This window comes from Carettochelys insculpta, chromosome 1 (genome assembly GCF_033958435.1).
Source record: "Carettochelys insculpta isolate YL-2023 chromosome 1, ASM3395843v1, whole genome shotgun sequence".
NCBI classification, from domain to species: Eukaryota; Metazoa; Chordata; order Testudines; family Carettochelyidae; genus Carettochelys; species Carettochelys insculpta.
The window spans coordinates 76,224,721-76,368,899 of record NC_134137.1 but is presented as its reverse complement, the minus strand read 5'-3'; positions in this window follow the sequence as shown (position 1 = coordinate 76,368,899).

Genomic DNA, 144,179 nt, shown 5'->3' with positions numbered 1-144,179 from the left:
CAGACATCATGCAATTGTGCAGTACCAGACACATATAGTCTCATGGCAGGAGTGGTGAATGAGACATTCTTGGTACATTCTTCATCATGAAATGATTAATATTAGACTTTTGCTGGAAAACAAACACTTCTTTCAGACAGGATGCCTAATCATTATACACAATTTGACACTGCAGGAAACCATGTGCTTTTCAAATAGTACCTGAGGAGCATAGGACAGAAAGCTAGAAATCAGTTTTGCATTTAGCTTTCCTAAATAAATGGTTGACTGTCCAGAAGCTATTTCATGCTCTATTTTCAAGTCTATTGGACTCAATGGGCTTATCTACACTACCACCTTCCTTCAAAGGAAAGATGGTAATTAGGGTGTTGGGAGTTTACTAATGAAGTGAAGTTTACTAATGAAATTTTGAGTAAGGGGACTTTGAAGTTGCCCTGGCACTTCGAAGTACCGGTGGGTGTGCCGCGGCTAAACGCGCGCCGGTATACTGAAGTTTAAAACTTTGGAGTTGCTGCAGGGGAGAATTTGCTTAATGATGTGCTGCCTGTGCACAGCAGCACTTCATTAGTAAACTCCCAAAACCCTGATTACCACCCTTTCTTTGAAGGAAGGTGGTAGTGTAGGCAAGCCCAATGTGTTATTTTCACATTACTGATTAAAATTGACCTAACATTTAAAAATGAATGTTAAAATGAATGCTAGATGTAACCACTAAACTACATTTTATTTCTCTCTCTTTTTTTATTGCTTTGCCATAAAAAGGAAAAATATAGATTTTTAACACTAATATCATAGTTTAGAAATCCATTTTCTGAAATACTGCCCTGAATCTACAGTATTCATTTTGAAATAGATATTTTTATAAATTTTATAAGTGAGTAAATGGGTTGCAAAATTGAATTATTATAAAAAATGATTTGTCATAGTAGTGCCTGATTCTACCACCCATAATAACAATTATTAGCTCTCTCTTCTTGTGAGTCATCTCAGGGAAATCAGTGGGTAGTCAGATCAGGGATAGGTTTTTGTTAGCACAACACTTTTGATCCCAAACACAGCAAGAATCCGTTTGAAGATACCAGGATAGCAGTTTCCAGACAGACCAAAAGTGGGAACTAACGTAAAAGATTGTTCTTGTCAGATTTATGTTCTGTCTGGCAGATTCAGGTGCTTGGAGAGCATTAGTTTCACAGAAGCAAACTTTGAGGTCTGTATTCACACTGAAGTTTGGTTTTTTCTGAAGTTCATGCTCTCATATTCAACAAGTGATATATCTGAGAAAGTGTTCAGACACATAGGCAAGGTGATAAGCAGGGTTGAACTACGTGGTGTTCCCATGATATGTTTTAGAAAATAAGTCTGAGTTATTAACTGAGAAACTTTTATAAATACTATAAACATATGTCGAAAATTTTAAAATAAAGTTGAACCTATGCTTTCCTACTATATTGTTTTACAATAATTTAGAGAGCACTGAATTGGCTGACTAAAGTATAGTATTTAAATGGACAACATTTTATTATCTGCTACCTACTAGGTAGCACACTATACTTTTGTCAAATAAGATGTTAGCTGCAGAGGTATTTGTTTGCACTCCACATTTTGTTTAAATTCATGTCATTTTTTTAGACTAAAAGACCTCAAACATTACAAATTTTTATCAATAAATGTTCAGTCTGGACCCCTTCTCACAACTTGCTCAAGCATAAAGAAGAGGTTGAATAGAAGCCACGTTGGTTTGATCTCTCACTGATCAGAGCATTTGTTGGACTATTGCGTTCTTGTGGAAAATATATATAATCTTTGAAAGAGAGGTTTGAAAAACAGTGAACAGGCTTGAAATGAAATGTAAAGTAAAAAAGAAATGTATGTAACATCCTACCTGACAAAATATAGCGTGATGCCTCCTAGACAGGAAGCAATAAAATGTTCCCTGCTGAAGAACTACATTTTGTCAGTAAATGCACTGCTCTTAAAAATGTTCTATGAGGGGTATGTGAAAACATTCAAAAAACTATAATAAAGTTGTAGCTATGTGTGTATTTAGTATACCTAGAAAGATGTTTATTCTTTATCTATATATCTAATTTATCATTTTAAATAAGACTAATCTGGTAAGAAAAAAAAATATTCAGGTCCTGGAATATATTTTGATGAAAGATTACCTGATGAAGGAAGACCAAATAATCGATTGTTACACTAACATTCTCTTCCACACAAAAAGCTAATCTTTTAATCTTTTTAAATTAAGCCTTCCTAGATTTTTGCAAGCCATCTTTAAAACGAAGCTCTTTTGAACATCTTGTAACACAACTGTAGATGACAATTGTTACAATTTTGCCATATGAATTCTACAGTTTTCCTTGGTTCAGTCCCACTGTTTCTTTATTGAGGAACCTTCCACTATCTTTATTTACATTTCCTGTTTCATTGTATTGTGTTCAGTACTTGTCTAAAGTTACACACTTTCCTTATCTTGTATAGACTGAGGTAAGCCTTATCGTATTTTTACTTATATTGTTTTCCTGAATGCTAATATAGAGACTTTGCTGTAAATTTAGGTGAGCTTGTATTATCCATCTTCCTTATTACTGTCAGAGCAGGGTGCATTGCCTACATTATGGTTGCCTGACACCCAACAAGAAATCCTATTTTCAGTTGCTCATAAGTCTGAAATTTCCAACAAGAAATTTTCCATGGCAGGTGTTTGCCTCTGACTAATTTTTATTTTTATATGTTTATTCTATTTCTACAAAAATGTTCCAGCTGTTTCTGAGAAGTTCTAGCCATGCCTCATAAACTCATTTGTTCAGGACTTCCACTGAAATTGATGCTCCTCTCAGCTGTGCTGTCATGTGTCAGTGTCACAGTGGCACTGGTCACATTAACTAAGCATTGGGCCATGGCCACTCTCAACCATAGAATCATAGAATCATAGAGCAATAGAGCTGGAAGAGACCTAAAAAAAGCCATCAAGTACAGCCTCCTGCTCTAGGCAGGACCAAACCCATCAGATCAGCCCAGCCAGGGCTTTGTCGAGGAGAGACTTAAACACCTCCATGGATAGAGACTCCACTACTTCCCTGGGTACATCATTCCACTGCTTCACCACCCTCCTAGTGAAGAACTTTTTCCTAAAGTTCAATCTGGATCTTCCCAACTGCAACTTGAGACCATTGTTCTGTGTTCTGCCATCTGTGACCAGTGTGAACAGCCTCTCTCCAGCCTCTTTGCAACCTCCCTTCAGTAAGTTGAAGGCTGTTATCAAGTCCCCCCTCAGTCTTCTCTTCTTCAGACTAAACAGTCCCAATTCCCTCAACCTTTCTTCATGGGTCATATTCTCCAGCCCCCAAATTATTTTGGTCACTCTCTGATGGACCCTTTCCAGTGTATCCACATCCTTCCTATAACTGGGGGCCCAGAACTGGACGCAGTACTCCAGCTGTGGCTTCACTAAAGCCGAATAAAGAGGAACAATCACTTCTCTGGATCTACTGGCAATGCTTCTCTTGATGCAACCTAATATGCCTTCTTGGCTATAACAGCACACTGCTGACTCATGTCCAGCTACAACTCCCACTACAACTCCCAGGTCCTTTTCTGCAGAACTACTACTGAGCCAGTCGGACCCAGCCTATAACAATGCTTGGGATTCTTCCAGCCCAAGTGCAGGACTCTATACTTGTCCTTATTGAACCTCATCTGATTTCTTGCAGCCCAGTCTTCCAATTTGTCTAAGTCAGTCTGGACCCTGTCCCTACCCTCCAGCGTATCTACTTCTCCCCCTAGCTTAGTGTCATCCGCAAACTTACTGAGGGTGCAAGCCAACCCCTCATCCAGGTCACTGATAAATATGTTGAACAGAACAGGACCCAGAACCGAACCTTAGGGCAGTCCACTAGAAGCTGACCACCATCCCGACATCGAGCCGTTGATCACTACCCACTGGGCCTGACCTTCTAGTCAGCTTTCTATCCATCTTACCATTCATTTATCCAATCCACAGTCCTTTAACTTGTTGACAAGAACATTGTGGGAAACCGTATCAAAAGCTTTGCTAAAGTCAAGATAAATCACATCCATTGATTTTCCCCTATCCACAGGGCCACTTACCTCATCACAGAAACTAGTCAGATTGGTCAGGCATGACTTGCCCTTCATGAATCCATACTGACTATTCCTGATCACTGTCCCCTCGTCCAAGTGCCTCAAAATGACTTCCTTGAGGAGCACCTCCATGACTTTTCCAGGGACTGATGTAAGACTGACCAGCCTATAGTTCCCTGGACCATCCATCTTCTCTTTTTTAATGATAGGCACTACATTTGCCTTTTTCCAATCATCTGGGATCTCTCCTGATCTGCACGACTTTTCAAAGATAATGGCCAAGGGCTCGTCAAGGACATAGGCCAAATCCCTTGGAACCCTAGGACGAATTAGATACAGGCCCATGGATTTATGTACGTTTAGCTTTTTTAGATAGCTCCTAACCTGTTCTTTCCCCACCAAAGGCTGTCCACCTTCATCCCACAGTGCATCACTTATCATATTAGTCTGGGAGCTGTCCTTGTCTGTGAAGACAGAGGCAAAGACAGCATTAAGTACTTCAGCTTTCCCAACATCATCTGTCACTGGGTTACCTCCCACATCCAGTAGAGGACCCACACCCTCTCTGATCACCTTCTTCTTGCTAACATGCCTGTAGAAACTTTTCTTGTTATCCTTCACATTCCTCTTGAGTCGCAATTCCAGTTGTGCTTTTGCCTTCCTGATAACTGCCCTACATTCTCAAGCTATACATGTATATCCCTCCCTAGACATCTGACCAAGTTTGCACGTTTTGTAAGTTCCCTTTTTGTGCCTAAGTTTTCCAAGGATTTCCCCAGTAAGCCAGTCTGGTCTCCTACCATATTTACTTCTCTTGCTGCACATCGGGATGGTTTCTTTCTGCACCTTCAATGGGGCTTCCTTAAAATACTGCCAGTTTTCCTCGACTTCTTTTCCCTTCATGGTAGCATCCCAGGGGATCTTGCCCATCAGGTTCCCGAAGGAGTTAAAGTCTGCTCAAGCTCTCACTGATCCTTCCCATCTCATGTGAAGGAAGAAATATGACTTGAATACAGAAGGAATGAGAAGTAGGCCCATGGGCAAATAGTATGGGAAGTACGTTGACACAACTAATCTGTTACATGGAAGGATACTGATATATAGTGGAGGGATAGTTAGCAGAACACGATTACCAGATGAGGAGCCTGCCTCTGGAGATGTGAAGGAAAACTGAAGAATATGAGGAGAAACTCAAGCATGGCTGCACTTAATTCCAGATGAGGTAATCATAATTCCTGTTTTTCTTTGGATTTTTAAAGCAGTTTTGTAGCTGTGGCACTACCAAGGTGAGTGAGGTAGTATCTTTTATTTAGCCAGCTTCAAGTTTTTAAGTTTTTAAGCTTGTCTCTCTCACCAACTGAAGTTGGTCCAGTGAAACTGGGTATGGGGGCTCTTCAACCTTCTGATGAGGAGGAGCGGAGGGTGGGGACTCTGTAACCTCCTAGAGGGTGCAGAGAATAGGGGCTTTGCAACCTCCCAGTAGGTGGGTCCAGGTAATGTAGCAGCTGCCCTGACAGGAGAGGCTGCCATGCTGGGGAATGGGTCAGTCACCCCATGCAGGAGCTTCTCTACATCAGGAGCTGCTTCCCAAGAATGCCAGGGAACCAGGCAGCTGTCCAATGGCGGGGCTTCCCCGTGGTGTGCGCTGCCTCCTCTAGGAGTCGGGAGCCAGGGAAGAAGGCAGCTGCCCTATGGCAGAGCTTGCCAGGAGCAGGAGATGCCACTGTGGGGTGCTGGGGAATAAGGCAACTGCCCCATTGAGGAACTCCCTTGCCTCAGGATCTACCACCCTGAGATGCAGGGTTCCAGGAAACAGGGCAGCACAGGAGCAACCTGACGGTGGGGGCTGCTGCCTTGAGACACAGGGTGCTGGGGAAAAGGAGATCTGCAAAACATGGGATGATTTGCCCTTTTACTTTAAAAAGGCGGGGTGCTGGTGAGACAACTTAAATAAGGGACTGTCCCAGTAAAAATAGGACAGATGGTCACCCTTTCAAGAGGACAAGCTATGAAGTAGGTTGAGGCTGGTGCTTATAAAAGAAGTAAGAATAGATACAATAAAGCAGTATAGAACATATTCTCTTTAGCGTTTCTCTGAATTGAAAAAGTCAAGAAAATCTATGCCAATTGCTCCAGTCTCTTCAGCTATGGCTACACTATTGTTGGTGTTTTGGGATACAAATAGTCTGGGGCACCATTCAACTATAAAAATAGCATATGTTACTAGAAATAACATCAAGACTCAGGATCTTATTATGCTTAAGACCTAGCCGTGTAAATTATATTACTGAACTCGAGGGGAGGAGGAAAACAGTACTACTCCAGCCTCTCTTTCCCATAGTATCTGCTTGGTAGAAGATAGGCCATCGTACATTCTAAGGAAAGAGGACACCTAGTACCACTAGTGTCCAGTGAAGCAGGAGAATAAACAGCTTGCAAACAAAATCAAAGAAATGACAACCTAAACATAAGACTAGTGAGAACTGCTGCTAGCGTCACTCACAGAGTGGAGGTGGGAGTTGACGTCTCTAAATAGTAGGTCACTGCTCTTTGAAGGGCCTGCCCTAATACCTTCCCCAGCCTTCTGAGGCAGTTCATGCTGTTTAAAGAGCCTCCCAACTCATTCCCCAGCTGTCTCTGGCTATGTCTACACAGGAAGCATCTGTCAACAGTAACATGTGAATTCTGAGTTGTGTTGACAGAAACTCTATGGACAGAGTGCATCTACACACAAAAGCAGATGGACAGAGCAATCGGCTCTGTTGATAGAGAGCAGACAGACTGCCCTGCCCTCTGTCAACAGATCGGCTGACCGGAAGCCCTGCAAACAGGGCTGTCTCCTGAACTGAAAGCTCTCGCTGTCGACAGAAGTGTCTGCACTGCACTTCTGTGAAGAACTCTATCAACAGAGTTGTTCCTCAAATTTTCGAGGGATAACTGTAGAGACAAATGCAGAGTTTTCCCTCTATGTGTGTAGGTGGCTGTTGAGTTATGTGGACAAAACTCGCTAGCATAGACACAGCCTTGGGCTGCTCTGTAAACAGCAACTCCTTGCTCTTTAAAGAGCCCACCCACTCATTCTCCAGCAATCCCAGGAAGACCTTTAAACAGCAGATTAACATGCTAGACCATTTGCCCTTTTAAAAAAAACAAAGTCACGATGCTCTCCAGTAAGCTGAGATAACAGATGGTCCCAGTAAAAATGGGATGGATGGTCACCTCACCTGTGTCACCACTGTGTGCGGAACTGCTACAGCTATTTCTGTGCGGAGCAATGCAAGGATATTTTAAAGATGATATTCCACTGTACTTATTCCTCAGATAAAGTGAGTTGTCTCCTGTGTTGCAAAGCCAATGTTTCACTGCAGGAAAGTGATCATGTTCACAATGATTTCTTTTTAAATGAAGTAATCATTGGTCTTGGACTGAACAAGTTTCAACCTGAATTGATAGTCTTTGTAGAAAATACATTCTTTTGGGTCTTTATGTTGAGGAAGTCAACAGATAATTTACACTGGAATATTTAGTGTGCAGTGGCTATGATTTTGCAAGGTGTAAGTGGTCTCACTGCCACCAGATTGGAAAGTACACCACAGCAAGAAGATGATGGGTAACACTTAATGGTTATAAATAATGTAAACTCCTTTGTCTGTAAGGAGGGAAACATTGTCTTCCTTCTTTTAAGGCTTGAACTGAGGAGCATTTACAGTGGAATCCAGCAAAACTATCAGAAAATAAAGAAGAAGACAAGAAAGCCCTGGAGAACAGAAGTACTAAAATTTACTTCTTTGTCATCCTAGTGTGGATCTCAAAAGAGACACACCTCGTACATATGGGAAACGCAAATGTCATGCTGGCCTTGTACTGAAGGTTATACACTGGGCCTTGTAAGCAGCAAAGCATTGTGCTCAGTGGTCCTACCAATAGTGCAACACTTCTTTTTCACAAGCCTCATTTACGCCTTGCAGTTCTAGCCCTAGGTCAAATGATTCACCATAATGAGTGGGAATGATTAAATCATTTGTCATTCAAGAAGGGTGACAGAATGTATGTAGCTAGTTGGGGAAGAAGAAGAAGACGAAGAAGAAGAAGAAAAAAGAGGTACAGCTATGGAAATTGAGAAGAGAAATAATAGTGCTCAATTGAAGAAGAAGAGGAGAAAGAAGAGCAGTTTGGAAGAATGGGAAAAATGAAGGAGAAAGCATTGCTTATATTTCAAAACAAGAGATAATGTTGGTGTGAAAAATGATTTTATTATCCAATACAGTATTATAAAAACCTTCCTGCCCCTTGTAGTGTGTATAAGAAACTTCAGTTTGTACTTGTGACATTAGCAAATCAAGTGAACTGAGCTCTTAAGAAGGTTTATTATTATGTCACCATTTCATCTCAGAGAAGTTACTTATATTGTATGTTCAGTTTATATAATTCTTTATATTTATCAGATTACATGACACTCTAAAGTATGCACCATAACTTAAAAGGGTGTATTAAGTAGTCTGAGCACATACATTGTTTTAAGTAAATGTGCACGGAATAATGCGGTTTATTACAATTTTTCATAATTGCCATTCATTAAGGATTCTTAATGTGCTTTACAACTCATTGTATGATAAAATAATGTAAGAAATGTAACTAAATCTAGCAATCATTTTCTGTAATAAGCATTTATGATGCTATTGTGAATGGAAACTTCCTTTATGATACCCCAATAATCTTAAAAAGACTGTATGCCTGTGGGTAAGTGCATATGACATAATTGCTAAACTCACTAGAATTCTTTGGCTCCTTTGCATCATTTTAGGGATGCAAAAGAGCTGTAAACCTGGCTTATATGGTTGGTTAAGCCAAGTTTACAGCCGCCTTGCATTGTTAGAGCAGCACAAAGCAGATGGAGCATACTATGGAAATTAACTGATATGTTTTCATGACTGAAATATGTCCTATATTACTATCACAGAATTACTTGTGTTGCTGGTTAACATTTAGGTGCGTGGCACTAGTGCTTGGCTTAAGATGAAGATAAAGGAAAGGCTATTATTAAGCCATCAAATTTGAAGTCTGAACCTGTAAATATTTTACCTATGGAATTCACATTACTTTTAGTGGGCATTTATGTACAGAATGGGTATATGACCTATTTTATTGATCTCTATTTGGTATATAAAGTTTAAGGTTGTGAAAATAGAATGCTCCTGTACACTGGAATGCAATTTAAAGAAGGGGAATTAGGAGAAAAAAAATATGCTTGTGGTACTGGTAGAACAGGTGCTAGCCCATGCCAAGGACACCAAACAGCAAATGCATTCTGACCAAATAAGTAGCTAGAACCAGTCTATTCCACATGTTAGTATTGAAAAAAATAGGCATTAGGTTTATAATATGTGTTTAGAATTTATTAAATGTTTGATAGAATGCTGCATGTGTTAATTTTACTTACATGTACCTCATGACAAAAGGTTATACTGAGTGTTTGCATTATAAACCACTGTTCTAAACAAGAAACATTAACTAATGTAAAATGCAAACGCTGTGCAGGAGTTATATCCTGTCCACAATAAGTTCCTTCAAGGAATCAAATGAAACATCAAATAAAAGAAGACTTTTGTTAATCGTATTCCTCCCACTCTTTCCACACAAAATGGAGAGCTGCAGGTAAACTCAGCATATATTTTGGACTCCGGGAGAAGGGGGAATCAAGATCCCAAACAAGAATTAACTGGGTTTCTATACAGGCCGTGTCTACACGTGCCCCAAACTTCGAAATGGCCATGCAAATGGCCATTTCGAAGTTTACTAATGAAGCGCAGAAAGGCATATTCAGTGCTTCATTAGCATGCGGGCGGCAGCGGCACTTTGAAATTGACGCTCCTTGCCACCGTGCGGCTCGTCCCGACGGGGCTCCTTTTCAAAAGGACCCCGCCTACTTCGAAGTCCCCTTATTCCCATCAGCTCATGGGAATAAGGGGACTTCGAAGTAGGCGGCGTCCTTTCAAAAAGGAGCCCCGTCGGGACGAGCCGCACAGTGGCAAGGAGCGTCAATTTCGAAGCGCTGCTGCCGCCCGCATGCTAATGAAGTGCTGAATATGCATTTCTGTGCTTCATTAGTAAACTTCGAAATGGCCATTTGCATGGCCATTTCGAAGTTTGGGGCACCTGTAGACGTAGCCACTGAGAGCCAAAGAATTCTTAGCATAGGAAATGGAACCCCAGCTGCTGGGCCTGGGTATATCCTAGGGGCATACATAAGAGCTAGAATAGTACAGCAGTTTCACTTACATTTAGCAAAGGTGGTCAGTGATGCAACTCCATCCCCTGACATCCAGAGGCTGGGAGTGGACAAGAGATGATGGATCACTTGATTTTTTTCTTTCTATTCATTCCCTCTGAAGCACCTGTTAATAGCCACTGTTGGAAACTAGTCTACTGAACTAGACCCAGTATGGCTGTTCTTGTGTACTCATAACTCTATCCAACAACGTTGTTACACTGTAGTAGCTGAGCCCCATTTGATATAGTTAAACTTACTCTAATTTTATTCTTGCAACATGTAGAATTGAAGAGGAAGGCATATATACAACTTAAGGGATTGAAAAATTCTGTCCCATGCGATAACTTTGGCCAAGTTATGCATTCTTACAATCATAGCCCAGCATAATTTTCTGTTCCAATATATCTTTTTTGATATACTTGAAGTGCCCAAGAAGGAAAGAACAGCTGTTGTGTGAAGACAAGCATATCTTCTCACAGCTCCATTGCTCAGTTCCATGAAACATGGCTCATAAAGTTCAGCTTTGTTTGCTAGACGTTATTTCTGAAGTGAAGTTAATGCAAATGCAAAATAGCCCTAAGCAGAGATTAATTGGTGCCAGAGCTTGCCAGGGCAGAGTCTGGCATCTCTATGCTTGGCAGTTCATAAACCCAGCACCTGTGGGTTTACTGAATCAGTGCTCAAAGTAAAAAAATACAAACAAACAAACAAAAATTTCTTGAGCCCCAGCATCACTTTTATTACAAATTAAGCACTGGGCCTAAGCACTTTGCAACATAAACTCATGAGGTATATCTACCCTAGACCCTTCCTTCAGAAGGGGCATGTTAATGAGGGATTTTGGAAGAGGCTAATGAGGCACTGCCATGAATATGTAGCACCTTATAAGCACAATGGTGTTCACATGCAATCCAAAAATGCCACTTTCAGCAAACATGTCACCTGTGGAGATGAGGGCTTTTCAGAAGAACCCCCAGACTTCGAAAGCCCTACCTTCCTATTTGGTTTAGGAAGAAAGGGCCTTTGAAGTCTGTGGTGGTCCTTTTGAAAGGCCCACATCTACAAGGGCAGCCTGCATTCTCAAAGCGGCACTTTCGGATTCTCATTACCATGCCCCTTCCAAAAGGAAGGGGCTAGTGTAGATGTAGCTATGTTGAAAGAAAAAGCAAAGAATGTCAATAAAAGTTGAAGCTAATAACCCAGTTTCTTTCTGTATAATCTGTACTTGAAATGATATTTGAAACCAATGTCATAAGACTGTCCATGAATCTGTGTCATTAAGCTGGTTTATCAAACAGTCATTGTAAAACACAGGAACTGAAATTCTTTCACGTTATCTTGCTGTTTTCCCTCTTTTGTTGCACTTCAAAAAGTAATTGTTTTCCTGGGTATTTTGCATGATACCACTGAGATAACGCCACAGTTCTGAGATAAAACATAGTAATGTATATTGTCAGGATGAAACAAGACCTTTATTATAATGTTTAAGATATAAAAGGCAGTTTCTGTGGATAAATAATGTGTGTCCCCTTTTGTGCTAAGGAACAAGGTCACATCTACTGATGGAATAATTAATTATTGCAGCAAAACCCAACATAAAGAAAATCAACTCAGTTGTAAATATAATTAAACATAATAAACCTGATCTGCAAATGGAAACAAATGTTAATATATTTAAAATTACAAAGCTAATATAAAAGAAACTAAATAACATCCCCAAATGCAAAAGCACCCATGGATTTATTTGACAAGTACATCTTGGCTACTGGGTATAAAGTTGATCTAATTCTTGAAAAAAAAATGGATTTTAACTTGGACTTAATTTTTCTTCAGATTTTCACCCTTTCAGATGTTATTATTTGACTATTTTCACTAATATAGCAAGTAAACAACTATATACAAACCTACATTGTAGTCAACATCTTCTCTTTCTAAACTGATGAAGGAAAAGTTACGTTACATTGGCTGCATCTACATTAGCCGGCTATTTTGAAATAGCCGGCCCAACTTCAAAATCGCGAGTGGCACGTCTACATGTGCTGTGCGTTATTTCGAAGTTGAAATCAAAGTAAGGCAGTGAGACATCGAAATCACTATCCCCATCAGAAGATGGGAATAGTGCCCTCCTTCAAGGTCCAACGTCAAAGTAGGGCACATGTAGATGATCTGCGTCCTGCTATGTTGAAATAGCGGGGTCCTCCATGGCAGCCATCAGCTGAGGGGTTGAAAAGCGCTCTGTCCAGCCTCTGTGGGGCTCTATGGTCACCGAGTGCAGCAGCCGTTAGCCCAGGGCTTCTGGCTGCTGCTGCTGCTGCAGCTGGGGGTCCATGCTGTGTGCATGGGGTCTTCAACCAGTTGTCGCCTCTGAGGACCTTGTGCTGTGCAGCTGGAGTGTGTCTGGGAGGGGCCCTTTAAGGGAGTGCCTTGCTGTTGCCCCAGAAGGGCTAGTCCATCATGTGACCCTGTCTGCAGGCTTTCCTAGCCCCCTTATTCCTACCGGGGCTTCTTTTGTGTGTATATGTTCCCCTACAGGGCCCATTTCGATGTATCACTTTCCTACGTCGATGGTGAACATCAACAGTACCAGCCCTGGAGGATGTGTGAATGCTACGTGTTGAATGGCTTATATTGATTTTGCTACATCAAAATAAGCTATTTTGACGTAGCATCCCAGTGTAGACGTAGCCTTTCTGAATATGAAATACCAGTGAGGCGAACAGTACTAGACCAGAATTTGTTACCTACTCAGACTTACATTAGCCGATGGTCTGGTGAGATGCCACTATGCCCTCGTATTAATATGAGATTTCAACTGCCTGGGGCAGAGCCCACCAGTGACCAAGCTAAGAGCTGATAAAAAGCAGCTAGGTTCTTTTTTTTTTTTGTGTTCAGGTTGGCACAGTAACGGGAGGAGTCAGGTTACCACTTAATCAATTACTTTGTTTATTCACCTAACAAGTTAATCCCTTACTGTTACAATGTTGCTTTATTTGTCACCTAGCAAGTTAAGCTCTTGTGGTTACAATTGTTACAAGGTTTATACTTTGATTACAAATAGCTAGCATGCACTCTAGTTCATAGATCTGTACTTGTTAAATGCGCTCAAAAGAAATAAAAAGTAAAATACCTAGCAAGTCTTATTCTCACCCCTGCATTACCAACGTGGCTTGTCCCGTTTCCCTCAGTCCCTTGGGAAGAAGTACTTTGTCCTTTTTTTCCAGGAGTCAAGCATCCTCGGGGACCTGGGGAGACCCCCACCTCCTGTCTGGCAGGAAAGATGATTGGAACTCAAATACGGGGTCTGCCGGACCCCTCTTTATACCCATTGGGTCATGTAGGCTCCTTCCTTGGTTTAATTGAATTAAACTGTCTGATACTGGTTCTCACAGGCAGTTCAAGGGTGTAGTTCACACCTGTGAGGTAGAGACTATTAGGGGCATTTGTGTTTTAATGAGCCGGAGATTTTCCTCTGTGTCTGGGACTAGTGTCCTGGCGAATCAACTAATGGTAATTAACCAAGGGCAGTCTGATGCCCGGCTGTTAATTAGCCCATAGTTCTTTGCTCCGGAGCTTCAAAGGCTGTGGCTAAGATAAGCCCATCTGTGCTCTCCAGCATTTCAGGGCTGGGCTACATTCCTTTTTAACTCTTTTGTGCTCTGAAGCACCTAGAGAAGGCAAGATGGAGTAGAGCAAAAGGGGGGGGGGCTCTGTCTGGCTACAACTTACAATTTACCAAGTCTTCAATGATTATTGAAAACCAGAGGGTAAGTCAAAAGCAAATTCTTGTAAGATGTCTATTTTCTTTTCCGTGTATGTTGTACAGTGATAATTTTATGGAATCCCATCTAATGGATCACCTTTTATATTGCAAGCATGATTCTCTAAAAGAAGTCATTGAAAGCTGAATAACTGCAATAATTTGCATGTGATAATAGTTTTAAAAGTTTACACTTGAAACAATTTATTGAAAGCCTGAGGAGGTAGTATACCTCTGTGTCCCTGAGACTATGACTGCACAGCAAAGTAATTTCAAAATAACAGTTTTTATTTTGAAATAACCTTACAGACATCTACATTACGAACATACTATTTTGAAATAAATTCGAAATACAGGATGCATTATTTCAAATTTGTTAAACCTAATTGCAGAAGGAATAACACCTATTTCAAAATAGAAAAGCAGTCAAGTAGCATTTTAAAGACTAACAAAATAATTTATTAGGTGAGCTTTCGTGGGACAGACACACTTCTTCAGAGTCTGAATATTGAGTCTGTTCTGGTAGGGCTATGGTCTGAAGAAGTGGGTTTGTCCCACGAAAGCTCACCTAATAAATTATTTTGTTAGTCTTTAAAGTGCTACTTGACTGCTTTTTTATTTTGATAGTATATAGACTACCACAAATCCCTCTCTGTTACTATTTCAAAATAGCTGCTGTTAAGACACAGACTGGTGCTATTTCAAAATAGGCTATTCAAAGCACTATTTTGAACTCGGCTGTATGTCCAGGTAGGCTCTTCAAAAATAGCCGGATGCTATTTCAGAATAGATTTTTGTGTGTAGCTGTGTTGTTTTCATAGAATCATAGAATCAAAGAACACTAGGACTGGAAGGGACCTCGAGAGGCCATTGAGTCCAGCCCCCTGCCCCAATGGCAGGATCAAGTACTATCTAAACAATCCCTAATAGACTTCTATCTAACCTGTTCTTAAATATCTCCAGCGATGAAGATTCCACAACCTCCCTTGGCAATTTATTCCACTGTTTGACCTCCCTGACAGTTAGGAACTTTTTTCCTAATGTCCAACCTAAACCTCCCTTGCTGCAGTTTAAGCCCGTTGCCTCTTGTTCTATCCTCAGAGGCCAAGAAGAACAAGCTTTCTCCTTCCTCCTTATGACTCCTGTCGTCAGAGTTGCCACCAGGGTGGTGCTCTGCTCTCTCCAATGCTGGTATCACTTGGCTATGTGCATGTGTTCCCTCTGTGTGCTGCCCCAGCTCTGCAGATAGCTGACACAGCAGACTCAAAGAGAACCCCCAATGACCACAGAGTCTAGTAAGGTGCGAAGGCACGTCGGCCAGGTTTATTGCCGTATTGGATACAATAGTAGTTCCCTGTAGACTTCTCAGTCTAAGTCAGGGCATACTACAAATATGCACCCATGGTCAATGGACTCGGCTCAGTCAGTGGTGGGACTTTCCACTGCCCCCTCGGCCGGACCCAGACCACATCACAAGATTACATTCTTATACACAGGTGCAAACAACTTACACATCACTCCTGACGTATTGAGGTACACCCCTTCTACGTAGTTAGGTACCGCCTCCCCCTTTGTACATGTTGGTTTGAACAAAACAACTCTATCCATCATATTATCCTTTTGCCCCTGTCATTGGGATGTATTGGCCTATTCTTTCTTATTTGTGGGATGTTCCACGGTAGGGAGTTCTTGTACCATGTACCTGCCATACTACCCTTTTGCCTCTGTCATTGGGATGGATTGGCCTATTCTTTTTTATCTGTGCAATGTTCCGGGGTAGGGAGTTCTGGTAGCATGTACCTACTTCAGTATGCTAGGTATATATGTTTATGCACCAGCAACCCTCTTCTTGCCAACTTCTGTGAGTAATGCATTCCTTTACCTCACAGCTGCACTTTGTTTTCTGTTAGCAAAGTCTTGACCATTACTTTGGTTCAGGCCTAAGGCCTCATAGTGGGCCTGTACTTACTACAACTCCCTTTTAGATACCTGAAAACCACTAACATGTCTCCCCTCAATCTTCTCTTTTCCAAACTAAACAAGCCCAATTCTTTCAATTCTTTTTTCATAGGTCACATTCTCTAGACCTTTAATCATTCTTGTCACTCTTTTCTGGACCCTCTCTAGTTTCTCCACATCTTTTTTGAACTGCGGTGCCCAGAACTGGACACAATACTCCAGCTGAGGCCTAACCAGCGCAGAGTAGAGTGGAATAATGTCTTCTCGTGTTTTGTTCACAACACACCTGTTAATGCATCCCAGAATCATGTTTACTTTTTGTGCAACAGCATCACACTGTTGACTCATATTTAGCTGTAGTCATTCCTAGACAGTCTCTCCCCATTCTGTATGTGTGAAACTGATTGTTCCTTCCCAAGTGGAGCACTTTGCATTTGTCCTTATTAAACTTCATCCTGTTTACCTCACACCATTTCTCCAATTTATCCAGATCATTTTGAATTATGACCCTATCCTCAAAAGCAGTTGCAACCCCTCCCAACTTGGTATCATCTGCAAACTTAATAATTGTACTTTCTATGCCAATATCTAAATCGTGATGAAGACATTGAACAGAACCGGTCCTAACACAGACCCTTGTAGAACCCCACTTGTTATACTTTTCCAGAAGGATTGAGAACCATTAAGAACTTCTCTCTGGGTACAGTTATCCAGCCAGTTATGCACCCACCTTATAGTAGCCTCATTTAAATTGTATTTGCCTAGTTTTTTGATAAGAATATCATGAAAGACTGTATCAAATGCTTTACTAAAATCTAGGTATACCACACCTACCACTTCTCCCCTATCCACAAGGCTCATTATCCTATCAAAGAAAGCTATTAGATTGGTTTGACATGATCTGTTTTTAACAAAGCCATGCTGGCTGTTCCCTCGCACCTTACCACCTTCCAATTGCTTGCAGATGATTTCTTTAATTACCTGCTCCATTATCCTTCCTGGCACTGAGGTTAAGCTGACTGGCCTGTAGTTTCCTGGGTTATTCTTATTCTCCTTTTTATAGATAGGCACTATATTTCCCTTTTCCAGTCTTCTGGAATCTCTCCTGTCTCCCATGATTTTCCAAAGATAATAGATAAAGGCTGAGATACCTCCTCTATCAGCTCCTTGAGTATTCTAGGGTGCATTTCATTAGGCCCTGGTGACTTGCAGACATCTAATTTTCCTGAATGACTTTTAACTTGTTCTTTTTTTATTTCAGCTTCTAACCCTACCCTTTTCCCACTAGCATTCACTATGTTGGGAATTCCTTCATCAGACTTCTCTGTGAAGACCAAAACAAAGAAGTCATTAAGCAGCTCTGCCATTTCCAAGTTCCCTGTTACTGTTTCTCCCTCCTCACTGAGCAATGGCCCTCCCCTGTCCCTGGTCTTCCTCTTGTTTCTAATATATTTATAAAAAGCCTTCTTGTTTCCCATTATGCCTGTAGATAGTTTGAGCTCATTTTGTGCCTTAGCCTTTCTAATCTTTCTTCTGCATTCTTGTGTTGTTTGCCTATATTCATCCTTTGTAATTTTTCCTTGTTTCCATTTTTTTATACAATTCCTTTTTTATTTTGAGTTCATGCAAGATCTCCTGGTTAAGCCTGGTTAAGTTCATATCAGATATTTTGGAATAGCTATTCTGGAATGGATTACTTCGGACTAACACTGCAACGTAGATGTAGCCTTAAAGAACAGAGAAATCACATCAGGCTTTAACTTGTTCAGAATTATCATAAAATTTAACAGCAATATCAACCTTTCTCCAATGCAACTATAATGCCATATTTTCCAGTAACTGGTACTGTTGTTACCTACATGAAATGTAATCATACTTGACTGTCCTAGTTATTTTGTTTGAAGTACTGTTGTTTTCCATGTTGTCCCAGGATGTTAGAGAGCACCCCAAGAGCCCTGTGAAGCTCAAAAGAAGTTGGTCCAGCAGTAGGTCATACCTCATTCAACCTTTGTCTTTAACTATTTGGGTGCTTAGAATTACTTTCATACAAAAGAATTGTCTCTACAAAAATTACCATGTCAGACTATTACTTTCCTACAGAAGATAAGCACAATCAATTGTGAACCAATCTGATTCTCAAAATGTTTGAGAAAAATATTTTCCTACTGTGGAAATATTTCTCTAACAGTATTTGTGTATTTGCAAAGCAGCACCAAACTCCCTTTTGGTATGTAATAGCAGTGTATACTTTGACTTTTTGGAATAGCTTGGCCAGTGCTTCATATATGATGCCCTTCCAATCCCCAAACCTTACAGAGATTCATACACTGAGGGGCTCTTCAATATTTGACTTTCAATAGGACTCAGTATTTTTAATTCGGTAATTTTCTGATATTAATTTTATCATGCTACACTAGTAGAAACTAGGCTGGTGATTAAGAGCATTGACTATAGCATAACTTTAAGATTAATGTGGTCATTTCCCAATGGCTCCGTCTACAGCAGCCCCTTCCTTTCGGAAGGGGAATAGCAATGAGCAGGTTGGGAAGATGCTAATGAGGTGCTTCCATGAATATGCAGTGCCTCATTAGCATAATGACATCCGCGCATGATGTGAAAGTGCCACTTTTGAATTGCATGCCTCCTGTGTTGACAGGGGACTTTCTAAAGGACCCATATTTGGTTTTAGGAAGAAGGGGCTTTTGAAGTCCAGGGGATCCTTTTGAAAGACCTCTGTCTACATGGGCAGCATGCGATTCAAAAGCGGCATTTTTAATTGTGCACACATATATTGTGCTAATGAGATGCTGCATATCCATGGCAGTGTCTCATTAGCAACTTGCTCATTACCGTGCCCCTTCCAAAAGGAAGGGGCTAGTGTAGACATAGCCTATAGTTACTGAGGGTATGTCTACACAGCAGCCTTATTTCAAAATGAGCTATTGTGAAAGAGCTATTCTGGAATAACTAATTTTGAAATAATGTTGCTGTGCACAAAAATTCATTTTACGGTATCACGTACTAATTTCAAAATATAGTGTCTACTCACATAGGCCATATCTACACTACAAAATAACTTTAAAGTTGCTTACTTCAAAGTACAAGTAACAGACTTTGAAGCTGAGCATTTACACACACCCTACTTCAAAATTAAACTTCAAAGTAGGGGCTACCCCTTTGGACTATGCCTACACTAGAACGCTACGTTGAAGTAGGATGCTATTTCAAAGTAACAGCGTCAAGATAGGCTACTTCAATGTGTATCATCCACACATCCCCCGGGGCTGGTTCTGTCAATGTTCAATGTTGAGGTAGCAAATGGGGAATGTCGAAAGGGACCACCCCAGAAGGAAAAACAGAGTATCAATAAATACAAGCACCCCCCTTCGAAATAAGGAGCCAAGAAATCCCACGGATGGGGTCACAGGGCAGACAAGCTCTTCTGGGGCAACAGCATGCCGCTCCCTTAAAGGACATACTTGGCCTTTCCAGACATACTTGGCCTGCACTGCACGAGCCCTGCATTTGTAACACAAGCCTCGCAGACCTCGAGCCTGCAGACATGGACGTCCAGGAGCAGCTGGAAGCTCTCCAAACCACCCCCTGTGGGGCAGGCACCCTGCTAGATGCTGCATGGATGGCCATCCAGCAGCTTCTGGCAGAGGACCCCTTCCCAGGGGCATAAGGTAATGCCCCAGACTATTGTGCCCTCCTGCTCCCCACATCTGGGTGCCCCACCAGCTCTGGAGCTACCCCTCCAGCACCGAGTGGTGGGAGCACATGGTCTTGGGGGAGTGGGATGATGACTAGTGGCCGTGGAAGTTGCACATCAGCTGGCAGACCTTCATGAAGCTCTGCCAGTGGCTCACCCCGATGAGGTGTGCCCTCACTGTCAAGAAGAGGGTCACAATAGCAGTCTGGAAGCTGGCCACTCCAGAAAGCTACCACTCTGTGGGCCAGCAGTTTGGCATTGGCAAGGCCACAGTCGGGGCTGTTGTGATGGAGGTAAGGAGGCCTGGGACTGAACCCACCGGGGAGTGGGGGGCCTGGGGGGGTCTGGGGAAGGGGGTCTGGGGGGGCAGGGGGGATGCATTCTGCACACCCTCACCAGCACCCATGTCCCCTCCCTGATGGTGGTGCATGCACTCAATGTCCTGCTGCAGAGGGTCATCCGATTTGGGGACCTGGATGCAGCCATTGCAGGATTCGCTGCCATGGGATTCCCTAACTGCTTCGGGGCCCTTGATGGGACCCACATCTCCATCCATGCCCCAGACCACAGTGGCGGGTGCTATATCAACAGGAAGGGCTATCACTCTATGGTCCTGCAGGCCATGATGGACATCTGTGGCCATTTCCAAGATGCATATGTGGACTGGCCCAGCTGTACCCATGACGCTCACATGTTCCACAATTCAGGACTACGCCGTTGGCTGGAGATGGGGACTTACATCCCCCAAAGGGAGATCCCTCTGGGGGACACCACCCTACCTGTCTGCCTCATGGTGGATGCGGCCTACCCCCTCCATCCCTGGCTTATGAGCGCCTACTTGGGCCACCTCAAATCCAGCCAGAAGCGCTACAACACCCGATTGAACCATATCCCCCCAAGTGGTCAAGTGGGCTTTCGGGCTCCTGAAGAGCTGATGACATTGCCTCCTGGCCCACCTGGAAGTGGGCCTCCCAAACATCCCCCAGGTTGTGGGTGCCTGCTGCACACTCCACAACCTGGTGGAAAGCGAGGGGAGGCCTTTGTGCAGGCCTGGGCGCTGGAGGCCAGAACAGGCTACCCCCAACTGGCCACTGAGACATGGGACACGGGTTTTTTGAAACTAAAACTGCTTCACTGTTTAAATAACCAAAAACCCTCACCTCTGTGCATACAAAACTAATAACAAACAGCATCATGGACAATAACTATATACGGGGGGAAGACTATAATAACTGTGTATGGCGGGACAACTAGAATAACTGTATGGGGGGCAACTATATATATATGGGGGAGATGTAGGCAGGCCAGCCATTGGCCCATCATTCCAGGGCAGGAGTGGACAGAGGCGACCCCCCCGTGTCCGGGCGGCTGGTCCCCCTGCCTCAGCTGGGGTCCCCGGAGAGGCCTGCTGGGGGCTGGGAGGATGGGGAGGTAAGGCCGGGGTGCGTTCGTGGTACAGTCATTGGCCTCAGTGGGGTCCTGCCCTGTAGAGCTGATGGCTGGGGCAGCATGTGGAATGTCAGGCTCAGTGGCAGGCTGGACATTAGGCACGATGGCAGGTGGTATGGCAGGCAAGGCAGCAGGCGGGACATCAGACGGGGTGGCAGTGAAGGCAGCACAGAGGACAAGAGGGGGGAGCAGCTGGGCCACCAGCTCCTCAAAGGTGGAGGCCACCCAATTAAAGGTGGCCATAAATTCCCACCAGGCCTCTTGCCACCAGGTGGCCTCCCCGAAATGGAGATGCCACTCCATGATGTCCGCCTGGCACCAGAAGGTAGCAGCCACCTTGGGGTCATAGGTGGTGTTCCTCTGGCCCCGACGGTGGTGGACCTGCCCCGGTTCTGGCGGTGTCCCCGAGCAGTGATGGTCCAGGGATTTCAGGGGGCTGTCTGGGACCACGGATGCTGTGGCTGTGGAAATGGGGGAAGGGGGAAAGAAGGCCATGAGTACCAAGCCCTGACCCAAGGCCCAAACCTCATCCCTCCATAGGCATCTGGTCCCCATCCCCCATCAGCGCATACGGTGGCACTGTGGATGGCCCTTTCCAGTGCCGGGGGCAGGGCACAGCACTGTCCATGGGTGAGGGTGCTGATGGGCACTGGTGGCCGTGACACCATCCCTGGGCCATGGTCTGCCCAGGCCCTGGCAGGCTGGGGTCTGCTGGGGATGTGGGGGGGGCCCTGGTCACATGGTGCCCCCACTCCGTGCCCTGGGGGTATATTCCCTGTGGGATACGTACCTGACAGTCCACTGCCATGGTCAAAGGAGGCCTGTCTGGTGGATGTCCAGCTGGAGCTGCAGGAGGGGATGTCCAGCACAAGCACCCCCTCCTCACGGGACGACTCAGTGGCTGGGGTGGAGGGACCCATCTCTGTCCCTGGAGGTGCAGGGCTGGACTCTGGACCACACTCTGGCTCTGAGACCTGCTGGGGCTCCTTGGCCATGGTGTCAAGGGTGTCTGGGGGGGACCCGGGGGCCCAAGATAGCCCTGAGCTCCTGGTAATAGGGGTAAGTGGTGAAGGCAGCCCCAGACCGTCTGGCCAAGTCCCAGCCCTGGGTGTAACCCTGCTGCAACTCCTTGACCTTATTCCTGACATGGTCAGGAGTGCAGGCAGGGTGACTCTGGGTGGCCAGGCCCTTGGCCATCTGGGCAAATGCCTCTGTGTGCCACCACTTGCTCCCCATTTCATGGAGCACCTCCTCCTTACCCCAGAGCCCCAGCAGGTCACGAAGCTCAGAGTCGGTTCAGGGGGGCTCTGCTTCCTGACGTGGGGGGGCACTCTGCAGGTGCTCAGGGGGCTGGCTTTCTGTCATGGTCTCCCTCTGGACCATATGGGGCACCTCGTGGCATGGCTGCTGCCTGCAGTCTCAGCTTTCTGCTACGGGGTTTCAGGGTCCATGCGCCTTTAAGAACTGCTGGGCACAGAGATCATAGAGCCCCACAGGGGCTGGACAGCATGCCACAACCTAACAGCTGATTGCCGCCATGGTGGACCCTGCTATTTCAAAGTAGCAGGATGCAGAATGTCTACATGCCTCCTACGTCAGTGTTAGATGTTGATGTAGGGTGCTATTCCCATCTTCTGATAGGAATAGTAATTTCTACATCTCGCCGTCTAACTTCAATTTCAACTTAGAAGTAGCATGTGCCGTGTGTAGACGCGGTGCATGCTATTTCAGAGTTTGGCTTGCTACTTCAACGTTGCATTCTAGTGTAGGCACACCTTTGAAGTTGGGCTCCCTTACTTTCAAGCTAACTTTGAAGGAAGGGAAAATGTGTGTAGACTCTCTGCAGGCTACTTCAAAGTAGTGCCTAACTTCAAAATTAACTTCAAAGTTAATTCCTAGAGTAGATGCACCCATAAAGCCTATTTCAAAATAGTGCCATTAGATGCATTATGGCTTATTTTGAAATAGGCTCTATTCCCTGTCTTAACAGCACTTATTTTGATTTGGGTAGTTCAAAACAGGTGCTATTACTCATGGCCATGGGTCCACTACCCCTCCCTTTCAGGAAGGGCAGGTAAATTTGGGCCTTTCAAAAATGCAAATAAGGTACTGATATGAATATTAGACACCTAATTTGCATAATAACTGCCACCTGGTCCATCAAAAGTGCTGATTTCAAAATAAAAATAGCCATATAGCTGGGGTTCTTTCAAAAGTGTGCCCCAATTTCAAAAGCACCCTTCTTCCCTTGTACCCTGGCTACATGGCTATTTTTAGTTTGAAATCAGCACTTTCAATGGGCCAGGTGGCCATCACTATGGAAATGAGACACAGTACCTCATTTGCATTTTTGAATGCCTGTAATTTACATACCTGTTCCAATAGGGAAGGGTAGTGTATCCACAGCCCATGAGGTTTACCTATTTCGAGGTAAGCCAAACACTATTTCAAAATAGTTTTAAAATAGCGGTTGCATTGTGTAGATGCTAGTGAAATTACTTTGAAATTTCTTTGCTGAGTTGACCTACTCTAAGAGGCAGAGGGAACATTTTAAGATATGTTAGTTATCTCCCTACCACAAAAAGATGGTTGCTAACAGCATTTTATTTAATGTCTCCACAGAATAGAAGTTAGATGGTGAAGGCTGCAATTATGAGGGTATGCTGAATATACCAATTCCCTCATGTTGGTGCGGGCAGTTGTGAGCAATGGTCACTAACCCCACACCAGTGATCCGTCCAGATCCTCAGAAGGCCTAGAGAATGGAACAAGGAGGGGACAGTGGAGACCCGGTGACAAGTGGGGGTCGCCCCGCCCCTGTGCAGACCGCCCCCACCCACCTCCGGCAGGAGGCCCCGGGGATGTGCACTTGCCCTATACTGCTGCGTGAGACGTTGAGAGGTTTTTTTCCCCCTGGCAGACAGAAGGCTGGCTCTTAGGGAGGAGGGTGAGACAAGGAGAGGAAGTCTTGGAAAATACAAACAACTACAATATCTATTAACAAAACCAACAACATGCGAAAAGGGAGCAACATATGTAAAACAAACACATAAGGCAATTCATTACAACGTTTTTGAACAGGCTTTGTACTTTGTTAAACGCTTATAGCTACTACTTCTATATTAAACTGTAACAACTATACATTGCTTAAACACTTACAATAATAATAAGAGGTAAAGACTCCATGGCCGCGTCTACACGTGCACACTACTTCGAAGTAGCAGCACCAACTTCGAAATAGTGCCCGTCACGGCTACACGTGTTGGGCGCTATTTCGAAGTTGAAATCGACGTTAGGCGGCGAGACGTCGAAGTCGCTAACCCCATGAGGGGATGGGAATAGCGCCCTACTTCCAAGTTGAATGTCGAAGTAGGGCACGTGTAGATGATCCGCATCCCACAACATCGAAATAGTGGGGTCCACCATGGCGGCCATCAGCTGAGGGGTTGAGAGATGCTCTCTCTCTTCAGCCCCTGCTGGGCTCTATGGTCACTATGTGCAGCAGCCCTTAGCCCAGGGCTTCTGGCTGCTGCTGCTGCAGCTGGGGATCCATGCTGCATGCACAGGGTCTGCAACCAGTTGTCAGCTCTGTGGATCTTGTGTTGTTTAGTGCAACTGTGTCTGGGAGGGGCCCTTTAAGGGAGCGGCTTGCTGTTGAGTCCGCCCTGTGACCCTGTCTGCAGCTGTGCCTGGCACCCTTATTTCGATGTGTGCTACTTTGGTGTGTAGACGTTCCCTCGCAGTGCCTATTTCGATGTGGTGCTGCCCAACGTCGAAGTTGAACGTCGACGTTGCCAGCCCTGGAGGACGTGTAGACGTTATTCATCGAAATAGCCTATTTTGATGTTGGTACATCGAAATAAGCTATTTCGATGTAGCGTGCACGTGTAGGTGTAGCCCATAAGGCAGACCTGTATGGTTATCTTTAATATGATGGAGGTAAAAAGGTAGTTAGAAGGAAAGTAAAAGGAAAGAGGTATAGGAATTTGAGTTAATTTTAGCTCCGGGCAGGGGAAGGTCAGTATGCCTTCCCCCTTTACGCCCCGGCTGGTTTGCTAGGCCAGCCTATTGGAGACCCTAGGGCTCTGCCTGCTAGGGCCTCCTCCCAGTTGAGTGAGGAATTTGAAACCTCCCCAGCTGGGGCTTGGAGGATAGGGATAGGTAAGGGAATTAGGTAGGACGCAGGGTTATCTGGGAAACCGGGAGGTTAAACCTCTACCGGGTCAGTTCACCTGCACCTTAAGTTAACAAGTACATATATCTGGCTACTACTAATAACTAGACAACCAATTTAACTGATTTAAACTATAACTATAAAACTATTAATACAAGTGTGCAGTTCTCAAGTCAGTAATTTTAATCTGGGCAGTTAGGCCCTGCCTTGGGGTCGAGTCCCTGGGTGTGGCCCCTCCTTGGCCCTGGAAGGGCGTGGTCCAGGTCGCGACCCCAAACCCCCCGATGTGGGGACCCAATGCCCAAAGTATTGAGTTGTCTGAGAGAACAGCCTGGGCTAGGCCTCAGGCCTGTGGTAGATCAAATGGCCTGGGCTAGGCCTCAGGCCTGTGGTAGTTTACGTGTCCGTTCGCTGCAGTCCCAGTCAGGTAGGTAGGTCTTGTCCGGAAGATGGCGTCAACGCCACAAAATGGTGGGCGGCGGCGGAAGCGAGGGTGCCGCTTGGATGGCAGACCCTGGGCTTCACAGCTGGGTACGCAGTACCTCACCCCGGTGATAAGGCCAGTTCGCCACCCGACTGATTCACCTCAGGGCCTGCTTGCTGCTCCCTCGACGCTGTGGTCGCTGAAGTAAAGATGGGGGCTGGCACCACAGCAGCTGATGGACGCTGCTGGTGCTGCCTCAGGAGCTCTTCGCAAAGTCTTCAGGCAGCAGCGCCACCTCACAGCTCAGCCTGAGGCAGGCTGAGCTGCAGTGATCAGCTCTGGGCAGCACTGCCTAGAGGCAGATGCTGCTGTGATTTCAGCTCTTCTGAATCAGGAACTCTTCGAAAAGTCTTCTTCGCTGCTGTGTTGCGCCCAGACTGACTGACCCCCACAGACTGACTCTGGGTGCCGTGCTGTGCCGCCTTTTATTCTATGTTCTCAGGCATGATTTATGATTTGATTTTAATGTTCATGATCTTGTCTATGGTTTTCAACCAGGTCCTCCAGGCTGTGGAACTTTCTAGACTTTCTCCACAGGTGCCCAATCACAGGCCTGGATTTTGAATCTCAGGTCATGAATTATTTATGAGTTCAAGTTACCAGGGAAATCAACTGACACAGAGTGACCGTTACAGGGGGCTGCTAAATGGCAGCCTATATGACTTTAGATTCTACCTGTACCTGTAATGATGTTTAATGGCCAAAGGCTTGTTTCCCCTGACCCACGGGGACGATAATGCCCAAGGGATAAAAATCCCTGACACCTCAAAGCTCTATTTTTTCATTCTGCACATGCAACATAGTCTCTGCTAACACAGTGCTTGAATGACAGTGAACCATGGATATGGAACAGGTGAATTAAATTAAATTCTTAAGAGATGGATGTGGTCAAGAAAAATGAATGCTTTGGGAAACTGGAAAGCCTCCAAACTCCAGTCCTGAATCTGCATAGTCAAATCCCACCAATTGCTAAAAATGTCTTCTTCCCCCTGGTTGTGTCTACATGGGCACAAATCTTCAAAATAACCATGCTAATGGCTGTTTCGAAGATTGCTAATGAGGTGTTGAAATGAATATTCCGAACCTCACCAGAATTAGGATGCTTCCAGCTGCAGCACTTCAAAAACATTGCTTTCGAACGCATGCAGCTTGGCGCAGCTACACGGGGGGTCCTTTTTGAAAGGACCCAACACCCTTTGAAATCCTCTCATTCCACTCAGCTGACTGGAATTAGGGGATTTCAAAATGTGTGGGGTCCTTTCAAAAAGGACCCCAGTGTAGCCATGCCAAGCCGTGGGCATTTGAAAGTGACACTTTCGAAGCACCACGGATGGAAGTATCCTAATGTTAATGAGGCACTGAATATTAAATTCAGCACATCATTGGTAATCTTCAAAATAGCTATTAGCATGACTATTTCGAAGATTTGTGCCTCTGAAGACACATCCCCTCTGTATAGCAAAAGGACCCTATGCATTCCCTTGAGTTGTGTCTACACTACAGAGTTCTAATGACAGAAGTCACTGTTGACAGATATTTCTCAACAGAACCTTTGTCTACAGAACAGCCCCACACCTAATACAGGCTCCCCGTCACTGCCCTCTGTCATCAGAGAGTGGCCAGACTGCCCAGCCCTCTGTTGACATAACAGCCAACTGGAAGCTCAGCAAATAGAGCAGCCCAGTGAACTGGAAGCCCTCTCTGTTGACAGAAGATCCCCTGGAGCATCTACTCTATTTTTTTGTTGACAGAATCTGTCGATAGAGGCACTGTGCCTTATATGATCAGCTCAGAACTCTGCTGGGAAAACTGCTGCGTTCTGTCAACAGATTCTTGACAGAATGCATTTGTAGTATGAACACTGCCTAGTTTTGTCAACAGAAGGCCTCTTCTGTTGACAGAACTCTGTAGTGTAGACCCAGCTTTTGTCTCTGAAAAAGACCTAGCCATACTATTTCAATCATTTATCATCTCCACCCTGGGATATGGTAATGTTTTTTCTTTATATCCTACACAAGAAGTTTGAAAATAACCCGCAAGCTGTAAACCCCCTCATGGCCCATCTTCTCAGTGTCAAAAGCAGTGAACCCTTTATCCCACTTGTACTGTCACCTGAAATAGATTTCCATGTTCTGTTACATCCAGTTAGCTGATATTTTATTTTATACTCCTGTTTTTCCCTCTTCAATATAAAATTTAGTGTTACACTGAAGAATTATCACCATTATCAACTGTCCTGAATGTTCTTAAAAATGTCATACTAACTTGATGATCTTATGGGACATAACAACTATTTCTGTCACTGCATAGTTGGCTTACTTGTCTGCAGCAGTGAAATTAATAGGCATCATTTAATGGTCAGAGCTTTTTCTGACCTTTCTTTGACTCTGTGGGCACCAAAACTATTTGTTCACTCAACTGTGCTTACATAAAATGCCAATGCTAACAGCTAGGATTTAGCATCTGTTTGATAGCAGAAGGTCTTCCTCAGCAGGAATTCATTCATTCTGTGCAGTTTTGAATAATAGCTACAAGAAGTGTCAATATTATTGAAAATCTGGCTGTGATGGGAAGAATAAAGGATGCATAGCTGTGTTATTCTTCTAAAAATGACTTCCAGATAGAGTGTAAACAGCAATGAATGTACAAGTACCTACATGTAACTTTCCATCTGTAGACTGACCTGGAGCTCTCCGAGCAGAAGAGAATAAATGCTGATATTTTATTTTCAAAGAAAACTTATTGAATGTGAAGTTGTATTTAACAAGTACACTGTTGTTCTTTTTTCCATTTCTTAAAATTATCACTGATTGGCATATAGTTGACAGAAAAATGAACCTCATTGCTCATATAATAAAATAAGGATTTTTATCTTTTGTTTTTGTACATAAAATGGAAAGAGGTTGGCAATACAAATTAAATGGATGTGTAACTGAGCTGTTTTATATTTCCTATTGTTTTGTTTTAGTATTTACATTGCCAAATATATAAATTAAGAGAGAAGAATAAGTGGATATTGCTTTTTCCTTTTTTAGCTCTCTTTTAATTCTGTTAAAATATTTCACTAAAGTTCAAAAAGATTTTGGAAGTAATTCAGAATGTATATTGTAAAAACCAACAGGAAATATAAGAGCAAAACTTCACGACTGGGAAAAAATGTTTTGAAAGGCTAGTCACATCAAAGGAATGTGAATTGTGAATTTTATGTTAAAGTTCAGGTTCAGGTCAGCTCTTATTTTATCTAAGCCAATTTGCCCACTTTCAGTTGTAAATAAGTATCTCAAAAGAAAAATATGTAAGGAGGAAAAAAAGTAGAGACGGCAGTAGGAATAACTGAAATAGACTAATAAACATATAAAATGTGGGACAACAAAACATGTATTAGGAAATGATGACTAATACAGGTTAACGCACATAAGCTTAAGCATTCATTTTTGGAAAAAAAAATTGATCTCATTTTTTTTCCTCAGGTTGTATTATTTTTTGTATTTGTAAGTCTTTATTGCTCATAAGTTAAGGAAGTATGGATTGGCTACATGAACTATAAGATGGATAGAAAGCTGGCTTGAAGGTTGGGACCAACAGGTAGCAGTCAATGTCTCAATATCTGGATGGTGGTCAGTTTCAAGTAGAGTGCTCCAAGGGGTGGTTGTGGGGCTGGTGTTGTTCAACATCTTTATTAACGTCCTGGATGAGGGACTGGATTTCACCCTCTGCATGTTTGTGGGTGACTCCAAGCTAGGTGGAGATGTAGATATGTTGGAGAGTAGAGACAGGATCCAGAGTGGCCTGGATAAATTTGAGGATTGGGCCAAAAGAAATATTACATGTTTCAGAAAGGAGAAGTGTAGAGTCCTGCACTTGGGACAGAAGAATCCCAAGCATTGTTATAGGCTGGGGACCAACTGGCTAAGCAGCAATACACCAGAAAGGGACCCTAGGGATTATGGCGGATGAAAGGCTGGATATGAATAAGCAGTGTGTCCTTGTAGCCAAAAAGGCCAACTACATACTGGGCTGCATTAGCAGGAGCATTTTTTGCAGATCTACAGAAGTTGTTCCCCTCTATTTGGCATTGGTCAGGCCACATCTGGAGTACTGCATCCAGTTTTGGGCCCACCAGTATAGAAAGGATGTAGATGTGCTGGAGCAGGTTCAGCAGAGGGCAAAGAAAATGATTAAGGGGCTGGATCACATGACCTCTGAGGAGAGCCTGAGGGATTTGGGCTTATTTAGTTTGCAGAAGAAAAAACTGAGGGGTAATTTGATATCAGTCTTCAGCTTCCTGACAGTGTGCTCTAAAGGGGATGGAGAGAACCTGTCCTCAGTGGTGACAGAGAGCAAAACACAGAGTAATGGTCTGAAGTTACAGAAGAAGAAGAGTAGGCTGGATATTAGGAAAGAGTACTTCACCAGGAGAGAGATGAAGTAATGGAATGTGTTGCGTAGAGAAGTGATGGAATCTCCATCCCTAGAGGTTTCTAAGTCCTGGCTTGACATAGTCATGGCTGAGATGATTTAGGTAAGTTGATCCTGCTTGAAGCAGGGACCTGGACTCGATGACCTCTTGAGGTCCCTTCCAGACCTATGATTCTATTTCAAGACTTCTTCCACTTACTTTCCGTGCACTATTGCCATGAGCTCATCATCCTAATTTATTATTGTAGTTGTCTGACACTGCCACAATAAGGCAGCTCTCATCTATTGAAATGCATGCTTACTCTAATATCAGACTAATGAGTTGGCTGGTTGACCAGCCCATTTGTCCCACCAAATTCAGTCCCTGTTCCAACATCTTCCTTCAAGTACCCCATCCAGCTCCAGCAGTGCAAGGAAGAATTCTGCATTAATTCCCTTTAAGAGAAGGACTGCAGTTGGTTTTGCCCTTGTGTAGCTGAACAAGGATTTGTGGCAGAGAGAGATGGCCTTACATTTTCCCCAGCTGCAACTTATAAAAGGTGAGGGATACATCTGAGTTTTGCATGAACTGAGTTTTAAAGCAAGGGGACATTTTGCAGTGTTTTGGTGACTCTATGTCTTCAGTCCTGCTGTGTTTGAAACAACACTTATTTCTGTATTATTATTTCGGGGGACAAGGGGGCAGGGAGGGGGGATCTGGGGGTGATGGTAGCTGATCTTACCTTAGTCTTAGCTCTCAGCCTTGCAAGGTTAAACAGTTTCCCATCAGATCTTGTGTGCAGCAAGATGCCCTCTGTTGAAGATCCAAAGGCGTGCTTCAGGAGGAGTGCGAAGAAGATCCTGAACAGTGTCAGAGCAAGCACGCATCCTTGTTTGGCACCGCTCTTGATTCTGAAAGCATCCGATAATGTGCCATCATATTCAATGGCTCCTCTCATGCCTTCGTGGAACAACTGGATCATCTTGAGTAACCGTGGAGGACAGCCTATCTTGTGGAGCAGTTTGAACAGACCATCCCTGCTGACCAAGTCAAAAGCCTTGGTCAAGTCGATGAAGGCTATGTAGAGTGGCTTTCTCTGCTCCCTGCACTTATCCTGCAGCTGCCTTAGAGAGAAGACCATGTCAACGGTAGACCTCTCTGCGCGGAATCCGCACTGCGATTCGGGGTACACCCTCTCAGCAATCTTCTGGAGTCTGCCAAGGATGACGCGAGCGAACAGTTTACCAGTGACGCTTAGGAGAGAGATTCCACGGTAGTTGTTGCAGTCGCTTCTGTCTCCTTTGTTCTTATACAACGTTACAATGTTAGCACCACGCATATCCTGTGGAACCTCACCCTCTTTCCAGCACAGGCACAGCAGCTCATGCAGGGGTTCCAGGAGTGTGTCCGCGGCACATTTGATTACCTCTGGTGGTATACCATCCTGACCAGGGGCCTTTCCTGCTGCAATGTTGTCAAGGGCTGTCTTCAGTTCATCCACAGTCAGTTCTTGATCCAGTTCGTCCATTACTGGTAGGAGCTCGATGGCATCGAGGGCTGCGTCAACCACAACATTCTCGCGTGAGTACAGCTCGCAAGGCTGAGAGCTAAGACTAAGGTGCGAGAAGTCCTCATCAGAGACATGTTGTTTGCAGACGATGCTGCTGTAGTGTCTCACACAGAAGACCAGCTTCAAAAACTGCTGGATCAGTTCTCCAAAGCGTGCAACGACTTTGGGCTTACCATCAGCCTAAAGAAGACAAATGTACTTGGTCAAGATGTTGCTGAATCCCCATCAATCAGCATTGACAACTATATGTTAGAGGTTGTCCACGAGTTCGTTTACCTCGGGTCCACCATCACTAACACCCTGTCGTTGGACACTGAGCTAAATAGGAGGATCGGAAAAGCGGCCACAACTCTGTCCAGACTCAGCAAGAGAGTGTGGAATAACAACAAGCTGTACACTCACACCAAAATGCAAATCTACAGAGCCTGCATCCTCAGCACCCTCCTTTATGGCAGCGAGACTTGGACCCTGTATGCCTGCCAGGAAAAGAGGCTGAACGTCTTCCACTTGCGCTGCCTCAGGTGCATCCTTGGAATATCACAGAAGGACAGAGTTATGGACACAGCCGTCCTCGAGCAAGCTGGAATCCCAACCATGCACACCCTCCTCAGGCAGTGTCGGCTCCGCTGGCTTGGCCACATCCACAGGATGAACGATGGAAGGATTCCAAAAGACATCATGTATGGTGAGCTAGCCTCTGGCAAAAGACCCCCTGGACACCCCCAGTTGCATTACAAAGATGTCTGCAAGAGAGACCTCAGAGAGGTAGACATCAAGCTGGACAACTGGGAAGTACTAGCAGACGACCATGGCAGATGGAGGCAGAGGTTACACAAGGGCCTTCAGAAGGGCGAGTTGAAGATCAGACAGCTAGCAGAGGAGAAGCGAGCACACAGAAAGCACAATAAGGACTTGCCAGACACCCACTACATCTGCAAGAGATGCAGCAAGGACTGTCACTCTCGTGTGGGTCTTTATAGTCACAATAGACGTTGTAAATGAAGTCTTAAATTGAAACTTTAAAGGGCACGATCCATAGTCTGTGCAGACTGAAGGATGCCTACTACTAGATGGTAGCTGATAAGATTCAGAGGGGTAAGGGTCCTGGAGAGGGGGGGAGGTCGTCAGGCCATGGGGAGCTATGGGGATACGTGGTGCCAGGGAGGTGAAAGAGGTAGTGGGATTGTTACCCACATTCTCCATGCCCCATTGCTTGTGGGTTATCCTGGGAAAGAGCAAGGCTAAGGGAGTAAACCCTGACAGAAAATCCAGAGGGGAGTCCTAAGGTGGTTCTGTGCCATCTTCTTGCATTTACCCGGCAACTTCTGCAGCTGAGCTGGTACCAGACGTAGAGGTTATCCTTTCCTTTGGACTATATCAATAAAGCCGAGAGGGGGGACACTGGCGTCTGGGCAGCCCAGGGTCCCAAAAAGTTGCCCAGGCTCGCGCCTGGAGAGGTACTCCAGCATCGCTTAACAGCATTGAACCAACACAGGAGGTAACAGATACCAGTTATAAGCTCTTGCTTGATTGGCGTGGAGAAAAAGCGCCGGGGTTGCCTTCGATGGTGGGAGAGATCATCGCATCTCACTGGATAGTCACCGCCTGCCTCAAGCTGGGCTGCCCCCAGCCAGAAGGGTACTGTCCCACCACAATTCACCTGCCTCACTGGGTGCGTGAGGCTTAAGGTTCCCAAACCTGACAAGGGACTGAAATTTGAGCACCAGGCAAACCAATAAGAAAATCAACAAGAAAAGGAAACCATTAACGTTTTAAGCTTGCTTGCTGGAATGTGTGGACCATGCTGACCGGTTTAACTGAAGATCTTCAGGACAACAGTGACACGCAAAAGACCGCTGTCATCAATGAGGAACTGAAAAGGCACCAAGTTGACATTGCTGCACTGCAAGAGATGTGACTCGCAGATTCGGGATCTCTAAAGGAAAAGGACTACATCTATTTCTGGCAGGGTAAAGCCCAAGATGAACCCAGGGAGAACGGTGTTGGCTTTGCTATCAGAAACAACCTTCTACAACTGGTGGAATTAGTCATGGGCAGATCAGAAAGGCTCCTTCAGGTCATACTTCAAACTTGCGCCGGTCCTGTCCACCTGATCAGTGCTTACTCTCCAACCCTGTACACCACACCAGAAGTAAAAGACAAGTTCTATGACGTGGTTAGTGCTGCCATAGTGCAAATACCTGCTTGCAAACAACTGTACATTTTGGGTGACTTCAATGCAAGTGTTGGAGCCGATCATGACTCATGGCCTTCCTGCTTAGGCCACTTTCGTGTGGGAAAAATGAATGAAAACAGACAGCATCTTCTCAAACTTTGCACATACCACAATCCGTGCATCACAAACACATTTTTCCAAACCAAGCCACAGTACAGAGTGTCATGGAGATACCCACACTTAAAACACTGGCATCAACTAGACGTGGTCATCACTAGGTGTGATGACCTCAAAAACTTCCTTCTGACGCGCAGCTATCATACTGCCAACTGCGATACAGATCACTCGCTAGTTTGTTTCAAACTCAAGGTGAGACCCAAGAAGCTGTACCACTCTAAACCAACTGGAAGGCCCCGTATTGATGCCAGAAAGATGGCAAACTAACAGAGAGCCAAAAAGTTCAGAGCAACGAAGGGTCCTGTGGCACCTTATAGACTAACAGAAACTGTTAGTCTATAAGGTGCCACAGGACCCTTCGTTGCTCTACAGATCCAGACTAACACGGCTACCCCTCTGATACTTAAAAAGTTCAGAGTGACCTTCGAGGAGAATCTGACCAACAGCCCTCAGGGTGCCGATGTGACATCCAGATGGCAGCATCTGAGGGATACAATTTATAACACGGCCTTGTCGGTGTTTGGAAGGAAATTTAGAACCACAAATGACTGGTTTGAAGCTAACTCCGATGAGATGATTCCAGCCATCAAAAAGAAGCACGCTGCACTCCTGGAGTACAAACGCTCACTGAGCCAGGGTACCCTGCAAGCACTCAGAGCAGCCAGAAAAACAGTACAGCAGACAACCAGGCACTGTGCCAACAACTACTGGTTCGAGCTATGCAGCAGCATCCAGACCAACGCTGACTCAGGTAATCTCAGGGTAATGTACGAGGGCAACAAGAAGGCATTAGGACCCACCCAGAACAAGATGACACCTCTGAAATCCAAATCTGGTGAAGTCATCTCTGACAAAGCCAAACAGATGGAGCGCTGGGTTGAGCACTACTCCGACCTGTACTCAAGCGAGAACATTGTGGTTGATACAGCCCTCAATGCCATCGAGCTCCTACCAGCAATGGATGAACCGGATCAGGAACCAACTGTGGACGAACTGAAGAAAGCCATAGACAGAATTGCAGTAGGAAAGGCCCCAGGCCAGATGGTATACCACCAGAGGTAATCAAATGTGCCACAGACACCCTACTGGAACCCCTACATGAGCTACTGTGCCTGTGCTGGAGAGAGGGAAAGGTTCTACAGGATATGCTTGACACTAACATTGTAACGTTGTATAAGAACAAAGGAGACAGAAGCAACTGCAACAATTACCGTGGAATCTCCCTCCTAAGTATCACTGGTAAACTGTTCACTCGCGTCATCCTCAGCAGACTCCAGAAGATTGCTGAGAGGGTGTATCCCAAATCACAGTGCAGATTCCATGCAGACAGGTCTACTGTCGACATGGACTTCTCTCTGAGGAAGCTGCAGGAGAAAAGCAGGGAGCAGAGGAAGCCACTCTATATTGCCTTCATCGATCTGACCACCAAGGCCTTTGACTTGGTCAGCAGGGATGGACTGTTCAAACTGCTCCACAAGATAGGCTGTGCACCACGGTTACTCAGGATGATCCAGTCCTTCCACAAAGACATGAGAGGAACCATCCAATATGACAGCACATTATCAGATGTTTTCAGCATCAAGAGCAGCGTCAAACAAGGATGCATCCTTGCTCCGACATTGTTCGGGATCTTCTTTGCACTCCTTCTGAAGCACACCTTTGGATCTTCAACAGCGGGCATCTTTTTGCACACAAGATCTGACGGGAAACTGTTTAATCTTGCAAGGCTGAAAGCTAAGTCTAAGGTGCAGGAAGTCTTCATCAGAGATATGCTGTTCACAGAAGACACTGCTGTAGTGTCACACACAGAAGACCAGCTTCAGAAACTGCTGGATCGGTTCTCCAAAGCATGCATCAGCCTAAAGAAGACAAACATACTTGGTCAGGAGATTGCTGAACCTCCATCAATCAGCACTGACAACTATACATTAGAGGTCGTCCACGAGTTCGTTTACCTCGGGTCCACCATCACTAACACCCTGTCGTTGGACACTGAGCTAAATAGGAGGATCGGAAAAGCAGCCACAAGTCTGCCCAGACTCAGCAAGAGAGTGTGCAATAACATCAAGTCGTACACACACACCCAAATGCAAATCTACAGAGACTGCACCCTCAGCACCCTCCTTTATGGCAGTGAGTCTTGGACCATGTACGCCTGCCAGGAAAAGAGGCTGAATGTCTTCCACTTGCACTGCCTCAGGCGCGTCCTTGGAATATCGTGGAAGGACAGAGTGTCCAACAGCACTGTCCTTGAGCAAACTGGAATCCCAGCTATGCACACCCTCCTCAGGCAGCGTCGGCTCCGCTGGCTTGGCCACATCCACAGGATGAATGATGGAAGGATCCCAAAAGACATCCTGTATGGCAAGCTAGCTTCTGGCAAAAGACCTCCCGGGTGCCCCTATTTGCGCTACAAAGATGTCTGCAAGAGGGACCTCAGGGAGGTAGACATTGAGCCGGACAGCTGGGAGGAGCTGGTAAAGGATCGCAGCAGATGGAGGCAGGAACTACACAAGGGCCTTCAGAAGGGTGAGATGAGGATCAGACAGCTAGCAAAGGAGAAGCGAGCCCACAGAAAGCACAGTAAGGACCTGCCAGACACCCATTACACATGCAACAGATGCAGCAAGGACTGTCACTCTCGTGTGGGCCTTCACAGTCACAGTCAACACTGCAAATGATGATGCCAAATGGAACTATGAAGGTCAAGATCCATAGTCTACGTAGAGAGAAGGATGCCTACTACTACTACTACTACTGCTACTACTCTTATTTCTGTATTATTCCAGCATTTCCAAAGACTTAGAGAAGCTGTATTATATGACATGAACCACCCTTATAAAACTGCTTCAAGATGCTAAAGCAACAGGAACAAACCATCCTTGTCATCCCAGATATCAGCATGCATATTTTATTTGGTCAACATAAATACAAAACTCAGCAGCACAGTATAAGGTGTGTAGGTCTACTTGGAATACAGTGCAATTTCTTTTAAATATCAATTTGCATGAATTACTATTTCTACAACCCAATGCATTGGTAACACCTCAAAAGATGTGGTCCAGATTCTGATTTCAATTAGGCTGGTGTAAATCTAAAGTAACTGAGGCAGCGGTTGTAGCCATAGTGCTGGGACCCTTTGAATTGCTCCTAGATCACTGCATTGTGAACTCCAAACTACTCTGAGGGCTGGGAAGGGGATTGTTGTCTGAGCAGTGCTGAGGGTCTTCTGCACAAGCTCTACCCCTTCTTCCTGAAGCCCTACAATTCTGGGGGCATGGAGCTGCCCTCCATACACATGCTTTGCCCTGGGTCCTGCAGGGGCTGTCAGCCCCAGTGCTCTTACAGCAGGTTACATCCTGCTGTAAAAACATAATGATCATTCCCAAAATGTCCTGCAAATGCTCAGAGTCCTTTAGTGCTACCCCATTGACCAGCACAATGGGAAATAAAAGTGATTAAAAACCTTCTTTAGCTATGCATGTCTTTTATGTCATAATTATCACATTATGCAAATTATGCATATTTGAAAAAACTAGTGTAGCAACTTCATATGCCCTCCTGCAAATGATAAGGATGACTTTATAATATCCGTCATAAAGAATGCACAAAATGTTATGCTTGTGGACAAACATATTCATGTTGGAGCGGGTGGGATGAAAGACTGCTCAGGAATCTTTCCAAAGGATACAGAAAGTACCTGGTAATTAATAAACAGCAGAAGCTATCATTTTTAATGCTATTGAATATACAAAATCCAAAGAATTTTAGTTCTTTTGAAAACCTTCACAGTACATTCCTATACTTCCACAGTTAAAATTTGCTAGCACTTCAATCTGCTGCATATTACAGCAACTAGAAACCACAGAAAAATACCTGCTTTGGGGCCCTGGACAGGACCCACAACCCCACCTTTGTCCCGGACTACAGCGGAGGATGCTTTATAAACAAGAAGAGCTACCACTCAGTTGTCCTCCAGGCCATGGTGAACAGATGGGGTCTCTTCCAGGACATATATGTTGGCTGGCCTGGCAACACTCACAATGCCCATGTTTTTAGGAACTCCAGCCTGTGCTGCCTGCTGGTCATCGGGACCTACATCCCGCAGAGGGAGATCCCTCTGGAGAACACCACTGTGTCCCTCTGCATCGTGACAGATGCAGCCTACACCCTCCAGCCCTGGCTTATGCAGCCATTCATGGACCACCTTAGTGCCAGCCCAGAAGGGTTCAACAGCCGCCTGAACCATTCCTGCCAGGTGGTACAGCAGGCATTTGGCCACCTCAAGGGCCAGTGGTGCTGCCTCCTTTGCTGCCTGGATGTGAGCCTCCCAAACATCCCCCAGGTTGTGGGTGCATGCTGCACACTCCACAACCTGGTGGAGAACAAGGGGGAGGCCTTCCTGCAGAGGTGGGCTGTGGAGGCCAGCACAGCCTACCCCCAGCCAGCTACTGCCCCAAGCCGCCAGGCCCACCACAAAGGGGTCCAGGTCCAGGAGGCCCTGCAGGCCTATTTTGACCAGGCTGCAGGGTGAGTGCCGCCCTGGTCATACCTGGTGGGCCTACATCACACTGCCCCATCCACCCACACACTGTCCCCCAAAGAGCACATGAAACATGTTTTGAAAAATAAACCTGTGAACTAATATTTGAGAACCCAAAGGTGTTAAACAATTATTTAGAGGAAGGTATGTCTGAGGGAACTCTGTACAGAGGGGTTAGGGGAAATGCTACCTGGGGGTGGGACACAATTATTTGGAACAGAGTTGGGAGGGGGAACTATGTACAGTCAAGGAGGGCCTCTGTGGCTCAGTCCTTAGCCCTTCACAGCCCCTTGTCCAGCATGGAGGTGTGCAACCCCTGCTGGGTCCGGAGTTCCCATCGAGACCAGGTGGGGGCCGGGAGGACCAGCAAATATGGCCAGTCTGGCTCCAGAGCCCCACAGGCCTCTTCAGCAGGCTCTAGTGCAGGGGTATCGCTGGGAGGGATGGCACAGGAGCAGCGAGGAAAGGCAGCCAGTCCATGATCCTCTCCAGGGTCCTGGTGATGCAGTCAAAAGTCCACATAAAGGACCCTCAGGCCTCCTGCTGCCAGGCCAGTGCTTGCTCCTCCAATCGGAGGTGGTGCTCCACCAAGGCAACTAGGACATAGGGGTCAGCAGCTGTGTGTGGCTGGCTCCAGTGGTTACAGGCTGGTCCTGGTCCTGCTCTGGCTGGCTGCCACAATGTGACCTCCCTGGCAGGCTGTCCTGTACCACAGACTTTGCATTGCTGTCATGGACCTCAGGACGGTGAGTAGGGAAAAGAGAGGAGAGCCATTAATACGGGGTCCTGGACCATGCCCCCCGCCCCAGTGCTGGACCCCCCTTCCCTGTCCCCTGGCAGTGGGTGTGGTGTTACTCTGGGCAGCCCCATTTGGTGATTCAGCCCCCCACCTCCCTCAGGATGGGTCATGGTACTGTCCATGGGAGTGGGTGCTGAGGGGCCCAGAAGGCTGTGCCACTGTCCGAGGGCTGTGTTCTGGGTGAGGCCATGGTGGGCCAGGTTGTGTCCCTTGACCCTGTCCCATAACTCAGGGGTGTGTGCCCTTTGGGGGGGGTACATACCTGACAGTCCACTCCCATGGTCAGGGGACACCCATTGGAGGGACATCCTGCTGGAGCTGTGGTCAATCAGGAGCTCCTCCTCACTGGGCCCATCCTCTGCTGTCCCAGGGGCAGGCTCTTCCAGGGACCCCTGGGGTGCAGGGCTGGTCTCCAGGTCAGACTTCAGCTCCAAGGCCTGCTGGGTCTCCTCTACTGTCATGCACACAGATTCCTAGGTAGGGCGGGAAGGAGATGTACACACACACACAACTCCTAGAGCTGGAAGAGACTTTGGGAGGTCATCTAGTCCAGTACCCTGCACTCTTTGGAGGACCAAGCACTATCACTGACTTCTATTTGCCCAAATCCCTGAATGGCCTCCTCAAGAGCTGAGCTCACAACCCCAGGTTTAGCAGGCCAATGCTCAAACCACTGAGCTACCCAAGGGGCCCAGGATTTCCCTGAGCTCCCTGTAATAAGGCCAAGCACTGGGGGCAGCCCCAGACTCGCTGGCCATGTCCTGGGCCTGTGCATAACCCTGCTGCAGTTCCTTGACTTTCCTCCTTGATGTGTACAGTTCCTAGGGTTCTACTGTCAAGAAATTTAGCAGGTTCAAAAATAAGACAGCAAACCGTTACATTATGTTGCTAGAGCTATACTTATACAGGTTTCTTCACTGTACCTATAAGTATTCACACACTACTCTATCTAACTTGTGAGCAGGCGGAGGGACAGCGTAGGGTAATCAGTCCTTGACACAAGTGACACTCGGCTCCTCCAGGGCATCAGGACCCGCCCCCAACACTTTGGGGTTGCTGTTATGCTCCTTTATAGGACTTTTGATGTCACTGCTTATTGGGGTGATGTATGCCTATACACCAATCATTTTTAACATATTTCGCTTTTTCCCTTATATGGGATATACAAGGGGAAGGGTATTTTAACAGATTTCACTTCATCCCTTATTTGGGATGTGGAATGGGGAGGGCTCACCAGCCTTAGCTTGGTTATCATATTCTTAAAGTCATGTTTTAGTAACCGCTCCTCCAGGCTCCGTGTTTGTTGCATACGGTCAAAGAGGCCCCCCACTTCCCTTTTTCTTGTTTTTTTGGGACACTTCCCCATTTTCTTTAGCTAAGGTCAAAAGTTGAGAGTCTGAGCTATGCACCAAAGGTCGGCCATGCTGATATGGCCTAACTGACATTTGACACTCCTGACCTGGTCAGGAGTGCAAGCAGGGTGATCCCTGGTGGCCAGGCCCTCGGCCAGCTGGGAGAATGCTTCTGCATTCCACCACTTGCTCCCCATTTCCTGTAGCACCTCCTCTCACCACAGAGCCCAGCAGGTCTCAGAGCGTGACATTCGTCCAGGAGGGGCCCCACTGCCTCTTTCCCACCCCCCAGCTGGATGACTGGGAGCCCTGGGTCCCCTTGAGTGGTGCGCTCTGGGGGCGCTCAGGGAGCTGGCTGGCTGCCATGGGTGCTGGGTGGTGGATTGGGGCCTCTGGAGGGCATGCAGGATAAGCACGTGGGTGTGCTGCTGCCTGCATGCTCTCAGCTTCCTGCGACATGATATCCGAGTCTTTGGTGCTTTAAGGCTTCTGTGCATGACAACCATACAGCTGCGCAGGAGCTGCACAGCACGTCTCAACCGCTCAGCTGATTGCCACCATGGAGGACCCCGCTATTTCGAAGTAGCAGGACACGGATCTTCTACACACACCGTACTTTGATGTTATACATTGAAGTAGGGTGCTATTCCAGTTTTCTGATGGGGATAGTGATTTCAACGTCTCTCCACCTAATGTGGATTTCAACTTCGAAGTAGTGCTTGGCGTACGTGCATGTGCACTATTTCAAAGTTGGGCCGGCTACTTTGAAGTTGTCAGCTAGTGTAGACACGGCTCTTATGTACTTGTTCTGGACAACTGTGGATAGCCGTGTCTACACGTGCACGCTACTTCGAAGTAGCGACACTAACTTCGAAATAGCGCCTGTCACGGCTACACGCGTCGGGCGCTATTTCGAAGTTAACTTCGACGTTAGGTGGCGAGACGTCGAAGTCGCTAACCCCATGAGGGGATAGGAATAGCGCCCTACTTTGACGTTCAACATTGAAGTAGGGACCGTGTAGTCGTTGCGCATCCCACAATGTCGAAATTGTGGGGTCCTCCATGGCGGCCATCAGCTGAGGGGTTGAGAGACGCTCTCTGCAGCCCCTCAGCTCAATGGTGGCCGCATGGAGCGGCCCCTTAAAGGTCCCCTCCCCCTCCCTTCCTGTGCAGGAAGCTGAGGGAACGTGCAGGCAGCAGCCCAGATACGCGGCCAGCCTGCACATCCCTCAGCAGCCACAGGACCCTCAATGGCGGCCTGGCAGCCCCCCCAGCACCCCCAGGGGACCCCCCAAGGGGAGCCAGGGCAGCCAGGCTGGCAAGCGGCAGCGGGGCCCCTCCTGGATGGAGGCCGAGCTGCGGGACCTCCTGGGGCTCTGGAGCGAGGAGGAGGTGCTCCAGGTAATGGGGAGCAAGAGGCGGAACGCGGATGCGTTCGCTCGGCTGGCCGACGGCCTGGCTGCCCGGGGCCCGGGATGCGGCCGGCCGATCTGGGGCTGCACCCGTCACTTGCCCCTTTTACAGGGAGCTCAGGGACATCCTGGGCCCCCGGCACACCTCCTCCCCTCCGGCCACCCTTGATACTTCGGCCGACGAGCCCCAGCAGGCCCTTCAGCCAGAGTCCACCCCGGAGGTAAGCCCCGCACCCCGGGGGCCCCCCCCCGGAGCCCACCCCCGGGACATCGCGGCAGGAGGAGGAGGAGGAGGAGGAGGAGGGGGGCTCCTCCTCTGCAGAATCCGGGCTGCAGATCCTCCTCCTGCCATCCCGTAGCAGCAGCCGGGCCTCCGCCCCCCGGGGATCTCCGGACCGTGGGAGCAGACCGACAGGTAGGTACCCCCCCTCTGGTGTACACCCCTGGGCTTGAGGGGCGGGGGGTAATAGATATGTGTCCAGGGCCCCCCACATGCTCACATGGCCATGGCCCCAAGGACAGCAGGACCATGTCCCTGACAGCAGTGCATCAGCCCCTGCCCCCGCCCAACCCCGCACGACAGTGCCATGCCCCATCCCTGGGGCAGGGGGGAGCGGAACCTCGAGGGGCCCCCAGGAGGAGGGGGTGGGACACCCCGCAGCGGCAGCAGCAGCAGCAGCAACAGCAGCAGCAGCAGCATGTGATGGAGTGGGGGGAGTGCAAAAAGGGAGACTCAGGCTAGATATGAGCAACAAGAGCCGAATAGCTCCCAGGGGCAAAGGATGATCCTGGGGCTACAGCTGGCATGTGACACCTCTGACCTGAACAAAGAGGAGGGAGGAGCCGAGCTGGCTTTGAATTGGGGGGGGACGGCGGGGGCCACAGGTAGAGGCTAGGGGAAGGGAGAGCTGGAAGGCAGCCAGCCTGAGGAGGGGGAAAGCTGCATCCTAGAGGGGCACCCCTTGGGGTCTTCTCCCCAGGACAGGTTGGAAGGACTGTCTCTTCCGACAGCTGGTGCTGTCACTCCTGGCAGAAACTGGGCATCTGTGGCCTAAGAAACCTCTCCTGTCAGACCCTGTGGAGTGAAGTGAGAGTCGCTCCCACCAGGGGACGGGGTGCAGTGCAGGGGGACCCCTGAACCCCATCCATCACAGCAGCGTCTCCCGGGGACGGGGATAGGGAACCTGCAGCACAGGGCTGGGGGGGACAAAGGCCATGGCTCAGGGCCCACACTAATGCCTGTCTCCATTCTTCTTCCCCACCTCCTCTTCTGTGTCCTGCACCTGCACCATTGGAAGGACCGGAAGAGAGCGCCGGCGAGGCATCAGTGGTCCCGGAGACCTCTCCGGGGCCATCGCTCCAGGCAAGCCCCTCGGCCGAGGACCGACCGGCCCAACGACGGGCTAAACGGTGGACCCCGCGCCACCACTAGCCGACGGCGACAGACCCCCAGCTGCTGGCCATCCACCATCGGCAGCTGGAGGTCGCGGAGCAGCACCTGCGGGTGGAGCAACGCCACCTGCACCTGCAGGAGCAGGCGCTGGCCTGGTGCCAAGAGGTATGGGGGGCCTACATGGATACTTTCAACTGCCTGGTGGACTACCTGGCCCCCCATGCCGTGCTGGCAGCTGCAGCACCCGCCCTGCCTGCTCCACCCGCCGCACCACCAGCTGCTCCGCACGTCGCCGTCCCGTCCGCCGTCGCCCCGCCACCCACCACCGAGGGCCGGAGCGCCGAGGGACCCCTGGAGCCAGCTGAGACTCACCGGGTATATCTTCCGGTCTGCCTCGCCCCCAGCCAGCCCTGGACAGGGCTGCGGCCGCGACGGGGCTCCCGGCCGCCCACGCCTAGTGCCGGACTTTAGGGGCGAGGGGCCCAGGATGTGCCCCTCCCTTGTATATAGTTGGGACTTATTAATTTGTGCCCCCCATTTGCCCCATGCCCCCCATGTAAATAGTTCTCCCCTTTATCATCCCTGGTTTTCTTTTTGTTAGTGAACAAACTTTTTTATTACTATTGTTTTATTTGTACATATTACTTTGGTTCCACACGTTGTATATAGTTTGTTCTTGTTTTATTTATAGTTAAAAAAAAAAGTTCTAAAAGAAAAAGCAGTTTAAGTTCAGCCACAAGTGCGTGCTGTCATTTGTCCAGGAAAAGTGGGAGGGGGGTGCGGTTGGGTGCTCCATGGTGTGGGCGTTGGGGCAAGGAGTGTGGTGGAGGAAGGGGTGGGCAGTGGGGGGCCTGGCAGAGTTCACCCCGCGGCCTCATCATCGAAGTGGGCCCACAGGGCCTCCCGGACCCGGGTCCCTTCGGGGTCCACCTGCCGACTGGGGGCAGTGGGTGGCCGGACATCGGCCCTGCCAGCCTCCACAGCCCAGCCCTGGAAAAAGGCCTCCCCCTTGCTCTCCACCAACTTGTGCAGGGCGCAGCAGGCACCCACAATCAGGGGGATGTTGTTGGGGCCCGCATCCAGGCGGGTCAGGAGACATCTCCAGCGTCCTTTCAGGCGGCCAAATGAGCGCTCCACCACCTGGCGCACGTGGTTCAGGTGCTGGTTGAAGCGCTCCTGGCTAGCGGAGAGATGGTCTGTGTAGGGTGCATGAGCCAAGGCCGGAGGGGGTATGCCGCATCTGCGATGATGCAGAGGGGCATGGTGGTGTCCCCCACAGGGGTCTCCCGCTGGGGGATGTAGGTCCCCGCCTCCAGCCGGCGGCACAGGCCCAAGTTCCGGAAAACCCGGGCGTCGTGGGTGCTGCCAGGCCAGCCCACATAAATGTCCTGGAAACATCCCCGGCTGTCCACCAAGGCCTGGAGGACGACAGAATGGTAGCCCTTGCGATTGATGTAGCGTCCTCCACTGTGATGTGGGGCGTGGATGGGGATGTGAGTCCCATCCAGAGCCCCGAAGCAATTGGGGAAGCCCAGGGTGGCAAAGGCCATGATGGTGGCATCTGGGTCCCCCAGCCTCACGAGCCTATGCAGGAGCATGGCATTGATGGCACGCACAACCTGCAGGGAAAGCACATGGGACAGCACCAATGAGGAGTGAGCAGGGTGTGCGTGGCCCTGCCCTGCCCTGCCCTCCCCTCCCCTCCCCTCCCCTCCCCTGCCCTGCCCTCCTCTGCCCGGGCCCCCCTCTCCTGCCCCGCCCTCCCCCCATGGGTTCTCTTACCTCCATGAGGACAGCCCCGACGGTGGCCTTGCCGACACCAAACTGTTGTCCCATGGATCGGTAGCTGTCTGGAGTGGCCAGCTTCCAGACAGCGATGCCGACCCATTTCTCCACAGGGAGGCCACGCTGCATGGCGGTGTCCTGGTGCCTGAGTGCAGGGGTGAGTCACTGGCACAGCTCCATAAATGTCTGCTGGCTCATCCTGAAGTTCCTGAGCCAGCGGTCGTCATCCCACTCCTCAAGCACCAGCCGCTCCCACCAGTTGGTGCTGGTGGGGTAGCTCCACAGCCGTCGGCGTGTGAGGCGGGGGTGGGGGCGGGGTGCTGCAGGGTTGGGGGTTGAGCCCTGCTGCCCTGAGGGCAGCTCCTCCCCCGGTGTAGCAAGGAGGTGCTCAGCTGCCTCCCACATGGCATGGATCAGGGCGAGCCCTGCTCCTGCTGGGAGGGCTGGGTGGACCTCTGGCTGCTGTTGCTGCTGCTGCTGGGGGTCCATGCCTGCGTCGCCCAGGGTCTGTGTGCCTATGGCTCCTCAGACCGCGTGCTGTGCAGGCTGAGTGTGTCTGGGAGGGGCCTTTTAAGGGAGCAGCTAGCTGTTGCCCCGGAAGCGCTAGTCTGCCCTGTGACCCTGTCTGCAGCTGTGCCTGGCATCCCTATTTCGATGTGTGCTACTTTGGCGTGTAGACGTTCCCTCGCAGCGCCTATTTCGATGTTGTGCTGCACAACGTCGAAGCTGAACATCGACTTTGCCAGCCCTGGAGGAAGTGTAGACGTTATTCATCGAAATAGCCTATTTCGATGTTGCTACATCGAAATAAGCTATTTCAATGTAGGCTTCACGTGTAGACGTAGCCGATGTGTTGGATAAAACAGAGGGTTGGTTGTTTGGATATATCCTGCTTTCTGCCCCCAGTATGAGCTGTTGATGAGTCTGATTGGTCTTTACAAAATAGCCTTAGTTCTTGGTACAGTCCAATCTAAAACTTTTCCTGTTGATTCTGTTAGGATGACAACAATGCCACAAATCATTCACCATAAAGTAGTGGATGCTATCTGAAGTAAGTACATTATGCTATAATTTCATGGGGAACAATGATAGCTGCAAGAAGTCTATGGAGGGAAACATTTCACCACTGGTGAAATTGGCAGTAGACCCTATTTTCTTGTTTCTCAATACATGAGGTAATTGTGGTCTTTCTTGAAAGTCAAAACCACTTAACCATTTTTCTTACTGTTAACATGTTCTCTTTTATGTCAGTGAACAAACTACATAAAGCTTATGCTTTGAAGGCTCACAAAAGGAAGAATCATTGGGAGGTCAGCAGTTTTCAGCAAAGGAATCTTCCTTTGTTGAAGAGCTGGAGTTAGATTGCAGGAAAAGAGGGATTAGAGCTGTCTCTAACACTTACCAGTTATAGCGTGTTCACACTGTCTGTAACATCCTACTTTAGACTCTGTAATTCATATACATTTTTCTAAAATATTTTTGATATCTGTTCCAAGAGAAAGGCAGACTTTGCTGAAATGCTTTGTACTATTTCATTGGCTCACTGCCTAGCTCCCAAGGCTGCTTTTCTTCATTTCATATGTAAGCCAAAATAACTCTTGTTCTAAATCCAGCCCTCTCTTCTCTCTTGGGATCTCTGAGCAGCCCAGTCCCTTTAATGTTATCCAAGATTCTCTTCCAGGGCCAGATCACAGAGGATTTATTGGTTCTTTCAATATAGCAAATACGTGTTTTTTTCAGAGTTACTTTGAATGCCTTATGCTCTGGGATACAAATTATAAGAAAGTCCAAGAGTTTATTTGAAGTTTAAAACACAAGTCAGAGAAGGACTATTGCGTTCCTCTGCTACATACCAGCTGTGAAAGAGAAACAAGTATATATCACATGACTGCTCACAGAATAGCTTACTCAGTACCAGAAAATGGGTTTGAACGGGGGAAAAGACTTGTCTAGGGAAACATAATCGGGAAGCCTCAAAGTTACAGATGGTTTGTGTAAGGAAACAAACACCATTTTTTTAAACAAATTCTTCTGTCTCTAACAAAAGCATGGAAACCATGTATTTTTTGTACAGGGATAGATTTAAAAGGGTATTATGTTGTGTTTTCTTGTTTTCTTGTTTTCTTTCTTCTAATCCTGATTTATGAATTCCATTTTACATTAAGAAATAAAAGAATGCAGAAGAAAAATATTGTTAAAATGTTAAGTGGGATGCAGAATGGGCACTTCAGTTGCACAGACATTTTAGTATTAGTCCATGTAAGAAAAAGTTATGTGATGTAACACAGTACAACAAAGGCATTCAGACATTATAAAATTCTTTTCCTAGACCATGGGTCATGAAACAAAGCAATAAAACAAATAATCAGCAACCAAAAAAGGGGAGAGGAATATTTTGCAGTAAGCTGTCATTTAGATGTTCCCTAGCCTGCCCATCAATATCAACCACACATATGGAACCTTACCTAACATTCAGATGATTTTTTGTTAGCCACACGCAGTCTGATGAACTTGGAGTCCAGATTTTCACAGTTAGAATGGTCACTGCAACTTTCATTCCATCAGTGTCTGTCAGATTCATTTTGGCTTTTAAGCCTCCTATCTAAATTGACAACAAATGTCTAATCTTTGTGCTGTTTAAATTTCTGATACATCATATTGCATTACATTACTTCTGTCATCTCCCATCATGTTATGTTGTGTCACACATTAAAGCCAATCTGAGCTGGCATAATACAAAATGATGTGATCTAAGAGATTTAAAAGAGGTACAGTGCATTGGAGCAGAAACGTGACACATTTTTGCTTCCAATGTGTAAATACCTACTTCTGGAAGAGCAGATATCAGCTAAAAGAAAATATGTTGAATGATCTAAGAGTAAGAGGCAAAATGCAATCATTCAGAATCTATATATGTTCGGAACATAAAACATTTCTCCATGAAAATATGAGAAATAAGAAGATAAAAGCAAAGAAACTCAAAGTTACCCCTTTATCAAATATTCACACATGCTTAGGCTTAGTGTTAATTTTTAAAGCATCTTCCAGGGCAGATTGCAAAGCACTTTACAAACATAAGTTACATGTACTATGCTGGCAAATGGACAAACAGCAGCACAGAGTGGTTAAGGCTGTGCAGTGCCATCAGATATACAGATAAAAAAGTATTCTTCTTTGGCCATGCTTGTTAAGTCTGTTTCCTTCTTTGAAAGTGTGACTGTTTGACTGTGAGGTGGTTTGTTTAAAAATGTGAATTGGGAGTGTTTTGTTCCAGGTGGGTGATGAGTGGTTGATTGGAGAGAAGGCTTTCAGCCAGGGCAACTGCCTGGAGCCAATTGCCTTATGAAAAGCAGCCAGCTGTCAACTGAGTGAGCTGTGAATAGAGGAGAAGCAAATAGGGGGTGTTTGCCTGGGAGAAGTTTCCACAGAGATTTTTTGACTTTCAGGGACTTGTGGGCATACAACATCTAATACAACATCCAAAGTGGCTTTTTAGAAGGAAGACAATATGGATAATGAACGTTCAGCTCTTGTGACCTGCATAGGATGTTCCATGTTTGTCTTTCTCCTGGAGGACAAATTCAACTTCATCTGTATGAAGTGCAAGCTGGTCGCTGGATTATAAGAGAAGGGTTGGGTTGGGGACAGGCAAACCTCAGGGAGATGGAGGGCATGGTCCATGGGTCAGGGGTTGGGACACATGGCCTCGCCCTCTCTTCGCTTCTGTGTCTGCAGTTGTGTTATCCAAGGGCTGGGAGAGCCTTGTAACCTCCATCATGCCAGACAGCCCCCAGAGGTGAGGGACAGTGATCGCTTTCACCCAGCTAGCCAAGGGCCTAAATTCCTGGGGCCACCTTGCCTGCACTCCAGACCAAGTCAAGAGCAAGGTCCAGGAGTTGCAGCAAGGGTATGTCTGGCACTACCGCTGGCACCAGGGCATTCTCACTCCTGGAGTGGGTCAAAGGCAGGAGGCAGAGGACCTTCACATTGCCACCTCTGGCTGGCAACAGGTGGAGGTGGTGGAGTGGCTCCTCTGCTTCAAGGAGGGGCAAGGCCACCTGGCACCAAACAGCCTTGGGGGGGAGCTTATGGGGGCCCTGCAGGACATGACAGTCATGTTCCATGAACTGCTGGCCCAGATGCCCCCTCCTGCTGCCCCTCCTGCTGCACCTCATGCTGCCCCTCCCACTGCAGCCCCACCAGCCAGCCCCCCAGGAGGACCCTGGACTGGGGTGGTTGTGGGTTCCGGAGTCAGCATGGGTCGAGGCCCTCCACCCCAGCTGTGCAGTAAGAGTGCCCCAGGCAGGCCACTCATGTCCCCCTCCTTCTGTAAATAGTTTTTCCCTCTCCACCTATAAATAGTTCTGTATGGTTATATTATGCATATAACATATTTAGAATACATTTTTTGTTGTGCACAATATACCAATTTATTTTGCCCACATCCCCATGTGCTGTGTGCATGTTGGAGAGGCTAGTGTGAGGGAGGTCAGGGGGCAGTGTGTGGAGTGTGGAGTTGGGGAGCGCGCAGGGTGGAGGGGAGTGTGCAGTGGACTCACTGTGGGTGGCTGTGGCAGCACTAACTGGGGCTCCTGTTCTGAGTATTCATGCAGGGACTCCCAGAAATGGATCCCATTGTGGTGGGTCTAGTGGCTAGGGGCAGCAGCCGGCTGTGAGTAGCCTCAGCTGGAATTGGCCGCTGAATCCTGAATGAAGGCCTCACCCTGGCTTTCTACAATATTATGTAGAGTAAGCAGATGTCTACCACCTGCGGAACTTGGAGGGTGCCCACCTCCAGGTGGGCCAGGAGACAGTGCCACCGGCCCTTGATACACCAGATGGTGTGCTCCACCATGATGTGGGTGTGGTTGAGCTGCACATTGAAGTTCTCCTGGCTGGGGGTGGGGTGACCCATATAGAGTCACATGAGCCGGGGCTGGATCAGATACGCCACATTGGCCACCAAACACAGGGGCACCATGGCGTTCCTGAGTGAGATCTCCCTCTGAGGATGTAGGTCCCCGCTTCCAGACAGTCACACAGGCCTAATGTATTCAAAACCCATTTGTTATGGGTGCAACCAGGCTAGCCCGCATATATGTCCTGGAACCGGCCCCAGTTGTCCACCATGGCCTTCAAGACCATGGAGTGGTAGACTTTCCTGTTGACATATTGTCCTCCTCTGTGCTCTGGGGCAAGGAGGGGTTTATGGATTCTGCTGAAGGCCCTGAAAAAATTCAGCACACCAAGCACTGTGAAGCCCACCATGGCCACATCCAGGTCCCTGATGTGGATCACGCTCTGGAGGAGCATTGCGTTGAGGGCACGCACCACCTGCAGGGGGGGACATGCGCAAAAGGCCAAAGTCCCATGACTCCAAACCCTGTCCAAGCTTGGAAACACCTTCTGCACCCCAACCTCACAGCTGTCATCCTGGGATACACTCCCAGCTATAGGCCTCATTCCAAACCCTGCCTTAGACAAGATTCCCTTCCTGTACCCCAACTCCACACATGGAATCCAAACTGGAGACATCACCTCCTCCTACCCTGCAAACCTCTTGGTACAGTCATAGCTTGGATCCCCTTCTTGCATCCCAAATCTCCCATCACTGGCACCATCCCAGAGGTCGCACCCCCAGCCAGACTATTCAGTTCCTTCTGCACCACAACCCTTGCCATAGCTCAGAGCTTGATCCCATGCTCTGAATGTCTCATTTCTCACTCCACACAGTGACTGCACCCTCACATCAGAGCTCATACCCGTTCCCACAGCCTGGTCCTCTGCCCTAACCTGGGGAAAGTGAGTGAGGATGGGGAAGAGTGATGAATGAGCGGGAGAGATTGAGAAGGGGAGCTCATAGAGGATGTTCAGAAGGGTTGGAAGCACAGAAAAAGAGTGGGGATATGGCAGTGTAAGAGTATTTGGTTTTGTGTTTGCTGAATTTGGCAGAAAATTAGAAACCCTATTTTAGGCCTATTCCTTGCTGAACCCAGGGATTTATTTCTTTTGCAGCTATCTCTAAGACACTTTTTTTTTTGAACTTGTGTGTTCTACTGCAGAGATTGGCTTTTCCCTACCTCCAAAATTTTGTTATTTTGCAATGCCAGTAGCCTGGTGAGCACTTTGGTTAAGATGGTTCCCTTCTTCTGTGTAGGTACTCCTTTATGCCCACATTCATGAAAACCTAAGTCTCCTATGTGACAGAATTTGTCATTCCATTATAGTTAATCACTATTTAGAACTATTCACTTAACTCTCTGCCATATTTTAAGATTTTTCACGAGTAGTAGCCATTGCTAATTTAAAGTTATGTAAACATGTCAGCATTTTGTTGTTTTATGTCTTTGTGAATTGTATGAGGCTTCAGATACAAAGCAGACTGTATTTTATTACTTCATAATGAATGGATCATGATATGATTGATTCAGTGTAGTAGGCTTCAGTATTTCATGGTATCATGTTAGAGACCCATCACAATTTCAGCTGTCTAGCCTGGTGAGGAAAAAAACCTGTGCTGGATTCATCCTTGAGTCATACCAGGGGTGAAATTTTCCCATTTTTAGGTGATACACAGACTACTCAGGGTATTTATTGGAAGTCAGAGAAGGTAGGGATGTAAGCTTCCATTCAGGTCCCAGGAAGTAAACTGATAATTTATTGAGTAGACTACAAAATTTAATGGTATTTCAATGGAGCTGACAACAGTAAAGTTAACTGATATTATGCTGACATTTTTTACTAGTCAGCATAATCCAGATAACTGCGCCATGAAGCCTCTGGGTGTTCCATACCACTCACAGACCTTGATAAGGGAGGAGGGTTGGTCAGATGAATAATGATGTGTTGATGGTGAAAAAACAATATGAATGAAATCTGATGCCAGTATGACTCAATTAAAAGAGATGCCAGCTCGGACATCACCTGGATGAACAAGGTCTGTGAAACCAATTAGGCGATCGGGGTTGGGTCAATGAGTTGGCTACCAAAAGAAAATTACGACTAATACATATGCTATGAACTGAAACATGAAATGCCCAAACACTGTGGGTGACTTGAAAATTAGAGCTGCTTCAGAAGGAAATGGAGATAAACCAATTCTTTTTACTTATACTAGCGGAGCTAGATGGGACTGTGTTGGGAGAGATGTGCAGTTGTGAAATCATTTGGTCAGGGAACAAAAAGAAACATGAGGAAGGAGTTGGATCCCTTCCTAGCAAAAGAGATAGAGGAACATTATTAGGATACAAACAGGTGAGTGCAGGAATGATGGTAGCAAGTTTCGAAGCAAAACCATCAACATATCTCTCATTCAGGTGTAAGCACCCATATCAGACAGTATGGAGGAAAAGACTGAGCTATTCTATAAGACTTGACAAAGACTCTGGAGGAGATACTGAAGAGAGATGTGTTGATCATCAAAGGAGATTGGAACGCGAAGTCTGGAACCGATAAAAAAGGTTAGGAGAGAGTCATGGGAAAGTTTGCATATGGAGAAAGAAACGAACAAGGCAAGAAACTATTAAGGTTTGCTATAGAGCACGAGATGGTGATCTGTAGCACAAGATTCTAAAGAAAGGACTGTAGGATATGGGCATGGCAATTGAATGACGGGGAGTCCAATAACATGATATATATGATTTTGATTAGAAGAAGATGGGTGACATCATTACAGCAGTACCAAATTTTTCCAAGGAGTGGATATAGACTTGGACCATAGTCTAGTGATTGCAAATATCAAGTTAAAACTCAATGACTCAGTTTAAGAAGAGAAGAGACGTGGCAAGACTAGGTGAGGAAGAAATAGGGAATGTATAGAGAGCAGCACTCAAAGGCTGCGTCTACACGTGCACGCTACTTCGAAGTAGCGGCAGTAACTTCGAAATAGCGCCCGTCACGTCTACACGTGTTGGGCGCTATTTCGAAGTTGAAATCGACGTTAGGCGGCGAGACGTCGAAGTCGCTAACCCCATGAGCGGATGGGAATAGCGCCCTACTTCGACGTTCAACATCGAAGTAGGGACGTGTAGACGATCCGCGTCCCGCAACATCGAAATAGCGGGGTCCTCCATGGCGGCCATCAGCTGGGGGGTTGAGAGATACTCTCTCTCCAGCCCTTGCGGGGCTCTGTGGTCACCGTGGGCAGCAGCCCTTAGCCCAGGGCTTCTGGCTGCTGCTGCTGCAGCTGGGGGTCCGTGCTGCATATACAGGGTCTGCAACTAGTTGTTGGCTCTGTGTATCTTGCACTGTTTAATGAAAGTGTGTCTGGGAGGGGCCCTTTAAGGGAGCGACTTGCTGTTGAGTCCGCCCCGTGACCCTGTCTGCAGCTGTGCCTGGCTCCCTTATTTCGATGTGTGCTACTTTGGCGTGTAGACGTTCCCTCGCTGTGCCTATTTCGATGTTGGGCTGAGCAACGTCGAAGTTGAACATCGACGTTGCCAGCCCTGGAGGACGTGTAGACGTTATTCATCGAAATAGTCTATTTTGATGTCGCAACATTGAAATAAGCTATTTCGAAGTTGGGTGCACGTGTAGACGTAGCCAAAGAGAATATTAGGAATGTGGCCACAGAAGAGGACCTAGAATTGAGAGCTGAAGGGATAGCCATGGTGATAGAACAAGCAACTGAGCAGACTGTTCCAGAGGAAAAGATCAATAAGAAGTGGATTATGCAAGAGACACTGAAGCTGGTCCAAGACAAGAGAGCACTGAAGATCAGAAGGGATATTTCCAAGAAAGTGGAACTGCTATATAGAGTGAAATACAATGTGGTGAGAAAAGTGGCCAGAAAGGATAAAGCAAAATGAATGGTTACAGGAGCCGTGAGAAGATAGAGAGAGGTATTATGGCGAATGTAAGAACAGGGAGGTGTATAAAGTGATTAGGAATATTAATAGAAAGTGACAGCCGAAGCAGATGGCAATCAAATATGAGAACGAAGAGGTGCTCATGCACAAGGAGAAGACTGTGCAGAAATGGATGAGATATTGCACAGACCTACACAAAGCACAGTTGGACTCAAGTGTCACAGAGAGACTGACAGAAGGACTGAGCACCAAAAGCGAGACCAATATTTTGAAGGAAGAAGTAGAAAGAGCAATGACACGACTAAAGAACAAGAGCCCTGGAAATGATAAGATCACAGGAGAAATGATCAAATATGGTGGAGAGAGTATGGTTCAGGAGATATACCCAGTGTATAATATAGCATGGAACGAAGGGAAGGCACCTAAGGAATGGCCAAGATCTGTGCTAGTGACAATACACAAGAAAGAAAGTACACTGGAGTGCAAGAACTACAGAACAATTACCCTTATGAGTCATCTAGGCAAGATGTTCATGATCATAGAGAGACTAAGATCCCATATAGAACATATAGCAGAAAAGCAAGTGGGGTCCAGGAAAGATGGAAATACCTTACAGCAAATACTGGCACTAAGATTGATAACAGAGAAAGTATGATGAAAGAAAAAGAACATACATACCTGATTCATCATTTTTCAGAAGGCATTTGACAGTATACATCGGAAAGTGACTTGGGCAGCGTTGGAGTCATATGGAGTCCATAGCAGACTGATACAGTTGTTGAAGGATATTAATGACAATATGGAGGCAGCGGTGAGAGCATGCAGGGAGTTGGGAAGTTAGTTTAGAACAAGTAGATGTATGAGACAAGGAGATCCGATATCACCGAGTATTTTCATCATGCAACTAGAGAGAGTGATGGACAAGATCACTGAAGAGGTAGACAGGATATCTGTGCATGGGAAAAGAATTAACAACTTGAGCTTCATGGATGATACAGTTTTCACTGAGGAAGGTGAGGAGAAGCAAAAATGGTGAACGTGCTAAATGAGGATGGGAAGCGGTACGGCCTGATTATGAACATCAATAAAACCAAACAATGGTATTTGGAGATAAGGAAATAGGAAGAAATATCAATGTAGATGGGATTGAACGAGAGAATGTAGAGAAGTTCATATATCTGGGGAGCAACATCATGTATAATCTAGACTGTAAGAATGAAATAGTGATTAGAACAGCAAAAGCAAGAGCAAGTTTGAAGGCAATGGATAAGATCTGGAAAAGCAAAACAATTAGATTAGGAACTAAGCTGAGCATCTTGAAAACGTGTATTCAGCAGCAAGTTGTACAGATGTCAGACATGAGTGATAACGAACAATTCGAAGAAAAGAATGTTGACATTAAAGAGGAGTTGTTGTAGAACGATCCTGAGAATAGTATGAATGCAGAAGGTCACCAGTGAGGAATTAGATAGGAAGATACAGCCAAACTAGAATCTACTGCAGAAGTTTATACAACTCAAGTTACAGCCATTCAGGCTTATTTGCAGTATGAACATCTCAAAAAAAAATCAAGATCCTGGTATTCGACATAATGGATAGTTCGCATAGGAGAGGCAGACCCCACAGAGAATGGGTAGATGATATAGTAGATTGTTGTGGAGCTAGTCTACAGAAACTAAGCCACTCCACACTGGACAGGGAAAGATGGAAGGAAATAGTGAGAGAGGCAGCAGATGCCAATGGGTGCTGAGCCCATGGTTGTTGATGATGATGTCAATCTACACAACAGTGTGTGTAAATCTGCAGATCAAGGGAGAATATTTCCCTTAGGAAATGCCACATTTTACTGTTTCCAGGAAGAAATATTGTGGACGTTCAGTTTTATGAAATTTGTGGGTGTTTTTTTTCCCCCATTTGAGATGAAACATTTTTTCCCAAAAACCTTAAAGCTGTCCTAAGAAGTTCCACTTGCAAGATTGTCTCCCTAGAAAACTTTAAAATAAAGTTGTAGGGCATGAGCCTCAGGGAAATAGGTTACATAGGCTATGTCTATATGGCAGACCTATTTCAGGACTCCTCTTTGTCTTTGAAGTGCACCTGTCATTTTGAAACAGTTTTCAAAACAAGGGGCATGCAATGTTGGCATCACTGTACTCCTTGTTGCAAGAGCAGTAAGTGACACCTTGAAATAGTTTGGCATTTTGACATTCGGCTGAAATAGCCTATTTTAGGCTGTCGTGTAGATGCAGCCATAGTGAAGGGTTTGAAAGGCAGAGAATGGTTCATATTTGGATGGATGTTCCTTGGGGTTTAGGCTTATAAATTCACAGTCATTGCAACTGAACTCAGTTGAAACATATGCTATGAATTTTTCCAACCATTTGCTCAAGGGAAAGTAAAATTAGACAAAATGATCTTGAACTAAATTCAGTGACAATGGAATAATACTTGTGTAACAAAGCTGAGAATCACATTCATGAAGTTTAACAATAATTAGTCTTCATCAAGGTCTGTCGATTTAAAGTGGGAGACAAATTAATGTACTTAAACATGGTTTACAAGAAAATATTTTTTATCATAAACCAGATCATTGCATAGTCTTTCCATTGGGGCGGGGGGCTGGACTCAATGGCCTCTCGAGGTCCCTTCCAGTCCTAGTATTCTATGATTCTATGATAGTTTGGGACGAGTTATATATTATTAGCACAAACCACATTTAGGTTCTAATACCTGAAAAGGAATTCAGAGGGATCCATTATAAGCTTATATCATACTTTGAGTCTAAGCAATTGTTTATAAAAATGGCCCGTGCATTGTCATTAGTGTAAAAATGAACTGAACTTAAATTAAAATAAATGTACTTTTAAAAACACAGGTGGTTTGGCAAATCCATTTCCCAATAAGGGATCCTAAAGGGAAAGCTTTAAATCACCAGGATCAGATCTGTCTTTTACTTTCATTTATCATTGTGTTTTTGTGTGTAGGTTTCAGATTGCCTACTCTTAATACTCCTTATTTTTTTAATCAGCTGCAAAGGTTCATTATCTAAAGATGCAATTTCAATAAACAGTTCATAGCAAATATTGACCTTACCATACATCACTTTCAAGTAAAGAGGTAAGATACGCTGTAGCTAGAAGACTTTCATAGGTCTCTCTTCCTAACCATGAATATACCTGTCACTGAAGAGTTCTTATGGGGAAAAAAACAAACAAACCAAGAAAGTAAGCAGCTATAAATTTGGGACTAAGTTATTTCTTCTAATGTGAATCCTTACATTGTACCTATGAGAAATTCAAGGGCCTTTGTTTCAATATTTATCTGTGATATTCCTGTGGCAGATGTACAGGAAGGAACACTGCTGGTTCAGTTGTCATAACAATTGTAATAGGCTAGATCCTCCACTGATATATATTAATGTAGCTCCATTTGATAGATCTACGTGATTTATATCAGCTAATGATCTGGCTGCTAGTGTAATTGATCTTATTCTGCAAGGGATTTTGGAACATCCATCATGTGTTAGTGTGGACCATAGCTGCCCTACCAAACACGAAACTCATTCTCCCATATTTAGAGGTCCATATTTGGTCACCTGAACATTTGTTGTTCCTACAGGGGAAATGAGCCTTTCTTGAAAGAAGTGAAGGCATTTCCACCCTCAAGCCACTATCACCACAACTGTTCCTTTTTATTAAGCATGTGATGACACACCCTTTTTAATCTTCAGTAATATTTTCATTCTTTCATAACATTTCGCTATGACTGAACAGTTAAGTTCTCACAATATATAATCATCCCAATGGAAGGCTGTGCAAAGGAATTACAGGAAACATCTGAGAGAGAGGAGAATACAGGGTTCTTATACTGCTGATTAAATGTGTAACTTTGAGTAGGTGACTGTGTGCCTCAGTCTACATAATTGAAAAGCTCAATGAACATTAAGTTCAATTCAAAAATAGACAGTGGGTATGTAGCATTGGGAAGTATCTAGTGGTGCTAATGAATGAGGAAACAAAAATGGTAAAAAGAGCATGTACAAAATATCACTTCAAGGGTTAGATTTTCTTTTTACTCTTGTCATATTTTATCTAGTCTCTCATCTCATTCTGGAGTCGTTGTTAGAGTCCCAGTTCCTAGAATGCAAAACCAGACAAACAGCCATAATAAAAATTAGGGCTCATAAATTAAAAATTAATCTCATATCTGTGAACATAAAAATTAATCTCATACCTGTGAACATGGAGTCAGTCCCCCATTGTAGTGAGGCCCGAGATCCCACTGTAGAGTTCTCCACATAGGAGTGGGAGGTGTGGGGAGGGTAGAATTGTCCACTAGTTAGGCTTAATTTTGGATTCAAAAAATTTGGCACACTGTCTTTAGGTCCCGCACTTTTTCTGGATTATCAATTCTGATTTTAACACAGACCTTGAATTATACTAGTATCCTATTTTGTTTGACCTCTTTTAGTTTGACTTTCCTTTCCTTTTCGCATCATTATTTACTGTTATAAGTTGTAGTGACTTTTTTATGAATTTTTGTTCACATTTCCAATGGAGTTTGTTTGATTAGGGTAAACGTATGGACCCAAGTATTACAACGAAGCCTATAAGAACAAGTAATGTAGGACTAAATGTTTGATAATTTAAACTGACTTTCATTGCTTCCATTTTTAGGAGGCAAAACTGCACCCCTGAATGCCTCATTTTCAGAGGGGCTGAGGACATAAATAAAGTAATTGAGAATTGCATCAGCTTCAGTGCCAGTATCACAAAGCTATCTGCAATTGAAAATTGTGATCTAATGACAGTACTGTCACATCCATTTTATTTGTATTCTCTTTTTAGCAAGTAGTATTCAAGCACTGTTACCTAACAGCTCTGTGTTCTTGGGAAACAAGAGCATAGTACTTATGGAAGACCTTTCTCCCACAACCTGATCTCCCTGACCCCGCCTCAGCTTGAACCACACCCAATACAAAAAGCCATCAAAAGTCAGGGAAGACACACTTATACCCGTGAGTCATGGGTGACAGTATTAAGAAAACATGTCTAGCCTCATTTGCATCAAAGATGGGATAGAAAGACATCTCCATTAGCATACAGAATAGAGAGCAGAGATTCCACAGCAAGAATTACACTGTACTGTGGGATACAGAAAGGAGGAAAGCACTGCCTGATGGGAAATCTCTATTTCAAATGCTAATGAACTTATGCCCGCCCACACTCAGGTCAGTAATTATTGGATCAATCTTAGTAATAAATCCTCTATTGGTATCCAAAATACTGAAACTGCCTAACTATGTTATGAGCTTCCTCAGGAAAACATCACCTGCAGCCAGGAATGATCAGTGTCTATTGTTTAGTCAGAACACAATAACCTTAGAATACTCCTCTCAACCATCTGTTTACCCATAAACCAGTCAAGAGTTCCTTCCTGAACCATTGGTGGCTTTTTTTTTGTTTGTTTGTATTTTTGTTTTGGTTTTGGTTTTGGTTTTAGGGGGCTTTTTTGTTCATTTTTTTCCCTACAAAGCCCCCTACTAATGCTCACATAAAGTTTTCTAATGCCTGTATCTAAACACTCCATTAGTTCCATTGGGACTTCATCCTTTCCATATTGATTGTGCTTGGGGCTCTGCTCTGGCTATTTCCAACACTCTGGACCACAGCTACCATCATCATCTGGGAACCCTGATCAGTTCAAGCTTCATGAAGGGGTAAGATCTCTCTTTCTTCCTCTTTCTCTCTTTGGCTGTGTCTACACTTCCATTCCTCTTTCGAAACAGGAATGCAAATGAGGGAAACTGAAAATGCAAATGAGACACTGAGTTACATATCTCACACTTCATTTGCATAATCTCTTTTTGGAAGAGATTCTTTCAAAAGAAAAAAAGCAGTATAGAGGGGGCTCTTTTGAGAATAAACCATGTCTTTGAAAGAACACTCTTTCTATTTTTTTCAGGAGGCACAAGATATGTAAATCAGCAGGGTGGGCGCCCTGCTGGCCACAGCATTGGTGGACATGCTGCAGCTCCTAACAGAACCCTGCCCCCCAAAGAGACAGAAGGGGATGCCCCAGATTATGGGGTCATCTGGGCCCACCCCCAGGCAATCTGCTGGCTCTGAAGCTACCACTCCAGCTCTGAGTGGTGGGAGCAACTGGTCATGGGGGAATGAGATGATGTCCAGTGGCTCTGGAATTTCTGGATCTGGTGGCAGACATTCCTGGAGCTGTGCCAGTGCCTGCCCTGGCTCTGAGACACCAGGACACCCAGATGCAGCGCACCCTTCCCATGGAGGAGAGGGTCACAATAGCTGTCTGAAAACTGGCCACCCCAGACAGCTACTGCTCTGGGGGGCACCAATCTGGTGTGGATAAGGTCACATTTGGGGCCATTGTGATGGAGGTAAGGAGGGCTGGGCATGCACCCACAGAGGGGTGGGGGGTCCAGGGAGATTGGGGTGGGGCCAGGGTGGGGCCCCGGCATGAGGCCTGGGGTGGGGCCAGGGGCAACCCAGAGTGGGGACTGAGGTCAGTCAAAGGCCACCAGACATACCGTGAACACCCTCATGGTTGCCTATATCCCTCCTCCCCCCAGGTTTTCCATGCTCTAAATGCCATGATCCTCCAGAGGGTCATCTACATCAGGCACCTGGACATGGCCATCATGTGCTTCTGCAGATTAGGGTTACCTAATTGCTTTGGAGCCCTTGAAGGGACCAACATACCTATTTGCACCCCAAAGCACAGCGGCAAACAATTCATTATCAGGAAAGGCTACCATTCCTTGGTCCTGTGGACGATTGTGGACAGCTGGGGCCGATTCCAGGACATATACGTGAGTTGGCCTTGCTGTACCTATGACGAGCGGGTCTTCCAGAACTGGGGCCTGTGCTGCTGGCTGGAGGCAGGGACCTACATCCTGCAGAGGGAGATCCTGGTTGCCGACACTACTGTGCCCTTCTACCTGTTGACAGATGTGTCATGCCCACTCTAGCCCTGGCTCATGTGGCCTTATATGGGCCACCCTACCCCGAGCCAGGAGAGCTTCAATGGCCAGCTCAGCCACACTGACAAGTGGATGAGCATACCTTTGGCCGCTTGAAGGGGCAGCCCTGCTGTTTCCTCACCCACCTGGACATGGGCATTGTTAATGTCTCCCAGGTTGTGGGCACCTGCTGCACACTCCACAATATACTGGAGAGTAAGGAGGAGGCTTTCATGCAGGGGTGCGTGCCCAAGGCCAGCATGGGCTACCCCCAGCCAGGCACTGCCCCTAGCTGCCAGGCCCACCAGGACATGAATTGTGTCCATGAGGCCCTGCACCAGTACTTTGAAAAGGGACTTCAGTCAGTACCACCCCAGTCACCACCGGCGGGTTTACCACACGCTCCCTGGTACCTCCTGCATACTCCCCTCCACTGAGCACACAGCACACAGGGGGTTTTAAAAAATAAACTAGTGTATTGGTAACATTAAAAAATGTGTGCATATTACTTATTGCTAAACATAATGGTATGGATAACAATGTACAGGAGGGGAGACTAACTATTTGCAGGGGGAGGGGTACCTGAGGGTCCACCAGTGAGGTCAGAGGATGGCCATCTGGCCAATGCCTAGCTGGAGGTGTAGGAGGGGAGGTCTATGACCAGCTCCCCTTCCTCACTGGACCCTGGCCAAGGCTGGCTCCATCTCCAGTGCTGCTGGTGATGTGGGGCTGCCAACTGGTCCTGGCCCCTGCTTCTCTCCCAGCTGGGGCTCCTCGGCCAAGGTGTCCAGGATGGCCAGCAGAGAAGAGGTGTCCCAGGGGCCCCAGGATGCTCCTGATCTCCCTGTAATAGGGGCAGGAAGTGGGGGCAGCCCCAGACCAGCTGGCCAAGTCCCAAGCCTGGGTGTTAGCCTGCTGCAGCTCCTTCACCTTACTCCTGACCTGGTCAGGAGTTCAGGCAGGGTGACCGTGGGCAGTCAGGCTTTTGGCCAACCAGGTGAAGGTGACCATTTTCCAGTACTTGCTCCCTATGACCCAGAGGACCTCCTCCTCCTGCCAGAGTCCCAGCAAGTCCTGTAGCTCATGCTAACTCCAGGAGGGAGTGCACTTCCCCCACACCTGGCTGGACCCTTGGGAGCCCTGGGTAGGCTCATGGTGGGGAAGCAGGGGGCTGGGGCTCCTTGCATGCCCAGCTGGTGGCCATCACTCTCTGGGGGCTGCTGTGGGTTGCACTGAGGCATGCAGGGACACCATGTGTGATGGCTTCTGCCTGCACAATCTCAGCTTCCTGCCATGGGGTTTCCTGGTCCATGAGGCTTTTAGAGCCACTGAATGCACAGATCATAGAGGCCCACAGGGGGTGGGCAGCATGTCTCCACCTAACAGCTGATTGCTGCCATAGCAGACCCTGCTCTTTCAAAAAAGCGGGAGGCAGAGCATCTGCACACATCCTTTTTTGAAAAGAGATATCAGAAGAGTGGTATCTTCCTATTTTCTGTTTGGAAGAGCTGTTTCAATTCCTGCAGTGCCTAAAGTCAATTTAATCTTCAAAAGAGTGCACAGTTTTGTGTGGACATGCCACACACTACTTCGAAGTGGGGCCTGCTGTTTCAAAAGAATGGGCCAGTGTAGACGCAGCTTATGTATCCAGCACTGGATTTCATATATGTGTAGATTAGAAGGCCAGAAGGGACCACTATGTTTGACCAGTGTGACCTTCTGTGTAACACAGGCCATAGAATTTAGTGTTTCCCTGGAGTTCATGGGAATGGAGGGTTCTGGTGCAGAGTCTCACAAAAGCTCATTTCTCAATTTAATTAAATTAAATTATGCTGAAAAAAAGAATTGGCAAGCTCAGGTTCCTTCAGTTTCTGCTTGTTGCTTCCCTTCAGTGCAGTAGGTCTTTGGTTCTCAAACTTTTTGATTCCTGACATTCCCACCTCTTCAGGACCTTATCTCCCATTTTGCCATAATGAAGAGGTGCAGTTTTGATTGCCATGGCTGAGAATCCACGGAGTTTAAGTCAAAATCTCAGCTCTAAAACACTTGATTCATGTAAATTAAAGTCAACAGTTCCTGGGGGAAGATTAGCTTATTTAAAAAGGGCACAATGTTCCTCTCAAGTGGCTAAATCAAACTAACCAAAATGAAAGGTAGCATCTTTACTTCTGAAATGTATGTTCCAGCATGAGAAACAGAGGATTGTCAACACTTGATTTCTGCATGTACATTCCTTATTTACTGAACCTCTCTTTCAAATATGAGCTCAGAGAACAAGAGGTTTTTTTTTTAAAAGACTCGTGTAATATTATACCCAAAATAACAGTTGGCAGACTGTGACTCATGATTTTTTATGTATTATTGTTATTACTAAGAAAAAAATGGTATTAAAAGGTACAAGTAAGAACTTATCTCAAATTGAACGAACAGTTGTTACGTTATCTGCTGTTGTGGAATTTACATTCACCTTCAGGAGCAATAGAAAAAAATTATAGAGTCATGTTTTCTCCCATGGGACACATCAGCTGCAGCAGCTTTGATTTGGTGTCAACACATGGCGATATAATGAAGACTAATGTTGACTAAATGTCAACCAGAAAACACTTCAAAAAAATAGAAGTGATCGAAAAAATATCTGCCGTGTGAGGTGCTTCTGACTTTTACATCTTATCCTGAAGATTGTGTGTGTTATCAGTGTGCTGAGAAGCATGTTTATAATGCATGGGCCATGTTTTCTCCACAGATACACAGTCAACAGAAGAGTTATATGGGATTCAGTACATTTGAAGCTGAATCTTCAGCATTAACACAATAAGCTAAATCTACTTTTAACCAAATAGAAAGTTGTTTGATTCTCAAGGAACTGAATATTGATGATTCCATGGACATTTAAAGACACACTGTTAAACAGAAAAAAGATTGTTTACTGACTACCTGTGTGAGAGAAAGGCCAAGTGATCCATTTTTAACTCTATCTGTGAAAAGTAATATTCCAAATGTGTTTGCCTTCCCAGAGTTAGTATAGAGCTCATACCAGCTTTGTTCATGATTGCCAGGCAGAAAACTGGGTAGCATACTGGGTAGCATATAGGGAGTCATGTCATGAAGTGTGGAGAGTCCTCTGCTGTTCCATTTTCCTCTTGACGTGCCAAAACCCAAAGCCTACAGACCTAGTGTTTAGAGACTGCTAGCAGTTTCCAGTGAACTTGCACTGACATCTGGGGAAGAAATTAATGCATCATAACTTTCTGTAGAGTGTCACCCACAATACTTTTGTGAGCAGCTTACTCATCTCCTTATTCATTTAGACCATGTCTACACTAGCCACAAACTTCAAAATGGCCATGCAAAGGGCCATTTTGAAGTTTACTAATGAAGCGCAGAAATACATATTCAGTGCCTCATTAGAAAGCTGGCAGCCGCGGCACTTTGAAATTGACGTGGCTTGCCACCGCGCGGCTCGTCCAGACAGGGCTCTTTTTTGAAAGGACCCTGGCAACTTTGAAATCCCCTTATTCCAACAGCAGATAGGAATAAAGGGATTTTGAAGTTCCGGGGTCTTTTCGGAAAGGACCCCGTCTGGATGAGCTGCGCGGCTGCTCGCTAACATCAATTTCAAAGTGCCGTGGCTGCCGGCATTCTACTGAGGCGCTGAATATGTATTTCAGCACTTCTTTAGTAAACTTCGAAATGACCATTTGCATGACCATTTCGAAGTTTTGGGCTTGTGTAGACCGAGCCTTACTCCCTCTAAAGAATATTTCACCATTGCTTGGCATAAAATATCATCTGTAGCTTGCTCTTCATGATTATTTTGCTTCAGTGGAAATAGCTTTCACATCAGATTGTTATGCTTATAAGAAGCCCAAGGTATCTATTAGGGGGAAAAGGCTATACTCTGTTTATAAAGAATACAATAGTAAAGCACCTAGCATATTCTCACATAAGCACGAACACACAACACACACACACACACACACTGTCACACCAGTCAATGCACTAACTTGGTGGCCAATCTAGGCTAATTATAAAGGAAGAGCGGGGTTCTGTCAGTCTGAACTGATGCTCCAAGATCTTTCGACAGAAGGGAACCCAAAGAACCATGCAAGACACTCCATTTTACAGGAATTTGCTGCACCATGTTGTAACCAGTCACTTTGCAATATATGTTTATCTGGCGATTGGTTTCAGTGTTGTTTGATACCGATCTGCTGCTGATGACTTTTGCTTCACCCTGGTTTTGATGAGATTTGTTATCTTCACAAGTACTTGCTTCTAACTTCAGGGTCACCAATCTACTCCTTTCCTTCAATGCATACTATGAGCACTTTCAATAGTTTCTTTGCTCCCCTGAATCTCCAGTCCCTCCCTAGAACATCTGGTCCAGTGATGCCCTTCTTGCTTCTAACTCTTCTCTTCACACACATCCTTCATTCACATACAAAAGTGTTGATTTCTTTGTTACGCACAAACAACCTGAACACTTAAGTGAGGACTATGTGACAATTTGAAGAAAAAAATCATCATAGTCTTTTACTTATTTCGCAATGTTAATTTTTAAACCTAAAACAAAGCAGTGTCCATGAGCATCTGTTCCTGCCTTGAAACCAGCTTCAGACATAAGATTCTGGCTAACACATCTTTATCAACTGTACACTAGGATATTGCTTTCTGCTTTCAAAAGGGGTAGATGGCTGGCTACAACAAATCAAAATAATAAAATATGTCAATGTCTTTAATACCTACTGTATTATTAATCATGCTCCTTTATTCAAACTCATACATAACCTAAAATAGGATTTTTATATAACAAGATTACTCTTATTAATTGTATTTGAATCCAGTCAGGATGCTGTGCATATTCTCAAATAATATTCAAAAGCTTTCAAGCTGAGCAGGCAGCCATTTAAATAAAACAACAGGAAATGAAGATGAGAAGGGTGCAGGAGCAGGAATTTGAGGCTCGAGCTCACATCTCACAAATGAGTACTGGGATAAGGAACTGTCACTCACTCACAGTTAAGCACTTCAATTGTGAATAAATAGTTTAAATGCTTATTTAAATGTATTTAAACTTGGGTCCCACCCATCCCAGAAAGGAATCACTACCTCAGTTGTGTCTTTTAGAGGGCCCAATCTGTTAAGTGGTTTGTGAACATGGCTATTGGATGGTACCATCCTGGCAACATAAGCTGGGAAATATCTAGTTAGAGGACTCTGCTGGGGCTTAGATGTGAAACAGGAACTCCATTGTCACAACAGAGGTGGTCTTGTGGCAGGATTTTAGGCACCTTTGGGACATCATCACTGGAGATTTTGGCACTGAAACTTCCCAGGTGTTTACAGGGTTAGTGGGCAGCTGAGTTAGGACTTTGATGGTCTAAATTTTGAAAGTATGTACTCACTATGGAAATTAGGGTTCTAGATCCCTTCATGAAGACAGTCACTCTGCATCTCAGTTCCCCCTTTGAAAAAGATGGAGGTTATTCTTTCCTAGCTAAAGAGCATATTGTCAGATACATACATTGAAGACTGAGGCATTGAAATCTGTAGTGATGGGACTCACACAATTATATCAGGTACATTAACTTAGATTCCCTTACACGCAGTTGTATTCATTGCTTTGAGTTTGGCTTTTTTATGCATATTTGCACGTTATGCCCTTTTTGCAAAATAGCTTTATCTACACTCACGACATTGATATGGAGAGTATATGCACCTACTTGCCACAGTGAAATATAATCTAAGTCCTCACTGGAATAAGAACATAAGAATGGCCCTACTGGATCAGATCAAAGGTCCATCTAGCACTGTATCCTGTCTTCCAACACTGGCAAATGCGAGGTACCCAGAGGGAATGAACAGAACAGATAATCTTCAAGTGAACCATCCCGTTACCCGTTCCCAAACTTGACAATATCCTTGCTCATCCTACCTAGTAACCATTAATGAATGTATCTTCCAAGAAGTTACCTAGCTCTTTTCTGAACCTTGTTAAAGCCTTGGCCTTCACAGTGCCCTCTGAGAAGGAGTTCCATGGGTTGACTGTACATTTTGTGAATAAATACTTCTTTTTTTTCTTTTTTTTAATCTTCTGCCTATCAATTAAATTAGTGACCCCTAGTACTTGTGTTATGGGAAGTAGTAAATAGCTTTCCTTATTTATTTTCTCCACACCAGTCGTGATTTTATAGACCTGCATTATGTCCCCTATTTGTTGTCTCTTTTCCAAGATAACAAGCCTCAGTTTTGTTAATTTCATCATATGGCAGCCATTCCACACCTCCTAATTATTTTTGTTGCTGTTTTCTCAAACTTTTTGAATGTCAACATTTTTTTTCAGATAAGAAACCCACACCTGCATGCAGAATTCAAGATGTGGGCATGTCATGTATTTATATAGAGGTACTATAAGATTTTCTGCTTTTTTCTCTGCCTCTTTAAATGATTCCCAACATTCTGTTTGTTTTTTTCACTGATGCTGAACAGTGAGGCCATTTCGACACATGACACTTTCTCCAAAAGTGGCATGCTAATAAATGGCCTGAAATATACTAATGAGATGCAGATGTAAATTCCCTGTGCGTCATTAGCATAAGGTCACATGATTTAGAGTCCAGAAGATGTTCTTCCGGACTTCAAAAGATTGTGTAGAAGCGTGGCCCCTGGGGGGTCTTCTGGAAGGAAGTCCTCCTTCCGAAGGCCACTTCTTCCCCAAAATTTTCAGGAAGAAGGGGCCATACTTCTACACGTTGTTTTGGAGTCCAGAAGAGCATCTTCTGGATGCCAAATCATGTGATATTATGCTAATGAGGCAAGGGAAATTTACATCTGCACATCATTAGCATATTTCGGGCCGTTTATTAGCATTTCACTTTTGGAGAAAATGGCATGTGTAGAAACAGCCAGACTGAGTGGACGTTTTCAGAGAAGTATCCACAAACACTCTAAGGCCTCTTTCTTAAGTGGCAACAGCTAACTTAGACCCCATAATTTTACATGCACAGCTGAAATTATGTTTTCCAATATGCATTACTTTGCATTTATCAACTTTGAATTTCATTTGTTATTTTGGTATGTAACTACACATAGTAACGAAAGGATCTGGAAGTGAGGAGGGCTTTTGCCCAGTGTTAGGGAGAGTCTCTGATAGTTTGTCCTCTTCCACAACCTTTCCTTACCTGCAGAGATCTTCCTTGTGGCAGAAAAAATCTTGGTAAGAGGGAGCTCTTAGAGCCTTTCCTCCATGCCTCCTCCCACCACAGCTTTTCTTCACTTGCAAGCCCTTTTGTTTTGACAGGGAAAAGCTTTGGTAGCAGGAAGACAGGGTGAAACTACACTGCTAAAAATATCAGTGTAGACATTATAGGCACTGCTTCATCTAGAAAGTGCTTGGTCCTGCCATGAGGGCAGGGGGCTGGACTTGATGGCCTCTCGAGGTCCCTTCCAGTCCTACTCTTCTATGATTCTATGATCATGCACAGGATCGTATGTATGGTATAAATCCCCTAGGAGTCGGTCATGTGTCTTCTCTACTGTCCCATGCCAAGCCTCACCATCTACAATTTTATATATACCTTTGCCATGCTGCCATATGAGTAGATGTGTTTATAGGGCTTGGCTACCATAATTTACATATTTTGCCATCATCTTCCCTCTCCTCTATGAATGACTCTTTTACCAACATAGATGCTTTTACACGTTGTTGGATTGCTTGGATTTGAGCCTAAGGGTGTCTGTAAAAAGGAACCTAAGTATATGCGGGGCATATATGCTATTGTATGGGTAGGGAGGGATTAGTTCAAACCACTTTATACATCACTTCTTAATTTGACCCCTCATTTGTAACATCAGCTTTGATTTATTTTGTTTTTATCAACTTAGTTTCATTTTTGTCAAACAACTGACATGTATAGCAAAATTATGTGTAGAAAAGATTGATTTCTAATTAGGTAATAAAAATAATATAGGACAAAAATATCTGCATGACAAATCTGGTTCTTCCTCAATGACTTTAAACACAGTTCTATTTGAGAGTCCATTAGATAAGGTAAACATTTATGAGTCTAGTCTCCCATTGCTGAGCATGAATAACTCCTACTGACATTAGTGGAAATTCATTTCATGGATCAGTGGGAAAATAGACTCAATATTGCATTGTATGGATATGCAATGATGTTCAAATATGCTTATGACCTTTATATAATGTAATCTCATAGACTGAGTGGTCATAACGTAGATTATTTCCTTTGCTCATATGCAGTGCATGGTGCTGACAGGTCTATGATTTGTTTTTGTTTTTTTGGTTTTTTTTCAGCAGATGGGTGATGAATATGTTATTTTATTGTCTAATGCACAGGTGCTTTACAGAAAAGGCATTGTGATGTTATAGTGTCTCCTCAGAACTAAGTGATATGGTCCTTTAAGGGTTTGAAAGGTGCAGCATAAGGACAGAAGGCAGATGTGGAGAATGAGGAAGGAGTCCCAGAAACGAACAATTCTTGCAGGGAAATCCTGCACTTTGATGATAGAAGGACAGAACACTTGTCTTCTCTACAAGTGTTGATAAACAAACTTATGAAAACGGTTATGTCTACACTGGCCCATCCCTTTCCAAGGGGCATGTAAATATGGCTGATCAAAAATTCAGATGATACTTTACACATTCAACACCTTGTTTTCATCATGATGGCCTCTCACCATTCTGGAAGATCTGCTTTCAAAATGCAATACACTGTGTAGACAGGGTCCTTTTAAAAGCAAGCCCCGCTTTTGAAAGCACCCTTTTTCCTAATTTTTTTCAGGAAAAGGGTGCTTTCAAAAGCAGTGCTTCCTTTCGAAGAGACCCCATCTACATGGGTATTTTGTATTTTGAAAGCAGCTTTCCAGGAATGGCGAGTGGTCGCCATTGTACAAATGAGACACTTCATATGCAAATTAGTGCCTGACTTGCATTTTCAATCTGCTGCATTTGCATGCACCTTTTAAAAGGGAGGACCCAGTGCAGGCATAGCCAATGAGTATTACAGAGACTTGAGGTATGTTTACATAGCAGCCTTATTTCAAAATAACCTATTCTGGAAGATCTTATTTTGCAATAATGCTGCTACATAGAAAAGCTACATCTACACTAGCCCTCTCCTTTTGAAAAGGTCATGGTAATGACAGCGTTTGGAAGAGTCTAATGAGGTGCTGCCATGAATATGCAGTGTCTCATTACCATAATGGCAGCCACAAGTGATTCAAAAGTGCAGCTTTCGGAATGCATGCCACCCATGTAAATGGGGGCATTTTGAAAGGACCTGTGGATTTCGAAAGCCCCTTCTTCCTATTTGGTTTTAGGAAGAAGGGGTTTGAAGTTGGGGGTGGGGTCCTTTTGAAAGGCATGTGTCTACATGGGTAGCATGAGTTCCAAAAGCACGCACAGCCACCATTCTAATGAGTCATGTCATGTCAGTGCCTCATTAGCATCTTCTGAACTCCCTCACTACCATGCCTCTCCTGAAAGGAGGGAGCTACTGTAAACACAGTCAAACACATTTTGAAATAGCTCTCAGCTATTCTGAAAGAGAGGATCTACACACAATAGATCCTCTTTTGAAATAGATCCATTGGCTGCACTGTGAGTTATTTTCAAATAAACTCTATTCGTTGTCTACTCAGCCCCTATTTTGAAATAGCTATTCCTTGTGCAATGAGGTATACCTATTTCAAAATAAGCCAACCACTATTATTTTGAAAAAAAATAGTTGAGTTGTATAGATGCTAGCAAAGTGATTTTGAAATAACAGTTATTATTTTGAAATAACTTTGCTATATAGATAGATCCTCAGGCCATGTCTATATATGCCCCTCCCTTTTGGAACGGGCATATTAATGAGGCACTGACATACATATTCAGCACCATATTAGCATAATGGCAGCCAGTCATGCTTTGAAAGTGCTGCATTCAAAAAGCAGACTGGATGTATAGGGTGGGTGCTTCAAAATAAGTGCCACATTTCAAAATTCCCTTACTCCCAAATCATTTTGGGAATAAAGGAATTTTGAAGTGTGGTATTTATTTCAAAGTGCCCTTGCCCATACAACCAGTCTGCATTTCAAAAGAAGAACTTTTGAAGTGCAACTGGCTGCCATTATGCTAATAAGGTGTTGAATATGTATGTCAGCACCTCATTAACCTCTTCCGAACTGCCTCATTAGCATGCCCTTTCCAAAAGGGAGGGACATGTGTAGACACAGCCTTAGTAGAATAAATTACATGCCTAAACTCTTAGTACCCATGGTTATTGTTTTTTTAGGAAGGAAGGGCACAAGAAAATGGAGAGGAGTTGTTTCACTGCATAATGACGAACTTATACAGAAGTAACACATGTTTCTGTTTCAAGTCCTGGAGTGAAGATAAAAGTGGAAAAATGGAACAGGGACAATGTAGGGGGCACAACAAACTACCAAATCAGGAGGAGGAGGGGGAAGTATTTTTAGGAAAAATATTAGGTACCCAAACCATGGGTTCTGAGGGGACTTAAATCAGATATCTGTCATAAATACAACACTGTCAGGCACACATAGTCCAACAAATTAGAAATGGATTGGAGGAAACTTCATGTTTCAGCAGGTGGAGGGAGAAATGGAATAGGGATAATCTATTTTAGATCTGATTCTGATTAATGGGGTAGAACTGAAATGGGAGGCAACCTGGTTGAAAGTGATCATGAATAAATAAAGTTTGTGACTCTGATGGGGGAAAAAGAAGCGAGAGCAGCAAAATAAAGACAATGGGCTTCTGAAAAAAGCAGACAAACTTGGGCAATTGATAGGTCTGGTTCCATTGAAGGAAATCCCCAGGGGAAATAGAAATGTGGGAGTATTCTCAGCTTCTATATGATGCAATATTCAAGCACAACAGCTAACTATCCAGATGAAGAGATAGGAAGAATAGGTAGTAGACCTATGGCTACAACAGGAACTGTTTGACATGGCTGCTGCTGCCTGCATGCTCTCAGCTTCCTGCCACAGGAAATCCTAGTCTGTGGTGCTTTAAGGGCTGCCTTATGTGGTAATCCTAGATCCCTGCAGGGGCTGGACAGCATGTCTCAACCTCATAGCTGATTGCTGCAATGGAGAACCCCGCTATTTGAAGTAGTGGGACGTAGATCAGCTACACGCACCCTACTTCAACATTGAATGAAGTAGTGCTCTATTCCCATCTTGTGAAAGAGATAGCGATTTCAACATCTGGCTACCTAAAGTCAATTTTAAATTCGAAATAGTGCACATCATGTGTAGACGCAACACGCACTACTTTGAAGTTGGGCTGACTAGTTCAAAATAATTGGTTAGTGTAGAAGCAGCTATCATATTAATACTCTGGGACTGTGTCTACACTACCAAGTTCTTTTAAAAGTTTTTCAAAAGAAAGGGGCTCTTTTGAAAGATCCTGTGGCTCATCTACACTCAAAAAACATTTTTTTTCAAAAGTAAATTAAAAGAATGCCATGCTCCTTTTAAGAGCACTCTTCCACTCCCGTTTCAGGATGTGCACCTTCTTTTGAAAGCTTTTTTCAAAAGAAAACATGTGTAAACACTCTGCAGGGCCCTTTTTTCAAAAGAGCAGTCCTCATGGCATCTGATTATTCAATCATTGTCCCGTTCTTTCAAAAGACCGGGTGCTCTGTCGAAACTCCCTTTCAAAAGAGCAGATCACTCTTTTGATCTGCTTTTTTGTGTGTGGATGCACTCTTTTGAAAGAAGTTCTTTGGAACAAATCTTCCAGAAGGGCTTCTTTCAAAAGATCTCTGTAGTTTAGACATAGCCTGGATTATAAAATTTTTAACAAATCAGAATCCTTTCATTCAGTTATTAACTAACTGTAGTTGAGATGATGCTACTAGCAAATTTTCTATCTAGCTGTCTATCTATCTATCTGTCTATCTGGATATAGATATAGACACCAATTGCATCAGTTACTGTGACTCTTTTGGGCAATGTTAATCCCAATTGGGGGACTATTTTAATCCACATTGCTGCAAACGCATCAGCTCTATGTATGCGTTTGTTTAGTTTTCATAAAATGCTTCATACATTTTACTTATGAGAGATTGCTCATGAGACACATTAAGGAAGCAAACTTTTGATTTCTTCTCCCAATAGGAAACTGCCATGTCACTTTAGATGTATCACATCAGAAGGTTTTTAGCACTGTAGCTCAGTTCCTTTTCAAGTTTGCAAAAAGAAAAAAAAAAGTCTCTAGGGAAAGCAAAACCTATCACCAGCTTTCTTGTTCCACTATGAAAACACTGATGACTGTGTAATCAGGGTGACATTGGCAAAGAGCCTATGCAATTTCTTACCTAAGACAGTTTTCTTTTCTTCCTGGGATTGATCTGAGACACCTCAAAATGTCAAAAACAGGTTTTTCATGGGGGAATGTTAAAGAGGGCAAAGAAATACTTTGTAATATTATTAACAGAACAGTAGCGAATACTGATTGGCTGTAATCTGTAGCCAAAAAATTAGCTATATAAACAATAAATAAATTTAAATTCTTAATTTATTGTTTTATTAAACTTGTCAAGGTCACAGAAATAGCAAAAATCCAAACAGGCTGACAAGGAAACTGACACTATTACTGTGATGGCTCAGAAAAATGTTAGCTATAACAAAAGATTAGAACAACATTTAACACTTTAAATGTTCTTTTGTTGCTGTGGCCATTTTCATTTTAAAAAAAAGGTATGTACTGTGTAAAAAAATCAGAATACTGAAAAGTGAAGAACACTTAGCACATCACTGCACCTCTCATTTTTATTTTGTACCGACTCTGAAATGTCTACCTGCCTGTATGGTGATAATGAGGCCTTTCAAATTTACATTAGTATGTTTTTTTTCTAATTTTATTTTTTTTCCAAACCCAGGCAGGATTTATCCCTTTAGAGTCCACAAAGTTCTGAGATCTTTTATATTTTATTTTTTATTGTATAAGAATTAGACTAAAAAAGTTACTCAGATATGTGTGCAAAACCTGTGCTCATAAGCACATAATGTGACTGGAACCAGTAGTGTATTTTTCAGACATACTTGCTGGCCCACTGGTCAATGTTGGAGCAGGATTGCTCCTTGCTCTGAGAAGAGAAGGGCTGGGACTAGCATATTTTAGTTGCTTCTTTTGCACTTCCCCGCAATCATGGCCCTGGTATTTATCATCTAATGTTAGCACAGAATTCTGCTTCCAAATCCAAAGGTTAGGGCAGATAGGAGAAAAAAATGTCCTCCTAAAAATAGAAGATGAAACTTGACCATGATTGGCTTCAATGACATTTTAATCATTTACTGCACCAGGCCCAGTATTTCACTCCTGGACTCCAGAGTGAAAACTGAGCACTACAGTAAAGGTAGAAAACAAACAAATGAAACATTCCGAGGCTGATCATGTATATGACAACAGTTTTTCAAGTTCCCAGTAAAACGATTGCCAGTAGATAACAATGGAGAAGGTTGGAAGAAGTATGTTAGCAACATGGAGAAAGGATCATAAGAACGTATCTTGAAAGAACTAGATCAGTTCATTGAGGAAAGGTCCAACAATGGCTATTAGCGAGGATGGGCAGGGATAGTGTCCCTAGCTTCTATTTGCCAAAAGCTGGGGCTCTATGAGTGGAGGTGAACCACTTGATGATTATCTACTCTATTTATTACCTCTGGGGCACCTGGCATGGTTGACTGTCAGAAGACAGAAGACTAGGCTAGATGGGCCTTTGTTATCCAATATAACCATCCTTATGTTCTCTAAAAGTCACCTATCTATTCCCCCTCTGCTAAGGCAGAATTCAGTATACCTACAGCAGTCATGCTCAGGCTTTTGTGATTAATGTGTCACATTAGTGATCAACATTACCCTCTGGCTGCGTCTCCATATGACCTTTCTTCCAGAAGGTACATGGTAGTGAGCAGCCTGGAAGATGTTAATGAGGTGCAGATGTAAATTTCCTGCACCTCATTAACATGTGGCCACATGATTCAGAATCTGGAAGAAGCTCTTATGGACTCCAAAATATCCGTGTAGATTCATGGCCCATCGGGATCTTCGGAACAGGGTCTTCAAGAAGGAGATTTTCCTTCCAGAAGATCTCCTAGGGCTGCATGTTGACACTTCTATTTTGGAGTCCAGAAGAGATTCTTCCGGACCCTGCATCATGTGCCCATATGCTAATGATGTGTGGGAAATTTACATCTGCACCTCATTAGCATCTTCTGGACTGCTCATTACCATGCCCCTTCTGGAAGAAGGGACATGTGGAGACGCAGCCAAAGAATCACTGCTTATTTCATTTATTATTTTATGTGCAGGTCTTGTGATCCTCAGTACAATTGCAAAGGTATACTGTTACTCAAATGATCATGAGACCAATAGCAGTCTCAGTGTGAAAAATGTGACCTGATCATATTTCATTTCCTTCAAGGCTCAAATATTACAATTCCCAATTTCTCAATGTACCCTGCATTCCATGGAGGTACCTCTTCATGTCATTCAGTAGATACAGTTTGTCTGGTGTGGTGGGAAGCTGCCTTATACAAAGGAAGTAACAATATTCTGCCACAATATTTATCAGCCACCCATCCTGCTTTTCAAGCGCTAGAGTTACTCTATTAACATTTGTAGGCTCACATGTAGCATTTAGTACTAACGACTTATTGTAAACCAGGCCTTTCAGATCTGAAATAATACAGCATAACTCATTAATGTCTTTGTTGAGATACTGTGCTAATAGCATAGTTAGCTTGCAAACAACTCAATAACTATAACTATCAATGCTGTCATTCAATAGCTGGCATTCCAGTCTGAAGTTGATTGGGAAATTTTTCAGCAGACAGAAAAATTGGCAAGCTGTAAACAGAAGCAAAAGTCACAAATGTGTATTTTAGGTCAAGGAAGTAATCAGTTAATACATTGTAAATGAAGCTTTAAAGCGAGCAATGCCCAGTTTAAAGTCTGCCAGCTCCTGGATTTCCAGGCTGAACCTTTTAGAGACGTTCAGACCATAAGATTACAACTGTAATGGCTACCAGCAACTTCTAGTCCATTTCTCTGAATGCCTGTAGTCAGAGGTTGCAACAAGAATGGACTGGAATCCACTGCTTAGCCAGTAGAGAAGGTTCTGCATGGGGTGATATGGAAAAGTAGTTTGCTGGGACAGTGATGAACAGTAGCTGCTCAGGCCCCTCAGTGGGAGGGGACATACTGACACAAAAATAAAGAGACAAGGTTTAGTTTCATCCTGGGAAATGTGTGTGAGAGAAGTAGAACAGCTGAGGGAATCTCTGATTAATCCCGGAACTGCCATGGGAAAGTGACAATGGGCAGGAATTTTGGTCTTTGGAGATCAGCATTCAAAGTGACAGTGATCTGCTCCAGACAGCTCCATAAGACCTCTGACTTGAGAGGCAGCTGAGACCTCCATAAGACTCTGGAAGACAGAGCTAGGCAGCAAGACAGGAGCCAGGAGATGACATGGCCCCATCCAGGGCCGAAGACATTGGAAAATGACACCTTGTTTTGTTTAAGTCAGCATGCACTGGGCTGTAGGTCTCCCCTGCACACACCTTCAGCATGCTGGCTTCCCAAAAAAGGGGCAGAGAGAAAGCTGAGGAAATTTGTGAGTGGGAAAGTTTGAAATTTGTTAATGTTTAGTACTCATCAGTTAACCCTATCCATTTCCTTTCCCAGATGCTCTTTCTTTCCTCCTGTTATGAACCTTCTTTTCATTTGAGTGCATCATTACTTTGCCAACATTTGTTTTGATTTTTATAGGTTCTTGTGTTCTGTATCTTGATATGCTTTGCTCATAGGAGCTTTATTTATAAGGGACAACATCCTTTGAGTCTGTCAGCTTCTGTGAGAAATCAATTTGGGTGGAGGAACCACATGTCAGAAAAAGAAGTCATGTGAGCCAAACCCATGTGAAGAAAGGAAAGAATCTGCTCCAAGGAGCAAGCACCAGAGAGAGGCCTTGAGCCACATCTCAGGGGAATGGCTACAGAGTCAACCTCAGTCTGTAAGTCCAATCCATAATGTTGTCTTTCTTCACTGTTTCCCTAGATTACTTCCCAAGTCACCCTCTGGTGTTCTTCAGAATGTGGTGTTTCTCTCATTCCTGCTTCATTAAATTAGTATTACAGGAGCCGGTTAAATTAAATTCCAATTACATAGCAGTATAGGTGTAGATATATGAATATGCACAAAATCTGTTAGTAAAAGTCTGACTAAATAGTTTCCTCCTGCATTTAAATAGATAAATGTTACTCTGATGTTGATTCAGCTAAATATATAGAAAACGCTGTGATAATCATCATGTGAAATTGTTCTCACACTTTCTGAGAACCCTTCAGGTTTAAGAATAGAATACAGTCTAGCACCAGAAGATTAATGATATGTCAACTTTCCATCAGAGTTCAGTATGACATTAATCTGACCTTGAACTCTGCAAGACTAAAAGACAAATTGAACTGTCTTCATAACTTGGGGTAATGAAGAACAACAACAAGAAAACTTGTAACAAGAATTGTAAGGAATTAAATGACACAGTAAAGGATTTTTCTCTTTATTTTCCAGTAATATTCTATTTCAGATAATCTATTTGGATAACCATTGGAGAGAACACACAACCTCCTTTATTTGATATATGCTATAAAGACATTTTTAAAAGGTCATCTGAAAGAATTTGAAACAAATATGGGAAGTAATTATCCATTCAAGGATATACACTTAACCTGAACAAGAATACCTACAGCCAACATTATAATATTTTGTATAATTATTAAAGAGTATCATCAGTGCACATGGTATTTTACAAACAATACAAGACAAGGACCCAGATTTTTAAGGTATTTTGCTGTTGCTGATCTCAGCACTACAATACTTACATCTAATTTAAAAAAAGGATTTAGGAGCCTAAATCCCACTGTTTGTTCAAATAAGAATCCTGTATTCCTAAATCCCCTTTGAAAATGAGAGTTGGGCTCCTAAATCAGTATGGCATTGTACAGATGATTGGAGCAGTGCCTAATTGCCTTTAAAAATATAGGGCCAGGATTTCCCTTTCCATCTTCAGGATTGTCATAATAGAAGGTGTGCGCACCTAACATCTTGATTACCATTTTGGTTTTGTACCTTGTTGAGAGCAATCCACCTCTTTTGATGCCAAGGGACTCTGAGGCTGTGCCGGAAGGTCCTGAATTCAATCCTAAAGTAGGGCAAAGCCTTCTAAAAGTAATTGAAACATTTTGTGTAATATATTTTATTTAATATATTATAATTTAAGGTTTTAAATACAAATTTAGTATCTACAGTCCTTCCCTTTCTTTCCTTCAAAAGAAGAAAACTAGTCTAAATCAAGTAACTGACTTGGTCATAACTTACTTGCACATAAACGTCATTGCTTTTCCTTGTAGCTGAAAGGGCTGTCTGAAGAATCCCATCCATCTTCTGCACATTGTTTTCACAGCAATCATCCTGACATAACATTCTCCCATCCAGTGGCTATCAAACAAGCAGTGGCATCTGATTGTGTAAGAAAAAACATTTACAGGTATTGATAAAGTAAGTCAGAAGATACAAATCATTAATATTCAGCTGTATTTACCATGCTTTGTGATATCACTCTGAAACTATAGAAACTTTTACAGTGTTGTTATCTGTGCACTAACAATTTCAGGAAAAAGAAATACAAGCCCAATTTTGTTCTCTTATACTGAGTAATATTGTAGGTTACGTCTACACTATGAAATAAAATTTAACTTATTCATGTTGATTTTCTAATACTGGAATTTATAAGTTCAGTTTTGACCATCTTCACTTCCACCATGCTCCCCACAAAGTCAAGTCATTGCTGCCACACACAAATTGGCTAACATTGACTGTTGCAGTAGTGCATTGTGGGAAGCTATCCCACAGTTCCCTCATCCTCATTTCATTCTCGGTATGCTCTCTGGTCTTGACGTCATTTTCCCCCATTCCATTTTCATCATTCTGCTCCTGATCCCTGAAAATATGTCACTCCCTGGAAATAATGCAGAGACCTTCAAAATTAGAGAAAAGAATTTTTGGTGTCCCCACACATTATGTTGCCAAAACGGGTGCAGAGACTGTATTCACAATTGGCCATCCATTGATGATTGCATGCATGTGATCTATGAAAATAATGCAGGGGCATAGAATTATTTTTAAATTGAGAAGAATATAGGAAGAAAGAATTTCTGGCTTCCCCATTCATTATGTTGGTGTTGGAAAGGGTATTTGGCTTTCCAGTGCACTATAAGGCTTCTGTTCAATGACTGTGTTCTCAACTGGACATCCACTGAGTATCCCACCTCCCATCTTTGCATAAATGTCATCCCTGAAAATAATTCAGGGGCCCAGAATGTTTCTGAAATTGAGGAGAATGTAGGAAGAAAAAAAATTTGGTTTCCCCATACGTTATATTGATGTTGGGGAGAGTCTTAAAGTGGGGCCCCTGACTGTTTTTTTAAAGTCAGAAGAAAGAGAATAGAAAAGTGCAGGAAAAAAAAATTTGGTTCCCCTCAGCATCAGCAAGCCCTGGTATGGGTGAAGGGTGGGGTGCAGTGAGAGTTCTGTTGAAGTGTTACTTCCCTGGGGTAGCAAGCCCCTTAGCCACCGTGGGACACTTTTCCCCAGAGGCAGCAAGCCTAGGTATGGACCAAGGGGTGTGTGATTCAGTGTAGGACCAGCTGAAGTGGTCCTTCACCAGTGGCAGCAAACCCCTTTGCTGCCAGGGGGTGGGGAGGGGGTGTAGGGAGGCAGGGGGACCTTTTCCCCCGGTGGCTGAGAAGCCTGTTGTGGATGACGTGGGGGGCCAGTAGTTGTGGGGAAAGGTGAGGTGGTCCTTCCCCATGGCAGCTAAGCCCCCAGTATCTTAACCTCTGGGGGGACTGCCCCATGATGGCAGCAAAGCCCAGAATATCTTTCCCATCCTTGGAGCCCTAAACATGCAACTGGAAGCATGGTCAACACTGAATGGCAGGCACATCCTTCCGTTAGGTTGGGTTGGGTTGGAAGCTACCATGTGATGTAGCTGAGCATGGGGAATAACCAGACTGTGTGTTGCCTGTGGGGGAGAGAATGGGTTTGATCACAAATGCAAACCACTGATAAGAAGTTTCTTGGTGTGTTATACAAGCACAACCCCCATTACAGCTTTGTTGACACATGATTTGGTGGGTCAGGGGCTGGTGCCAGGCAGAGCAGAAAAAAATAGCTAGTGTACAGACAGATCCATGAATTTCCTGCAGGGGCTATTTGAATGTGTAGATGCATACACACCGCTAACAGCATAGAAAGAAAGAAGCCATTTCTCAGGCTGTCATACTTACATGACCCCACAGCTAAAGGCTCACTGCTCCTGCTTGAAAATTCTCACTCTTCCTGTTCTTGGAGAGCAGTGTGCTGAGTGGAACACTGAGGGGGCATTATGAGTTACATACAGGACAACTCCGGAGACTAATAAATTTGCTTTTAAGATGTGGTGCTTCCACGCTTGCCTTTAATTGAACTTCTGAATTCGAGCTTGACGTTATACCCATTAGGTAACTGAGATTTTGTAATCTCGAGATTACTGCACCCAAAATGGAGCTAACGGTATTGGCAGTGAAGACAGTCATGTTAAAATCAAGCTAACTGAATTAAATTTGATTTTTTCTTGTAGTATAGATGCAGCCTTATTCTGTAAGTAGTTTCACTGAAATCAGTATGAGTCACTAAGGGAGAATCTGCTCTTAAAATAGCAAAAGAAACATCAGGTGAGGTGTTTGTTCCATCCTACCAAAGATAACCTAGGATTAAATGCCAGTCAGGAGTTTCTTCCATCTTAATGCTCTAATTCAATGAAAAGAAATAACAAACTGGGGCAAATAGAATCATGAGCCACACATTCATCTCAGTAGGCCTCCAGATAGGTGTGGAAATTAACCTGTAGTATAATTGCGTAGCCTATGGTAGAAATACAAGCAACAGGTGCAATAAATGTAGAATATCAGAAAATCTAAACCTTCATGAGTCAGCCTTATACAGCATAGATACGAAAAGAAAGGAGAACTAGGGTGAAAACAAATGTGAAACAAGACAAATATTTCTTTAAATAAGTTATTAAGCTTTGAGAAGATCACATCATACTCAAATATGTAAACTTGCTTGACATATTTAAAGGAGAAATATGGGTGAATCTGAAAAGACTAAATTTTTCTATCACATTGGCCATTTCTACACAGACCACTTCCTTCGGAAGTGGCATGCTAATACATGGAGCGAAATATGCTAATGAGGCACGGATGCAAATTCCCCATGCCTCATTAGCATAATGTCACATGATTTGGAGTCTGGAAGACAGTTCTTCCGGACTCCAAAACGCTGTGTAGAAGAGCAGTCCCGGGGGAGCTTCCAGAAGGCCCTCCTTCCGGAGGCCCCTTCTTCCCCCAAAAAAGTCCTCCTTCCAGAATCCCCGCCAGGGCCACACTTCTACACAGTGTTTTGGAATATGGAAGAACGATCTTCCAGACTCCAAATCACATAATGTTATGCTAATGAGGAGTGGGGAATTTGCATCAGTGCCTCATCAGCATCTTTTGCTCCTGTGTAGAAATGGCCACTCTGTTTTAATAGTAATATAATTTGCCTCTCTGGAGTCTGCATTATTGTGGAGAGCAAGGAGTCTGAGATTTACACAACTTTGGAACACCTTCCCATAAGAGCTCAAGAGATGGCATGCTCAGCTTGCCCTATGGAATTTGAATGTCATGAATTCCTGGGCTGATACATAATTTAATAAAGGTCATTTACCAAGGTAGAAAATGGGGCCAATAATAAAGGAAAATCCTAAGTAGTACATCTGTTTAAGGTACATCAGAAGCAACAGAGTTATTAATTAGCACTGATGCCTGAGGGCTGGAAGAAAGTAATCAACTCGGGAGTAAAATATTTCTCCAAAGTTAGTTTTCAAGAATTACAATAAAGAAAAAAAAACATTAAGTACTGTCCTGTAACTTTTTTAGTCCGCTGGGTTAATGATAAGGAAAGAAATCCTTTTCTAACATAAACTGGTATAATCTTAATCAAATGGAAAGAGATTTTTTTCCTTCTAAAATATACCAGATTTGATTGAAATTAATTGACTGTATAAAGATTGAGCTTTCCTGGTCCCAAATGAAGGAATTTGCTGGACCATACCAGCACCCTTGCCCCAGTTGCCAGCCTGGCTCTACCCTTGTCTGTCAGCTCCTGGGGTCCACTACTCTGGCCCCTGGGGCTCTGTAGCTCCACTGTTCTAACTGCTGACCTCAAGGACACTGAGACTTCACTTCCTGAGCCAGCAGGGCTCCTTTCTTCCCAAGTCCAATGCTTCCCAGGTCCAATGCTTCTAATCTCAGCCAGCCATTTTTCCCCATAAGTCTGCCAGACTTGGAGCATCCATTGTGTCACCAACGATGCTGGACCAAGGGTGTTGCCAGACTAGGGAAGTTCTGATTACAGAGGTTCAAACTGTAATAGATTTATGAAGGAAATATGAGTAAAATCATGGGTACCATTTTAATACGCTTTAAATAAATAATTCAGTATATCTAAAACACAGAACTTATCACATCTGGTTGTGAGGGAAAAGTGTGTAACTCTAGTATGTAACTCTTCTTGTGAGACTTGAGGCAGAAGACTGTTTTGTTTTGGTTTGGTTTGGTTTTTTCTTTTTTTTTTTTTTTTAAGGTCCTGTCTTTGGTCTTGGAAATGTGTTTTCCTTTACTTATTTGGATAGAAATCACTCAGTGTATCTCCATGGCTTCTCTTCCAGCACAAAGTGCCATGTGTCCTCCTTCAAAGGAAAAACTTCTCTCTAGCATCTATCCTTGTCCCATGGTTATTCTCATGGAATAAAATACAGATGTAACTATATCAAACTAGACAACTGTATTACACAGAAAGTAAACAAAAAGTAACACTGCAAAAATATGTTCTCAGGGTCTCTGGAGCCCAACCTGGTGACTTATTCCAGAATTTGGATTGCAGATTTTCAGTATGACAGAGGATTGGAATATCATACAGTAAGAGGTACATGAGCTTTTAAACTTGGAGTAATAGAAACAGGATGAAATGTAGTAGTTCAAAGAGTAAAATCATAGACTTAAGGAGTAAAGAGAATTTTTTATATAAGCTGGTAACATATGTATTGGAAGCAACAAAGGAACAGCTGGTAATTAGCCACCAATGTGATGTGACCATGAAAAAAAGGTAATGCAATCATAGGATGCATCAGGTGATATAGTTACATATTTCCTTTAGAGATAAGAAAGTGTATTTACCATTACACAAGGCATTGGTGAAATATCATTTAGTTGGTCTGTGATGTTTAGGGAAGATTAATTCAAACTCGAATCGGCGCAGAAAATATTAGAGAATGGAAAACCTAGCTTATGAGAGGAGACTTAAGGAGGGGAGGTATGACTGCTCTCTATAACTACATTGGAGGTAAGAACACCAGGGAATGCAGACTGCCAACAAAACTCATTTTGTACATAGACATTCCATGAGTTCTGTGAACAAAACCCCAGTTTTATTGAGAAAACTCTATAGTGTAGACATAGACTATGAATCTCTAGAAACATCGAGGAAGCCCAGGGTAAATCACTTGGGGGTTGCAGAAAGACAGAGAGAGAGAGAGAGAGAGAGAGAAAGAGAGAGAGAGAACAAATGCTTACAAGTGCCTATAAAGTGCCATATGATTCCAAAGAGTGGCTGTGACGTGATTTGCATGTGTCAAAAACTCCAGATGAAATTCATCAAGGTCTTAGCTAACAGAATGTGTTTTTTTATAACTGTTAGCCCAAAAAGCTCAGTCTTGAAATTTGCTGCCCATATCTAGGAGAGAAATGTGGTCCACATTTTTGCCTTTAATGTAAGTGATTAAATAGACGTTGGGAGTAGGTTAGTGAAGCAGAAAGGTGCTGTTTTTATATAGAGTCGAACTTCATTAAAATGTCAAACCCATGGCTTTAAGTGCCTTGAGCAATATCTCAGAAAATTAAGCTTAGCAAAACTGAAAACTCTACACAATGTTGCCCGCATACCAAAGTGTTCCCAGAATCTCTCTTAAATTATTGCTTATAGAGATATTACATATATTGATACTGGACTTATGCTGGTATTTCAGTTTTCTCAATGAAACAATTAACAATAGGACTCCTATTTGGAATAGGACATCTATAGGAATTCGTAAATTCTCAATATTTCTGAGAATCAGGAAATTTACTGAGGTGCGTTAACATGAATTTAAACAGCTATTTTTAGAAACCAAAATGGGAAATTTTTTGACTAAGAAATTTCAGCAGATTGATTTGAATAATGTATTCAAGATTAGTTTGACCTGGACTTTTGCACAAATTGAATAAACATGCCAGGCAAAATTTTACACATTCAATTTATTAATAGAATCCATATAATTCCAGTACATTCTTACTGCACCTTATCTATATGCAAGGTGTATTTTCTTATCAGAATTTACTTCACACTTCATTTTGTTCTTCAGTGATTTCTCCACAGAGAAACAAGAAATGCTTCTGTATGCCTTCAAATGGTATTACAATTTCTAGAAAAGGTAATATGAACTAAGAAAGCTTTTAGAAAGGTGGAAAGATAATTTTTTGCACTGTTCTTAGGTACAAAGCTAATTCACATTAGAATAGAATTTGTGTGTTTAAAGTCATAGGATGGTTCGTAAAAAGGTAATGCTGATTTCAAATGGTCTATATCTCCCTATTGAGCATCTCTATGTCACAAGATATTCTTTATTACTTTTGGAATGAAGCAGTTCTATTATTTCACTACAAGAGGAAGATATTGCTCCTCATGCTACTTCTTGTACTCTTGATGGATGACATGAAGAAATAAAATGTTGTAAGCCTTTTGGTAATGATCATAGTTTGGAGGCTGGTAAATGAAAAGTACCACAGTATGAAATGTCTGTTATAACTCAAAGACTCATGCTGTGGCCAGACTCATTACTATCAGACTGAGGAGATGAATAAATGAGCAATGAATAATACTGTGTAATTAGAGATATTTTTCATTATCTGTAACTGGATCAGTATAATACTACATAATGTACCATTGAGTATGCTACTACATTTTTTCTTTTGCTTTATTACAGCATCTGAAAATGAACATTTCATACTCTTGGCATTTTGATGGATTGGCTTAACTGAGTATATCTTTACTGATACCATTGGGCCATATTTAAAGCCAATATTTAAGTGCTATCTGCTCTGACTTAGTAAATAGGTTTAAGAGATTCTTTGGGAGTTGAAGGGAAAGTAAATTAGGGTAAAATACACAAAGATGAGGCTGTGAAGCACATCATCTTAGATTCCTGGGACTTATTTCAACTCTCTTCTGAAATTGAAGCATTGTTGTTTTGCTTGATTACATCAGTGACAAATCTTCTTCTTCTTCTTCTTCTTCTTCTTCTTCTTCTTCTTCTTCAGATGATGATGATGATGATGAAGCTGATACAAAAAACATAGTCCAGACTTTCATACAGCTGTTTCATTACTTTCTCCCAATATAAAAATATTACAACATTCTATTGGTTGAACACAATATTTTACAAAAATGGAATTACATTTCTATGTGTGATAATGTTAGCATTTCTGCAAGGGGTAGAATATATTCATTCTATTTTGATTAGCACAATTATGAGTAATTAAATAAAATCTGATAAACTGTGTACCAAAGCTAGAATGTGAAAATTGTTACTAGGGACAATAATTATCATAGTATTTTAAAATGTGCATTAATTCATAAGCAAATTCCATTTTCCGGACTCCCAACCAAAGTAATAATATGAGATTTGTGGCTTATTCTGTGAGGTGGGGTGTTTTGCTGTCTTAAATTGGAGAACATGGTAATCTATATGTAATGGGATACATTTGAAAAGAAAATCTAGTCCTCTGTTTAGTGGTTTGATGGGCGCTCCTTTATCATGCAGACCACACTAACTCAGAACCATCATTACTTAGGTGCTACAAGTAACCCAATTAAAAATTCAATGCATTTATCACCTAACTCAGCAACGTGCAGTGTGACAGTCTTCATGCTGCCTCCTGTGAACAAATTAGAGGTGACATTGCATATCATTTATAGTACTACTTACAGGGTTTTTCTTTTTTACCTTTATTTTCTTATTTCTCCATATTAAAACACACACACTGCACAAATGTGATGTTATACTGAAAGTATTTGGAAACTGAATATAAAAGATACCTTTCTTCCTCCCATTGATGTCCATGTGGTGTGCTGTATATTTTCAGGAGAGCTGGGAGATGTTAGGAATGTCATCATAAGGTAGCCCTTTCCTTTTCAGTTTATTTTTCCTCCTTTCAGTGAAGTTTACAGGGAATGAAATTAATATGAATTGACCCAACAAAAGCACAAGGTGAAGACTGATGATTCTCAAGTACATTTAGGATATAAATACATATATGATCAGCACCTTGCAAAACTGACTGTCTCAGACAGACTACTGAGCCTTTTGAAATGAACAATAGATGAGGGAACAAAGATATGAAATATTCCAGAGAAGTATTTTTTAAATCTGTTGTTGTTTAGGTTTAAGCCTATGAATTCCATTTGCTCCATTTGTTATGGATTAATTATGGTTATTGTTATGATTTTATTTTATTTATTAATGTGTATTAAATTACATTTATCCTGTGATATCTGATTGAAGGAAAATGGAAATTGTTGAACAATATGCTGAGGCTGCTAAGCACAACATATGTTGCAATACAGTATGATGACAGGTTAGTGAGAAACTTCACATAAACTGTTTGCTCAAGTCAATGTTTAGAATCTTATTTTCTGTCTCTGTACTCACAGGCTGGGTCTACACGTGCCCCTTCCTTTCGAAAGGGGCATGTTAATGAGCGGGTTCGAAAGATGCTAATGAGATGCTGCAATGAATATGCAGCGCCTCATTAGCATAATGGTGGCCGCGGTGATTCGAAAGTGCAGCTTTTCAAATTGCATGCCACCCGTGGAGACGGGACCTTCCAAAAGGACCCCCCCAGTTTTCAAAAGCCCTTCTTCCTATCTGTGATTGGAAGAAGGGCTTTCGAAAAGGTGGGGGGGTCCTTTCAGAAGGTTCTGTGTCCACGCGCAGTGCGTGATTTGAAAAGCCGCACTTTCGAATAGCTGCGGCCGCCATTATGCTAATGAGGCGCTGCATATTCATTGCAGCGCCTCATTAGCATCTTTTGAACCTGCTCATTAACATGCCTCTTTCAAAAGGAAGGGGCACGTGTAAACCCAGGCATAATGTCCTGCAGGCTAGATCTATGTTGCTGGACAGTTTTACCTGGACCTTTGCTCATTTTGCATACCACATCCACTGGCTGCTTGTTCTTCTCTACATATCAAAGGAGAGAGCTGAGTCCTGGAGCTTTGAGTGCATTATAGTGTAATCATGCTGTTATCTGCCTTCATTAGAATGTGGTAATGAACACAACTGTAAATTGTAGTTTTTACAAGGAATAAATATTTTTCTTTGCCTTCACCACAGTTCATAATTGTGTTACCTTGTGTTAATGATCATAAGGTTCTTCAACATTGGCAACTGTAGTACAGGAGAAGAAAAAATCAGGATGGGGTTTATGCTTGATTAGACACAGGACAGTGAGGAGCCTCAACCCATCACAGACCTGAGTGATACTGGCAGGGTGTTTCTTCCTGCTTCAGAGCAGTGATTACCTCAGGGAAGTCTTCTTGCTGCACAGTCAGAGCAGTAGCCTCTTAACAGCTGCTACATTCACTGAGATCCAGTCAACCAGGCTCAGATAATTCCTTTCCAGACCTCCTCTCCCCTATATTCATACTGCAAACACCTTGCACTACACAGGTATCTGTAATTGAGGAGAAATTGTGGTTTCATGACCAGGAACCATGCAAAACAGATCAGCACACTAGACATGTTGTAAGTACAGAGAAACCAGGAAGTACATTTTTTCACTTCTTCTAGCCTGTATTATCAGTCAGGCTCAGAGAAATAAACTCACTTTCCTATACTTCCCTACAATCAAAAATGATCCCATTTCAAGACATAAATTATTTCACATTTTAAACATTTTGGCTACGTCTACACAAGAGAGTTTTGTAGACAAAACCCACAGAGTATCTACACACAAAATGTGTTTTGTTGACAGAGACAGTCTACAAAAGAGTCATGTAGATGCTCCAGGGGGTCCTTTGTCAACAGAGAGATCAAAAGGTCTATCTGCTTTGCTGTGTGGACACATCTGTCAACAGAAGTTTGTCAGAACCTCTCTTCTGACAGTAACTTCTGTAGACAGGTGCTTCTAGTGTATGTATTGCCTCATAGATGCTTGTGAGAGAAAGAAAGCAACAGCACCAGCCACACCAAAAGAGCTAGGGCAATTCCCTTGCCCCCACTGTGAACACCCATGCCGTTCAAAGCTTGGACTCCTCAGCCACATGTGAGTTCACAACCAATGAACCTGTGCAAGCTCAAGACGTCATTGTTGGACATGATGGACTACCTACATATCAAATCATATTTGAGACCAAACTGTATGTACTTTCAAAACAAAAAGAGCCAGTTCACCATAATATAAATTAAATGAGGAAATACTTTTTCTTTCAGTGTAAGTTTTTCATGAAGATTTCCATATACATAAAATTTACTACTGTCACTCCAGTCTGTTGGCTACCATAAAGGCACAAGATAAAAAACAAAGGTTTTACAGTGGCTAGGAGAGACACACTAAACTATATTGAAGATTTATACTTCAATTAGACTGACCTTTTTGATTAAAACAAAAATAGCATAAATCCTGGAGAGGATGGGGTTCTTGCTCCATCGCAAAACTGAAGAAATTTTACATTTTCATTGGGATCATTAGACATTTAAGGCCCCGTCTACACTACAGTGATTTTTTGAAAGATGATCTTCCAGAAGATCTGTTCCAGAAGATCTTCTTTCAATATAGCGTGTCCACACACAAAAAGCAGATTGAAAAATCAATCTGCTCTTTCAATAGAGAGCATCCATACAGCTCCATTCTTTTGACAGAACGGGCCAGGGATCAAAAAATCTGGCACCCTGAGGACTGCTTTTTTGAAAAAAAAGGCCCATGGAGTGTATGCACTTGTTTTTTTTCAAAAGATGCTTTTGACAGGAAGCACTTTTCCTGATCTGGGAGTGGAACAGGGCTTCTGGAAGAAGAACCACATTCTTTCAATTTCAGATCAAAAGAGTGCATTTGTGTGCATTTTTTTTTCAAAAAAGGGACTGATTTTCTGAAAGAATTTGCTAGTGTAGATGCAGAATTGTACATTCCAAACTGATCAAAAGATAAAAAATAATGAGGACTAAATTTCAGTGCAATTTTTTTACAGAAGTAATTCTTCTTTTTTTAAACCAAGAACCATGACAAAAGAAAAAAACACACACATGATTTTTCTTTTTCTGAATCAAACAGTTTCTTAAAGGCATCTTCATCTTTGCCCTTTCACCTCACAGCCTGTTTTTCCTCCTTCTGATTAAAGATGCACTTGTTTATATAAAAATAATGCAACATTGTGTTTAAAATATAAATATCTTTCCACATACAAATTTTCTGTGCTTTTTTTTCTGCTTGTACCTATGATGTCGTCTATCATTCCAACTCTATATTGCGATGATCCTTTTTTCCTTTTTTATTTTTTTCTGTCACATAATCCAGTCTCTTCTCAGTTTTGTTTCCTCTGCATCTGTTGGCATTTTGAGGGGGGGGGGAAATAGCATGACTCACATTTAATAGACAGATGTCTTTCAGTTTAAATAACAGATGAGAGTTAAAATTTCAAGCAACTCAGTTACTGAAGAAAATTATTACAGAAGTATGAGAGTTCCTAGATGCTGCTTTAATTCCCCTTCATCCTCTGGATACAAATCTAAGGGCTTTGCATCTGACATGAAGGATGATATTCCTAATGTTTATGGCAAATTAATTCACTAGAGGAAGGTGAGTGACAGTGTACTGCCAGTAGTCATGACTTTCTATTTTGGTCTGCCATTTAACATTATTGTATTTTTTAATAAAAAAAAAAAGCTTTTTCTCAGTCTCTTTTTTTATCTTTGACAGCAGAATCCTTCTGACAAACATAACTGTCTGTTTCTGTTTATATAGCAAAAGGTGGGAGATATACAGAAATGAGTGTTAAATGTGCAAAATGTCATGTGATCCATTAAACAATAATCATACACAAGTAACCCTAACATTGCTTCCTACTGTCATGCACTGCATTTTCCTTTTTTATACCACTGTCTTTACCTACAGTGTGTATAGGTAATAGGTATATTAAGTATATATATGAGGTTTCTGTGGTCTTGGGAGAGGATTACAAGAAATATGAATGTGAATTGTATCAAACCATACTTTGAAAAATGAACAAAATGAAAATAACTGTTTAATACAGAGATTGTATTTAACCCCTGTGATGTTTCATTGCCCTTCACTTGCACATCACTCTGTTATTTTGACCCAATGAGATATGATTCACAACACAATGAATGCAATCTTTCCACACAGATAGCCAACCAAAGAGAAATGAAACACTTCATTCTAGATCATCCTACAGTTGGAAGTAGGGGTCCCTCTGCTGAGATACTTATGAGCTGTTTTAAATGAAGCAGCTGCCTGTGGGAGGCACCACACGTCTCCCAGTACTCTTTACTTCTGCCTGCACCACAGAGGTGGCAGAATAAATAGGCTTCTGCTTGGGGGAGATATACTGTGGTGTAAATTTCCAACAGTTTAGACTAGTGGTTATATGATAATGGATCAAGAGTTCTAGTGTGGGAGTTCAAAAAGAGCCATTGGGTTTCTAATGTTTTGGAAATTTTATTATTGTCTAAAGCAAATAAAATCTTACTCTCCTACTGCTTGCACATCCTTATACTACAAGGTATAGTGTTTTCTGTAAACTAGCCAAAGCACATACAGAAGTAAGTAACATAGAGTTAACATTGTTATAACTGATAGGGTTTTACTTTTTTTTCTTTTCAGTCATTGTAAGGGTGTTATAGTTCATAGAGTCCAAGACCAGAAGGAACCACTGTTGTCATCTATTCTTACCTTCTGTATTACCTGGATTGTAGAATATCCCCAGAATAAGCTCTAGTTACATTATTTTTTCGGGCTGGGGGGGAGGAATCATGATTTAAAAATGAAAACTCTTCCAGGACCTTTTGTAAAATGTTCCAATGGTTAATTCTTCTCACTGTTAAATATGTGTAACTATTTCCACATCTGATATATTTAGCTTTAATTTACATCTAAGGGATCATGTTATACCTTTGTCTAGATAGTTGAGACGCTTATTAAATACTTGTTCCCAAATATTTGTAGTATTTATAGATTATAATAAAGTAACTCCCATAAATCTTCTCTTTGTTAAAATAAATAGATTGAATTCATTGAGTGTATCTCTGTAAAATATGTTTAATAATCTTTTAATAATTCTTGTGGCTCTTCTTTGAACTGTACCCAATTTGTCAACATCCTTCTTGAGTTGTGAGAGCTAGAACTGAACACTGTATTCCAGGACTGGTGACATTAGTGTCAAATGCAGGCATAATGACACCTTTATGACTACTTGAGATTTCCCTGCTAATGCATTCCAGTATTTTGATAATCTTTTTGATCCCAATGATACACTAGGAGATCATGTTTAACTCATTATGCACCATAACCCCACAACTTTATCTCTCCTGATCCTGAGCTGGAGATAATTATTAATTAAAAAGAGAACTGTAGGACAGGAGAAGAGATTTCCTGACATTTCTCTCCCACAATCTCTTCTTATGGCATCCATGACACTTGAAGGACATAGAAATCATAGTTGGAATGCAGAGAGGTCCCGGTGCATAGAAGTGCACCAGTAAGGTTGATGATGCATGCTGTGTGAGAAACATTTGCTTTGAATTAATTTAGCTTGTTAATTTAGCAAGTAGTTGAATTTTCCCTTGTGTTTCTTTGTAAGCAAATTCCAAGTTCTATGCCTCATGACTTGTAACTACTTAAAATATTTTTCTGTAGATAATAAATTTGTTTAATTGTTTTACCTAAACCAATTTGCATGGACTGAAATACTTGGAAACCATTATTTGGAATAACAGGATTTGCATATATAATTAATGAATAATTGTATCAATAAATGATGGACTTTATATGAGCTTGTGTTGCCTAGGAGAGAGATGGGCAGTGCTAGCCACATATTTCTGGGGAAAAGCCAGGGACTGGGAATTTGCTGGTGTTGCACTGCAGTGTAATTAAAGAGTGGATGTTGAAAGCACTCTGACAATATAGCTGGGAGTAATTTACATGCTGCAGGCTATGTTTGAGCAGACCAGAACAGATTCTTTCACAGTCAGACAGTGCAAAAAGCACCTCAGGCTGTGGACATAGCTGTTCAGTAGTCCAGCTTGTATCTTGGGTAATGTCACACAGGGACAACAGCTATCACGTTTGCCAGACACTTCCCCTTATTTTCATTTACTTATAATTTTGTCAAGTCTTACCCCCTTTGAGTGGTAATTTTGCATGTAGTGTGTCTGCTTCAGGCTCAGTTATTTTAGAAAATTTCAGCTGAACATTCTAGCCATTTACAAAAATGCGGCTGGGGAAAAAAATAGTGTTTGCTCATGTAAAACAATTACACTGAACTTTATTTTTTTTTAAAAAAGGAGCTCTGCTGCTCTTCTTCGAAAAAGGGGTTTGAAAATCCTTAGGTCCACTTGATACATTAAATGGGGGCAGAGATGCTGTGGAAAAATAGTATCTGATCAAAAGTTCTGTTTCATAATACATATGCTTGAGGAGGCATTACTTCTATCATTTCCTAACTTATAAGAACTTGACTTGCAGCCTTAAAAATGTGTGGGTTTTTTTTTGTAAATGTGTGTTCATGTGTTTGTAATATATAAAATTTTCCAAAAGCTTGAATGACCATCATATAGAAAACTAAAGGAACTCACCTTATGGACACTAAGCAGGCACATATGACTTGAATCAGTAAATGCCCCCACCCCACACACACTTTGCCTGAAGTTACAGAATTCTGCTTCTTGATATATAAAATGAAGCATGCATGAGCACTTTTAAGCATATTAATTCTATGATCTCTCTCTGATTTATTTCTTCCCCCTTTTCTTTGGTATTGCAGTGAGGGATTGAAGAGAGCTTTACCGAGGGTTGTTTGGTATGTTTCCCACTGAATGTAGCAAACTGTTGAGGAGTATTGTTATAAAGTAATCACCATGTCCTATCTGTTATATCACTGAATTTGAATGTTGAAAGTTAATCTTCTGGCCAGTGAGTATAGCATTGGGTCTTCTAGCCTGCTTCCAATTCCCTTCCTCCTTCCCAGGTTTTCTTGGATTTTTTCTAGGACACACTGTCTCTGGTTTTAACCCCTACAGACAAGAAAATGAACCACCAAGAAAAAAATTACCTGAATGTCAGGAATGTCCAGAGAAGTATATTACCGCCTTCCCATTTATCACAACCACAAACCAATGTGCAAATCTACAGCACACTAGCATTCTGCACACCAGCTTTCTCTGGGTACTGTGTGACTGTGAAGTAAAAGTTCTCAGTGCATGTAAGATCAGCAAACCCAGATCATTAGCAAGAGGGAATGAACATGCAACCTGCAATAATAATATACCCTGACTCAGAGATAGGATGATGAGAACTGCCACAGCACTACCCCATCTTCTACTGGTAGGTTTTTCAGATGACTCAGTAACACTTCAGATCAACTTTATTTTCTGAACCAGGTGTGAGTAATGACAGACCTTACTGAAACTAAAAGAAAGGACCATTCTGTTTTTATAGTGATGATCATAGACATTAAGATTCAAGTTATATTTGGATGTGATGACTACACTGCAACAGGGCACTGTAGGAAATCTTTCAGTTGAGGATAACATGAATTTGGAGACCTCAGATCCACTCCTCTGAGACAGGACTGTAACAAATGTTCTGGGTTGGCCAGTTTCTCTAGCAGACATAATATTGTAAACAGATTATTGTGTTTTCATTCAGGTGAGGGAGGACAGAAGAGGAAAGGGAGGCTGAAGAGGGATCAATACAAGAAATGTTGGAGATGTTACAAAACTTTCAGGAGAAAAATGGATGCTAGCAGTATCTTAGAGAGAAAAGCAGCAGTGAATCTTACACTAAGGGAAAAATATGCAATTCTACATTAACTAATCAATACATAAGCCTTAAAACAGTATGTATGGGCTGGAAAATCAGATTTCATTTGAGTTTTTCAATAGCACAGACAACCTACATATATCTTAACAGAACTACAGAGATCTTGCAACTCCACCATGAAGCCACTGGGAGTTCCATAACGGTCCCAATCTTTGATAAAGGAGGAGGGATGGCCAGATGAGTGATGATGCACTGACCATGAAACAAAAATACAAATGAAATCTGATGCCAGTACAACTAAATGGTAAAAGATGCCATCTCAGAGATCACCTGGATAAACAAGGTCTGTGATACCAATTGAGCTATTGGGGTTGGGTCAGTAAGTTGTCTACCGAAAGAAAATTACAAATAAAACATATACTATCATTTGGAACATGGAACATCTGGACACTGTGGGCAACAGGAAAATTAGAGCTGCTTCAGAAGGAAATGGAGAGATACCAATGCAATATACTTAGACTGGTGGAGATGCATTGGACACCATCATGAGAGATGTGTGGTTGTAAACTCATTTGGACAGGGAATGAAATGAAGCATGAGGCAGGAGTCAAATTCCTTCTTAGCAAAAGAGCTAGAAGAGCATTGTTAGGATACAAACCAGAGAGTGGAAGAATGATGGTCGTGAGATTCAAAGGAAAACCATTCAACATCTCAGCCATTCAGTCAATGCACCCACATTGGATAGTACCAAGGAACAGATCAAGCTATTCTATAAAGACTTGACAAAGCTTCTGGAGGATACTGAAAAGAGGTGTGTTGATCATTAGAGGAGATTGGAACGCGAAGGTCAGAACAGTTAACAAAGGTTGGGAGACAGTCATGGGAAAGTTTGGATACGGAGAGAGAAATGAACAAGGTGAGACACTACTACAGTTTGCTATGGAGCAAAAGATGGTGATCTGCAACATGAGATTCCGAAAAAAGGACTGTAGGAATTGGAATGACAGGAAGTCCAGGAAAATGATATATACGATTTGATTTTCGTTAGAAGAAAATGGTAACATCAGTAAAGCTGTGCAGAACTTTTCAAGGAGCAGACATAGACTCAAACCACAGTCTAGTGATAAACAACATCAAGATGAAACTTGAGAAAGAGAAAGGGTAAGACATAATTTAAGAAAAGAAGGGATATGGTGAGGCTAGGCAAGGAAGAAATGGGGAACGTATAGAGACAGCACTTGAAGAGACAATTAAGACTGTGGACACAGAGAAAGACCTAGATAAGAGAGTTGAAGGGATAACCATGGTAACAGAAGAGTCAGTTGAGTAGAATATTGCAGAAGAAGAGAAGATAAATAAGAAGTGGATTATGGAAGAGACACTGAAGCTGGTCCAAGCAAAGAGAGCACTGAAGATCAGAAGGGATGTTTCTGAGATGGTGGAAGAGCAATATAGAATAAAATTCAATGAGGTAAGGAAAGTGGCCAGAAAGGATAAGGCAAAAGGGAAGGTGTTGCCTTGTATATTAAAAACGTACAAACTTAGACTGAGGTGGAGATGGACGTAGGAGATGGACATGTTGAGAGACTGTGGGTTAGACAAAGAAGGGTAAAAAACAAGGGTGATGTCCTGCTAGGAGTCTACTATAGGCCTTCTACCCAGGTGGAAGAGGTGGATGAAGCTTTTTGTAAACAACTAACAAAGTCATGCAGGGCCTTGGATTTGGTGATGATGGGGAACTTCAACCATCCAGATATATGTTGGGAAACTAATACAGCAGGGCACAAACTATCCAGTAAGTTCTTGGATTGCACTGGAGACAATTTTTTATTCCAAAAGGTTTAAAAAGCCACTGGGGGCAGGAAGCTGTTCTAGATTTGATTTTAACAAATAGGGAGGAATTGGTAGAGAACTTGAAAGTGGAAGGCAGCTTGGGTGAAAGTGATCATGAAAGCATAGAGTTCACAATTCTAAGGAAGGGAAGAAGGGAAAACAGCAAAACAGAGATAATGGATTTCAGTAGGGCAGATTTTGGTAAACTCAGAGAACTGGTAGGTAAGATTCCATGGAAAGCAAAACTGAGGGTAAAAACAGTTGAGGAGAGTTGGCAGTTTTTCAAAGGGACATTATTAAGGGCCCAAAAGCAAGCTATCCCACTGTGTAGGAAAGATAGAAAATATGGCAAAAGACCACTTTGGCTTAACCAGGAGATCTTGCATGGTCTCAAAAAATAAAAAAGGAATAATATACAAATGGAAACAAGGACAAATTACAAAGACTGAATATCGGCAAACAACACAAGAATGCAGGAGCAAGATTAGAAAAGGCTAAAGCACAAAATGAGCTCATACAAGCTACAGGCATAAAGGGAAACAAGAAGGCTTTTTATAAGTATATTAGAAACAAGAGGAAGACAAGGGACAGGATAGGGCCATTGCTCAGTGAGGAGGGAGAAAAAGTAACAGGGAACTTGGAAATGGCAGAGATGCGTAATGACTTCTTTGATTTGGTCTTCACTGAGAAGTCTGATGAAGGAATGCCCAACAGAATGAATGCTAATGTGAAAAGGGTAGGGTTAGAACTTCAAATTAAAAAAAGAACAAGTTGAAAATCACTTAGAAAAATTAGATGTCTGCAAGTCACCAGGGCCTGATGAAATGCATCCAAGAATACTCAAGGAGCTGATAGAGGAGACATCTGAGCCTTTGCCTATTGTCTTTGGAAAATCATGGGAGACAGGAGAGATTCCAGAAGACTAGAAAAGGGCAAATATAGTGCCCATCTATAAAAAGAGGAATAAAAATAACCCAAGAAACTACAGACCAGTCAGCTTAACTTCTGTGCTAGGAAAGATAATGGAACAGGTAATTAAAGAAATCATCTGCAAGCACTTGGAAGGTGGTAATGTGATAGGAAACAGCCAGCATGGATCTGTAAAGAACAAATCATGTCAAACCAATCTGATAGCTTTCTTTGATAGGATAATGAGCCTTGTGGATAGGGGAGAAGCGGTAGATGTGGTATACCTAGACTTTAGCAAAACATTTGATACGGTCTCACATGATATTCTTATAAAGAAACTAGGCAAATACGATTTAGATGAGGCTACTATAAGGTGGGTGCATAACTGTCTGCATAATGGTCCTCAGAAAGTAGTTCTTAGCGTTCTCAATCCTTCTGGAAAAATATAACAAGTGGGGTTCCACATGGGTCTGTTTTAGGACCGGTTCTGTTCAATATCTTCATCAACGATTTAGCTATTGGCATAGAAAAAACACTTACTATGTTTGCAGATGGTACCAAGCTGGGAGGGGTTGCAACTGCTTTGGAGGATGTCTTACTTCAAAATGATCTGGACAAGTTGGAGAAATGGTGTGAGATAAACAGGATGAAGTTTAATAAGGACAAATGCAAAGTGCTCCACTTGGGAAGGAACAATCAGTTTCACACATACAGAATGGGGAGAGACTGTCTAGGAATGAGTACAGCAGAAAGGGATCTAGAGGTTATAGTGGACCACAAGCTAAATATGAGTCAACAGTGTGATGCTGTTGTAGAAAAAGCAAACATAATTCTGGGATGCATTAACAGGTGTGTTGTGAACAAGACACGAGAAGTCATTCTTCTGCTCTACTCTGTACTGGTTAGGGCTCAGCTGGAGTACTGTGTTCAGTTCCGGGCACCGCAGTTCAAAAAAGATGTGGACAAATTAGAGAGGGTCCAGAAAAGAGCGACAAGAATGATTAAAGGTCTACAGAATGTGACCTATGAAGAAAAGCTGAAAGAATTGGGCTTGTTTAGTTTGGAAAAGAGAAGATTGAGGGGGGACATTATAGCGGTTTTCAGGTATCTAAAAGGGAGTCATAAGGAGGGAGGAGAAAACTTGTTCTTTTTGGCCTGTCAGGATAGAACAAGAGGCAACGGGCTTAAACTGCAGCAAGGGAGGTTTAGGTTGGACATTAGGAAAAGGTTCGTAACTGTCAGGGTGGTCAGACAGTGGAATAAATTGCCAAAAGAGGTTGTGGAATCTCTATCGCTGGAGATATTTAAGAACAGATTAGACAGATGTCTGTCAGGGATGGTTTAGACAGTACTTGGTTTTGCCATTGGGGCAGGGGGCTGGACTCAATGGCCTCTCAAGGTCTCTTCCAGTCCTAGTATTCTATGATTCAACGATTCTATGAAAATTGTTGGCAGGGGCAGTGTGAAGATATAGAGAGGTATTACGGTGAATATAAGACCAGGGAGGTGTATTAAGTTATTAGGAATATTAATAGGATTTGGCACCTGAAGCAGATAGCGATCAAAGATGAGATCAAAGAGGCACTCATGAACAAGGAGAAGATTGTGCAGAGGTGGACAAGGTATTGAACTGATATATAGAAAGCTCAGTTGGATAGAAAGTCTCAGAGAGACTGATTGAAGAACTGAAAGAGATATCTCTGCCAACCATTGAGAAAGAGGCCAATATTTTGAAGGAGGAAATAGAAAGAGCAGTGCAATGACTAAAGAACAACAAGAACTCTGGAATGATATGATCACAGGACAGATGATTAAATATGTCAGAGCAATGATTCAGGAAATACACTGACTATGCAATATATCATGGAAAGAAGGGAAGGCACCTCAGGAATGGACAAGATCCATGCTAGTGACAATACATAAGAAGAGAAGTGCATTGGAGTGCAAGAACTACAGAATGATTACCCTAACAAGTAATCTAGGCAAGATGCTGATGATAATACTGATGGAGAAATAAGAATACAGATAGAAGAATATCCAGTGGATGAACAAGTGGGTTTCAGGAAAGATAGAAGTACCATAGAGCAGATATTGGCACTAAGATTGATACTGGAAAAAGCTCGACAAAAGAATAAGAACATCTACAGTTCCTTCATTGATTTTCAGGAGGCATTTCACAGTATAGATCAGAAAGGGACTCGGGCATTGTTGGACCCATATGGAGTGGATAGCAGACTGAGATGGTTGCTGAAGGATATCAGTGACAATGCAGAGGCAGTAGTAAGAATGTGTGTTGAGCTGGGAAGTTGGCTTCGAAGAAGTAGAGGTACAAGACCAGGAAATCTGATATTGTCGAGTATCTTCATCACACATTTAGAGAGTGGGATGAACCAGATGAAGGAAGAGGTGGTAGGGATATCTGTGCACGGGATAAGAAATAACTTGAGACTTATGAATGGTATAGTTCATTAAGGAAGATGAAGAGAAACTAGTGAAAATGGTGCCGGTGCTAAACAAGGAAGGGAAGTGGTATGTACTGGTTATGAACATTAGTATAAAACAATGATATTTGGAAATAAGGACATAGGAAGGAAGACCTGTGTAGCTGGGATTGACTGACAGAATGTAGAGAAGTTCATGTATGTGGAGAGCAACACAACATATGATCTAAATTGTAAGAAGGAAATAGAGACTAGAACAGTGAAAGCAAAAGTGAGTTTGAAGGTGATGGATAGGATCTGGAAAAACGAAGAGATTAGTTTAGGAACATATGTATTCAGAAGCAAGTTGTATGGATATGAGACATGGATGATAACAAAAGATTAAAAGAGAAGAATATTGACATTTTAGAGGACTTGTAACAGAAAGATTCTCAGAGTGGGATGGATGCAGAATGTCACCAAGGAGGATTTATATAAGAAGATACAGCTGAAAGAGAACGTATTGCAGAAGGTTATACAATGCAAGATACAGCTATTCAGATATATTTGCAGAATGAATGATGAACAAAAAATGAAGACCCCAGTATTAAGCATAATGGACTGTTTGAATGGGAGAGGCAGGTCCCACAGAGAATAGGCAGATGACATAGTAGATTAGTGCAGAGTTAGTCTACAGAAACTAAGATACTCCACACTGGAAAGGGAAATATGGAAGGAAACAGTGAGAGAGGCATCAGACGCCAACAGGTGCTGAGCCCATGGTTGATGATGATGATGTTGATGAGTAATCCTGGAATATTCATTTTCTATTTTATTACAAATATCTTCAATGATTCTTGTCTACAATCTCATAATCTTACATATCTGCCACTAACAGTTACATTTCTCTCTCTTTTGGCAGATGCATATATTTCGGATCATTTTCTCTCTCTACTTCATAGACATTCATTGTTTACTTTTTTCATATTATGTTTTCATTACCACCCATAAATTCTTAGCTTTGCAGCTCAAAACTCAGTAGGTTACTATAAGGCTGCGTCTACACGTGCACGCTACTTCGAAGTAGCGGCACCAACTTCGAAATAGCGCCCGTCGCGTCTACACACGTCGGGCGCTATTTAGAAGTTAACTTTGACGTTAGGCGGCGAGACGTCGAAGTCGCTAACCTCATGAGGAGATAGGAATAGCGCCCTACTTCGACGTTCAACGTCGAAGTAGGGACCGTGTAGACGATCCGCGTCCCGCAACGTCGAAATTGCTGGGTCCTCCATGGCGGCCATCAGCTGGGGGGTTGAGAGATGCTCTCTCTCCAGCCCCTGCGGGGCTCTATGGTCACCGTGGGCAGCAGCCCTTAGCCCAGGGCTTCTGGCTGCTTCTGCGGCAGCTGGGAATCTATGCTGCAGGCACAGGGTCTGCAACCAGTTGTCGGCTCTGTGGATCTTGTGTTGTTTAGTGCAACTGTGTCTGGGAGGGGCCCTTTAAGGGAGCGGCTTGCTGTTGAGTCCGCCCTGTGACCCTGTCTGCAGCTGTGCCTGGCATCCCTATTTCGATGTGTGCTACTTTGACGTGTAGACGTTCCCTCGCTGCGCCTATTTCGATGTTGGGCTGAGCAACGTCGAAGTTGAACATCGACGTTGCCGGCCCTGGAGGACGTGTAGACGTTATTCATCAAAATAGACTATTTTGATGTCGCAACATCGAAATAAGCTATTTCGATGTTGGCTGCACGTGTAGACGTAGCCTATCTTTCATACTGTATTATGGTTCTCATTATGTTAAGACTGTGTGAGAACACAACTTGGAGCTAGCACTCAAATGATAAGAATAGCGCAAATGGTTTGATCTGTGCCTTCGGAAGAAATGTACACTTCATAATTTCATTCAGATGTTTCACACTTCATTATACCTTGGACCATGATGTTTAAACTGTTTGAAATGACTCTGGCTTTTATTTTTTCAAGAGTTGCAGATTCAATGTCCCTTAACTAATACCTTCCCCCTGATTTATAAATTGCTTTCTATTGTCTTCAGCTGTCATGAACATATACATATTTTTTCTCTCATTTTAGGGTTCATATCACTGTCATAAAATAATAGATCCAATCAAGTGAAGTGCTGAGTGCCTCTTATGTGGTGCTGAAGAGTATTTTATCTGTACTAAACCCCATGAGTGCGGATCATGGCCAGTGTTTTTAAAGTGCAGATGTTTACTTTTTGAAAATTGACTGTCCAAAAAATTCATAACCCATAAAACATCTCATTAAAAGCATGCACTGTTTCTGCCATTCAGTTAAAAGTTATTTTTTTTAAATTGTACATTGCACCACATAAGCAAAATGATCCATTATGTAATAATGGGCATGAAGAGGTGGGAGAGGAGGACTGAGATGGGAATAAACAAGTAGAGCTGGTAGAGTTGCATCATAAATGAGCTTCTCCCTGTTTTCTAGCAACTGTTTCTGATGCATATCAACATATCTAAAAACAATTTTAAATGCTTTAACTGATTACAAATAATGTAATTTATTATTATTTACTTCATGACAGCTCTAGAGGTTCCATTACAGCCTCCTTCTGCTAGGTGTTATGCAATCGCTCAGTTCAAGAGATTCCCCACTCAATCCAGTCTTTCGAAAGAGAGCATCCACACGGCTTCAAGTGTGATTTTTAAAATACAGAGCAGGAAACACTGCAGAAGGAGTTGCATTGCTGACAAGCCCTTCCATGAACTGCAGACAGCTGCTTCCTTGAAAGATCCCTCCCAAACACCCTCATCCTACTCAAGCTGCGGCCTGCCAAGCTGCTGCAAGCAATGCAGAACCTAGAAGCGGTCTGGTCAGAGGGCCAGCAACACACAATGGATCCCCATCAGCAACTCATGGCACTAGAGCTGGCCATCCTGGGTGCCATGGTGGGCCAGCTGGCCACAGTGTTTGTGGCCACCCTCCACCACCAACTCGTCCTAGGGACCCTGCTGTCCCTCTACCCAAGCTCCCACCAGCATGTCCCCCTAGTGCCCCAGCACCTCTGGAACCATCCCAGAACCTCTAACTTGTGAGAGCAGATGGTTTGGGGGATTAGGATGATGCCAGTTGGCTGCAGAATTTCCAGATGAGCAAGTGGATCTTCCAGGAGATCTGACACTCACTTGCCCCCTCCATCAGCCACCAGGACACCCACATGCCCTCCCCCTTGAGAAGTGGGTCACCATTGCTATCTTGGAACTGGCCATCCTGGACAGCTACAAGTCTGTGGGGGTAGTAGTTCAACGTGGGCAAGGCCACCATCAGGGTTGTCCTCAAAGAGGTAAGGCATTCTCAGGTCACACACATGCCACAGGGAGGGGGGGAGGTGTTCCAGGGCAAGGGGGACACTTGGTGGCTGAGGGAAAGGGAGCAGGTGTGGGGATAGGTCATTGGGAAAAGGGTCTGGGGGATGACTCTGTGCACACACTGTCATGCCCTCCTTCCAATGCAGGTTGTCCTCATGATCAATACCATGCTGCTCCACAGGGTCGTCCATGTGGGTGATGTTGATGCACCAGTCACAGGATTTCCACTGTTTAGCTTCCTGAACTGCTTCAGCACTCTGGATGGGATTCAATTCCTACCCATGCCCTAGAACATATTGTTGGTTGCTAAGCCAACTGCAAAGGCTACCATTCGGTAGTGATCCAGGTGCTGGTGGACTCCAAGGGCTGGTTCATGGACATCTATATGGGCTGGGCAGGCTGGACACATGCTGCACTAGTGTTCAAGAACGCTGGCCTCTGTCACAGTATGGAGGCTAGGACATATGTCCCCCTGCAGGAACTCCAGGTTAGGGATGTAACCAGGCCCATCTGCATGGTGGCAGATGCCTCCTACCCACTCCAGCCCTCGCTAATGTGGCCCTTCACTGGCCACCACAGCTCCACACAGGGGACTTTTAACACATGCCTCAAGCAGGCCCACAACGCAGTTGAGAAAGCATTTGTGTGCCTGCAGGGCCAGTTCAGGTGCCTCGTCATGCACCTGGAAGCTGGGCTGTCACAACGTCCCACAAGTGGTAGTCTTCTGCTGGGCCCTCCACAACATTGTGTAGGGTAAGGAAGCATCATTCATTCAGGTGGGCAGCCGATTCTGGTCCTGGCTATCAGCAACTGGCTGCTGCCTCTAGTTTCCTGGACCACCAGGATGGGGTCCGCATTAGAGAGGCCCTCTGTGAGAGGCCCCAATGACTCCCACCCACAGCCAACCCACACAGCTCCCCCCACACATCCACCCCTCACTGTCCCCCTCCACAACTTCCCTCTCCACACATCCACTCTTCACTATTCCCCCACCATGAGCACAGGACACAGAAATGGTGCAAAAATAAACTGTTTAACAAAACATAAGAACTGTGTGGTTTTTACAAATGGGGACCAGAACTATTTGCAATGAGGACCGAAGCAAACTATATACATAAGGAGGGGTGGGGCTCAGGAAAGGGAGGGCAGCTCAACTTGAGGAGGGAGGGGGGCATCAGTCCAGGGCAGGGATGGAAGGCCATGAGCTCTATCAGCCATAGGATTCCTGTCCACCCTTGGATCAGGGTCCCCAGCAGGGCTGGGCTGGGATGGGAAGCACAGGGTGGGGTAGGGCCAAGGGAGGGCTTTGTCAGGGTCATGCTCTCTGCAGGGGCAGTGGGAGGGACAGCAGGGGGAGCCTCAGTGGCAGTAGCCAGGTGCTCTCTCAGGACCCCAGTTAAGTCCCTGAGGTTGGCCATGAGGTCCTCCCAGGCTGCCCTCCACCTGGCAAAGTCTGCCTCCTCCAGGCAGGGGTCTTACTCGGCTACATCCACCTGAGGGCAGGTGAAATTGTCATCCTCCAACCAGCACTGGGCCCTCCTGGTGTAGGTCTGTTCTGGTGATGGTGGGGGTGGGGTGCCTAGGCCCTCTCCTCTGCCTCCACTGGGCTGTCCAGTATGACTGGGGAGATAGGGTTCTCCCGGCCCTCTGGCAGCACAGCTGTATGGCTGGAAAGGAAGAAATGGATGGCATGTCATTCCCCGTGGTACCACCCTGAGGGCCATGTCCCCCACCACCCATGGGGAGAAGCCCCCTCTCCCTGTCCAATGATGAGGGTGCGGAGGGGGTCTGGCCCTGCACACCCATCCCCATATGGTGCTGTCCACTGGGGCAGGTGCTGAGTCTCACTGGCAGCCATTGCAGCATGGTGGGAGCAGCATCTGCCCAGGATGTGTCTGGTCCTGGGCCACTGGGTATGTGGGTGGACTGAATGCAACTGTGGTGCCCCCACCCCCAGGCTGGGCTGTGCACCCCATCGGTTATGACTGTGACTATGACTATGCCACTCTCCTCACTGGACCATTCAGTTGGTGACTCCACTTCTGGTTGGTTGCTGCAGCCTTGGAGTCCTAGCTCCTCCTTCACCTCAGCCTTGGGGTGCAAATCATCCACTGCAGTGTCCAGGATGGTTGGTGGTGGCAAGGTGTCCTGGGGCCACAGGAGATTCTTCCCAGGTCCAGGCATAGCCCTGACAGAGCTCCTTTAACTCACTTCACAACTGATGAGGGTTGCAGACTGGTTGTCCCCAGGTAGCCATCCAGTGACAAGGTAGACAAAGACAAATATGTTACAGCACTTGCCACCAATATACTGCAGGACTTCTTCCTCCTTCCACAGTCCCAGGATGTCCCATAGCTCTGGCTCTATCCAGGAGGGCCCTCGTGTTTTAGAAGGCTGGCCAGGTTCCTGTGATCCATGTGAGGCTTTGAGGGGGAGCCCTGGGGCTCCACCTGGCAACTGCTGGCTGTTGCTGTTCAGGGGTGTCCACAATAGTGTGCTGCAAGCACCTTATGCCTTTGCTGTCAGCTTGCTCTCCATTTCCTGTCACAGGGTTTTTGGATCTCTGTGGCTGCAAGGGTGGCCAGATGCAGGGAGCATATATTTCTGATACCAATGGCCAAGGCATCTCCAAGCCCCAGCTGGCCAGCACCATGGCAGACTCCTCTTTCGAAAGAATGGACTGTGAAGCATCTAGATAAGTTTTCTTTTAAATGAATCTTTTGAAAGAGGGTCTTTTCCTTTTATGGGACTGGAGGAGTGCTTTCAAAAGCAGACCTATGTTCTTTCAGTTTGCTTTTGAAAGAGCATGGGTTTAGTGCAAATGCTCCATGTGCTCTTTAGAAAGAGAGCTGGATTTTCCAAACATACATGTTAGTGTTGACACAGCTGTAGTATACTGGTGCAGCCCAAACATCTATGCTTTCCTAAAGAGAAGTGAGCACATTTAGTTTTGGAAAGAGTGAGCCATTCCCAAAGCAGAAACATTACAGTTTTTCCAAACCAAATTCTTATGGCCTTCCATAGCCAAGACAGACACATTATAACACACATATAATGTAGTGGGAATTTTGGAAAAGGGCATACACTCTTTTGCATGTTGATGAGCTTTACACACAGGATGCTATTGTTGTTAGTGAATCTCAGATATTTTTATATGCACAGACATATTTTATGCACACAGACCAGACTTCAGCACTGGACACTTGGAAAACATCAAATCTGGGTACTGAAAACTTTTTTGAATATGTACTGAACTGTCCTGCTCAGAGTAGTTCAGATGATTCTTCTTTTTCTTCTTTGACTAATACATTGATATGATGCTGTTGGTGACTGATTAAAGCAATCCTTCATCAGCAGAGCTGATTTTACAGATGTCACATAAAAAACCACTCACTGTGGGTGTTGTGCATTGTTTTCAGATCCCGCGCTTTTCCTGGATATGCTGACTCTCAAAGCAAATAACAGCATGTACAATGATTTGACACCAGGACACTCAGTGCTGAACTAGAGTTTCCAGATTACTGGAAGAGATACTGTATGAGTTCACATTGGCCTTTAAGATTTCTTTACAGTGCTTAGACTGACCACCAATTTCTCACTTTCTATGAGAAAGCTGTCCATAGAAGACCATCTTTGTTATTCGTGCATCATCCACCTTCGTAACATGATGAATTCAGTGAAACTGTCTATAAGCATTGCTTCCAATCACATGACACCACACAGTTTAAGAATACCTGTGACTGGAATTCCGTCCCTTCAATTCCTGTGGGCAGTCTTCCTTAGACAGCACATATGGAACTGATCAAGTTTCAAAACATGGCAACGATACATTGCCTATTACTCTGAGCTACACAGCAGGATATTCAGGACAACTTCCTGATAAATTGCTACCTTGGTATGGAGTTCAATACCATGGTCATTCCATAGACATTTGCTCAATTTTCCAAAGACAGCACTAGCTTTGTCTAATTGAGCAGATACCTCATGATCCACCTTTATGTTAGAGATGAGATGTTCTGACAGAACTTTTATTGATAGATCATGTCTACACAAAAAAGCAAATTGATCTTTTGACCTGCTCTGTCAACAAAAGGCCCCCTGGAACATCTACACAGTTTTTTTTGTTGACAGTTTTTGTTGACAAAACATATTTTGTGTGTAGATGCTCTGCAAGTTTTGTCTACAAAACTCTCTAGTGTAGATATAGCCTACGGGAAAAAGCCAAACGTGACTCACTGCTGCTCACCCCACAGCAGAAGACAGCTAGTTTGATCTCCCCATATTTCATTCATCATGAGGGTCTGTTGTGTCAACAGCAGCTTTCAGCAAGATGGATAATGTCATAAGGCAGTTGGTGAAGAAGTATATGTCCTTCTCTCAGAGGATCAGTAACGATCTGATGTATACCTTGCACCTTGGGTGATCTCTGTGTGATAGCATGGCTATCAATAACTCATTCTATCTTTTGATATTCCAGGACCTCTTCCAACAAAGATAACAACATGTACATGAGCAGCTCCATGAAGTTCAATTTGGAAGAGATGGGAGAGACTTTGCTTCACTTTGTACTCATGCCTGCAATTCTTTGTGACTTCTGGAAAAGTATATTGGCTACTACTGGAGATGGTCTCAAGAATCAGAACCTGGGAATCCTGATGCTACATGACAACAACACTGAGCACAAAAGTGTTATTAGAAGAGCATGGGTCATATTGACGGATGCTATTATGTGCACAGTGTACATTTATTACTGTATGGGCTTGTCTACACTTGACTCCAACTTTGAAGAAGGCATGGTAATCAGGACCATTGGAGATTACTAATGAAGTGGCGTGATGAATACGCAGCACTTCATTAGTAACTTCCTGTGGCCTTGATTAACATGCCCCCTCAAAGTTGGGGGCAAGTGTAGACCCAGTCTATGTTTTCCTGAAGCTACTTCTAATATGACTTTGCATAAGTGATGTAGCTGTGTAGCTGAATATTTATATTTAAATAGTAATATTACATTTATTAACCATAAGTTGATATATTGTAGATTGTATTATAACCCTTTATGACTTTTTAACTGAAATCTGCTGACTTTGGATAATTCAAGCATTATACCCAGATGAATAGAAACTATTTTTCGTTAAGCTATGTTCTCAAAGCTGTTCCCACTCTGACACTCTGAGTGTAGATGATAGGGGCCTCCAAGAGACCTTGAAATGCATTACCTCTCAAACTTCTCAACCTCACAGATCCCCTGACTATGGGAGGTAGCTGTCACCACCCAAATGAAAAAAACACCCTCTTAGAACCCAGGGAGACACACTTGGTATGTCTCCCTTAAAGATAACCCCAAGCTCTTCACCCTCCTGTAGCAGAGAATTTGAAATCAAAGACAGAAAAAAATAAACTGCAACCTTTGATGGCTGACCCTTCAGTCTTAGGCATGGACCCTTCTCTAGGACACAGGAATCAACTCATTGTATTAAAAGGGTGCTTTATTAACAAAACAAATAGATATACTAGCTAAAGCATAGCTGCTAAGTGTCACAGAGCAACTAAAAGGTTGATTAAAACGCAAGAGAATTACTTTCCTGGGATTCAGTTTAAAAGTTATAGTGTACAGTGAGGGTACATTAGCCACCCTGAGAAGTTCCTCACCAAACACAAGATTAAAAACTAAATACAAGAAAAATCTTGATCACATCTGACTGAACATTTCCTGTGTACTTACATATTGCTTATTCCAGGATTGCTTTTGAGGCCTGGACATTTTTGAAATCTTCCAAAGCTAATTTCAGGCTTAATGTGTTTTGTGCCTATGGCCACACAAAATCCTGACTCAGCAGGTAACTGTTTCTATTCAAAAATCCCTCCATTTCTTCCCATTGGCTCACTTGGCTGCTTCCTTCCACACAGAACCCACTGTCTCTGGGTTTAACCATTTACAGTCATTCTTTCATGACATTTTGATAATTTTAGCATAAGATTTAATGGATTCAAGTGAAGTAATGCCACTGCATATATAAGTACTGTCAGGCTTTTGGGTGGGGAGAGGGATAGCTCTGGGGTTTGAGCCTTGGCCTGCTAAATCCAGGAGTGTCAGCTTCATCCATGAAGGGGCCAGTTAAGGATCTGAGGGAAATACATTTTAAAAAAACAAAAACAAAAACCCACTTTCAGTGGCCACAACCTTTGAGTAACAATTTCATGTTGCAATAAGTCAAAGTGAAGAGATAATTCAAACATGTGATATAAGGACACTTTTCCTTAAGCATCTTAACTGTGATGGGTATTTGCATACTGAGATAAATCAGTGTCAGTGTCATCACACAGCAAAATTTCCAGCCAGCTGCTGCAGACTAAACATAAAACTTCCATACTAATACCATTTCCCATGGGCTTGGTTCTTTAGCCCTGGCTCAATATACATTTGCTCACCTGATCAAATTCATTTAGGTTAATGGTGTTACTCACCTAAGAAAGTGTAACTTACTGCAAGGTCTTCAAAACAGTGAAGAAGATGTTATCAGACAGCTATAGCTATGACAGGTAATGGCTAGTTTCCTTAACCATGAAGCGAATTCTCCTGGGGTTCCTCTAAACTCTATATTTAAATTTTAAGAAAGCTAGGATTCTTGGTTCAAAAATTTGCACACAGAGTTTTCAGTTTCTCCAAGTCATGGTTATAGTATGGCCAGTTCAAGTAACACAAATAAAGAAACATAAATGCACCTGAAAAAGGTATCAGACATCAGTATGACAATAGGTAGAACACTTCTGGAGATCGAGTCTCCAGATTTCCCTCAACATGTTCCCTCAGGGCTGAGACTCTCTGAGTATTCCACAAAGAGCACGAGCCTTGGTACACCATTGCTTATTTGAAAGGCATGTATCCTAGCTTCCCAACCAGACCACCCATAAACCATGTTGTATGCCCAAGCCAAATAAGAATGAAAAATACAGAGACCTCATCAATGGAGTTGTAATGCCACCCATATCTGTGTCAATGTAGAGCAAGCTGAAGTGAAAGAAAAGAATTCCATGGCTTTCAGTGGGCTTCAGATGAATCCCTGAGACTGTGGTTATAATGTCCCTCCACTTTAGAAGGGGCATGCAACTGCAGCCAATCAGAAATGTAAATAAGATGTGTACTGAAAAATCTTATGCCTCATTTGCATACTTGCACAGGATCTCTATTCCAGAAGAGCTGATTTTGAAAGCCCAAACAGCCATGTAGACAGAATTCCTTCAAAAGGAAACCCCGCTTTTGAAAGCACCCTTGTTCCTGAAAAAAATTAGGAAGAAGTGTGATTTCAAAAGAGGGGTTTCCTTTTGAATGAACCCCATCTACATGGGTGTTTTGGCTTTCAAAATCCAGCCTTCCAGAATTGAGATCCCATGCGAGCATGAAAATGAGGCATCAGCTATTTAAATCTGCATCTCATTTGCATTTCTGATCTGCTACATTTGCATGCTCCTTCTGGGCAGCAGTGTAGCCACAGCTCCAGTGATGAAAGTATTTGGGTTGATACACTTTTCCTGAGTCCAAAAAAAAAAAAAAGAATTAATTTCCTGTCCCAGAACCATTATTTAGAGTAAGAGATACGGAACAAAAACAACCCAAGTGTAACAGGGTATAAAAAGGACCCCATGGATCGTTGACTGCATTTTCTGGAAAGAAAGAATGGAAAGGTATAAATTTTAGCTTAGTAGAGAGGTGTTCCTTACTATAGCAATATTTTTGGTTTATTTTATCTGGGAACAACTAAGTAATCAATAAAAGAGCTTGTCTGTCCTGACAAAGTAGGTTATAGCTAGTCACATTAACCAATACAGAAAGTTCTTTAAACACAGGAGTTCTATTTCTATGTAGAAGATCAATACAAGTTATCTTTAAAAGTAATCCAGCTGGCTCAGTCAGAGTAATAGCATAGTCTAAAATAGATGTAGCAGCAGACTCAGCTAAGAAAAATGTTTTCCGCAGATCTGTTCTGCTTTCTGTTAAAAAAAATTGTTCTAAATGTATGAAGGTTCTAAATATATTGAGTGAACTGAAATTTTATTCCAACAATGGTAGCATACAAAGTGTATAGCAATATATGTTTTCTTTTGTCATGTATTTTGCTCTCCTGGACTAAATTCTATTTTATAATCCCATACATCAAACAATTTCCCAATGCGTTTGCAAGTTGAATATTATATCCATATTAATTTTTGCTATTTCTCTGCAGTGCTAAGACTTTTTACTGCTGCAAACACATTTGATGCATATAATTGATATAATAACACAGCATGGTGGGAAATTTCACTGAGCAAAACTATTTGTTCCCCACTTATGGAGCACAATGAGGGAGAAAGCTGTGTAAATTTGCTGAGATTGTAGTCTGGATCTCCTATTCTACAATGCAATGAAAGCCTATTCTTCTGCATATTCATTTTACCCTACCACTACTAATATAATGTGAGAACTCCAAAGTGTTAGGGTTAGATTCTCATTTTGATATCACTGGCACAAAGTATTTTGCCACATGTAGGCTACGTCTACATGTGAACCATACATCGAAGTAGCCTATTTCGATGTGGCGACATCGAAATAGGCTATTTCGATGAATAACATCTACACGTCCTCCAGGGCTGGCAACGTCGATGTTAAACATTGATGTTGCGCAGCACCACATGGAAATAGGCCCTGTGAGGGAACGTCTGCACGCCAAAGTAGCACACATCGAAATAAGGGTGCCAGGAACAGCTGCAGACAGGGTCACAGGGTGGACTCAACAGCAAGCCGCTCCCTTAAAGGGCCCCTCCCAGACACAGTTGCACTAAACAACACAAGATCCACAGAGGCGACAACTGGTTGCAGACCCTGTGCATGCAGCATGGATCCCCAGCTGCAGCAGCAGCAGCCAGAAGCCCTGGGCTAAGGGCTGCTGCACACAGTGACCATAGAGCCCCACAGGGGCTGGAGAGAGAGAGTCTCTCAACCCCTCAGCTGATGGCCGCCATGGCGGACCCCGCTATTTTGAAGTTGCGGGACACGCAACGACTACACTGTCCCTACTTCGACGTTGAACGTCGAAGTAGGGCGCTATTCCCATCCCCTCATGGGGTTAGCGGCTTCAACGTCTCGCCGCCTAAAGTCAATGTTAACATCGAAATAGCGCCCAACACATGTAGCCGTGACGGGCGCTATTTCGAAGTTAGTGCCACTACTTCGAAGTAGCATGCACGTGTAGACACGGCTGTAATCACCAGGTAATTTCCCTTACAATTTATCCCTGCTGGAATAAAATTAATAGAGGCAGCAGCTATACTAGCTGACCTAACTGTGTCCAGTGGAGAAAGTGAGTTTGGCATGAGGAGGCAGAGCTAACTACCTCTGACACCCACTGATTCAGACTCATTATAGACCCTCTGCCAGAGGTAGCACAGACAGACCATCAGGATTGGGATGTAATAAACTCTCTTGATTTCCTTTCTTATTTATCCTGGCCCAAGATGAGAGTTCAGCTGCTGGAGACAACATGGTCTGTAGAGTTCATGTTTGGTTGAGATACGTATAACAATTTTAATGGTTTACAGGACTTGCCCAAATTTGCAAAGGAGGCTAGACATCTCATAAAAATAAACATTTTAATAGGATTTTTATGCCAGTGTCTCCTGGCATAAGTAATAACACCTCAATGTATTTATGGCATGGTATGAAATTTTGGAGATTTTAGAATATGCTTTCAGTATGGCACATATGATGTACTATACATAGGCTACATCTACATTAGAGATTTTTGTAGACAAAACAAGGGTTTTGTTGGTAAACCTTGCAAAGCATCTACACGCAAAATCTGTTTTATTGACAGAAACTGCAGATAAAAAAAGCCATGTAGATACTCCGGGAGCCCTTTTGTCAACAGAGCAGTTCAAAATATTGATCTACCTTCATGTGTAGGCCCAATCTGTTCACAGGAGTTTTGTTGGAACATCTCTTCCAACAGAAACTTCTGTCGACGGATGCTTCTGGTATAGCTGTAGCCATAGAAAATAGGCAGTCTAGAAATTTTCACAAGAGTTCTTTGCTTGCAAATTTCAATTCTCTTGAAAAAGATTTAGTACTGGCCCTTTAACATCTAGGATTTAATCAGGCTGTATCATCCTTCTATCTCTAGAAATATTTGATGAAGCTGTGTGAGCTTCATTGTATTCTCAAAGTTTGGTTGGTTTCTGGTGCTTAAGACAGTAGTACTGGGCTTGACAGGAGACATCAGCTCACAATAGTACGTTTCTGTGCATTATTTAAAGTTGAGTTACTCCTACATAATTATGTATTTCAGTGTGCCGATGAATTATTGTGTTCAATAGACAGATGTAGGACTGTAACTGACAAATGAATTTCATGCCATTAGGCTCTTAATTCTATATTATACAGAATATGCCACTACAAGAACTATGTCTGGCATTGATATAGTGCAATATTTGTATGCCATTACTATGCACAAATAATAATGTACAAATAATTATTCCAAATTACTTTGCACAATCTACGGTGTACGGGGGGAAAGCTAAATTTAGCATTTAAAAACTTAAATGAGCATAAAGTGATAATCCAAGTTCAAATGAAATTCCTGAAAATACAGATAGAGCTCCATGGCTGTGTCTACACGTGCCCCAAACTTCGAAATGGCCACGCAAATGGCCATTTCGAAGTTTACTAATGAAGCGCTGAAATGCATATTCAGCGCTTGATTAGCATGCGGGCGGAAGCGGCGCTTCGAAATTGACGCGGCTTGCCGCCGCGCGTCTCGTCCAGATGGGGCTCCTTTTCGAAAGGACCCCACCTACTTCGAAGTCCCCTTATTCCGTGGGATAAGATGAGACACGTGGTGGCAAGCCGCGTCAATTTCGAAGCGCCGCTGCAGCCCGCATGCTAATGAAGCGCTGAATATGCATTTCAGCGCTTCATTAGTAAACTTCGAAATGGCCATTTGCGTGGCCATTTCGAAGTTTGGGGCACGTGTAGATGTAGCCCATGTGATACAAAAATACCCCTTACATAAGGGAAGGGTAGGGTAGACACAGCTGAAATGTTGATAACATTGACAGAAATTATTGACCTCTTGTGGTTCAGCAAATTATTTGTTCAGCATCAGTCAGGTCCCACCGGTGCCTGACCGGAGACATTTAACCTCTGACATTTCCATGCAGAAAAAGGTGAGAAAATACAATGTTGCAAAGTTCTCAACATGTCATCTCTTAAAAACAGCCAGAGCGAAAACTAAACACCATTTTCTTCTCTCTATGCACCCACCTTATTCCTTAGGAGGGCAGGTTCTTTATCTCACTTGCAATGAGACCTAACCTCCCATGATGGGCAGTGCTCTTGTGAGTTCATAAGCTTGTTACAAACATGTTTTGGTTTCACATTCTGCTTTGGAAAGAATGTGAAAAAAAAAATAAAAGAAGGACAAAATGAATTCCTTTCAGTATCTTTTCGATACAGTCTGTGAAATACTGGACATGTCTGCCCTAGAAACTTGTGCCAGTGTAGCTATGGGGGTGATCAGAGTGTGACTTTTAGTGCAATTTTTATACTGTCAAATGCCCTAGGGTAGGCACAGTTATGGCACATAAAAGAATTTGTGTCATTTTTTTAAACACATTAGGATTTTTGTTTTCTAAAAAGTTGTGCTCATGGAATTATTTTAGGGAAGTTCTATGGAGAGTGTTACTCAGGAGGTCAGGCTATTAAAATACATTGCTACACAGTTCTGCAAATACGCTTCTGTGTATTGACACCTAATGCTCTCCTTCAGTTATCTGCCTTCAAGTGACACACAAGCCTTGAGGACATTTTTTTTTCTACAGAGGGGTTTAAAAGATCAGTCTCAGAGAAGCATTGAGAAGTATGCATTTCAGTGACATAATTCTGAGTCTGAATCTGACAAGACATCATAGCTCTTGACTTTGTCAAACTGCTGAACCCAGCAGTGAGTGTGAATTTTGTACTGTTGTTGACAGTAATTTATTTCACTTACTTAGGATGACATTGCTTCTGTGGCCATGACTACTTTGAATGTCAAATGCTATGTCCTTTCATATTTTATCTTGGAGTGAGCCTTGCAGCTTTGCACTCCTGTTATTGAGATTGCCCTTTAGTCCACAAACTGTGCTTGCATGCTTTTTTTAATGCATGCTGTGTCTATGGCTGTGTCTACACTTGCCCTCAATATTGAAGGGGGCATGGTAATCAGGGCAATGGAAGATTACTAATGAAGCACTGTGGTGAATACACAGCAAATGAAGTGCTGTGGTGAATACACAGCACTTCATTTGGCTAATTTTCTCCTGCAGCAACTTTAAAGCATCAAACTTCGAAGTGCCTGTGGCTACATACATGCCGGCACTTTTTGATGCTTCCAAGTTGCTGTGGGGGAAAATTAGCCTAAGGAAGTGATGCGTATTCACCACAGCACTTCATTAGTAATTTCCCATGGCCCTGATTACCATGTCCCTTTCAAAGCTGGGGGCAAGTGTAGACACAGCCTTTGTCTTCTTGATGGATATGGGACAATTGGCCCAGTATACTTAAAATTGTCATGTAAATGTTTGAGAATGAGAGAGAGAGAGAGAAAGAGAGAAAGACAGAAGTAATCTTCTGGAAAAAGGATACTTTTCAGTATAAGACATTATTTATTAAATTTAAGTTAGAAAATATTTAATATTGAAATCTATCTTGGAAATACATTTTGAAATTATGTCAGCTCCCATTACTATCTGGTTCTTAAACTGAGTTGAAATTTAATCACTGGCTTCTGAGTCCTGTATTTAATAAGAAGCTTGAACTACAGTACATAGTCATTAAAACAAGATCCAGTTGAAAGTAATGCTGGTAAGGTTAGGTCATAATTTGAAGGAGTTAGTCTAATTCCAATGATAAATGTATCTGCTAGTTTAACCAGTAAAAGTAGGTGAAAATCAGTGATAATAGACATTATTTAACAAATTGCCTTTTAAAATCACTTTCCTTGGGGGTTTTAAGCAGAATTTCATCAATTACATTCTTACAGCTCATATTAATGATGCACATTTAAAAATCTCCCTCATGAATAATTTAGCAAAAAAATTATTTGCAAACTCTTTGTGTGGCTTAGCCATGCCTATTGATGCAAACTTTAACTGAAATGATGCATTACTTTCAACTACTTTAGAAGCTTTCCTTTGGCAGAGCCCATCTCATTTAGCATTTTTTCTTTCCCGCCAAAAAAGGACTGTTACTACCATCTTTAATGCCATCTAAGAGAGTGTCAAAAGCTCTCCTGCTAAAAGGAAAGGGAATAAGGGTGGCTGTTAAAATTCTTAACACTTAACTTTACATTTTCATTCCTTTTTGCTTGTTTTATAACATAAATAAATAGTGAATTTTAATAACATATTTGCCATGGTGCTAAGCAGGCTCTGTTGTGTTCATACCAAACTGCTAACATTGTTTAAAACTATTTAATGATGTCACATGGTCTCATCAATACATTTAACTTTTGGGGCTCATATATTCCATCTATATTTATAAAAATATGTTCCATCCTGGAGAGAGCCCCTCAAACTCAGAAACAACTCACCAGTTTCACCCCCTTGCAGCCATCTTTAAGCTTGCTGGGCCTTCCACTTGTTGCCTCCTCCTGTTGGGTATCTCCATCAAAGTCTTGAAGCAATAGCTTTAAGAGTCAAATCCCCTTTCAGAATATTTGAATCAATGTGTAAGTGCTTCTGCCCTAATCTGGCTTCTCCCAGCTGGCATCTTGTAAATAATTTCTTCCGGCTGCACAGTGGGCCATGAACTAGATCCTTCTAAAATCAAGCAGAAATTTACAGAACTATACTTCTTTTGAGGAGTAGCAGGTCTCAAGACTTCTCCTTGAGCCACTCAGTGGAACTTAAAGCTGCAAATGAAATTAAACACTATCAAAGCATCTTTCACTTCATTAGGTGTTGAGCCACTCATTCCTCTTTGGCTCCTCTTGAGGTCTCTATTCTGGCAGATAACAAGTCCCAGGGCAGTCTTCCCATATCCTGCTCTTTCATTCCAAGGGGCCACCACAGGAATTGTTTCCACTCCCATTGTTCAGACACAACCCAGCCCAACTGTTCTTCTCCCCAACCAGGCATACTGTTCTTGCCATTTGATTTACTTTTTCAATAGTGAAGCATCCTTGACTGTACAGTCTGCAGCCACACCAACTAGAATTCCTCAATATTTAATGGTGTGTGTGCTCTAGTTCTCTCCTGTATCTTCCAGGTTGTGTAACTGAAAATGTAATCATACTCTATTTTCTTGATGTTTTTCTCAATCAATAGCTCAACTTTGGTTAACTGAAATTCCTTAGGCAGTTTTTCCTTTTCTTTACCCAAGATCTTATATCCCCATAAAAGATGATCAGTTGTTTCTAGCACCTTAGAGTGCACAAACTTAATATTTTCACCTTTCTTTAAAAAAATGGTTTACACTACTGTGGTCAGTTACTATTCTAAACAGAAATATTTCATTAGTCCCATCCAAACCCTGCAGTAGGTAGTTATCCTGAAATCTTGGGCATGGTTAAAAATAAAAGAACTCTCTCCTTTTTCATTAATCCTATTTTTTAAAAAAAATTCTGTTTGTTCAAAAGTATTTTCATGTTAAGCCTTCCATATCTTACTGTGCTTTTGGATGCTTTGGTCACTATTTTATTCCCTGCTAAGTTAATGCTACATGCATAATCATCCATACTTACTCTGTTTTTGAAATTTAATTTCATTAAGTCAATCATTTCTACATATTGAAGTAGACTTTTCTCACCATAAGGCCTGAGACTATTCAAAAATATGACTTTGGCTGCTGGGCACACATCACAGATCTAATTTAATGCTAGCATTATTGGTACTAGTTGATGACATCTACCTAATCAGATATTCTTTTAGTTGTACTAATTCTCAATATTTATAACCTCAACTACTCTGTTTATTTATTTTATTTTTGACGCATCTCTAAATACATTTGTCAAAAGTGACTCCACATCAGTATAGTGACACACTTCCTTACTTATTTCATACTTTCTCTTATTTATCATTGTGTTGATAAAACAAATTTAAATTCATGGTTGGATCTGCAACTTTCCATCCATAACATTTTTTCTCATGAATAAAAGTTTCATTCAGCTTTTGTTTGACCTTCAACTCCTTTAAACTCAAATGGCATGTGGAGTTCTTGCATTGTGGCTACATCTACACTAGAAGCATCTGTTGACAGGAACTTCTGTTGACAGAGTTGTGTCGACAGAAACTCTGTCACCAGAGTGTATCTGCATACAAAAGCAGATCAACAGAGCAACCCACTCCGTCATCAGAGAACAGCCAGACTTCTCTGCCCTCTGTTGACAGAATGGATGATAGGAAGCTCTGCAAATAGGGCTGCCTGGTGAACTAAAAACATTCCTCAAATTTTTGAGGGATAACACTGTCACATGAAACTCTGCAACAGAATGATTTGTGTGTGTAGACTATCCCTGAGTTATGTTGAAAGAAGGTCCCTTCTGTCAACAAACCTCTGTAGTGTAGCCACAGCCTGTGGGCTATAATTCACCTATCAAATTCCCTCCGATATTATTTGGTCCTTTCATCAGTGCAGTTCCCATTCACTTTGGCCCAGAGAGTTACATCCAGTAGAGTAATTCACAGAGTCACTGGCTTTTCACTATATGCTACTGGTCCCACGTATATGGATGTTGTAATAAATGCATCACACACAATTCATGTGCCTGGTCTTACATTACATATATTTTTGTTCATTTCTGATTCTGATGCTGACTAAAAGCTTTGCAGTCATGTAGTCCCTAAATATTTCTTAGCCAGCCTCTGTGTACCTTCAGTAATGTTTTCTTATCCTCACCCACTTAGTCTCAGCAAGACTTTTAAGGAGGTTAATCCATCCTGTAAATTTGTCTTTAACTTAGCTTATATCATCTTTCCAAAAATATTTATTTTACCCCTAAGAATTTAATACTTTTAGCCACATATTTTTTTATCCATAAAAATACTGTTTGTACTGCTTTGTAACTTTCTTTTTTGTAAAGATCAATCCTTTAGCTTAGCAATGAAGTAATTGAAACCCTGCGCATTCTCCCAGGCAGAGATCTTTCATAACACTTTATTGATTCTCCTCTCTGCTACCTCAATATTCCTGTCTTCAATACACAAAAGCATAATAATCACGAACAGTTACACAAACGCATTACATATTTGTTTTCAGAGATTATTTACCATAAAATTAAATAGCATAGACAGAGGACACTTTCCCATGATATACCATTTCAATATTATATGCAATCAACATAACATTCCTGACTAACATTCATGCCCTTTTTACTGAAAAATTCTCTATGGCACTTAAGCATTCTTCCCACCTATCATTAGTGTTACAATGAGCTACCCCTCCATCATGTCACATGTATTTTAATTGTTTGGAAGACCAGCTATTGTGAAACATTTGTTCCCCATATTGCATTGATTTTGGTTTCAAATTTAGCGTGTGATCAATGGTGCATCATCATCATCATCATCATCATCATCATCACAAACCATACTGCACCTTGTTTATAATGAAAAGTCTTAGCGGGACAGCCATGTTAGTCTTCATCTGTAAAAAACAGAGTCCTGTAGCACCTTAGGCTATGTCTCCACATTTCCATGGTGTTCTACCAATAGAAATTGACAGAATGTGGCACTTCTGTCAACAGCATTCTCCCACTCCCCCATGAGGCAGAACACGTCTGTCTACAGAGATCCATTGACAGAAAGCCAGTCTGGACATTCCAGGGGGCCTTCTGTCAATAGACAGGACTCCCAGGACACCTGGCAGTACTGTTTACTATGCTTCCAGTTGGCTATTTTGCCAGTAGAGTGGCTGGGCAGTCCATCTGCTCTCTGCTGACAGAGCAGGTCACTCTATCTGCTTTGCAGTGTGGCCACAATTTCTTGACAGAAGTTTTGTCAGAAGGTATCTTCCAACAGTAACTTCTGTCAACATATCACTCAGACTAACAGATTTATTAGAACATAAGCTTTTATGGGTAAAACGAACTTCATCAATGGATTCTACATCAATCAATCTGTTAGTCTCTCAGGCACTACAGGACTCCTCTTTGTCGATAACACCATTGTTTTCCAGATTAAGCTCCTGATCATTCATTCCTCAGTCCCATCATAATTTGACCTATAAAGGACATAAAGGCAATTAGTCTATAGGCATCTACTATTTTGGGTAATTTGCCTGTTCTCTCTATTGCAACTATTACTGCGTGTTTCCTCCCCGCCAGTGTCACTCCTCCCCCACTCCATATAGTGTTACATAATATCAAAAAACCCTTCTACTGCTGTCTGAGAAATATTTAACCATTGTGTAATATGTATGTGTTCTTACTGATATCAACATGTATGTATTCTTACTAATATCAATTCTTACTAATATCAGTTTTTTTCAAGTTCTTGCATACAAAGTCATTTTATTCATTCAAATAGATCATGGTTGTCTTCCAAGTCCTGTCTTTTAATTGGGTGAAAAACTTCACTCTGATATTACTTACCCTTCAGAAAGTTTCTGGTAAAGCTTCTTTTGGCACTCAGTGTTGGGCTTTTCCCCTTTATTCAGCACTACATCCAGCACAGGTATGGAAGGAAGGGATTAGCTAAAGCGAGTTAACTAGCTCCAGGCCTCTTGGATCTTGTAGGTCAAAGTCATCCCGTTACTTTAGCTCAGGCTTTAGCACCCTTTCAAACCAGAATAGCCATTTTGGTGGAGGTGTTGTGTTTTTCACCAAAGTATTGTGAGAGCTGCATTGCACTCAAAGTGCTGGACTGGTGCAGAGGACTGGGGTGTAAGAGGGGGTGAGGGCTGTGAGAAGGACTTTGAATACTGGCAACACCTCTGGGCTGGTGCAGTGTTGGAATGCAGGAATGTGTGAGGTCTGTGGGCTTTGGAGGGAGTTTAGTGGAGAAGGGGGCTCCCAGCTTGAGCAATACTTTGAGGTGGATGAGGGGCCTGGGGTCTCAGAGGGAGTTTGGGTGCAACAGAATGTTCTGACCTCAGTCACGGAGTTAGGGTGTGAGAGGTGCAAGATGTAGCTCTGTCCTGGCGGCATTTAGCACAGGGGGCTCATGCAGGCTGCCTGTATGATATAGTCATATGCTGCTCCTGAAAGTTGCATGCTGCTGGCACATCATGCACCTTGTGGGGAGGGAGGCAGAGGATCTCTGTACACGGCCTATGACTTCAGGAACCACCCTCACAACTTCCCTTGGTCACTTCCCAGTATAAAGGGAGCTGTGAAGATGGTGGTGGTGAGGAAGCAGCATGTGGAGCCACCTCCTCCTCTTCAGGGGCACCCAGAGACTTGCCAGCAGCCAAGAGCATTGTGGGGCCAAGGCAGACAAGCAGCATGCTTGAGGCCCACTGCACCATTGGTCTTGTAGAAGCCTGCCAGGGTAGAGCCATAGATCTTCAAGTCAGCAGCCAAAGACCCACGAGCAGCTGTGGAGCCACAAGTTGTTGACTGCTGCACTATCCCAATATCATGAAAACTGTAAGTTTCTGGAATTGAACTCAGATCACCTAAATCAAAATCTGACCTCCTACAGAGAAAAAAAAAAAAAGAATGTGCATATAACTAGGTTTCTAACCCATCAAGGCTCTGAATAGGTTAAAGTGTGACTCAAACACCAATTACACACCACTTGCACCTAGAAGGTGGGCCAGGTCTAATTATAGATGAAATCCAGCTGGGAAGAAGCTAGAAGGTCCTGTATATTAGGGAAGCCTAGCGTACAAAGGCTGCAAAGAGAAAGGGAGGAACTCTATAAGGACCTTCTTGGCACTATAGACTAGAGAGAGATGACAAGGCTCAAGGAGGCCTAGAATCATCTGAAAAAAGAATCTCAGAAGAGGCTAATGGAAACACAGAATAGCCACTGCAGTGAGCCTTGATAAAAGTGCAGTATCAGTACTTTTAATGTGAGAGGATGTTCTCAGTGGAGGAAACAAAGCAGGGAAACAGTCAGTGGGATGGGAGTTCAAACCCCAGGAGATCAGACATTAATACATTTATACTTTTGATGTGGGATTTATTTGGGATTGCAGAAGAGGGTAATGTGAATCCTGGCCCCTCAGTAAAGGGTAAACTATTAATATAACTACTACACAACCAACAAAATAATCCCAGGGGACTTAATGGTGATGGGTAACTTCAACTATGTAGCCATCTATTGGAAAAATGATACAACAGGGGTGCAGAGAGAAGCTAATTTGGACTTGATTGTTAATAGCAGAAGGTGAAATACATCAAAAAGCAATAATGAAAACATAGAGTGCATGCTTGTAACAAATGAGGGAAGGGAAAGCAGGAGAATGAAGACAAAATGAAATGGATTTCAAGGAGACAGACTCGCAAACTCAGAGAATTTACAGTCAGGAAGCAAGTCTAAGGGACAAAAACGGTTAGAACAGCTGAGTGGGTTTTTTTGTTTGTTTTGCTTTTGTTTTGAGGAGGTTATTAAGGGCACAAGAACAAACTATTCCAAAGCAGAAGAAGAAAACAGGAAATATGGGAACAGAGGAACAGATCACTCCAGCTTAATCAGGAGATCTTCTGAACTGCAAATCACACAAAAAAAAAAAAAGAGTCATAGAAAAAGCAGAAACTAAATCACATTATAAAGGATGGAAATAACAACAATACAAGAATGTAGGGACAAGGCACAAAGCAAGATTAAACTTGCAACAAACCTCTCTCTCTCTCTCTCTCTCTCTCTCTCTCTCTATATATATATATATATATGCTTTCTTTTATTTTTATATGCATAAGAAGCAAGAGGCAAGATGAGCACCCGGGAAGGCCTATTACCTGATCAGAAGAGTGATGTTACTGGATTGTAAGATACATATGAGAATAATTTCTGTTACCATTGCAGTAAGTTTTCCCCAAATCTCATACCAAGTAGAACAAATAAGGTGTCTAATGAAAGATGGGGATTCACAGAATCTGTTTATGTTGCTTATTTGTCAATACCATGCATGTAAGTGAAGTCAGATATATTGGATTTGTATTTGTAGTTTAAAAAGTTACTATTGAAAGAACTATTGAAAGAACACAGTGGAAGGTGGGGCTATCTAATGTAAAGAATGGCTAGCCAGGTAAAGCAGAGTGGATCCTAATCCACTCCCCAGGAATTTGGTTACAATGTCCTGTCTAACCATATGGCCAATGGCAAAATACCCCAACAAGGGAAGGACAGGTGACTTTAATCATATGATTCTCCATTAAGTACATGCCCAGGAGCTGGAAACTTACCTCCACAAGGCAAGTCTATAAAGGGCCTGGGAGTGGCCATTTTGTCCTGAGTCCTAAGTTCTCAGCTTCCAGCATTCATCTTGGGAGCAATTTGCAAGAACATTTATGCTATTAAGTAAGTGTGAATGGACTAGGGACCCATCTGTCAAAGGATGCATTTTCAGAGACATTCAACGTAGCAGCTTTTACTATTGACTGAGGCCTGTATCAAGAGATTTGATTGATTTATATAATATAACCACTTCAACAATTTTTTTCACTTACCCTATGGTTTCTTTCTTTATTAATAAACTTTAAGATTTTAAATTCTTAAGGATGGGTACAGTGTGTTATTTTGGGCAAGGTCTCATTGGCCAGGGAATCTGACTGGTCCCTCTCAGGACTGGAAGAATCTGTATGTGTGAAGTTGGTGAGATTGGTGTTCATAACCTTTCATCTGAGAAAGGAGGGATACTGGTTTGGGCTTAGAAACTTCTGGAGAGTCTGTGTGATTTGTTTGTGTAACCAAAACCAAATTGAAAGAAGGAGCTTTTGAAGTCTGGGGTGTACTTTCTAAAGGTCCCTGTCTACATGAGTGGCATGCATTTTGAAAGTGGTACTTTTGAAAAGTGTGTGTGTCTGTCATTATGCTAATGAGGTATTGCATATTCATGGCAGTGTCTCATTAGCATCTGCCAAAGTGGCTTATTATCATGACCCCTCTGAAAGGCAGGGGCTCGTGTAGCCACAGCCACCATGACTCTGTTTATTCAAAGTAAAAAGAATCTCCTGTGGCATCAATTGCCAATCTTCCATGCAATGGAATATGAGAGTTCAAGTGTTTCCTGGCCTCTCTATAAACTCCTAATAAAACTGCTGGAGAGTGTGTGGGATTTGTTTGTGTAACCCCTTGCTGGCTACGAAGGCAGCAAAGGTGCTTTTGGTGATTGGCTTGGTTTGCTGTAGAGGAGGAAAACCCAGTCTGTGGTATAAGTGGCCTGGTTTTAAGCAATTTGTCCAGGTTTGGTTCTCTTAGCAGTGCCTGGGAAACATCCCATCTGTTCCAAAAGCGGAAGACAATAACAGAAAATGTACCATCAGCCAAAGTGTTAAATACATTTTTGTTTCAGTTTTCTTCAAAGAAATTAGCAGTGCTCAGATGGTCAACATAGTTAACATCATTGTAAATGGGGTTGTATCTGGGGCTAAAATGGGAAAAGAACAAGTTAAGTACTTAGAGATGCTAGATGTCTTCAAATTGTCAGGGTCTGGTGAAATACACTTTAGATTACTTAAAGGATTGACTAAAGTGATCTCTCAGCCCTCAGCACTTAACTTTGAGAGCCTAAGGACGATGAGGGAGATCCCAGAGGTCTGGAAAATGGCAAATATAGTGCCTATCTATAAAAAGTGAAATAAGGACATTCTAGAAAACTAAAGAGCAGTTGACTTCTCAGCCATTCAGTTATGAGACTGAGTAATTAAACAATCATTTTGTAAGCACCCAGAATGATCCAGAGAAATTGCATTCAATAGGATGAATTTCAGTACAGACAAATGCAGACTAATGTACTTCACATAGGAAGGAGAAATGAAATGCAAAACGGACGATTTCTGGATCAGCAGCTATACTACAGAGAAGGATCTCTGGGTTATAGTAGACCACAAACTAAATATGAGTCAACAGTGCAATGCTGTTGAACCGCCACCCCCAATAGACAACACTATGGGAAGTATTAACAGGAATGTGGTAAACAAGACGCGGCAAGAAATTATTCCACTGTACTCTGCACAGATAAGGTCTCAACTGGATTTCTGTGTCCACTTCTGGGCAACACACTATGGGAACAATGTGGAGAAATTGGAGAAAGTCCCCAGGAGTGCAATAAAAATGATTAAAGGTCTAGAAAACATGACCCATGAGTAAAGAATGATAAAATGTGTGTGTTCAGTCAGGAGAAAAGGAGGCAGAATGGGGACATAACCATTCAAGTAAATAAAAGTTTGTTATAAAGAGGATGTGGCAAGAAATAATGGTTCTAAATTACAACAAAGGACATTTAGTGCAGACAGTAGGAAAAATGTGCTAATGGTAAGATTATTAGAGACAGAGTGAAATCTCCAGCAATGGAGGGTAGGGGTGGTTGGGAGCGGAGAAGCTTTAGGAACAGATTACATGCACTCCTTTTGGGAATGGTCAAAAGAGTACCTAGTCACATTACGAGGGGCTACAGTAGATGATCTTCCAGGTTTATTTTTCTATGATTCTGTGTAACTCATAAAAGCTTTGAGAGAGGCCTGCTGACAGACTATCAGTAGGAAAAAGCTCAAAGAGTTATCAACAAGGAGTCTGATTTAGCAGACATTGATTGTCCCATGTAGCATACTGGAATGGAACCCAGTTTAGTGGGAAGGCCTGGATTCCCCTAACAGCCACAAGGGACGGCAATGTAAAGTCCTCTTCTAAAGGAATATTTTGAGAAGCCTGAAATAGAAGAGTGTAAGGATCATAGAACTGAATGGCAGCCATAAATATGCAGCGCCTCATCGGCATAATGGCAGCTATGCACATTTCCAAAGTGCCACTTTGGCAATGCACACTGCCCACAAAGACAGTGGCCTTTTGAAAGGACCCTTCAGACTTTGCCTTCTTCCCAAAACTAAATGGGAAAAAGGGGCTTTTGAAGTCTGAGGTGTCCTTTTGAAAGGTCCCTGTCTACATGGGAGGCATGCATTTTGAAAGTGGTACTTTTGAAAATCATGTGGCTGTCATTATGCTAATGAGGTGCTACATATTCATGGAATAGCCTCATTAGCATCTGCCAAGGTAGCTCATTATCATTCCCCTTCCAAACATCAGGGGCTAGTGTAGCCACAGCCACCATGACTACGTTTATTCAAAGTAAAAATGAAGCTCCTGTGGTGTCAGTTGTCACTCTTCCATGCAATGGAATATGAGGGTTCAAGTGTTTCCTGGCCTTTCCATAAACTCTTAATAAAACAATAGGATGTCAAAATATTAGACTCAATGGGAGTTAAAGTAGACAGTGGGATTTACACTTAAAAAAATGGAAGACGACTGCAGTAATGGAGCCGAAGTAAATAAAGCCCTTTTCATCTCCTATCATGTGTGTGAGAACTAAAATCTAAATTGGAAAGCAAGACAGAGAAGCACTTGATCAGAAAGGTTTTTGTTGTTGTTTTTGTTTTGGTTTAGAATTGCAGTCTGAATCCTTCCTTGAACTGTCACAGGAATAAATTACTGAAGTGCTAATATATGTCTTTTTCTGAAGCAATGCAAATATTGCCACCATCTCTCTCTCACGGGGACACGGGATTTTTCTAATATCATTCAATATCTGCTACCCTCTCATCAGATCACTCCCAATTCCTTCTCTGCAAATCATTATATAAGGAGCTAAATTACCACATCCTTCGGATTTTACAGTTTACTTGCATGGAAGATAAAAGAAATTAAATGTCAAGTAGATTAAGAAAACCACTGCAAACATGGGAAAAAAATGTAATTAGTAATTTGTTGACAAATAATGCTGTCAGGAGCTATACTAAATAAACCCTCCTCCCCATTAATTTATTTTAATTGGTATGGAAATATTGCTGGGAGTTGGTACATATATAGACACAATACAGTTACTTTAACAGGCATGTATTACTACTGCTTATATTTGCATTTTATTAGAAGATTTCTTTTTGCCTGAAGAATAAAAATAATATTCGTTTGTAGTGCCAATAAAAATAACATGTTTGCTGTTGTCTGACTGTATTTCCTATTAAGTAAAGCAAAACAATGACCTGGGAGCAATTCATGCAATATGGTGAACAATTTTGCCAAAGACCTGCTGCCAATTGACAAAAGAGTTAGATAAATAGTGGGTTTAGGATTAATCTTTTACTTTTACTCTACATCAGCCTCTTTTCTTATAAGGATACTTGAGTGAATTTGGGGTCTGGTTTTAAAGAGCTCTTCTGTTTATACTGTTTTATCCTCACCTAGGCTACATCTACCCCACAGCAGTCTTTTGAAAGAAGCCTGTTCTGGAAGATCTCTTCTGAAAGAACTTATTTTGAGAGAGTGTGTCCACACACAAAAAAGCAGATCAAAAGATTGATCTGGTCTTTTGAAAGAGAGTGTCCACACAATCTCTGCTCTTTCGAAAACGGGCCAGGGATCAAAAAATCAGGCCCCTTGAGGACTCTTCTTTTGAAAAAATAGGCCTGCTGGAGTGTCTACACACCTTTTCTTTTGAAAGAAGCTTTCAAAACTGGGTTCTTTTCCTAACACGGGAAAGGAAAAGAAATTTAAAAGCAGCACTGCATTAATTCGATTTACTTTTGAAAGAACACTTTTTGTGTGTGGACGCTCCACAGGATCTTTTGAAAGAGCCTCCTTCTTTTGAAAAATCTGTTGAAAGATCTTGCTAGTGTAGATGCAGCCCTGGAGTCACAGTCATTTGTTCATAACATCAGAATTGGCTGATGAGGAAATGACTGATGTCACCAACATAGGATAATTACTTCCACTGAGGATCCAGCACTCCAAACCATTAAATTCAGAAACAAAGATTTTCCTTTCATGGAAATGTCCATACCATCAAAACACAAAAGAATACATATACAGCAAAAAGCACGGCACATTGAAAGAATGAATTGTTTTCTGTGTGATAATCACTCATGTCCACCTCCAACTTGTATTTTACAGACTGAAATATACCTCTTTGCTGAGCAAGGCTGGTCCTTATCCTCCTCTCACCAATCTTCCTTAGCAGGTTTCCTTCAGCCATTTGCTGAGGGAAAATAAAGTATCTGGCATAAAAGAGGTTACATATGAAGAAAGGATATCCCCTAACTCAAATGAAAATGGAAAAAGGTGGCATTTATAAATTGTAGCCTTCAGGTTAGTGCAGGGAGGCATGTTTGCATCTTTCCTCTATAGTTCCAAGAATCCATAAGGAAAAAAAGGTGAACCAATAAAAATAAATATATTCAAACTACTAGAGATAAGGTGCTTACAGTCCCCTTCATCATTTTGTCTTCCATGTGCTAATAACTTAAATGCATAACATGTAGATATAGTTCCAAAAAATCATACATTATTGTCATGTGTTCTTTGTAATACAATAACAGCTATGACCCTTAGGCTATGTCTACACTAGCACACTACATCGAAGTAGCCTATTTTGACGTAAGGACATTGAAATAGGCTACTTCAACGCGTATCGTCTACACGTCCTCCAGGGCTGGTGCCGTCGATGTTCAATGTCAAAGTAGCAAAGGAGAACATCGAAAGGAGCTGCCCTGGAAGGAAATGTGGAACATCCACACACACAAGCGCTCCCCGTCAAAATAAGGGACCAGCAAAGCCCCAAGCCACTCCCTTAAAGGGCCACTGCCAGACACACTCAACCTGCTCAGCCTGAGATCCACAGAGCCGACAACCAGTTGCAGACCCTGTGCACGCAGCATGGACCCCCAGCTGCAGCAGCAGCAGCAGCCAGAAGCCCTGGGCTAAGGGCTACTGCACACGGTGACCATAGAGTCCTGCAGGGGTTGGACAGAGTGTCTTTCAACACGTCAGCTGATGGTTGCCATGGAATAACCTGCTATTTCGAAGTAGCAGGACACGGATCATCTACACACGCCCTACTTCAACGCTGAACGTCGAAGTAGGGCGCTATTCCCATCTTCGGATGGGAATGGCGATTTCGATGTCTAGCTGCCTAAAGTCAATTTCAACGTCAAAATAGCACATGGCGCGTGTAGATGTGACGCGTGCTGTTTCAACATTGTGCTGGCTACTTCAAAGTAGCCAGCTAATGTAGACACACCCTTAGTGAGATTAGGACCCTTTTGTGCTAGATGGTATATAGACATAGAAACAAACAGTCCCCCTCCTGAGGACTTTATAAGCTAATAAAAAAAGGGTGGGGGAAAGAAGTAGAAGAAGTATTCTTATCCTCATTTTATAGATGGAAGCTGAGTTGAAAAACAATGAATGTCCTGATCTAAAACACTAGGTGACTCCCATTGATTTCCAGGCCATGGACACACTTGTCCAAAACTTCAAAATGGCCATGCTAATGGCCAAATTGAAGAATACTAATGAGGTGTTGAAATGAATATTCAGTGCCTCATTAGCACACTGCTGTCCACAACACTTCAAAAATGCCTCATTTCACTCGCATAAAGCTCAGCTACACGGGGGTCCTTTTCAAAAGGACCCCAAAGATTTTGAAATCCCCTTATTCCTATCAACTGACACTTCTAAGTACAGAGGTCCAAAAATAACTGCAATAAAAACTGACAAATCAAGTACAGAGGACGGAAGGACAGGTGTGAGGAGCAGGGGATGTTAAGTGTCTTGCCTGAGATAATCACAAACATCAAAGGAAGGGAATGTGTGAGATACTTTTGAGATACTTGTTGTCTTTGCTCATACCAGCCGTGTCTACACGTGCACGTTACTTCGAAGTAGCGGCACTAACTTCGAAATAGCGCCCGTCACGGCTACACGTGTCGGGCACTATTTTGATGTTAACATCGCCGTTAGGTGGCGAGACGTCGAAGCCACTAACCCCATGAGGGGATGGGAATAGCACCCTACTTCGAAGTTGAACGTCGAAGTAGGGTACGTGTAGATGATCCGCATCCCGCAACATCGAAATAGCGGGGTCCGCCATGGTGGCCATCAGCTGAGGGGTTGAGAGACGCTTTCTCCAGCCCCTGCGGGGCTCTATGGTCACCGTGTGCAGCAGCCCTTAGCCCAGGGCTTCTGGCTGCTGCTGCAGCAGCTGGGGATCCATGCTGCAGGCACAGGGTCTGCAACCAGTTGTCGGCTCTGTGGATCTTGTGTTGTTTAGTGCAACTGTGTCTGGGAGGGGCCCTTTAAGGGAGTGGCTTGCTGTTGAGTCCGCCCTGTGACCCTGTCTGCAGCTGTGCCTGGCACCCTTATTTCAATGTGTGCTACTGTGGCGTGTAGACGTACCCTCGCAGCGCCTATTTCGATGTGGTGCTGCACAACGTCAATGTTGAACATCGACGTTGCCAGCCGTGGAGGACGTGTAGACGTTATTCATCGAAATAGCCTATTTTGATGTCACTACATCGAAATAAGCTACTTCGATGTAGGCTTCACGTGTAGACGTAGCCACCAAGTGTTAATGTGTCAAATTTGAATGTGAAGGCCAATTCACAACTTTCCATTAAATCTGTTTTTTAAATTCTCTTTGTTATAAAATGCAAATTCTCAGGTCTTTAAGAGAATGGCCCACTCCACTGAGGTGATCACTGACCGGTTTATGCGCATTGAGATTCCTGATGTCTGCCTTGTCTCCATTCATTCTTTGGTGAAGAGTTTGCCCAATTTGTCCAATGTACATAGTGGTGGGGCATAGTTGACACATAAGGCATATATAATATCGGTCGAGGTACTTGAGAATGAGCCCTTAGTCTTGTAACTAACATGGTTAGATCCAGCTATGGTATCCCTGGAATAAATATGTAGATAAAGTTGGCAGCGGGTTTGCTGCAAGGAAAAGTTCCAGGATTAGTATTACTGTGGTATAGCCTGTGAATGCTAGTGAGAATATTCCTTAAGTTAGGAGGTTGTCTACAGGAGAGAACTTGCCTGTCAGCTAGGTCCTTCTGGAATGTAGAATCATGATCTAGAATAGGTTGTAGGTTTTTAATGATGCATTGCAGGGGTTTGAGTTGGGGGCTATAGGTAATGACAAATGGTGTTCTGTTATTGATCTTCTTGGGCCTATCTTGAAGTAGCAGGTTTCTGGGTATTTTTCTGGCTGACATAGAGCAACGATTCCTTAGTTTTCATACCCTATTACCCCTTCTTTACTTATACTACATTGATGACATCTTGGAGTCATCTTGAAGCCTGGAGTCATAGTGGAAAATTTTCTGCAAACATCCACCCAATGGCTATATCTACACTAGAGAGATCTTTCAGCAGAATTTCCTGTCAGAAGACATTGTCTAACAAAACTTCTGTCGACAGATTGTGGCCAAGCATGAAAGCAGATCATTTTGTCGATCAGCTGTGCTGACAGAAAGTACCCAAACTACCTGCCACTCTCTCAACAGAAAAGCCAACCAGAGGCACAGCAGACAGGGCTTCCCAAAGACCTGGAAGCGTTGTCTGTTAACAGCAGGCCCCCTGGAGCATCCACATGGCTTTTTTGTCAACAGATTCTGTCAAGAAAGGTGTTCTGCCTCATCAGGGAGAGGCAGCAGGCCTTCAGCAAAATCAGTGAGTTCTGTCAACAATACATTGACAGAATGCATGTTTAGTGTGGATGCTCCACAGGTTTTGTCAATAAAACAGCCTGTTTTGTTGACAAAACCCTCTAGTGTAGATGTAGCCAATGTGAAACAATGCTCAAAAAATGGACAATAAGACAGGGAATATCTTATTGCTTGTGTATAAATACGTGGTATGCCCAAGTCTTGAATACTGTATACTGATGTAGTTGCCTCATCTCAAAAAAGATGTATTGGTATGGGAAAAGGTTCACAAAAAGGCTACAAAATGATTTTATATATAGTCTATAAAGTCTATACAGTCTGTTTTTTTCCTTAAAGATAGTGTTTGTTTTTTGAAAAAAAATTATGAAATGGTTTTAATATCTCCTTCTTACTTGTTTTCATTTAAAACTGTTGTTTTGCCTTACCTCTCAATTATTTCATGAATGTGCTCCATACGAATTAAGTGGGTTTTCTTTTTAATGAGATGGAGATTCTTCATTAGGGAGAAAGAAAAATGATAGAAGTATAAAAAGTCCACAGGCTACAATAGTGCTTTGTCAAGCTTAATATTGCTTCTGAAGCTGAATATCCTTCAAATGCCAAGCCCTCTTTGCAGTACTTGACCATTAGTAGTAGTGAAATAGAAGTGTGATTATTTGCTTTGTAACATCACCTGTAAGCTTTATCACACCCTCTTCATTAGTCTGAAATAAGTCTTTAATAATACAATGGAAAAAATGCAACATGCTCAGCAATACAAGTAACTGATGATTTTCCATGAATTTATGTTTCTCTGAGTTACAGAGCAGTTATGAAAGAGAAAATCGTGGTTGTGAAACAACCATGAGATTCCCAAACTAGAATGCACATCATAGCCTGACAGGGTTTTGTTCTGTTTTCCCCCTAGAACAAGTCAATTAAAAATCATATGCTAATTGTAAATTTAAAACTAGCTAACATTTATAAACAAACAAATAAACAAATTATCACCGAAGAAACCATTTTTTCTCAGTGTACAGTAAAGGAAAATGTGAATGATCTTTAATTAGATAATGATAATTTAATAAATAAGAAAATATGCTAAGCTAACTTCATTATAATGTGACTTTTATAACATTGTTTTACCAAATTTACCCATACTAAATATTTCAGCAGTAATATTTGATGTTTTTATATTGTAATTTTCACACTGCTTTTAATTACAGTATTATACTACTTTCCTCACTAGCACATGGTAGCCAAATGTGCTGGGTCTACATGGTGTGGCTTTCCCTACAGGTCCATGGTAATGAACAGCCTCGAAATTGCAAATGGCTGCTCATTAGCATGGTCCCCTGGCTAATTATCGTAGCCATGCAAGAGCTTGGTCTCAGCAGGGTGGGTGCTGGCAGTAAAGAGGCCATGTGGATGTGCCCCTGCCAGCAAAAAAAAAACATCTTAATTTTTTCAGGCATAAGGGTCTGGCAACAGAGGGGCTTTTTGCCAGTAGGGGCATGTCCACACAGCCTCTTTACTGCTGGAATCCCACTCTGCTGAGACTGAGGTCTTGCACGACAATGGTAAAGAGCCATGGGACCATGCTAATGATGAGCCATTTGCAATTTTGATGCTTCTCTTTACCATGGACCTGCTGGGAAAACTGTGCCGTGTAGACTCAGCCATTGTGTGCAGTAATTGTTTAATTCTTGTAGGGATATGTGGTTATTAGAACACTTGTGCTAATTATTGCCTAGATGTTATCGTCTTTGATTAAGAACTCTTGGAAGAGCAAAGGTTCAGTACATAATGTGAAGATCTATATGGTTATGTAAATTACGCATTTCTTTGTTAAATATATATACACAAATTTGTATGTCAGGGTTAAGGAACCTCCATCCTGCAGACCAGATACTCTTCATCAGGGTTAGCTGCCATCTGGTCACCAGACACTTTATTTATCTGAGCATCCCCAGGCACAGATTCCTGCAACTTCCAGTGGCTGCAGTTAGCTGTTCCCAGCCAGGGAGTTGCAGGGCTCTGTGCCTATAGCCATTCTGGTAAGAAAAAGTGTGTAGTTGCCCTCTAGTGGCTCATCCTCATGACCTGCTTATACCTCACTGACTTGGAAGTATCCACCCCAGCTTTAAAACTCTTATGGTAAAGTAATGGAATGGAAAGCTTTTGTGTCTTTGTTCTGGTGGGCCCAAAACATGTCCAAAAGAAGGTTTCAGGTGGCGTATATTTTGTCACATCCTCTATCTTAATGTTTTCCTCATCCCTGCCCTCAAAACATGTGACAAAAATCATACTTATTGAGTCTATGAAGCCTTTATTGCCTTGATTTCATAGCTGTTTTTTTTTATTTGCTGTGTCACTTGGACCTACTTCCATCATTTGTTTTTATGTGTTCATATTTAAGGAGGCTGGTGTTTTATTGAAACTTTTAATGTGTTGTATTTGAGTTTTAGAGCTTTTGTTTTTTATATAATGCCCTGTATTTATTAGCTGGGGGATTGTATACATAATTGAACTACAAGAAAACAAAAAAAAAACAGATTCTAACTGAACCAATTGAGGCGAATTACTACTAAACAAGGAAGCAATTAGCACTATAACAGCAAGAGAGAGAGAGACTGTTGTAATGAATGCATATTTCCCATCATTAGACCCTCTGTAGGTTGGTGAGGGGGAAGAACTGGGAGTTGAAGCATTGACTTAATGAGTGTAGGATCAGTCCCACCAAGTATATTGTGATGATGGTAATATTATTCCTCAAATTCTGAAGAGGAGCCTAACTACAGACCTTCTGTAACTGAACAAAAGTATATTGGTGTCCATGCAATATTAAAACTCCTGATGTGGACTTTAACCAAAGCCCATCAAAGTCATCTGGAAGTTTTCTGTTTATCAAAGTGGGCTTTGGTTCAGGCCTCAATGCAAGATCAAGTCCTTCATAAATAACTGCTCAATATCCTGTCTAACTTAACCTTAGTTTGTGTTTTGTTGAAATCCACTGGGCATTTACTGTATGTCAAACTATTTAGTCTAAATAAATTATATGTTTGTCAGCAGTGTAAGATAACAGGGTGTCTTTCATTAAGAGGTGTATCCATTTCATTAAGGGCCCTGTGGTTATAAAAGCAGAGGTGGAATGTGTTCTTTTGTCACAAAAAATAAATTCAGTGAGTACAACCTCTAGACAATTAGGACAAAATAATCTCTATAAGCATCTCCTTTTTTCTACACTTTTCAGAAGTATTCACTTTTCTCCTGGGACTAATATGAATACACAGAAAATATCTGTTCAAATTCAAAATTCTGACCCTTGGAAATATATTTACATTATTACAGATAACTTTGGAAAACTTTTAAATATGCTGTTGACATTTTTTTGTATTTGGCAATGGTGAATGTAGTAATTAAAGCCATGCAGAGAGCTTCTGTGTCAGTAAAAGGCAGATTCATATCTCTTTACCATTGTTCTGCCATCTTTTACTCTTTCATGCTTACGTGTACTCTGACCTGTCATCCAGAGAGGGTTCTTCCTGTACATCTGTACTGCTCAGAGTATGAATGAAAGCTGTGCAGAAAGCAGTACATCAAGGCTGCAGAGAAGATCTGAAGGTCATACCTTCCTTACTGCAATGTTTTTGAGGAATGAGAGCTAAAGCTTTCTGACTTGCAATGAGATCAGTTCAGAAAGAGAAGAATGAATTAGCCCAAGCATTGTGTGAAGTAAAAACAAAAGGACAATGCAATTAAGGTGGGAAAATGGGCTGAACTCCCTTAGTTTGTCTGGTCAGCTGTTCCAAGTTTCTCCAAGGGGAATAGTTTCTAAAAACTTAAACTGAAATGAATTGTTCTATAGTGTTTATCCCTGCCAGTGCCCAGTCCACTTCACTTTCAGGTTAGGTGACCCTCACTTTCCTCTCCAAACTCTGCAGATTTGACAAAATACATGAGCCAGAAAATGGCTTGCATCCTGGAATGCAAAGATGGGTACACATTTAAATGCATTGACCACAACAGTTGGAGATTATGTATAATAGAACTAGAAGTGACCTTGAGAGGTCATTGAGTCCAGTCCCCTGCCATCACAGCAGGACCTGCCATCATCCCTGACAGATTTTTATTTTGTTTCATTGGGGTAACCTGCTCCAGACTCTCAAAAGGCTCCTTCAAAGACTGAGCTCACGACCCTGGGTTTACAAGGCCTATGCACTAACTGCTTTTGTTTTGGCCCATTTAGAAATATACTTTAACCTTAAAATTGCGTGCAGAATTTAATTTTGGCTGTTTAGTCTCAAATTTTAGCAGGGATTAGATTTTGAGGATGGGAAAGGGTATGGGAGTTCATTTCTTTAGTCAGCCATGTGAGGAATTTTCTGGAATGTGTAACAGAATCTGGGAATAGGTGATGTGGGGTTAGATCCTTTGAGAATTGCCTGTTCAGTTCATTCCCTCTAGGTACCTGGAATTAGTCACTGTCAGAAGACAGGATATTGGGGTAAGTGGGCCTTTGGTCTGACCAATATGGATATTATTATGTTCTTATGACAGAATTTCATATTTGATTTCTTCTTGACCTTTAAATTGTATGCTATAAAGCCACTCCTTTGGACACCTCTTCTATTATGTGAAGACTGGAGGACAAATCATGAGTAGGTGTTAACCAGCGTACTGTCACTGAAGTTACCAAAGCTACACCAATTTGTGTCAGGTAATACTGTGGCCTTGACAATGGAAAGCATTCACTCAGGCTACATGCTGAAAAGATGAAGGTGTCCTCTTTGGGCATCTGCAGGAAGAGGGAGCAGCATTTGATTTGCAACTGCAATAAAGCCAGTTTGTTTCTTCTTCTTGTGCATAAAGAGGCACAGCTTCTAGATATAGAAATATTCACATGAGAGCATTTTCAAAGAGATTTGAGATCAGGCTTGGGATTTTGTACAGTATGTGCTTGCATTTGTACATTATGTCTTTGATGATATACTTACCACTGTTGATGTATTATTTTCCTTATGACTGTTGTGAAGATGTTTGTTCAGTATTAATTACCACTATTTAAATAATAATCAACGTGTAAGTCAAAAGGAAATTGAAATTTTCCCCATTAATATTTTGTTAATCTTTCCAATATTTTTCTTTTGATTTAAATATAGATGTGTTCATTTCAGAATGATGCTTATTCAACAACTGTCACTGTGCAAAACCTTTACACAATATTTAATGGTTACAGAAATGGCATCAATGAATATTGTCAAATGCCTGCTATCCTTCTTCAGTGTTTGATCTTATTAAATACTGAGCTCCTTTCACTCCTATACATTGTAATGGGAGTTGAGACTACACAGTGCCTTCCAGAATCTTTCACTTAAGCATTTCATTTTTCCTCTTCCAGATTTATAAAGTTGGAAGCAGACACCAGCAAATGTTTTGCTGTACACATAAGCATCAAGTTAACGTACACTTCATACTTGAAAGAGATGAAGTAACATGCAACCTGTGACTCTCTAATCATTTGCAACAGTTGCAGTGTCATCTTCATGTCACTGCAATATGATGCATGTGTATAAAACTAGGCTTTATGGCTACCTTTCAGATGATGTCTGCCATAAAGCCCACAGAACAGCAAAAGTGATCAAAGAAATATCAGGTCACATATATAACAGCTCCAGGAAGGCTGTTCATATCTAAGCAATTTTGACTTATTTCTTCTAGCTGTACTTTTCCACGGCTCACTGACAGAACATGTCATAAGTATTAAGCAATCACTCTTCTTCCCCAGTTGCTTTTTGCCAGGCTAGAGGGTTCTGAGCTCCTTCTAAAAGTAAAATTTTTAAGTACAATACGAAGAAAAAGTCAACTTTGTGAACTGAACTTTTTTTTTTCTTTTGAGTGCTTGTAGAAAAAGCCTCTGCACTTTTCTTTGTTATGGATCACTTGAAATAACTTTGCCAACCAAAGGTTAGCACATCTGACTTCACTTCATTTGTAAAGACAGTAATGAAAAAATAGGTTGCTAAAAAAACCCTGAAAGGCGCGATTATACGCAGAGTGGCTCCCAGCCGAGCAAGCCCACAGACTTCAATGAACACTGGCAAATATGGATACACTGAAATGTAGTTAACACATAGTATAGGTACTGTGGTCAAAGTACTTCACCAAGTAATACCTCTCCAATTCATTTAGCTCCTGGAAAAAAACTTGTTTCTTATAAGATGGAGTGAAAATTTTATTTCTCTTTTTCAGATATTAGTTTATATTTTAAAACTATTTCTGTAACAGTGAAGGGATTTTACAATGTGCAAAGGCTTTCATTGAATCCTGTGTGAAACCTGAATGTATGATGTGGGATTTGTTCAGCCAAGTGTAAAACAACGTATAAAATTCAATAGATATCAAATTAATATCATAAACTTGGCTACAATATTTCATCAAGTGCTATGAAAAGCACAGCACTTCAATGCAAATTTTTATTGTGGGCAGAGATACTGGTTTTTTTTTTGTTTTTTTGTTTTGAATTTTTATACTTTCTTAGGCATTTCTACCACATCTAAATGCATGCCTGATATTTGGATCTGGAATTATGCACCTCCCAACCTACTTTATTTGATATATGTACGTGTTTGTTAAAAACATTGTAGTAGACAAAAGAAATCAGAGAAGAAGAGTGAAAGTGAGGTGGAAAAGTGAAGGAGAGAGGAGGAAGATAAACAGATATTTGTGGTCACATGTGCATTTTGTCTTTAGATCTGTTTCAAAGGACACGAAAGTGGCTTTGGATATTTTAGGCAGCAGAAGTGCTGAAGTAAACAAGAGAAGGACGTGATATTAATTTAGGTGGAATAAATGGGCTCAAAGAGTTAGAAGAGTTAATATGACACAGTCAGAGTCCAACATTAAACAGTTTTATAGAAGGTTTGAGCTTAGTATAGAGATCTTAGTCTGCTTAGTAGTACAGCAAACACAAAGCTAACTGTTGTCCAACTTTATTAAAGATATAGAAAAATGGAAAAAGCAGTTTCAGAATTTGGAATGTGAAGTACGGGGTTAGTCTTTCATTTTAACAGCATACATTCTTTTTTTCCCTTTAGGTGCAGAGACTCTTTAAAGTGAAATGAGTAGGGGTAACGATCTTTCACAATCTGTTGGATAAGTGGTCTGCAAAGTTGAGGGAGGACACAAGAGGCTCTGGGGAGGGCACAAAGACACTGTGATCCTGCAGATCCCAGAAGATCCACTGCCATAACAGTGGGAGTAACATAAAAAAAAATCAGAGGGGTAGCCGTGTTAGTCTGGATCTGTAACAGCAACGAAGGATCCTGTGGCACCTTATAGACTAACAGAAAAGTTTTGAGCATGAGCTTTCGTGAGCACAGACTCACTTCATGAGATGCTGGTCTTGGAAATCTGCAGGGCCAGGTATAAATAAGCCAGAGCAAGGCTGGGGATAACAAGGGTCAGCAAGGGTCTTGCTGACTGAGCTAACCTTGTTATCCCCAGCCTTGCTCTGGCTTATTTATACCTGGCCCTGCAGATTTCCAAGACCAGCATCTCATGAAGTGAGTCTGTGCTCACGAAAGCTCATGCTCAAAACTTTTCTGTTAGTCTATAAGGTGTCACAGGATCCATCCTTGCTATAAAAAAATGGAATGGATACAGTGGGTAAAAATAGAATGGGTGCTGTGGAGTGGGATTGGAGAGGGATTAAATATGTAGTCCTCCCACACTATCAACAATATTAACCTCCCCAACAACAGCCCCTGCTCTTTATCTGCCACCTCTGTTGGCTGTGCTGCCAACAGAAGCAGTGCAGAACCAAAAGTGGCAATGCCCAGGCCAGCAGCCACCACTTTCTTGTCATCAGCTCTGAAAACCGTGCTGAATGCTCTGAAGACCACCCTCATTTCTGTTCTGATGATGGCAGTGCTTGCCTTCAGGGCTTCTCCACTGGAGAGCTAAAGCTGCTGGCTGAGAAGTTCATGCTGAGTGCAGCAAGACAGGAGGTTTTGTTTTGCTTTGTTTTAAATTCTGTTCCTGCCCACCCCACAATAGTGCTTCTACAGTGACTGCTCCTCTCCTGCATTGTTTCTTCATTTTTCATCCTGCTCAAGCTATTATGACAGCAGGAACTCAGTCTGGCTGTGGGGTAGAGTTCTTGGGGGCAGGGAGGGGAGAAGAAGTTTCAGATGGTAAGTAATAAAGTTATGGCACAACAGATTCTGTGACTGTCAAGAGACACGTGATAGGAGAAGATTGTGCACTACTGTTCTGCATGGTAGTAACTGTTGTTTATTTGGCAGGAGAAACAAAGTTACCTCATATGGTCTGGAGCTATCATTATTACCGTTGTTAATGCTGAATCCTACTGCTTACTCCACAAAACAAGCAAAACATGCATAAGGAGAGAGAGAGAGAGAGAGAGAATAATCACAGAAATAGAAAACTCAGTCTCTGGAATCAGTTTTTACTTGATACCTCACATTTTCAAGCAACCCAAGTACGGACCATTGTCTTACTATACCCTCTGTGGTCTGACAAAATAATAACACCTTTGAGTTGTTAAACACATTGCTTTTATCTGCCTCTTTGGCAAAGTCTCACAGTGAAGTAGAACAATATGCAGCCTTGGCGGCTAAGCCAGACTCCTGAAAAAGAAAATGGGAGGACAAAAAATGGGAAGAAATGTACAAGGAAGCAAATAGCTCATGTTTGGAATGGTACATCAAAATCTCACATTCCAGATAGTGTGTGGTATTTAGACAGATGTATTAAAGGTGGCAATGTCATCAAGCTCCCTTTTTCTGACCAGGTTTGATCAGAACATCTTGCAGGATCATAGACCCAAAGTCCCATGGTATCCTAAGGGAATCCTAGGTTCCCAAGAGGGCTGATGGAGTGGCAACTATGATGGTGAAATTCACTGTTTCCTGTTCATTCATTTTCCAGACAGCCGTTATTGTGTTTCCTTCTTGATTCCACTCTTCAAATGTTTTATTTAAATGTCCCCAAAATGGGGTGTGATAGGTGAAATAGTCCATCCAACTGATATTGTGACTACAAATAAAAACTAATTATTTGACATACCAGATTTTGTCCACTGATTTTCACTCCCACACTTTTCTTGTTTTCCAGGAATGATCTAAGAACAGTCCTTGAGCTATATAGTAGGTCTTTTTGTACAGACTAATTCTTTCCTTCTCCCTTTTGCACTTTTCTCATTATCATCGTTCGTGGCTATTGTGCCATTTTATGAACTTTTGCTCATTTTTCACAAGTAAGCTTACAATTAGAGACAGTGTTGAGGACTGTTTATCACAGCAGGAGAGAGAGTAGTTTTAGAACTATGACTATTTCCTTTGATCTAACAGAATTCCTTGAACAATGTTAAAAGAAGATCCATTCTATGGTTCTTCACCATTGCATGACAATAATGGCAGTTTTTAGTACTCTGTGGTTGAGTATCTGGTTCTGTATTCTGCAACACTGTATTAATTCAAAAGATCTTACAGTACTTAGGAATATAGTTAATGGTGAGAAGAGAAAATTGGAGTTTTATTCTTTATTTTGCCACTGCTTCACTTTTTAACATTGGAGCCTCAATTCTTAATACTTCAGGTTGTGTTTAAACTCGATGGCTGATACGCAGTACTAAAGTTGACAGCTGATATGCAAGTTTAGGTACGCTACCTTTGTCAGTTAATTTCACGTCCAAATTTCAGCTCACTTCTCCACAGGTTATGTTTTATGTTTTCACTTGACAACTTCTTTTGTTACAGTTTCAGAGAAAACACATTTTTTTCTCACACTGATTTTGCAGGTGGAAGTGAATGTACACAACTTGTATTTTTACATTTGGTCAAAGCAACAGTACCCTATGGTGGATCTACATCTTGTGTCGTATCACCATATTCATGTGGTAAATCCTTGTTAGTACACTGATCTAATGAATCAGCATTGCTAATCAGGAGGCTGCACGACTTCTGCAGTCAGACATTCTGCCCTGGATTGCTCTGAAAATGTTAACTGATTAATGGTTAGACTCCATACACTCTAATATTTCAATGTGGAGTAAGTATTCTGTAGTGAGGCTCATTTACCTTATGTTGTCTATAGTTTAACATAGTGTTGTTTCAGTTAAAAAAAAAGAGCCAGTACTCAACTGGCTTCCACCCCCAAGCTGGGGTACCCACCGATGGGCTACCAGCAAGGGTCTTCACCCTAATGTCTTAGAGCTGTAGGGCTAGCTGTCTTAGTGCTGGATGTCTTAGAGCTGTGGGGCTGGCGGGGTTCCCCTGCCACCTGGCTGGGGATCCTGCTGCTGGGGCTGCTGATGTGCTGGTACTCAGTTTTACCAATTACCAGCACAAAAAACATGCTGGTTCAAAATGCTCTTCCCTTCTTTTTCCTAAGAGTTCTTTCTTTTGTGATCCTTTCTCCACTAAATCTCTTTCTTTTAAAGATCCCAAAAGGTACATATAGGTGGAATAGCCCATTCCCTCACTGTTTCATTAATACATCTCACTGGAGCGGATCAAAAATAAATACAAGTATAATTTACACTTAATAAACCTTTAAAAAGATAACCTGGTTTGCCACTAATCTTTGAGTTTGCGTCTTCCAACAAAATCCTTCTTGGTTTGTAATAAGCCTCATGGAGGGTGATACATCCAGTCACCTATTTATGCACACGTGCAAGTAATCTCATCTTGCCCCAGTATAGTTAAGATTAGCATATACTTAATTAATCCATACACATTCAAAAACTAAAAGCCATTAGGGTCCACACTGCCTGTCTCTGCTATCAGCCAGTCCCACCTCTGTACATTTGTTCCATATAAAATTATCTATAAAGCATTTCCTGAAAGTAGAAAGCCCAGATTGAAAGGTAGATTTTAATTATGCTTCTTTGTGCATATATGCCACAATTTTTATATTATTAGTTTATTGCCATTATAATACATATTTTCAAAGTGCTACTTGTCACAGTTCAGGGCAACTGTACCTGTATTCTGTGAGCCCTTGAGGGAATGACATAGTGCTTAGACTAGTCTTCACTGGTATTGTGCTCCTTGACTGAGACTCCTGTATTAATTGCAAAGAAAACAGGCACCATATGCGTTAGCATAAACCAGTTCTATATTAAACTTTTAAGCAGGGTGTGGTATATGAAGACCCCAGACTACTTAGTGAAATAGCAAACTAGTAAATGTCATTTAACCGTTTATTAAAGATACTAAAAAAGAAGAAAATATAGCAAAAACACTTGAAATATAAGTCTGCGTCTACACTACAGTTCTGTTTCAAAAGAATGACTTTTGAAAGAGAACATCAAAAGATGCTCTTTCGAAATGGAGCATCCACACACACCTACGGGGACCGAAGGTTTGGTCCTTTCTTTCGAAAGGCCCCCAGCACAATTTCGAAAGAGAGCATCCACACATGCCAGGGCGCTCTTTTGAAAGAGCAGGGCCAGGAAGTACCATGGGCAGGGTTGCATGGGGTGAGCCCTTCCAGGGCTGCTGCCCACCGTCCCCTTAAAGGGCCCCCCCATACCTCAGTCTGCACACACTGAGGGCAAGCAACCCTGTCCCCAGGCAGTGCAAGAGAGAGCGAGAGCGAGAGGAAGAGGCATCAGAGGTGGCAACCCGGTCCCCCATGGACCTCACCCAGCACCGCCCCTCCATTGCAGCCATGGCCAGCGCTCTGGCTGTCATGCTACAGTGGCTCCAGGTGACCACCACAGTAGCCACCCTCCTGGATGCCATCCTCAGGGCACAACATCCCCAGCCGGTCCCCGGGGTCATCCGCCACCTGTGGAGCGGTGACTGGCGAGACCGGCTGGTGCTGTAGGATTAGGGTGATGGCTGGTGGCTACAGAACTTCGGGATTACCAAGGGGGCATTCCTGGAGCTGTGCCACTGGCTCACCCCAGTCCTCCAGCAACAGGACACACACCCGAGGCTGGCAGTCCCCCTGCAGAAAAGGGTGGCCATTGCCCTATGGAAATTGGTCACCCCAGCCAGTTACTTATCCGTTGGCCACCAGTTTGTGTGGCCAAAGCCACCGTTGGGGCCATCCTCATCGAGGTAAGCCATGCCCAGCTCACACCAAGATTGTATGCAGGGGGCAGGGGGCAGCCTGGCAATGGGCACCATCGGGAGACGGGCAGGAACCCCAGTGCTAGGGCCAGGGATGGGCATGGAAGGTCACCCTGGGGACAGGGGCGGGGATGGGGATGGGGATGGGCACAGGCCTGGGCAGGCACTCCAGGGACAGGGGCAGGGATGGGGATGAGGCCTGGGACACTCCCCCTCATCCTTTGTGGTGGGGATCCCTGGGCCCGTTGTGGGGCTGGTCCGGCTGCTGGCTGCTGGAGCTGTGGAGAAAAAAGCGGAGAAGAATGGGCCATTAGTTCCAGTGAAGGACCCCCTGAACCCACCCCCGATCCCACCCACTCCATCCCGGTGGTCC